Source organism: Scyliorhinus torazame, chromosome 5, assembly GCF_047496885.1.
Source record: "Scyliorhinus torazame isolate Kashiwa2021f chromosome 5, sScyTor2.1, whole genome shotgun sequence".
Lineage (NCBI taxonomy): Eukaryota > Metazoa > Chordata > Chondrichthyes > Carcharhiniformes > Scyliorhinidae > Scyliorhinus > Scyliorhinus torazame.
The window spans coordinates 130,090,527-130,234,705 of NC_092711.1; the positions used below are offsets into that span (position 1 = coordinate 130,090,527).

Consider the following 144,179-nt stretch of genomic DNA (forward strand, 5'->3'; position numbering starts at 1 on the left):
TAGTTCTTCTTCCCACTTTCCTTTTAGTTCACCCACCGACTCCTCCCCCTCTTCCCTCATCTCTCGGTATATCTCTGACACCTTGCCCTCTCCGACCCACACCCCTGAAAGCACTCTGTCCTGAATCCCCTGTGTCGGGAGCAACGGAAATTCCCTCACCTGTTGTCTAGTAAACGCCCTCACCTGCATATAATCTCAAGAAGTTTCCCCGGGGCAACCCATACTTTTCCTCCAATGCTCCCAAGCTCGCAAAAGTCCCATCTATAAACAAATCTCCCACCCTCCTAATTCCCAACTGGTGCCAGCTCTGAAATCCTCCATCCATTCTTCCTGGGGCGAACCTATGGTTGTTCCTGATTGGGGACCCCACCAGGGCTCCCCGCACCCCTCTCTGCCGCCTCCACTGTCCTCAGATATTCAATGTTGCCGCCACCACCGGATTTGTGGTAAATTTTTTAGGTGAGAACGATAGCGGCGCCGTCACCAGCGCCTCTAAACTCGTCCCTTTACAGGACTTTCTCTCCAGTCTGTTCCACGCCGCTCCCTCACCCTCCATCATCCATTTACGTATCATTGCCACATTGGCGGCCCAATAGTAATCGCCCAAGTTCGGTAGTGCCAATCCTCCTCTGTCCCTACTACGCTGAAGGAACCCCCTCCTTACTCTCGGAACTTTCCCTGCCCACACAAAGCTCGTTATGCTCCTGTCTATTTTATTAAAAAAGGTCTTAGTGATTAGTATAGGGAGACATTGAAATACAAATAAGAACCTCGGGAGGACCATCATCTTGATTGCTTGCACCCTGCCCGCCAGCGACAGAGGCTGCATGTCCCACCTCTTGAAGTCCTCCTCCATTTGTTCTACCAGCCGTGTCAGATTAAGTCTGTGCAAGGTTCCCCAGCTCCTAGCGATCTGAATCCCCAGGTATCGGAAGTTTCTTTCCACTTTCCTTAGAGGCAAGCCTTCTATCTCTCTACTCTGGTCCCCTGGATGTATCACAAATAATTCACTCTTCCCCATGTTTAGCCTATACCCCGAGAAATCCCCGAACCCCCTCAAAATTCGCATAACCTCTATCATCCCCCCGCTGGGTCCGACACGTATAACAATAGGTCATCTGCGTATAACGAGACTCGGTGTTCTTCTCCCCCTCTAATCACCCCTCTCCATTTCCTGGAGTCTCTCAACGCCATTGCCAGAGGTTCAATTGCCAACGCGAACAACAATGGAGACAGCGGGCATCCCTGTCTTGTTCCCCTATATAATCGGAAATACTCCGATCTTTGTCGACCTGTAACTACACTTGCCGTTGGAGCCCCATAAAGAAGTCTAACCCAGCTAATAAACCCGTTCCCGAACCCAAACCTCCTTAACACTTCCCATAAATACTCCCACTCCACCCTATCAAATGCCTTCTCTGCATCCATTGCCGCCACTATCTCTGCCTCCCCCTCCACTGGGGGCATCATTATCACCCCTAATAGTCGTCGCACGTTAACATTCAGTTGTCTCCCTTTTACGAACCCTGTCTGGTCTTTGTGCACCCCCCCCGGGACACAGTCCTCTATCCTCGATGCCAGTACCTTTGCCAACAATTTGGCGTCCACGTTCAATAATGATATAGGTCTATAGGACCCGCACTGCAACGGATCTTTATCCCTCTTCAAAATTAGCGATATCGTCGCCTCTGACATCGTCGGGGGTAGAGTCCCCCCTTCCCTGGCCTCATTGAACGTCCTCACCATCAACGGGGCCAACAAGTCCACATATTTTCTGTAATATTCCACCGGGAACCCGTCTGGTCCCGGGGCCTTCCCTGCTTGCATGCTTCCCAGTCCCTTAATAACCTCGTCCACCCCAATCGGTGCCCCCAGGCCTACCACCTCCTGCTCCTCCACTTTCGGGAACCTCAATTGGTCCAGGAACTGCCGCATCTCCTCCTCTCCCTCGGGGGGTTGAGACCTATACAGTCCCTCATAGAAGGTCTTGAACACCTAATTTATCTTTCCTGCCCTTCGCACCGTGTCTCCCCTTTCGTCTCTAATTCCTCCTACCTCCCTCGCTGCTGTCCTCTTTCGCAATTGATGAGCCAACAGGCGACTAGCCTTTTCCCCATATTCATACCTCCTCCCCTGTGCCTTCCTCCACAGTACCTCTGCCTTTCTGGTGGTCAGAAGGTCAAACTCCGTCTGGAGTCGTCTCCTCTCCCTGTACAGTTCCTCCTCCGGGGTCTCTGCAAATTCCCTATCCACCCTTAAAATCTCCCCCAGTAATCTTTCCCTTTCCTTGGCCTCTGTTTTCCTTTTGTGGGTCCCAATGGAGATCAGCTCTCTTCTGACCACCGCTTTTAGTGCTTCCCATACCACTCCCACAGGGACCTCGCCGTCGTCATTGACCTCCAGGTATCTCTCAATACACCCCCGCACTCTTGCACACACTCCCTCATCCGCCATCAATCCCATATCTAATCGCCAGAGTGTTCTCTGCTCCCTTTCCTCTCCTAATTCCAGGTCCACCCAGTGTGGGGCATGGTCCGAAACCGCTATGGCTGAGTACTCAGCTTCTTCCACCCTAGAGATCAACGACCTTCCCAAAACAAAAAAATCTATCCGGGAGTACACTTTATGGACATGGGAGAAGAAGGAGAACTCCCTAGCCCTAGGTCTAAGAAATCGTCATGGATCCACTCCCCCCATTTGGTCCATAAACCCCTTAAGTACCTTGGCCGCTGCCGGCCTTCTTCCGGTCCTTGAGCTGGATCTATCTAGCCCCGGGTCCAGCACCGTATTAAAGTCCCCTCCTAAAATCAAGCTTCCTACCACCAGGTCCGGTATACGCCCCAGCATCCGTCTCATAAATCCAGCATCGTCCCAGTTTGGGGCATACACATTAACCAACACGACCTCCATTCCCTCCAGCCTGCCACTCACCATTACATATCTACCTCCGCTATCTGCTATGATGTTCTTTGCTTCAAATGCTACCCGTTTCCCCACCAAAATGGCCACCCCTGTTCTTTGCATCTAGTCCTGAGTGGAACACCTGTCCCACCCATCCTTTCCTTAACCTAACTTGGTCCGCCACCTTTAGGTGCGTCTCTTGGAGCATAACCACGTCTGCCCTTAGTCCTTTCAAATGCGCCAGCACTCGGGCCCTTTTTATCGGTCCGTTCAGGCCTCTCACGTTCCACGTGATCAGCCTCACTAGGGGGCTACCTGCCCCCCTCCCGTGTCAACTAGCCATTACCTTCTCTAGGCCAGTCCCATATCCCGCCTCCGCGCTCCCACTCGCTCCCCCAGCGTCGCACACCATCCCCGACCACCCACTCTTTAGCCATTTCCTTTTGGATTTCCGCAGCAGCAACCCAGTTGTCCCCCCCCCCCCCGGCTAGATCTCTTTCTAGCGTGATTGCTCCCCCCATATTACTTCCGTAAGTCAGCTGACTTCAGCTGACCCCGGCTACTCCTGCTCACTCCTCGACCCCCCCGTGTGGGGAACTCCCATCCGCCTTGCGCCTGTCTTCCCGCCTTATTCTTTCTGGCGCGGGAACATCCCTTTACCTGACCCGCCTCTTATGGCGCAGCTCCTTTTTCCCTCCCCCTCCCCTACCCCATTCTCCAACTATGTCCCGTCTTTCCCCCCTCACCGGCGCCCATATTTCCCCAATGTCTCCCCCCTTCCCAATTTACTTCTCAATTAACTTCAACCATAACATTAACAATAACATTTCCTGCAGCATCAGTCCCTCAGTTCCGATCCAATTTCTCCTCTTTGATAAAGGTCCATGCTTCCTCCGCCGTCTCGAAATAATGGTGTCTCTCCTGATACGTGACCCATAGTCTTGACGGCTGCAGCATCCCGAACTTCACCTTCCTTTTATGCAACACCTCTTTGGCTCGGTTAAAGCTCGCCCTCCTTCTCGCCACCTCCGCACTCCAATCCTGGTACACCCGTACCACTGCATTCTCCCATCTGCTACTCCGCACCTTTTTAGCCCATCTCAGGACCTCTTCTCTATCCTTAAGGCGGTGAAATCGCACGATTATCGTCCTGGGTAGTTCTCCCGCTTTTGGTCTTCTCGCCGGGATCCGATGTGCCCACTCCACTTCCAAGGGGCCCGTAGGGGCCTCAGCACCCATCAGTGAGCTCAGCATCATACTTGCATAAGCTCCACAGTCCACTCCTTCCACACCCTCAGGGAGACCCAGTATCCGAAGGTTCTTCCTTCGCGCTCCGTTTTCTAGGGCCTCGATCCTTTCAGTACACTTTTTATGAAGTGCCTCGTGCGTCTGTGTCTTAACCGCCAGGCCCAGGATCTCGTCCTCAATATCTGCCACCTTCTGCTCCACCACGCGGAGCTCTGTCTCCTGGGTCTTTAGTGTCTCCTTGAGCCCCTCAATTGCCTGTAGCATCGGGGTCAGCACCTCCCTCTTCAGCAGCTCCACGCACCGTCTCAAAATTTCATCCTGCTCAGGCCCCCATGTCGCCTGCGCTTTCTCCGCCGCCATCTTGTGCTTCTCTCTTTCTGACCCTTTGGTCGACGATTCCTCGCGCTGCAGCCGCCGCCGCCGTTTTTTTCCTCCTTCGTTGGGGGGGGGGGGGACTCCCTTCTCACACACCCCACACCGGGTTGCGTCGTCAAAAAATTCCCCGTTGGGGCTCTTAAAAGAGCCCGAAGGTCCGTCGGAGCTGGAGCCGCTGAAACGTGCGGCTAGCAAGGCACCACCGCAACCGGAAGTCCCCCCTCTCATTCAGTAATAACATCATTCTTATGTTCCTTTGAAAAACACCAATTTTATTCAGTATTTGTTCCATTACTCAAAACGTGATATTATTTGATATTTAAGTCCTCGCCTGAAATTGAAACACTCCGAAATATACAACTTTCAATTGTAAACATGACTGACAAAGAAAATAAATCGAGTCACTGGGTAATACAAGTTCCCTTGTGGTTCATTTGAGATTGAGCACAGTCAGCCTTTAAACACAATCAAATATCTTGACAGGTATGAGATTAAAGAATAATGTGTTAATTATATTTGACCTTCTTTGTTCTGGGCATGAAACATTCTGCAGCCTAAATCCCGTTTATGTATGTGAAAGGAGGGGTGACAGCAAATCCGCACTGAGCCTGGATGTCCTCATTCCCCTGAGTGGATTTTCCTATTTATCTACCACGAAGGCCGATTTTCAAAAAGGTGGTTCAGTTAAATCTTTACTATTTCCTCTAATTCAATTATAGTGATAACTACACTACAGAAACAGGCGGCAATGGAGCAGCCAATGGACCTGTGCTATGTTCAACTGTCTGTATGAGCACACATTATCATTACATATGTTTCAGATGGTGATTAAAAATGTTAATCTATATGTAAATCCATTAAATTCTGTTGTGCACTGAACACACAGCGAATGTCCGAACTGTGTCAAAATGGGATCATCTTTTTCCGATCTTTGCTTCTTCAATATTCACTACCTCCAACTTCTCTGAATGAAGTTTGAGGCCACGATGAGACCAAATATATATCTACTATATGAGATTCAGATGACATGCAGAAATAATCGCATGTTATCCAAACTTCCCTCAAACTAAGTGGGAAATATTCGATGTTCCTGCCCAGTTTTGAACAGAAGACCTTTCGCGCGAGTTAGATGCACGTGATAACCAGTGCTCTGCAGACACAGGCGGCAATGGAGCAGCCAATGGACCTGTGCTATGTTCAACTGCAGTGTCTTGCTGCTGTTTCTAATGGTTAGGCCGAGAGGCCATGTCACTTATTACTCTCCTCCACTGTCCCGTTTATTTCTAGCAACATTTTCAATACTTCCATCGATCGCTCTTCCCTTCACCATTGTTCCCCTCATCCCAGCCCACTTGGACAATCTGCTCCCTGTTCCTAGTCTTCCTCTGACTCACTGCTCACCTTTGTTCTGCCATTAACGTATTCCAGTCTCTTACCACCTTGATTAGGTATCTCCTTGCAGGCCTTGATTACCTCCATTTACATTGTCTTTTTCTTTATCTCCAAGTCATTTTAGTCATTCTCCACCTATCGTTGGCCCTCTATTCAACCCCAATTTTCCACGACCCCCCCCCGCCCCATAGTCTAAATCTGACCCTATTCCCAGTTCTCCAGCTTTGACAGTCATCCAGACTGGAAACGTCAGCTGCCATCTCTCTCCACAGAGGCTGTCAGACCTGCTGAGATTGTTCAGTATTTTCTGTTTTTGTTTCCGATTGAAGCTTCCGCAGTAAGTTGCTTTGATCACACATTTAAACATGTTTGAAATGGTGATTAAATATGTTCATCTGCATTTGTAAAGCCATTAAATTCTGTTGTGGATGAACAAACTGTTAATATCGGAACTGTGCCAAAATAGGAAAATCTTTTTCAGCTCATTGCCTCTTGAAAATGCAGCAGACTTTACTGAATCAATTTTTGTGGCTGATGTGAGACTAAATCTGGGGCTGGTTTAGCACACTGGACTAAGTGGCTGGCTTGTACTGCAGAACAAAGCAGCAGCGCGGGTTCAATTCCCGTACCGGCCTCCCCGATCAGGTGCCGGAATGGGGCGACGAGGGGCTTTTCACAGTAAATTCATTGAAGCCTACTTGTGACAATAAGCAATTATTATTATTAAATCTCACATTCCTCTAGCATACCAGATTCAGGTAATATTCCGAAACAAGCGTGTGTTGTGCAAATTTTTCCTTAGACTAAATGAGAAACATTTAATGCTTCTGCCATTTTCGAACTAGGCACCTTTCGCACGTTAGACAAATGTAATAACCTCTACACTACAGAAACAGCTGGTAGCACAGTACCCAATGGACCTGTGCAATGTTCAGCTGCAGTCTTGCTGCAACTTGCAATGGTTCAGCTGAGAGGCCAGGTCACTTATTACAAGATTTGATTTATTATTGTCACATGTATTAATATACACTGAAAAGTATTGTTTCTTGCATGCTGCACAAACAATGCATACCGTACATAGGGAAAGGAGAGACTGCAGAATGTATTGTTACAGCCATAGCTAGGGAATAGAGAAAAGATCAAGTTAATACGAGGTAGGTCCATTCAAAAGTCCGATGGCAGCAGGGAACAAGCTGCTCTTGAGTCGTTTGGTACGTGACCTCAAATGTTTGTATCTTTCCTGACGGAAGGAGTATGTCCGGGGTGCGTGGGGTCCTTAATTATGCTGGCTGCCTTTCTGAGGCAGCGGGAATTGTAGACAGAAGAAGACAGCTGTTCCTTTAAAACGGGTGTCTCAACTTATAAGACCATAAGATATAGAACTAATACTGAATTTTAGCATTTGTTCAGCAAATATCGAATGGAACCATGCTTGCTGTTCAATCATTAATGCATCATTATCTTCCTCCAGAAAATTTCCACCAATTTTACAAACCCCATGAATCTTTGTTGAGTTTGACCAGTCAGCCTTTGAACAAAGTCAAATATCGTTAAATGGAAGAGAATTGAGAATTATGTGTTGCTTATATTTGACCCCTCTGTGTTTTGGTGCGAAACATTCTGCAGCCTAAATCCCGTTCATGTATAAGAAAGGAGGGGTGACAGCAAATCCGCACTGAGCCTGGATTTCCTCATCTCCCTGAGTGGCTTTTCCTGTTTCTCCATCATTAAGGCCAAATCTTTCAAAAATGTGGTTCAGTGAAATCTCTGCCATTTCCTCGAATTCAGTTACAGTATCGTTTGTGTCTGACTATATGAGCTGTCTAGATATGTTTTGGATGGTGATTAAAAGCTTAATCTACGTCTACAAAGCCATTAAATTCTTTTGTGAACTGAGCAAACTGCCAAGATCCGCACTTTGTTTTTCCATGTATGGAGCGTTCTGTCTGGACTGTACGCAGAACAATACCATTACGCCACATAGTCTTGGCAGAGTATGATGCCTTGTAACTTCTCAAAATTATCGAGTAATTTATTTTTTCAAACAAATTCTGATAGCTCTGCAGTTTCTGGAAACATTTTGGTTGATAATGTTTATTTTTTTTAAATTAAAATCTAGTCTTTACAATATAATTACCAAATACACAAATTCACTAATGATAATCAATGTTCACTACTGAATAATCAAATTTAATTATTGTTTTCTGCAATGAAATCAATACATAGTTAATATGGAAAAGGTAAGGAAGGTGAAATGGCTGCAGGAAGCCACATGTTCGAGGTACAAAAGGGCTTCCTTGATCTTGTTACTAATGACAGTGAATACACTGTGAAAATAACAATTTAAAAACTAAATGTGATTACACATGCGTACTTACAGCTTCCTACATTACAACAGTGAATATGTTTCGAAAGCACTCCATTGGCTTTAAAACACTTTAGGAGGTTCAGTGGTAGTGAGAGGTTTTATAGAAATGTACTTTTGTTCTAATTGTCCACAAACGAGGATATATTACACTCAGTGTCCTCACCAGAATCATTAAGATTGAGTCTTAATTTTGTGTAATAACCACGACATTGACACCATTTTGAATACTCTGTGAAATTCCAGGTGCACCATATCCACAATTATTTGTTGTAAAACACAGCGAGTTGTTGTGATTTGGAATGCACTGTCTATAAATGGTGCTCGAGCCTCATTGGACTGTAACTTCCAAAAGGGAATTTGATGCATTCTGAAAAACAAAACAAAATAGTCGAACTATGGGATTAAATGGGTCGCTGTACAAAGAGCTGGCACGGAGAAAATGGGCCAAATAGACTCCTCTGTGCTCTAGCAGCCTTGTGTACATGTAAAGGGAGTGGTAACAACCTGGAACCTACAGCCTATAATGGAGGAGATGCAGAGATGACGGGGGGATTTCAATAGGAAATTGGACGGGCATTGAGTGAAATAAACCCACAGGGATTCGGGGTTAGAACGGGGCAATGGACAGACTGGCTTCCTCCACAGGGAGCCGACACGGTCCCAAAGGGCTGAATGACCTCATTCCCCACCCTCCAGATGCTGTGATCTCAGGGGAGAAATTCAGCTGCTCCAGTCACTCCAACTAACTGGAGTCCCTCAACTCTGGTGCCATTCTTGTAAATGTCCTCTACACCCTCTCGAAGAACTTCACAACTTTCCTAAAGTGTGGAGCCCATATATAGGGTTCCATTCTGGAGGGATAGAATTGAAAAGCACGGAGGAAATGTCCAACTTGTTTAGAACCAGGGTTTGACTACACTGGGAGCTCTGTCAACATTGGTGATCTCCATTTAGAAAAAGGAAATAAGAGGCACTGGAGAAGGTGCAACAAAGATTCATAAAATACAGAACTGAGAGCATTTAACACTCAGGAAAGGCTGGGGCTGCTTTTTTCTGGAAAAGCGAAGACTGATGGGTGACCTGATGGAATCTTTCAGATTATGAAGGGATTCAATAATCCAATAGGAATTTCAATAGACACCTCTTTACCCAGCGAGTGGCGAGAATGTGGAACTCACGACCACAGCGAGTGGTTGAGGTGAACAGCATGAATACATTGAACGTAAAGCTAGATACATACATGAGGGAGAAAGAATAGGAAATGCTGATGGGGGAGATGTAGAGGGGTGGATGGAGGATCATGTGGAGAATTTGTTACCACAAGAAATAGTTGAGGCCAATACATTATTATGTTGTCAAGAAGCAGCTAGATATAATACTTAGGGCGAAGGGGATCAAAGGATATGGAGGGGAAAGTGGGGTTAGGCTATTGAGTTGGATGATAAGCCATGATCATATTGAACGGCAGAGCAGGCGCAAAGGGCCAACTGGCCATTTCCTGCTCCTATTTTCTATGTTTCTATGTAATCCCTTCCCACACTAAGAGCAGGTGAATGGCCTCTCCCCAGCGTGAACTCACTGGTGTGTCTGCAGGTGGGGTGACTGACTGAATTCCTTCCCACACTCAGAGCAGGTGAACAGTCTTCCCCAGTGTGAACTCTCTGATGTCTCTGCAGGGTGGATAAATGACTGAATGCCTTCCCACAGAGGGAGCAGGTGAATGGCCTCTCCCCAGTGTGAACTCGTTGATGTTTCCGCAGAGTGGTTGAATCAATAAATCCCTTCCCACACTGAGAGCAGGGGAACGGTCTCTCCCCAGTGTGAACTCGTTGATGTCTCTGCAGAGTGGATAAATCAGTGAATCCTTTCCCACACTGAGAGCAGGTGAACGGCCTCTCCCCAGTGTGAACTTGCTGGTGTTTTTGCAGGGTGGATGAATCAATGAATCTCTTCCCACACTGAGAGCAGGTGAATGGCCTCTCCCCAGTGTGAATTCGCTGGTGTTTCTGCAGGGTGGATGAATTGATGAATCCCTTCCCACACAGAAAGCAAGTGAATGGCCTCTCCCCAGTGTGAACTCGCTGGTGTGTCTGTAGGTTGCATAATCGAATGAATCCCTTCCCACACTGAGAGCAGGTGAATGGCCTCTCCCCCGTGTGAACTTGCTGATGTCTCCGCAGCGTGAATGAAGCACGGAATCTCTGCCCACACTGAGAGCAAGTGAATGGCTTCTCCCCAGTGTGAACTCGCTGGTGTGACTGCAGGCTGGATAACTGAGTGAATCTCTGCCCACACTGAGAGCAGGTGAATGGCCTCTCCCCAGTGTGAATTCGCTGATGTTTCCGCAGGATGGATGAATCAATGAATCCCTTCCCACACTGGGAGCAGGTGAATGGCCTCTCCCCAGTGTGAACCCGCTGGTGTCTCCGCAGGGTAAATAAAGCACAAAATCCTTTCCCACACTGAGAGCAGGTGAATGGCCTCTCCCCAGTGTGAATTCGCTGATGTCTCTGCAGGTAAGATAACTGAGTGAATCCCTTCCCACACTGAGAACAGGTGAACGGCCTCTCCCCAGTGTGAACTTGCTGGTGTGCCTGCAGGTGAGATAACTGAGTGAATCCCTGCCTACACTGAGAGCAGGTGAACGGCCTCTCCCCAGTGTGACTGCGTCGATGAATCTCAAGCTTAGATGGGACGCTGTATTGCTTCCCACAGTCCCCACATTTCCACGGTTTCTCCATGTTTTGGGTCTCCTTGTGTCTCTGCAGATTGGACAATCAGTTGAAGCCTCGTCCACAGACAGACCATGTGCACTGTGTCTCCTCACTGTGAATGGTGTGATGATTTCTCAGGCTGTGTAACTGGTTAAAGCTCTTTCCACAGTCAGTTCACTGGAACACTCTCACTCGGGTGTGTGTTGTGTGGGTCTCGGTGCTTTTCCAGTCACGCTGATGTTCCCACAGTCAGTTCACTGGAATACTCTCACCCGGGTGTGTGTTGTGTGGGTCTCGGTGCTTTTCCAGTCACATTCACGTTTAAAATCTTTTGAAGACGACAGACCGGACAAACATTTCTCCTTCTCGCCGATGATATTCAGAGCCCAATGATATTCAGATCAGAAGGAATCGAGTGAGTTTGTCATAATGAGATGTGATGTTTGAGATTTCTGCCTATAATTCGTCCTCTTCCAATATCCTTAAAAAACAATTTACAAAAGTCATCAGTTAGTACAGGATAGAAATTCAGAACAGACAATTCTAGTTCCTGTGGAACATTATTTCCTCTCTTGTTCGCCAAAAGGTGTAAATCTCCATCCCACACAATCTCCCTCCATTCTCACTCTGCTGTATCTAATATTCACCCTCCCAATTCTCCTGAAGGTGCTGATTCATGTTGACTGACGGATCCAAGCTCAGCTCACTGCTTCCTGACCAGGACACAGAGATTAGAATAGGATCAAGAGTAGGCCATTCGGCCCACCAAGTCTGCTCAACCATTCAATGAGATCCTTGGCCGATCGACCTCAGTACCATTTTCCCACACGATCCCCTATCCCTCGATATCTTCAATATCTAGAAACCTATCAATATCTGTCTTGAACATACCTGATGACTGAGGCTCCACATTCCTCTGGGGTAGAGAATTCCAAAGCTTCACCACATCCTCGAGTGAAGAGATCCCTCCTCATCTCAGCTTTCTCTCTATTTTGCTACCTGTTCCCCATAACCCTGAACTCCATTGTCAATAAAATATCTGTCAAACTTGTGCTTCAATATATTCACTGACCCCCAGATACAACTGATCTCTGTGGAAGAGAAATCCAAAGACCAACAACCCTCTGAGGGAAGAGATGACTGGAAATCTATAACGGAGCTGCAGTCTTATATTACAAAATGAGAAAAAATAATACATTTACTTTATTACAGAATGGTAAATAATGTATCTAATCTGAACCATGTAACAATACTTGACCTATCTCTGTCCATTATTAATTTACTGTTCCCTGAAATGTCAGCCTTCTGATCGATTTGATTTGTCACATGTACCGAAGTACAGTGAAAAGTATTTTTCTGCAGCCGAGGGAATGTACACAGTACGTACATAGTAGACAAAACAGAGAACATTGACAAATGGTATATCGACAAACAGTGATTGGTTACAGTGCGGAACAAGGGGCCAAACAAAGCAAATATATGAGCAAGAACAGCATAGGGCATCGTGAATAGTGTTCTTCCAGGGAACAGATCAGTCCGAGGGGGAGTTGTTGAGGAGTCTTGCAGCTGTGGGGAAGAAGCTGTTCCTATGCCTGGATGTGCGGGTCTTCAGACTTCTGTTTCTTTTGCCTGATGGAAGGGTCTGGCAGAAGGCAATGCCTGGGTGGGAGGGGTCTCTGATAATGCTGTCTGCCTTCCTGAGGCAGCGGGAGGTATATACATCTCCTGGGGAACCCACCCCTTTAATTGTAAACATTAGGAAAGAGACCATATTTTTTTAGTAACCAAATCCTTTTTGTCAATTAAGGTGCAATTTTGCGTGGTCAATCCACCTACCATTTATATTTTTGGGTTGTGGAGGTGAGACCCATGGGGAGAATGTGGTGCCATGGTTTGCACTGCTGCCTCATGGCGCTGGGGAGAATGTGCAAACTCCACATGGACAGTGACCCGGGACCGAATCCGGGTCCTCAGCGCCGTGAGGCAGCAGAGCTAACCATGGCACCACCATGCCACCAGAGACCATTCCTTTACTCAGACAAATAAATGCATCAACCTGTTAAGGAGGTGGGTGGGAGGAGTTGGAAACACTTTGTGGAGCCACAAAACTTTCTTCCCAATTAAGGGGCAATTTAACGTGATTCCAGTTTGGGCTCAAATCATCAATGAGGACTCTGATCTCTGGGAAGGAAGGAAACCCTGGCAGGTGGGCGGGAAGGATTCACAAACACCCGCTGGAGGCCCCAAACCCCCAATAAGACCCATTGATTTTATTGTCAGTCTGCAGACAGGAGCTGGAGAACTGAACCCAGGCAGAGGAGAGGGAGGGAGAAAACTGGGAGTGGAGGAAAGAGATGGTGCAGATGGTGAGATGGGTTTGAATTTCAGCCCAGGGAGGAGGGAGAGTGTGTGGGACGGGGATTTACAGCTTTGGGGGAACAAGCGAGAAGAAAATGTTCCAGAGAAACTAGAATTGTCTCTTCAGAATTTCCATCCTGGACTGACATTGATGACTTTTGGGTTTTTTAAATTAAAAAAATTAAATTTAGAGTACCCAATTATTTTCCCCCCCAATTAAGTTGTCATTTTAGCGAGGCCAATTCACCTACATCTTTTTGGACTGTGGGGGTGAGACCCAGGCAGACATGGGGAGAATGTGCAAACTCCATACAGACAGTGACCTGGGACCGGGGTCAAACCCGGGTCCTCAGCTAACCACTGAGCCACCATGTCTGCCCCTCGTGATGCCGTTTGTAAACTCCTTTTACAGGATTTTACAAGGGGAGGATTTACAGATGGAAACTCAAATCAAGCTTCACATCAAGATTTAACAGAGTCACTCCATTCGTCAGGACCTGAATATCATTGGCCTGTGAATGTGAAAGAAATGTTTGTCTGTTCTTCTTGGAGGAAAAGATTTTCAATATCAGTGTGACTGAAAAAAAAACAATACACACACTCGACTCGAGTGAGTGTTCCAGTGAACTGACTGTGGAAAGAGCTTTAACCAGTTACACAGTCGAAAAAACATCAAACCATTCACAGCGGGGAGGAACCGTACACATGCTCGACGTGGAGACAAGACTTCATCACCGTAGTCCCATCGGCGACAGACTACCTGCTGTGAGTGTGGGATGGGATTCACTAAGTTATCCTAGTGAGGATTTACCAAGATGTGGGAGCCGAGCTGGCGAGGAAGCGAGTGGCCTTCAATAAGGTTCAGGTTGCTCTGTGTAAGAAAGGAGTTCGATTTGGGGTGGTACACCTGGCAAGGCTGCGGGTTACAAAGACTTCCATTTCGAAACCCCAGAGGAGGCAAATGCTTTCATTGTAAAGCATGGACTGGGGTCCAGTTTTCTGTGTGGGGATGAAGGGAGATTTACTTTATGAAACACAAGATATATATTGTGTGGGGCAGCGGGGTCAGGAGGCTCATGGACCCTGTCAGAAATTTAGTCTAGTAAGGGACTGCATTCTGAAATATATTTTATCCTCCAGGTGGGCAATATCGTTGTTTTTAATTTTGTTTTGTCCTGAGAGGGGCTACCCCGCCAGCGATAAGCTGGTGAATGGGAATGAGATGGAGGGTGAAGCTGTGAACCAGTTTTAGCTGGTTTGACAAGCTCAGCATCTGGGCCGGAGCTTTTGGGCGGGGGCGGGGGGAGAAAGTGGTTTGGATCTGGGTTTGTGTCTTGGTGGGGCTTTGCCGGAAAATGGAGGTGGGGAGGAGCTAGCCTGCTGATGGTGACTATAGAACTGTTTTTGTTTTACTCTTGAGGGTGTATGTGTGTGTGGTGGCCATCTTGGGTGGACCCTTGGCCTGTACTGTTTGAACATTTACTGGATAGTCTCTCACGGTGGAAATTTCATAGTGCAGAAGGAGGCCATTCAGCCTAATGAGTCGACACCAGCCGCCAAAAGAGCACCCCACCTCCTCCCTATCCCCTTAAACCAGCAACCCCACCTAACCTTTGGACACTAAAGGGCAATTTAGCGTAACCAATCCACCTAACCTGCACGGGAGAACGTGCACAATCCGCACAGACAGTGACCCAAGCCGGGAATCGAACCTGGGACGCTAGCAGTGTGAAGCAACAGTGCTACCCACTGTCGGAATTTGATGTGAGGATTTCATAGAATTTACAGTGCAGAAGGAGGCCATTCGGCCCATCGAGTCTGCACCGGCTCTTGGAAAGAGCACCCCACCCACGCCCATACCTCCACCCTATCCCCATAACCCAGTAACCCCACCTAACACTAGGGGAAATTTGGACACTAAAGGGCAATTTATCATGGCCAATCCACCTAACCTGCACATCTTTGGACTGTGGGAGGAAACCGGAGCACCCGGAGGAAACCCACGCACACACACGGAGAGAATGTGCAGACTCTGCACAGACAGTGACCCAAGCCAGGAATCGAACCTGGGACCCTGGAGCTGTGAAGCATTTGTGCTATCCACAATGCTACCGTGCTGCCCTTGGTTATCAGTTTCCTGTCTGCGAATCCCTTTCTAAGCCCCTGTGAAAGAAGTTTACAAAGTTAGACCACAAATGAAATTCAGGAAAGATAAACATTTCTCCTGGTTTAAATTTGCTGTGTGTAAATCCTCTGTAAAAGGAGTGTCCAAAATCCATCACTGTCAGTCCAGGATAGAAATTCACAACATTCTCCCCTCCTGCTCCCGGGTCGAGGATAACCGCTCATGCACCCCCCCCCCCCCTGCACAGTGACTCTCGTTGTGATCAGCAGTCCCCTGATTTGAGGGTGACGTCCATTCAGGGTTGCGAGTTTCTTCATGTGGCTGAACAGAGCCGCAGAGCTTTGGATACAAAATGTCTAATAAGACAGTGATATCTGGAGAGCAGGATTTCTTCCTTTTCTTTCCATCTCTGCCACCGCTTTGCATCATCAATAAGACATTGGGACTCAAAGACTAATCCAGTTTGATGGACAAGTTGTCTCCATTCTGAACAATGGGGAACAAGCTCCTCCCACTCATTGAAACATCGCCCCGACAAAGACGACAAACGCGCATGCGCCCTGATGCACAGCCAATAAAGATGGCGGCCGTTAACCCGAGCTGAACATGGGGAGCTGCAGCCCCAGTACAAAGTGGGTCTAATAAGCTCTTTTCGGAGGTTTGCGGCTTACAACAACTTTACACAACGTTTCCGTCCACCCCCGCGATCTCTCGCTCCCTCCATATTGTTACTTGCCTCATACCGATTTCAGATCTGAGGGAAACGCCCTTCTGCACCGTCGTTACCTACACTGCGCATGCTTCAATCAGCCCCCCCCCCTCATTCACTCCGATTGGCTGGAGGACCAACCGCTCCTGGTTGGTCCTCCAGTCCCGCCCCATCTCTACCTATTGGTCGAGAGCTGCTGTCAATCACCGGGCATTGTGACGGTTACAGATGGCTGACTCGCTGATTGCCCAATAATAACAGAGGGAGTCTCAGTGGGACAATCAGACAATAATAGTGGAGATGGGGCCCAGAGGAGACACAGCAGAGGAGTCACTCACTTTGAGAGTAACAAACACAGTGTATGTTCCAATAAGTCAGGCTGCAGTGTGTGAGTGAACACATCATTGGATCCAATGCAGAATCGTAGAAGCCCTACAGTGCTGAAGGAGGCCATTCGGCCCAAAGAGTCTGCACGGACCCTCTGAAATATCACCTTACCTTGGCCAATCCTCCACTCTTTCCCCATAACCCCTCCCTGGGGCAAATTAGCACAGCCAATCCACATAACCTGCACATCTTTGGACTGGGAGGAAACCAGAGCACCCGGAGGAAATCTACACAGAGCAGAATTAGGCCACTTGGCCCATCGAGTCTGCTCCGCCATTGAACCATGGCTGATATTTTTCTCATCCCCATTCTCCCTTCTCCCCATAACCCCTAATCCCCTTATTAATCAAAAACCTATCTATCTCTGTCTGAAAGACACTCAGTGATTTGGCCTCCACAGCCTTCTGCGACAATGAGTTCCAGATTCATCACCCTCTGGCTGAAGAAGTTCCTCCTCATCTTGGTTTTAAAGAATCATTCCTTTAGTCTGAGATTGTGTTCTCTGGTTCTAGTTTTTGCTACAAATGGAAACATCCTCGCCACATCCATTCTATCTAGATCTCACAGTATCCTGCAAGTTTCAATAAGATCCCCCCTCATTCTTCTAAACTCCCAACGAGTACAGACCCAGAGTCCTCAACCATTCGAGGGAAAGTGCAAACTCCACACAGTCAGTGACCCAAGATCGGAATTGAACCCAGGTCCCTGGCACTGTGAGAAAACAGCGCTAACCGCTGTGCCACCGTGTCTCCCCGTTTCTCTGTCAATGTTACTATTAGACAGTAACCTGCCTGTTATTCTAATCCGGATGTGTTACTCTGTCAATATTATTAGACAATAATAGGAGGACAAGATGCAAGGTAGAAATGATATTTTGATGGTTCTGTATTATAGTCAGTATCACTGGGAAGTGTGAGATAAAATAGGAATGGAAACATCATGACAGAGACACTTGTGACTGACTCCACCTGACTGAGAGCTGTTATACTCAAGGGGAAAGCAAGGCGGATATGGGGAACTCCAGAGATTTCTGGTATCTAAGGTGAATCTGTAGAGGAACTGAAAATATTCTCGTGGTTCTCAATGTATACAGTCACACAGGAAATATATATGACAGCTAAAACCAAAGTTTCAATCTTCTCTTTGAGACACACTGTGATTGAAAAGATCAAATATCAAAACCTCAGGAGAGGAAAATTCAGACTGTCATAATTGAGCATCACTGTTGTCTCACAGCACCACAGACCCGAGTTCAATTCTGGCCTTGGGTCACTGTCTGTGTGGAGTTTGCACGTTCTCCCCGTGTCTGCATGGGTTTCCTCCGGGTGCTCTGGTTTCCTCCCACAGTCCAAAGATGTGCAGGTTAGGTGGATTGGCGACGATCAACTTCCCTTTAGTGTCCAAAAATGTGCAGGTTAGGTGGGGCTACAGGGACAGGGTGGAGGTTTGTAGAGTGCAAACTCAATGGGCCGAATGGCCTCCTTCTGCATTGTAGGGATTCTATGAGTGAACAGTCCAATTAATTATGATTCACCATAACTCTGCCAATTTACCCTCCATAAGTGTTTATCCAATTCCCTTTGAAAGTTACTCTTAAATCTGCTTCCAGCAGCCTGTCAGTGTGAATTCCACATCACATTACTGTGTAAAAACAATTCTCCTCACCCCCTTGGGTTCTGTTGTCAAATATCTTAAATCTCGGTGTCCTCTGGTTAGAAACCCTCCTGCTCTTGGGAAACAGTTTCTCCCCATCGACACTATCACAAATCCTTCCTTATTTTAAACACCTCACCTTCACCTTCCCTGATCTCAGAGGGACAATCCCTGTTTCTCCTGCTCTAAAGAGTCACAAAGACTCAAAACGTTAACTCTGTTTCTCTCAGGCCCTATCTGCAATAACCACAGATTCACACCAGCTCTCACCAATGCCACTTTCAAAAGGTGGAGACAGGACAGGGGGGACACTGACAGTCAGGGACCTATACACTGATGGTAGGGTCACAACAGTGGAAGGACTGACGCAGAGATTCCAACTAGCTTAAGGCAACAAACTCAGATACCTGCAGCTTAAAAACTTCCTACGGAAGGAGACAAGGTCTTACCCACAACCACCACGACAGACACTATTAGAAGAGCTACTGGACGTAGACATCCTAGGCAGAGGGAACTGTAGTGACATGTACGAACGACTGCTAGAGAGGGCCGACACCGAACTGGACACAAGGAGGAAATGGGTGGAAGACTTGGGGTTCGAAATGAGGTGGGGATTCTGGAGCAAAGTACTGCAAAGGGTCAACTCTACCTCCACATGCATGAGTCTTAACCAAACGCAGCTAAAAGTGGTACATAGAGCCTACTTGACCAGAACCTGAATGAGCAGGTTCTTCCTGGAGGTGGAGGATAGATGTGAACGGTGCCAACAAGGCCCGGTCAACCACGACTACATGTTCTGGTCTTGCCCCAGACTTGCTGGGTACTGGACAGCGTTCTTCGAGGCAATGTCCAAAGTGGTGGGGACAAGGGTGGAGCCATGCCCGAAAGTGGCGGTCTTCGGGGTATCAGACCAGCCAGATCTCTTCATGGAGAGGAGGGCGTTAGCAAGGTGAGGTAGCAAAACCGAGCAAGAAAAAATGGGGAGCAGCAGTGAAAAAGGGGAGACGGGAGGGGAGTGGTCAAGGAGAGGGGAGCTGGAGTTGGGGGGGGAGGGGGGACTGTATGCTGAGCCAGATGGCGACAGACTGTAAATAGAGAAACCTAAGAAGAACCTTTGTGATTGTACAATAAATGAAAATGAACGGCAATGTGTATAATTTTGAAAATGCCAATAAAACCCCATAGAAAGCATCCTATCGGGCTGCATCACAGCCTGGTATGGCAACTGCTCGGCCCAGGACCGCAAGAAACTTCAGAGAGTCGTGAACACCGCCCAGTCCATCACACAAACCTGCCTCCCATCCATTGACTCCATCTACACCTCCCGCTGCCTGGGGAAAGCAGGCAGTATAATCAAATATCCCGCCCACCCGGCTTACTCACTCTTCCAACTTCTTCCATTGGGCAGGAGATACAGAAGTCTGAGAACACGCGCGAACAGACTCAAAAACAGCTTCTTCCCCGCTGTTACCAGATTCCTAAATGACCCTCTTATGGACTGACTTCATTAACACTACACCCTGTAGGCTTCATCCGATGCCAGTGCTTATGTAGTTACATTATATACCTTATGTTGCCCTATTATGTATTTTCTTTTATTCCCTTTTCTTCCCATGAATTTAATGATCTGTTGAGCTGCTCGCAGAAAAATACTTTTCACTGTACCTCGGTACACGTGACAATAAACAAATCCAATCCAATCCAATCCAAAAGATTTTCTTTTAAAAACTGTTTTTCTCCATCTTTCTTTCTTTAATCTATCACAAACTCTTCATGAATTTGAACAATTAAATAGGAACATACAGACATCAGCAGATAAAAGCAAATTACTGCGAATGCTGGAATCTGAAACAAAAGAGGAAATGCTGGAAAAATTCAGCAGGTCTGACAGCATCTGTAAGGAGAGAAAAGAGCTAACGTTTCGAGTCCAATGACTCTTTGTCAAAGTCGGCTTTGTCTGAACCGGCTTTGACAAAGGGTCATTGGACTCAAAACATTAGCTCTTTTCTCTCCTTACAGATGCTGCCAGACCTGCTGAGATTTTCCAGCATTTTCTCAGACATCAAGAGAGAGATACGGAGGAAAGGAGAGACAAAAGGACTGAGAGTTTTAAACAACAGAAAGGTGAGGTGGCGAGAGATAAAAGCTGAGAAATAGAGGAAACAAGTAACACAGAAAGAATGATATAAAATATAAGGGAGCAGGTTATCAGTTCCCAGCTACAGAGAGCAGAGGGAATTCAGTGACTGATCCACAGACACAGCCGGTTCTGTCCGGGAATGGAGACTCTGAACAGAAATAACCGGCTCATTTGTAAATGTCACCACAATGTGATCTGTGTGACTCTGCCCTTACTCTGTGGGCAGATATAGGCCACACTGACAGATGTTCTCACCAGATTGTGGTCCCTGGATTTATTTTCTGTTCAGAAGTGAGATGTGCGGTTTGGAACCGGCAGCAGAGAAACAGGAAGTTGTGTTACCTGAAAGTGAAACAGCAGGCGTCAGTTTCATGTTATCACCATCTTCCTGCCCGTGGGGGGTGAACTCACTCTGACAGCATCAAGAACAATCACACAGATTGCTGCTGGTCTCAGCATCACATTCACCTCAGTTCCCATTTTATTTAAAAAAAAACATTTGTGATTTTTTTAACAACAATTTTGAATGCAAACATAACACAGTAACCCCCCCCCCCCCTCCCCCCATACCCAGCCAACATGGCTTGCACACACAGTACCCCATTCCCCCCCCCACCTCCTCTCACTGATCTCGCCTAAGCTATCTCCTCCCTGGCTCCCCCCCAACCCCCTCCCCTATCGTATCTGCAAACATTTTAATTTTCCCCGAAGAAGTCAATAAATAGCTGCCACCTCCGGTACATTCCCATTCTAAACATCGAAATATGAGGTTATTTGGGTATTCAACACATTCGTTGAATTGGAAGATGCACTGAGGGTTATCACTGGGAGAAATGAGGGGACATTATAGAAAAACTGAATCTTCCTTAAAGAGCGTTATTAGAAAATAGGAGATTTAAAGTTAGCCAGGATAAGTCAGAGGTTTTTTCCAAGGGTGGAAGTGTCATTTACAGGGGGGGCAGAGATTTGAGGTGCGAGGGGGAAAGTTTAAGGGAGATGTGAGCATAGAACATACAGTGCAGAAGGAGGCCATTCGGCCCATCTGCACTGACGCACTTAAGCCCTCATTTCCACCCTATCCCCGTAACCTTTTTGGTCACAAAGGGCAATTTATCATGGCCAATACACCTAACCTGCATGTCTTTGGATTGTGGGAGGAAACCGGAGCACCCGGAGGAAACCCACGCAGACACGGGGAGAACGTGCAGACTCCACACAGACAGTGACCCAAGCCGGGAATCGAACCTGGGACTCCGGAGCTGTGAAGCCACAGTGCTATCCATTTGTGCTATCGTGACATCCTTTGCTCCCTCAGCTCGTCATATTTATTTGCGAGGTTAAAAAATGGTCTCTTTCCTAATGTTCAATAAAAGTTGTGGTTTCATAAGAACGAGGAGTCGTCGTCAATCCATCCCCTTGAGCGTTCTCCACGATTTAGTACGATCATGGCTCATCTCATCTGGGCCTCATCTCCGTCTTCCTGTCCACTCCCCATGACCCTTCATCCTGCTACTAACTAAAAACAGGAGATGGCCAATATTTAAAGGACAGGAATTTAATATAGGACAGAAATACGTCTAGTTTTGTTATACGGTACCTATTTTGTATACATTTTTGATGGTTCTGAAATAAAGTACATTTTTTGATATTTCTAGTCGTCCCACTGTATTTGTTAACAGACATAGAGCCATTACAACAGAAGCCGATTTGGTAACTCGAGTCCGGGTCGACGCCTTGCAGAGCAGCCCAGTCTGTCTCAGTCCTCCTCGATATTCCTGTCCTCCTGTAAATTTATTCACTTCAAGTGCCCATTCAGTTTAATTTCAAAATCATTCTGCTCCACATCGAACAACCTCATCGACAGCGAGTTCCAAACTATGACCACTCACATCTCCCCCACCTGTATATTATACATTTTTAGTCCACTTATATGTCAATGTGTGTGATATATAACTAGCAGTGTCAGGGACAAGGTTTGAATGAGTGAAGAAACTAGCATATGACGTTTGATCCTGTACTGACAGTGGTGATTTTTGTATGCTCATTTTACAGGATATTTAAATCAGAAAATCTGCTGACAGAAATCACAAATCAGGGGCAGCACAGCATGGTGGCACAGTGGGTTAGCCCTGCTGCCTCACGGCGCCGAGGTCCCAGGTTCAATCCCGGCTCAGGTCACTGTCCGTGTGGAGTTTGCACATTCTCCCCGTGTTTACGTGGGTTTCGCCCCCACAACCCAAAGATGTGCAGGATAGGTAGATTGGCAATGCTAAATTGCCCCTTAATTGGAAAAAATGAATTGGGCACTCTAAATTTAAAAGAACAAAAAAATAAATCACAAATCAAATATTATGTTAAGATCTGACAGTCACCAGTTCACAGGAAGCTGAATATCATTGGCCTTTGAATATGGAAGGAGAAATATTTGTCTGTTCTGTCTGCTTCAAAGGGTTTTAAATATCAGTGTGACTGAAAAAGCACGAAGTCACAAACACAACCCGAGTGAGTGTGTCCCAGGCACTGACTGTGGAAAGAGGTTTTATAAGTTACCCAGTTAAAAAAACATCTCACAATTCACAACGAGAAGAGACCGCAAATGTGTTCTCTGTCTGGCTGAGGCTTCAGCTCATCGCTGAACCCGGAGAAGCACAAGGCCAGCTGCACCATGGAGAAAGCGTGGAAATGTGGGAACTACGGGAAAGGATTCAGATCTCCAGCTGAGCTGGAAAGTCATGAACACAGACACACTGGGGAGAGGCCATTCACCTGTTCCTAATGTGGGAAAGGCTTCATTGATTCATCTGCATTGCGGTAACATGCACAAATTCACACTGGGGAGAGTCTGTTCAGCTGCTCCGTGTGTGGGAAGAGATTCACTCATTCACGCAGCACGGTAGCATTGTGGATAGCACAATTGTTTCACAGCTCCAGGGTCCCAGGTTCGATTCCGGGTTGGGTCACTGTCTGTGCGGAGTCTGCACATCCTTCCCGTGTGTGCGTGGGTTTCCTCCGGGTGCTCCGGTTTCCTCCCACAGTCCAAAGATGTGTAGGTTAGGTGGATTGGCCATGGTAAATTGCCCTTAGTGTCCAAAATTGCCCTTAGTGTTGGGTGGGGTTACTGGGTTATGGGGATAGGGTGGAGGTGTTGACCTTGGATTGGGTGCTCTTTCCAAGAGCCGGTGCAGACTCGATGGGCCGAATGGTCTCCTTCTGCACTGTAAATTCTATGATAATCTGTGAAATCCAACTTGATGACACACCAGCGAGTTCACAGTGGGCACAGGCCGCTTTCCTGCTCCAAGTGTGGGAAACAATTTATTACTTCATCCCACTTCCGGGCAAATGAATGAGTTCACACTGGCGAGAGACCGTTTGCCTGCTCTGAGTGTGGGAAGGGATTCACAGCCCATCTAAGCTGAAGGTTCACAGATACAGTCACACTGGGGAGCAGCCACTCACCTGCTCCATATGTGGGAAGGGATTTACCCAGTCACCCCATCTCCTGTTTGACCAGAACATTCACTCCGGGGAGAGGCCATTCACCGGCTGTGTGTGGGACTTGATTAATTCATCCACACTGCAGAAACACACGCGAGTTCACACCAGGGAGAGGCCATTCACCTGCTGAATGTGGGAAGTGATTCAGTGATTCATCCACTCTGCTGACACACCAGCGAGTTCACACTGGGGAGAGGCCATTCACCTGCTCCGAATATGGGAAGGGATTCACCCATTCATCTCACCTGCAGACACACCAGCGAGTACACAAAGGATTACAGGGGTTTGATTCTGCTGTTATCATAGAATTTACAGTGCAGGAGGCCATTCGGCCCTTCGAGTGCACCAGCCCTTGGAAAGAGAACCTCACTTCCAACCTATCCCTGTAACCCCACCTAACATTTTTTCGGAGTCTAAGGGCAATTTAGCATGGCCAAGCCACCTAATCTGCACATCTTTGGACTGTGGGAGGAAACCGGAGCACCCGGAGGAAACCCACGCAGACACGGGGAGAACATGCAGACTTCACACAGACAGTGACCCAAGTCGGGAGTCGAACCTGGGACCCTGGAGCTGTGAAGCAACAGTGCTAACCACTGTGCTGCCCACTCGGTATTATTGCTGCTGTTAATCACATCCAGGATTGATCCTCAGTATTCCAGCTGTTCTCCAAGCTCCAAGATTTCATGGGATTCCTTCCATTAGCCTTCCGACAGTCGGATACTGATAAAGATTTGGATCTCCTATCAGGGTTTATTGATGAGATTAAGAAAGATGATTTATTGGATGCATGAAGCATGGTTTGACATTGACAGGTTGACAAGAGAGGGAAAAGCAAATAGTCTTCTAGCTGCAGAAACAATTTTCTCATCCTTCTCGTCAAAGATTTAAAAACCTGCTACAAGATGCAGGGGTGGTGGTGAAGAGTATACAAAGCTCATGAAAGAGATGAGTACAAGGGCAAAATATGTAAAAAAGTATTGGAAACACTATTGTAAACCTTCCCTGGGCACATAACTTTAACAAGGTAGTTGTCGTGGATCTAAAGGTGTGGGACAAAGACAGAAATATTTTCATTCCACCATTTATAGACATGGTGACCCAATTTAGTCCTTCTTTAATACATGGCAACGACAAAAGGGTGATTCTAGACCAAGTCATGGAGAAATGGGTAGGGACTGGACCTGGGGCACCAGCTCAGTGTCTGACTGATAATTGAGGGGAGAATCGAGACGTGTGTGAAAACATGACCATTCTGGTCATGAACACCGCAGCTGAAAGTCCTTTCAGCAACGGACTCTGTGAAAGGAATCACGCGGTGATCGACAAAGTGCTGCAGAAACTCTTCTCTGATCAGCCAAACTGCAAGTCGACAACTGCACTGGCAGGGATGATTAATGTAGAGAATTCACTTCAGATGGTTTGAGGGTATAATCCCTGTCAATTGGTCTGTGGGATAAATCCCCAATGACCCTCTGTGCTCTGCGATAGCCCTCTTGCTTTAGAAGGGATTGCAATTAGTTTAATTTTTAGTTATTAATTAGCGATTGTTTCACAAATTGGTGTCTTATAATGTAATGTTTTGTACAAAAGTGGGAAAACCGTGTTATTTCTTCTTCAATTTGTTTTGAAATATTGTTTTGGGCGTGTGTTGTTACAATTCTGGTCACAACTGTTAACAATTGAAGAGAAGTTTGAACATCCAGTGATTAACTGAAAAAATTACATCACAAGATTCCACATTTTTAAACAAAAGCAATCTTTACTATGTGTATAAAATAAAATGAAAAAAAAAAACAGCAGTACAAACACTATCAATAATAAAGAAATGCTTTGAATTCAGTTCTACTTTTTAATCTCACCCCAAGAGTTCTTTTATATGTAGAGATACTTTGAAGGTTCATTCACTTTTATTCCTGGGACCATCCCAAAGCTCTCCAGAATTCACTTTAATTCTCCTCAGCATTCCAGCTATTCTCCAAGCTCCAAGGTTTTATGTGGGTCCCTCCATTATCTTTTCACTAAACAGCCCTCAAAACGTTCCTTTAACACTTCAACACTGTGGACTCCTCAGTTCAAGTGTGGGCTTCATTGTCTTCTTGCTGAAGGATTTAAACATTAGGAACACTCCTGGTTCCTAATGGCCCTCTAGGCTTCTAGTCCCAAAGCTGGTTCACAGCTCCTCGTCCCACAGCTGGTTCACAGCTCCTGGGACCCACAGCTGGTTCACAGCTCCTGGGACCCACAGCTGGTTCACAGCTCCTGCTCCCACAGCTGGTTCACAGCTCCTGCTCCTACAGCTGGTTCACAGCTCGTGTCCTTTAGCTGGCTGCTTCCAAGCTAACTGCAGACTGCTGCTTTCTGTGAGAAACAACAGAATTCCAACCAAGACTGCACCCTGAATCACTTGTCCCTATGATAACAGAGGCCAGTTGGAATGTTCAAAAGATGTTTAAATAAATTAACTTTTAGTTTCAAACCAAACATTTAACCATGAGGTCTGGCTGAAGAATGGAAGAAAGCCAGGGCAATAATAATCAAACCAATGTCTCTAGATCTCCAGTTAAAAAAGCCCAGCTGCCCTTTTACAGTCGTTACAATTCGACCTTTGACTTCTTAAGTCACCATGGGCCATGTCTTGTGAGTTTTTGTCAGATTCTCCACCCAGGTTCTCCATTAACCAACATTAAAAACAAACAATTCTTAAACTAATTTATATTTCTTTTATCATCCTATTAAGAATATTACAACTTACAGCATGTTGTCTATTTTAACAACAGCTGTGATCTTATTGATTGGTGGAGCAGACTCGAAGGGTCAAATAGCCAAATCCTGTTCCTAAGTCTTCCTGTGTTTAACTATCTTGAAACCTGAAATACACAGAACAATCAATCCCTCCATTGCCCACCTCACATTCACAAGTCCATCTTGATAACAGTTGAATTCCATGTCCAGGAATCACAGTCCACTGAAGAAGGAAATATTACTGCTGCTGGGTTTTCTGGAAGTTTTGTTATTGCAACAATTATTGTCCAAAGTTCCTTCTGCAAGAAGAGAGTCCTCACTGCTGTTCAGACATAAATGCTGAAGTTCAGTTTGACGTTCACCTTTTGAACTTGGATTTTCTTCCACGTTTGCAGTTTAGTTTGGATTTAAACAATGGAGAATATTCCAGTCACCTCCATATTTAAACTGTCTTCTTCTTGCTCAGTTATAGGTTTATCTTCATTTCCCAGAATCAAATATTTTAAATTTCCCTTTTGAGAAAGCAAATTCAAAATGGCTTCAATTTGTGCCACCAACCTCGTTCTCTCAGTGGGCGAAATCCTCTTCAGCTATTTTAAGAATGTTGGTCAAATTCCAGACAGGAGGGGTTTGTATTATGAAGAGATATTGAGCAGTTTAAGCAGATACTCTCCAGAAGGGTGAGAGGAGATCGAATTGAGGTACATAATGTGATAAAAGGTACTGACGTGGAGCAGATATTTAATCTTGTGGGGCAATCTAGAACGAGAATGCAGAATTTTAGGATACGGGGTAGCAGATTTAAAACAGAGATGAAGAGAAATTACTTCTCAAAGAGTCGTGAATCTGTGGAATTCACTGCCCCAGAGTGCGGTGGATGCCGGGACAGTGAGTAAGTTTAATAATAATCGCTTATTGTCACAAGTAGGCTTCAATGAAGTTACTGTGAAAAGCCCCTAGTTGTCACATTCCGGCGCCTGTTCGGGAAGGCCGGTACGGGAATTGAACCCGTGCTGCTGGCCTTGTTCTGCATTGCAAGCCAGCTGTTAGGAGGAGATAGACAGATTTTGAATTAGTAATGTGTTGAAGAGTTATGGAGAACGGGTGGGGAAGTGGAGTTGAGGACGAGAGGACATCAGCCATGATGGTATTGAATGGCGGAGCGGGCTCAAAGGGCTGAATTACCAACTCCTGCTCCAAGTTCTTATGTTCTTAAATGCTTTATGTGTTCAAACAGAAAGGTTTGACATTCCTGTTTGGAGCATTTGGGATCTTGGGAACAAAGGCAGGGAGGCTATTCTGATAGGTTTATAAAGCTCTGGTGAGGCCAAAACAGAAGACTGAGTCCTGTTATGGTCACTACACTTTAGGAATAATGAAATGAAATGAAAATCGCTTATCGTCACAAGTGGGCTTCAAATGAAGTTACTGTGAAAAGCCCCTCGTCGCCACATTCCAGCGCCTGTTCGGGGAGGCTGGTACGGGAATTGAACCGTGCTGCTGGCTTGCCTTGGTCTGCTTTCAAAGCCAGCAATTTAGCCCTGTGCTAAACAGCCCCTGTGAATGAAAATTGCTTATTGTCACAAGTAGGCTTCAATGAAGTTACTGTGAAAAGCCCCTAGTCGCCACATTCCGGCGCCTGTTCGGGGAGGCTGGTACGGGAATTGAACCATGCTGCTGGCCTGCCTTGGTCTGCTTTAAAAGCCAGCGATTTAGCCCAGTGTGCTAAACCAGCCCCAAGGAGGGCCTCCTTGAGAAGATGGAGGGGAGATTTACCAGAATGGTTCCAGGGAGGAGGAATTTTATCCACATGGTTAGGTTGGAGAAACTGGGGTTGTTCGCCTTGGAGCAAAGGAGATCGAGGAGAGATTTGATTAAGATCTACAAGATTATAGTAGTTTTAAATAAGGTTGGAAATGAAAAGCTATTCCCATTAGCTGATAGTACAAGGATGAGGGTGCCAAGATGTATGTGTTCTTGACAGATGCAGGGGGATGTGAGGGAGAAGTGTTTAATGCAGTGAGTGGTAATGAGCTGGAACCCGCTGCCTATGAGGCTGGTGGGAGCAGAGACGATGAACAATTTAACAAGGAAAATGGATGGACACTTGAGGGAAATAAACCTGAAAGGACAAAGGGATAGAGCAGGGCAATGGGACTGACTGCTTTACCAGGTGAGAATAAGACCAGAACTGAGAGCATTTAACCTTCGGGAAAGACCGGGGCTGCTTTTCTCTAAAAAGAGAAGACTGAAGGGTGACCTGATGGTCTTTAAGATGATGAAGATGTTCAATAATCCGTTCTTAAGATGGTGAAGATGTTCAATAATCCAATAGGAATTTCATGAGAAACCTCTTTACCCAGTGAGGGGTGAGAATGTGGAACTCGCTAGACAGCGAGTGGTTGAGATGAACACATTGAATAGGAAGCTAGAGAAGGAGTTGCTGATGGGGGAGATGAAGAGGGCTGGGTGGAGGCTCAGGTGGAGCATAAGTACTGACGCAGACCAAATGAGCCGACTGGCCTGGCCCTGTGCTGGAGACTCAATGGAACAGAGACAAATGTATTTATCTGAGATCTGCCTGTAGTGGCAGATGCAGCATCTATCAAATAAATTCAGGCAAAGGGCGGCACGGTGGCGCAGTGGTTAGCACTGCTGCCTCACGGCACTGTGGACCCGGGTTCGATCCCGACACCGGGTCACTGCCCATGTGGAGTTTGCATATTTTCCCCGTGTCTTTGTGGGACTCACCCCCACAACCCAAAGGGTAGGTAAATTGTCCCTTAATTGGGGAATAAAAAGAATTGAGTTCTCTAAATTTAAATAAAATGTTTTAATTCAGGCCAGACATTAGGGTCATGGTGTTGTGATCTCACTTAAAGAGTGTGGAGCAGTCGCAGCATCTGGGTTACAATGAACATTCATCTTCTGAAAGCCCTTGTGAGGCCGGTGACAATGTGCGGCTGTGAAAGCTGCAAATCAGGAAGAGCGATGAGGCTGCAATAAAAGTGTTTAAAATAAAAGGACTCAGACGGATATTCCGTGTGTCACGGGCGGCAAAGTGGACGAATGAGTGGGTGCTGGAGAAAGCTGGTGTTCAGAGGAACCTGTTTGACGCAGTGATATTGAGGAAGCTCACGTATTTTGGACGTGTGTTACAAATAGGAAGGGAGTTTTAGGAAAAAGGGGTAATGTCAGGCAAACCACCTGGAAACCGTGTACAGGGAAGGCCCAAGATGGCCTGGGTGGATAATATCAGAATGTGGACTGGCCTCTCGATGGGACAGGCAGTGAGAGCAGTGGAGAAAGATTGTCCAGAGTCAGCCAACACTCGGAATGAGGACAGATGAAAAACAAGACAAGACACCTGCAGTGGTAGGAAAAGAACTATTTACTGATCATGATAAAATTAATGTACTTTATCTGCCTTTGCAGATAATTTCAGTGGAAATGTGCCCTCGCTGAAAGAGAATCGGCCCACTGGAATGTAAGTTGGAAGATCGGTCAGTGCAGAGAGAAACCCTCCGATCCCACTTCACCCACTGTCAGAGTGAACGTGGTTCAGTCCTGGATGTGATTGAAAGCAGCAATAACAGCAGAATCCAACACCTGTAATTACTTGTGAACACGCTGATGTCTCAGCAGGTGGGATGACTGAATGAATTCCTTCCCACAGTCAGAACAGGTGAATGGCTTTTCCCCAGTGTGAACTCGCTGGTGTGTGAGCAGGTTGGATGACCGACTGAATCCCTTCCCACACACGGAGCAGGTAAATGGTTTCTCCCCAGTGTGAACTCGCTGGTGTGTCAGCAAGGTAGATAAATCACTGAATCCCTTCTTACACGTGGAACAGGTGAATGGCCTCTCCCTACTGCGAACTTGCTGGTGCCTCAACAGGTTGGATAACTGAGTAAATCCCTTCCCACAGATGGAGCAGGTGAACGGCTTTTCCCCAGTGTGAACTCGCTGGTGTGTCTGCAGGGTGGATGAATCTCCGAATCCTTTCCCACACGTGAAGCAGATAAATGGTCTCTCCCCGGTGTGAACTCGCTGGTGTGCCAACAGGTCAGATGAATCTCTGAATCCTTTCCCACACACGGAGCAGGTGAACGGTCTCTCTCCAGAGTGAACTCGATGGTGTCTCAGCAAGTTTGATGACTGAGTGAATTCCTTCCCACACACGGAGCAGGTGAATGGACTCTCCCCAGAGTGAACCCGTTGGTGTGCCAGCAGGATGGATGAATCTCTGAATCCTTTCCCACACACGGAGCAGGTGAACGGCCTCTCCCCACTATGAACTCGACGGTGCCTCAACAAGTTGGATGAATTAGTAAATCCTTTCCCACACTCGGAACAGGTGAATGGCCTCTCCCCACTGTGAACCCGCTGGTGTGTCAGCAGGTCAGATGAATTAGTAAATCCCTTCCCACACTGAGAGCAGGTGAACGGCCTCTCCCCGGTGTGACTGCGTCGATGAGTCTCCAGCTCAGACGGAGATCTGAATCCCTTCCCACAGTCTCCACATTTCCACGGTTTCCCCATGGTGCGGGTGTCCATGGCTCGGTGCTTTTCCAGTCACACTGATGGTTAACTGGCTGATGGTTTCCCCCGTCCTAACGAATCGAGTGACTTTGTAGGATCATGATGTGAAGTTTGGTCTGAGATTTCTTATTGCAAATCCTCCCCTCTTAGTTGCCTGTTAAAGGAGTTTACAAATCTCATCACTGTCAGTACAGCTCAGAAATTCAGAACAGACAATTCTAGTTGCTGTGGAACATGCTTTCCTCTCTCGTTCCTCAAAAGCTGTAAATTTTCACCCCTGATCCTTTCTCTCTCTCACACACACACACACGCTCCATTCTCACTCTGCTGTTTCTAATATACACCCCCTTATTCTCCTGAAGGAGCTAATTCACGTTTATCAACAGATCAGCATTCAGCGTTTCCTGATCTCAACAGAAAGATAATATGAGCCTAAGAAATAGAAGGAGAAACCATTCAGCCCCTCAGGCCTGCCCCACCAATAAATAAGATCATGGCTGGCCTGATAGTAATCTCAAATCTTCAATTACAGGGAATAATTGTGGTGTAGAATTTGATGGTTAATATCAGCTGATGAGCAGGAAAAACAATTCCTGACCATGAGTAGAGAAAGATGGTAAATCAGCAGCACATAACCGAGGGATGGACAGCAGTGAAAATTTCATTCAGACACATTGGAAGAAATAATGATAAAATACCAAACTTGGTTAAAGTAAATCTAATATTAGAGGCAGAAGAAGTTAGACAATGACAGACAGGTGTTCAGGGAGGGCAGAGGTGAAACAGAGCAATCGGTGAACGTGGATTCAGATCCACAGTAAAGGAGCCAAACCCGCCCCAGAGCCATGGAACCAGAGCACAGATAACAAAGCACAACATTAAAAACTCTAAATTATAGATGAATGTTCAATATTACTCACCTCTGGAACAATTTCACTGTTTTCAAATTTAAACCTGCTGGAGCCCGCATCTGGAAAGATATCAGAAGCACTGGAATCAGAGAAAAATAGCAGTCTTCAAATCTTCTAACTCCCTGGAAAAGGAGATTATAGTTGTGGTTAGATATTAAGAGATAAGCATTTATTTTGTGATTTGGGTTTGCGGTGTTTAAATTTTCCCCTTCTAACCCCATGTAAAATGAGTTTATAAAATCCATCAGCAAGTCTGGGATATAAATTCATAACATTCTCTCCTCCTGTTTATTGGTGTAATATTACATAAAATGGGATTTGTTTACACTGGAAGCAGTTTAGGCAACATTTACTGAGTTGATTCCTGGCATGAAGGGGTTTGTTTTATTTCTTTTTTCAATTAAGGTGCAATTTATCGTGGCCGGTCCACCTATCCCCTATCCTGCACATCTTTGGGTTGGGGGGGGGGGAGGAGAGAGAGCCTTGGCGCCGTGTGGCAGAAGTGCTAACCATTGCACCACTGTACCACCCTTGGGGTTTGTTTTATGAGGAAATATGGGCAGGGTGCACATACATTCATTGGATTTTAGATAAACGAGAGGGGATCTTAATGAAACAGATATTATTCTGAGGGTTAAAAGCAAATTCCCGTGGATGCTGGAATCGGAAACAAAAAATGTTGGACAATCTCAGCAGGTCTGCTTACATCTGTGGAGAGAGAATGGAGCTGACATTTCTAGTGTGGATGACTATGACAAAGACTCGAAACATTTTCTCCATTCTCTCTCCAAAGATTCTGAGGGAGTTTGACAAGGTAAGTGCTGAAAGAATATTTCCCCTCAACAGAGAATCCAGAACTGCAGGGACAGTTGAAACATCAGGGTCTAAGATAGGGGCAGCACGGTAGCATTGTGGATAGCACAATTCCTTCACAGCTCCAGGGTCCCAGGTTCGAATCCCGGCTTGGGTCACTGTCTGTGCGGAGTCTGCACATCCTCCCCGTGTGTGTGCGCGTGGGTTTCCTCCGGGTGCTCCGGTTTCCTCCCACAGTCCAAAGATGTGCGGGTTAGGTGGATTGGACACGCTAAATTGCCCATTGTGTCCAAAAATTGCCCTTAGTGTTGGGTGGGGTTACTGGGTTATGGGGATAGGGTGGAGGTGTTGACCTTGGGTGGGGTGCTCTTTCCACGAGCCGGTGCAGACTCGATGGGCCGAATGGCCTCCTTCTGCACTGTAAAAATTCTATAGACTAGGATAAATAGCTTCTCTCAGCGGGCCAGTAGAATTCCCTCCCTCAGTGAACAGTGGAGGATGGGCCATTGAGTATATTCAGTGTTGTGTTCGGCACCATTTTTGCCCACAAGGGAGTCAATGGTTGGGGAGGTTGGAGACCGGATGATAATGGAGCTAATTCTAATGCTCCTGATCCGAAGGACGCATGCGCTCTGCAGTACTTGGCCCGTCCAAAAATGGCGCCCGTTAACCCAGCGTTTCCATCAGTCAACCGTTTTCTCTCCTGGTCACCGGGACCCGAAAACCCATGCGGTGGCCGCGCATGCGCTCCCGCTGAAGAAGATGGCGGCGGTGGAACTGGGCCTGACCCGGATAAAAGCGCCGCAGCTGCAAACACGGGACCGCCACCGTCTTATTCCGACCTTGGAAACTGCACCGGGTGTTTATGAAGCCTCCGCTCCCTCCCCCTTCCCCCACCCCGGCTCCATTCCTCCCTCCGAAGCACCGAACCTCACCCGCGGACACAGCCACTCCCGCTCTCGCAGGGCTCCCAGCAAAGTGATGCTGCGCATGCGCCAGATACACTGCGCCTGCGCACTGGGCTCCTGTGGAGTGACCAGAGCACCTTCACCCCCGCGGGGAATGTTGAGTAATAGCCGCACCATTGAAACCTCAAACATTTAATGCAAAATAACTTCATTTCGGATAAATTAATTTTAAATAATATCACAAATTGCTGTGATTTGGTGATCTGCTACGTTCTCCTGTGGCACCGCACTGACGTTTAAAAGCTTTTATACTATTTCCTCTCCCTCCCTGATGGTTCTGACTCTGGCTGGGTTCAATCACAGTCACTGGTCCCTCCCTCTATCTATCTCTGATACTGAATATTGACTGTTTTATTGAATGACAGTGAATCTTAACACCTGATTGGGGTGCATAAGATTATGAGAGGCACCGACATATATAAATGATTTGGAGGAAAATGTAACTGGTCTGATTAGTAAGTTTGCAGACGACACAAAGGTTGGTGGAATTGCGGATAGCGATGAGGACTGTCTGAGGATACAGCAGGATTTAGATTGTCTGGAGACTTGGGCGGAGAGATGGCAGATGGAGTTTAATCCGGACAAATGTGAGGTAATGCATTTTGGAAGGTCTAATGCAGGTAGGGAATATACAGTGAATGGTAGAACCCTCAAGAGTATTGAAAGTCAAAGAGATCTAGGAGTACAGGTCCACAGGTCATTGAAAGGGGCAACACAGGTGGAGAAGGTAGTCAAGAAGGCATACGGCATGCTTGCCTTCATTGGCCGGGGCATTGAGTATAAGAATTGGCAAGTCATGTTGCAGCTGTATAGAACCTTAGTTAGGCCACACTTGGAGTATAGTGTTCAATTCTGGTTGTCACACTACCAGAAGGATGTGGAGGCTTTAGAGAGAGTGCAGAAGAGATTTACCAGAATGTTGCCTGGTATGGAGGGCATAAGCTATGAGGAGCGATTGAATAAACTCGGTTTGTTCTCACTGGAACGAAGGAGGTTGAGGGGCGACCTGATAGAGGTATACAAAATTATGAAGGGCATAGACAGAGTGGATAGTCAGAGGCTTTTCCCCAGGGTAGAGGGGTCAATTACTAGGGGGCATAGGTTTAAGGTGAGAGGGGCAAGGTTTAGAGTAGATGTACGAGGCAAGTTTTTTACGCAGAGGGTAGTGGGTGCCTGGAACTCGCTACCGGAGGAGGTAGTGGAAGCAGGGACGATAGGGACATTTAAGGGGCATCTTGACAAATATATGAATAGGATGGGAATAGAAGGATACGGACCCAGGAAGTGTAGAAGATTGTAGTTTAGTCGGGCAGCATGGTCGGCACGGGCTTGGAGGGCCGAAGGGCCTGTTCCTGTGCTGTACATTTCTTTGTTCTTTGACGGGGTGGACAGAAAGCAGTTGTTTCCCCCTTAGTTGAAGGGTCAATTATAAGGGGGCACCATTTTAAGGTAAAAGGCAGGAGGATTTGAGGGAAATAATTTTCACCCAGAGGGTGGTGGGAAACTGGAATGCCTTGTCTGGGAGGGTAGTTGAGGCAGGAAACCTCACAATATTTATATAAAGTACTTGGATGAGCACTTGAAATACAATAACATTCAGGGCCATGGGCCAAGTAGTGGGAATAGCGTAGATTTAGTAAAGTTTTGTCAGTGCAGGATTGATGGGCCAAAGGGCCTCTTCTGTACTATATGATTCTATGACATAGATGTCATTTGGCCCATTATGCCTGTGCTGGCTGTTTGGAAGATCTGTCCCGGCTGGCAGAGTCAGAACAACGTATAACAAAGAACAATACAGCACAGGAACAGGCCCTTTGGCCCTCCTAGCCCACACCGGTATATCTGCTGTAATAATTAAAGAGCTTAATGGATAGTTCACAGACACATTCACCCCTGTTGAAAAATTAGTTGCCCAATTTATTAAGCAGATATTAAGTGCTCACCAGTTAGTTATGCACACAGGGTACCTGATAAGAGTTTAATTCAATCATTCTACAGATCCCACAAACCACAGTGATAGTGTTAATAAAGGGAGTTAGGGGCGTATCCCCAGTGTGATACAGTAGATGAATTATGGGGTTACAAAATCAAAGCATTAATATCCTGCAACTTCACAATTATAACTTGGCTGAGATGTCACAGTTTGAAAGAGCCCCACATACCTGTCAGAGGAATGAGGCTAAGTCCAATAAACCTGGTAAAGCCACATCACTGTTAGACTGCACTGGGAATTTGTGAATGGGTCTGGGTGAGATGAACATGGTCTGCATCAGTGTGGTGCTCTCTCGTTGATTTTGTAGAATTCTTAATAAATACCCAACACAATGATTAGCCCAGAAATCTGAGGACACCATCATCACAGCCCTTGAAACCATTACTGATGGAATCACCAACTATTCTGAAAGTTAGGTTAGTTGTATCACCCTCACTGAAAACATACATCACTGGCAAAAAAAATATAGCTCATCCACAAACCATTCCCCCTCCAGTCCAAACTCTAATTGATTTGGGATGTTGCTGTTAAGAGTCCAAGACAAATTGCTATTTGTAAGGTGAAGGTACATCAGCAGTGGTTAGTGAAAAAGGGTGATGGTAATAACCAGGAAGACTGACTCACCAGGAAAGCTGCTCTCGAGGGGATGGTGTGGGATCCACCCATAGCACAATCATTGGCACCAGTATGACAGATTCCAGTTAATGCCGATTTAAAGGCTTGTCAGGATATTGACCCTGATGTGACTATGGTCAAAGAGGCTGTACACCACAGCAAAGACTTTCCCTCAGCCCTCACAGAAAGCAAGGACTCACTCATCCTACATGATGAGATTTTCTATCACAAGGTGGCTCTAATTTGATTTGGGTCACATTTTTAAGTCTTACAACACAATTAATTTTGTTTAGGGATCAAATTGCGGAGTCTTTCTCTTTTTTAAAAAATATATATTTTATTCGAGTTTTTTGGCCAAACATAACAATACGTAGTGTTTCTTTTACACAACAATAAAGCAATATAAATAGCCGTGGCCAGTTTTAAACAAATAAATAAATAATATATATAAACAAAAACAAAAGAAAAACAAAACTAAATGGCAACTGCCTTGTCCAAAATAAATACTCTCCAAAATTACAGTCCAACAGTCCAATATACAATTACATATACCAAATACCTACACATGTACAATAACATCCCTGAGAGTCCGTCCGATTCCTCCCCCCCCCCCCCCCCCTCCCCCCTGGGATGCTGCTGTTATCTACTTCTTTTCCATTCCCTCTATCTTTCTGTGAGGTAGTCGACGAACGGTTGCCACCGCCTGGTGAACCCCTGAGCCGAACCCCTTAACACAAACTTAATCCGTTCTAACTTTATGAACCCTGCCATATCGTTTATCCAGGTCTCCACACCCGGGGGCTTGGCTTCCTTCCACATTAACAATATCCTGCGCCGGGCTACAAGGGACGGAAAGGCCAACACGTCAGCCTCTCTCGCCTCCTGCACTCCCGGCTCTTCTGCAACCCCAAATATAGCCAACCCCCAGCTTGGTTCGACCCGGACCCCCACCACCTTCGAAAGCACCTTTGCCACCCCCACCCAGAACCCCTGGAGTACCGGGCATGACCAGAACATGTGGGTGTGATTCGCTGGGCCTCTCGAGCATCTCGCACACCTATCCTCTACCCAAAAAAATTTACTAAGCCGTGCTCCAGTCATATGCGCCCTGTGTAGCACCTTAAATTGTATCAGGCTTAGCCTGGCACACGAGGACGATGAGTTTACTCTACGTAGGGCATCCGCCCACAGCCCCTCCTAAATCTCCTTCCCCAGTTCTTCTTCCCATTTCCCTTTCAGCTCATCGACCATGATCTCCCCCTCGTCCCTCATCTCCCTGTATATGTCCGCTACCTCACCGTCCCCCACCCATGTCTCTGAGATCATTCTATCCTGCACTTCCTGCGTCGGGAGCTGCGGGAATTCCCTCACCTGTTGCCTCACAAAAGCCCTCAATTGCATATACCGAAATGCATTCCCTTGGGGCAACCCATATTTCTCCGTCAGCGCTCCCAAACGTCCCATCTACAAAGGGATCTCTCAATTGTACTACCCCAGCTTTTTGCCATGCTCCAAATCCACCATCCATTCTCCCTGGAACAAACCTATGATTGTTTCTTATCGGAGACCGCACTGAAGCTCCCGTCCCTCCCCTATGCCGTCTCCACTGCCCCCAAATTCTCAATGTAGCCACCACCACCGGGCTTGTGGTGTATTTCTTTGGTGAGAACGGCAACGGCGCCGTCACCATTGCTTGCAGGCTAGTCCCCTTGCAGGACGCCCTCTCCATTCTCTTCCACGCCGCTCCCTCCCCTTCTCCCATTCACTTACACACGATTGAAACATTGGCGGCCCAGTAGTACTCACTTTGCCTCGGTAGTGCCAGCCCCCCCCCCCTGTCCCTACTACGCTGCAAGAATCCCCGCCTCACTCTCGCGGTCTTCCCAGCCCACACAAAACTAATAATGCTCTTCTCAATCCTTTTGAAAAAAGCCTTCGTGATCACCACCGGGAGGCACTGGAACACAAAAAGGAATCTCGGGAGGACCACCATTTTAACCGCCTGCACCCTACCTGCCAATGACAAGGACACCATGTCCCATCTCTTGAAATCCTCCTCCATCTGTCCCACCAACCGTGTTAAATTAAGCCTATGTAATGTACCCCAATTCGTGGCTATCTGGATCCCCAGGTACCGGAAGTCCCTTGTTACCTTCCTCAACGGTAAATCCTCTATCTCTCTCTGCTCTGCTCCCCCGGGTGCACCACAAATAACTCACTTTTCCCCATGTTCAGTTGATACCCTGAAAAATCCCCAAACTCCCCAAGTATCCGCATTATCTCTGGCATCCCCTCCGCCGGGTCCGCCACATATAGCAACAAATCGTCCGCATATAGAGATACCCGGTGTTCTTCTCCCCCCCTAAGTACTCCCCTCCACTTCCTGGAACCCCTCTGTGCCATGGCCAGGGGTTCAATCGCCAGTGCAAACAATAACGGGGACAGAGGACATCCCTGCCTCGTCCCTCTATGGAGCCGAAAATAGTCAGACCCCCGTCCATTCGTGACCACGCTCGCCATCGGGGCCCTATACAGCAACTGTACCCACCTGATATACCCGTCCCCAAAGCCAAATCTCCTCAACACCTCCCACAAACAATCCCACTCCACTCTATCAAATGCTTTCTCGGCATCCATCGCCACCACTATCTCTGCTTCCCCCTCTGGTGGGGGCATCATCATTACCCCCAGCAGCCTCCGTATATTTGTATTTAGCTGTCTCCCTTTCACAAACCCAGTTTGGTCCTCATGGACCATCCCCGGGACACAATCCTCTATCCTCATTGCCATTACCTTGGCCAGGATCTTAGCATCCACATTCAGGAGGGAAATGGGCCTGTATGACCCGCATTGCAGAGGGTCTTTTTCCTTCTTTAGGAGGAGCGATATCGTTGCCTCTGACATAGTCGGGGACAGCTGCCCCCTTTCCCTCACCTCATTAAAGGTTCTCATCAGTAGCGGGGCCAGCAAGTCCAAATATTTCTTCTAGAATTCAACTGGGAATCCGTCTGGTCCCGGGGCCTTCCCCGCCTGCATGCTTCCAATCCCTTTCACTACTTCCTCCGTCTCAATCTGTGCTCCCAGCCCCACTCTCTCCTGTTCCTCCACCTTAGGAAATTCCAGCTGATCCAGAAAGCACATCATTCTCTCCTTCCCGTCCGGGGGCTGCGCTTCACATAATCTTTCATAAAATGCCTTGAACACTCCATTCACTCTCTCCGCTCCCCGCTCCATCTCCCCCTCCTCATCTCTCACCCCCCTATCTCCCTCGCTGCTCCCCTTTTCCTCAGTTGGTGGGCCAACAACCTACTCGACTTCTCCCCATATTCGTACTGTACACCCTGTGCCTTCCTCCATTGTGCCTCTGCCTTACCCGTAGTCAACAAGTCAAACTCTATATGTAGCCTTTGCCTTTTCCTGTATAGTCCCTCCTCCGGTGCCTCCGCGTATTGTCTGTCCACCCTCAGCAGTTCTTTCAACAACCGCTCCCTTTCCCTACCCACCTGCTTTCCTTTATGTGCCCTAATAGATATCAGCTCCCCTCTAACCACTGCCTTCAGTGCCTCCCAGACCACTCCCACCTGTACCTCCCCATTATCATTAATTTCCAAGTACCTTTCAATACACCCCCTCACCCTTAAACACACCCCCTCATCTGCCAATAATCCCATGTCCATTCTCCAGGGTGGAAGCTGTTGTTTTTCTCCCCCTATCTCCAGGTCCACCCAGTGTGGAGCATGATCCGGGATGGCTATAGCCGTGTACTCCATCCCCGTCACCTTTGGGATCAGTGTCCTTCCCAAAACAAAAAAATCTATTCGTGAAAATACTTTATGTACATAGGAGAACTCTATGTACGAAAACCCCTTACTCCTAGGTCTACTAAATCTCCAGGGATCTACTCCTCCCATCTGCACCATAAAATCCTTAAGCACCCTAGCTGCAGCCGGCCTCCTTCCGGTCCTGGACCTCGATCTGTCCAGCCCTGGGTCCAGCACCGTATTAAAATCTCCACCCATTACCAACTTTCCCGGTTCTAGGTCCGGGATGCGTCCTAACATACGCCTCATAAAATTGGCATCATCCCAGTTCGGGGCATACACGTTCACCAATACCACCGCCTCCCCTTGCAGTTTGCCACTCACCATCACGTATCTGCCCCCACTATCTGCCACGATAGTCTTTGCCTCAAACATTACCCGCTTCCCCACTAGTATGGCCACCCCCTTGTTTTTTGCATCCAGCCCCGAATGAAACACCTGCCCCACCCATCCTTTGCGAAGTCTAACCTGGTCTGTCAGCTTCAGATGCGTCTCCTGAAGCATAACCACATCTGCCTTAAGTTTCTTTAGGTGTGCGAGCACCCGTGCCCTCTTAATCGGCCCGTTCAGCCCTCTCACATTCCACGTGATCAACCGGGTTGGGGGGCTCTTTACCCCGCCCCCCTTGACGACCAGCCATTTCCTTTTTCAATCCAGCTCCTCACCCGGTTCCCACGTAACTGTATCCCCCCCAGGCGGTGCCCCCCCGCCCCGACCCCCCCCTCCCATACCAGCTCCCCCTTCTCCCCAGCAGCAGCAACCCAGTTAACCCCCCCCACTCCGCTAGATCCCAAGCTAGCGTAATTGCACCCCCCATGTTGCTCCCAGAAGTCAGCAAACTCTGGCCGACCTCGGCTTCCCCCCGTGACCTCGGCTGAGTCTTTCTCTTTTAAGTTCTCCATACGTTCATAATTACTCCTGGCCAAAGAAGCACAGGATGTTTCTTACCACCTGAATCTGTGTCCAATTTAATCCAGCCGTGCAAAGTAAAATATCCCAATGGAAACATCCCATCTGAATGATGTTTCCTGGGAAACATTGCAGATTGATTATACAGACCCACTACCCACAGTAAAAGGAGGGAGTGGTATATCCTGGTAGTTATAGATATGTTTACATGGTGGATTGAAGCTTTCGCCATCTGTAAAAATCATGCAGGCAATATAGTTAAATTTGTGTGGGTACAGAACATTATCAGATGGAACTTTCTGAAAAGTATAGAGATGATTCTCATTTTATTGCAGAAGTAATGCTACAGCTCTCTTGTCTTGTGGGTTTTGTAGTGATATCATAGTTGTGTTGTAATTCACCTACTGACCAGGAGGAGTCTCATTCGTATATAAGTGAATGTCAGAGTCATAGAATTTACAGTGCAGAAGGAGGCCATTCAGCCCGCGAGTCTGCACCGGCTCCTGGAAAGAGCACCCTGGAAAGAGCACCAGTTTAGCATGGCCAAGCCACCTAACCTGCACATCTTTGGACTGTGGGAGGAAATCGGAGCACCCGGAGGAAACCCACACGCATACGGGGAGAATGTGCAGACTCCGCACAGACAGTGACCCAAGCCAGGAATCGAACCTGGGAACCTGGAGTTGTGAAGCAATTGTGCTATCCACAATGCTACCGTGCTGCCCTCAGGTGACCTCAGACTGTCGAGAGAGCTGGGTCATAGATTGTAGCTATTCATGTTCATACTGTTATTCATCTGTTGGGTTGTATATATTTGACCCACAGTTAGTGTTAATAAATCATCTATGACTTCCGGGTGCGGCGATGACCAGCTGAGTCGCACGTTTCGGCAGCTCCCGGTGAAACGGACTTTTGGGCTCTTGATAGGAGCCCCAACGGCAATTTTGACGGCTAAAAACACTGTGCGGTAAACCAGAAGGGAATCCCCCCTGGATACAGATGAAAAAAGGAGGAGAAAGTGGCCGGATTACAGTGGATCCTTTAGAACAGCGGCAAGGAAGGCAAGCAAAAACCAAGATGGCGTCGGAAGGTGGCAGTTTAACATGGGGCCCTGAACAACAAGAGTTCTTGAAATGGTGTGGAAGAGCTCAAAAAGGAAATGAAGAAAGAGCTGTTGGCCCTGATACTACAGGCGATCGAAGGGCTAAAGGAGGAGCAAAAGACCCAGGAGCGGGAGCTTCGGGTCGTGAAGGCAAAGGCAGCCGAGAATGAGGACGACATACAGGGCCTGGTGGTGAAGACGGAGACGCATGAGGCACATCAGAAACGATGTGTGGAAAGGTTGGAGGCACTGGAGAACAACGCAAGGAGGAACAACCTGAGGATTCTTGGTCTTCCTGAAGGTGCGGAGGGAGCGGACGTCGGGGCATATGTGAGCACGATGCTGCACTCGTTAATGGGAGCGGAGGCCCCGGCGGGTCCGTTGGAGGTGGAGGGAGCATACCGAGTGATGGCGCGAGGACCGAGAGCAGGAGAAATTCCCAGAGCCATAGTGGTGAGATTCCCCCGTTTTAAGGATAGAGAAATGGTCCTTAGATGGGCAAAGAAAACTCAGAGCAGTAAATGGGAGAACGCGGTGATCCGCGTTTATCAAGACTGGAGTGCGGAGGTGGCGAGAAGGAGGGCGAGCTTTAATCGGGCCAAGGCGGTGCTTCATAAAAAGAAGATAAAATTTGGAATGCTGCAACCGGCAAGACTGTGGGTCACATATCGAGGGAGGCACCACTACTTTGAGACGGCGGATGAAGCGTGGACTTTTATTGTGGAAGAAAAACTGGAACGAGCGGGTTATTAAAAAGAACGTTTGAACAAAGTGGTGGGGCGAATGTGGGGGGCGAAGAGGGGGGTTAAAAAGGGGGAAAAGAGGAGTTTTATGTACTAATCCTGCGATGTGGTAACTTTTCTCTCTTCCACAGGTGGTGATGGGGGGAGGAGGGGAGGTGGAGGAGATGGGGCGTTGGCCATTGGGGGCGGGGCCAAGGGAGAAGCGCGGGCTTGGTTCCCGCGCTATGATAATCATGGCGGGAATAGAGAAGCAGGAAGAGGGGGCGTCGCACGGTGCGAGCCGAGGTCACGGGGGGAAGCCGAGGTCGGCCAGAGTTTGCTGACTTCTGGGAGCAACATGGGGGGGAGTAATTACGCTAGCGGGGGATCTAGCGGGGGTGGGGGGTGGGAGGGGGGAATTACTGGGCTGCTGCTGCTGGGGAGAGGGGGGAGCTGGTATGGGAGGAGATGGGCGGGGGGGCACCGCCTGGGGGAGATACAGCTGCGTGGGAACCGGGTGAGGAGCTGGAAAAAGGGGATGGCTAATCGACAAGGGGGGGGGGGGGCGGGGGGTAGGAAGCCCCCCAACCCGGCTGATCACGTGGAACGTGAGAGGGCTGAACGGGCCGATAAAGAGGGTACGGGTACTCGCACACCTTAAGAAACTTAAGGCAGATGTGGTTATGTTACAGGAAACGCACCTGAAACTGATAGACCAGGTTAGGCTACGCAAAGGATGGGTGGGGCAGGTGTTCCATTCGGGGCTAGATGCAAAAAACAGGGGGGTGGCTATATTAGTGGGGAAGCGGGTAATGTTCGAGGCAAAGACTATAGTGGCGGATAACGGGGGCAGATACGTAATGGTGAGTGGCAAACTACAGGGGGAGACGGTGGTTTTGGTAAACGTATATGCCCCGAACTGGGATGATGCCAATTTTATGAGGCGGATGCTAGGACGCATTCCGGACCTAGAGATGGGAAAGCTGAGAATGGGGGGAGATTTTAATACGGTGTTGGAACCAGGGCTGGATAGGTCGAAGTCCAGGACTGGAAGGAGGCCGGCAGCAGCCAAGGTACTTAAAGATTTTATGGAGCAGATGGGAGGTGTAGACCCGTGGAGATTTAGCAGACCTAGGAGTAAGGAGTTATCGTTTTTCTCCTATGTCCATAAAGTCTACTCGCGAATAGACTTTTTTGTGCTGGGAAGAGCGTTGATCCCGAAGGTGAGGGGAACGGAGTATACGGCTATAGCCATTTCGGATCACGCACCACACTGGGTAGACTTGGAGATAGGGGAGGAAACAGGAGGGCGCCCACCCTGGAGAATGGACATGGGACTAATGGCAGATGAGGGGGTGTGTCTAAGGGTGAGGGGGTGCATTGAAAAGTACTTGGAACTCAATGATAATGGGGAGGTCCAGGTGGGAGTGGTCTGGGAGGCGTTGAAGGCGGTGGTTAGAGGGGAGCTGATATCAATAAGGGCACATAAAGGGAAGCAGGAGAGTAAGGAACGGGAGCGGTTGCTGCAAGAACTTTTGAGGGTGGACAGACACTATGCGGAAGCACCGGAGGAGGGACTGTACAGGGAAAGGCAAAGGCTACATGTAGAATTTGACTTGCTGACTACAGGCACTGCAGAGGCACAATGGAGGAAGGCACAGGGTGTACAGTACGAATATGGGGAGAAGGCGAGCAGGTTGCTGGCACACCAATTGAGGAAAAGGGGAGCAGCGAGGGAAATAGGGGGAGTGAGGGATGAGGAAGGAGAGATGGAGCGGGGAGCGGAGAGAGTGAATGGAGTGTTCAAGGCATTTTATAAAAAATTATATGAAGCGCAACCCCCGGATGGGAGGGAGAGAATGATGGGCTTCTTGGATCGGCTGGAATTTCCCAAGGTGGAAGAGCAGGAAAGGGTGGGACTGGGAGCACAGATCGAGGTAGAAGAAGTGGTGAAAGGAATTAGGAGCATGCAGGTGGGAAAGGCCCCGGGACCGGATGGATTCCCAGTCGAATTCTATAGAAAATATGTGGACTTGCTCGCCCCGGTATTGACGAGGACCTTTAATGAGGCAAAGGAAAGGGGACAACTGCCCCCGACTATGTCTGAAGCAACGAAATCGCTTCTCTTAAAGAAGGAAAAGGACCCGCTACAATGCGGGTCCTATAGACCTATTTCCCTCCTAAATGTAGATGCCAAGATCCTGGCCAAGGTAATGGCAATGAGAATAGAGGAATGTGTCCCGGGGGTGGTCCACGAGGACCAAACTGGGTTTGTGAAGGGGAGACAGCTGAACACGAATATACGGAGGCTGTTAGGGGTAATGATGATGGCCCCACCTGAGGGGGAAACGGAGATAGTAGTGGCGATGGATGCCGAGAAAGCATTTGATAGAGTGGAGTGGGATTATTTGTGGGAGGTGTTGAGGAGATTTGGTTTTGGAGAGGGGTATGTTAGATGGGTGCAGCTGTTGTATAGGGCCCCGATGGCGAGCGTGGTCACGAATGGACGGGGATCTGCATATTTTCGGCTCCATAGAGGGACAAGGCAGGGATGCCCTCTGTCCCCATTATTGTTTGCACTGGCGATTGAGCCCCTGCCGATAGCGTTGAGGGGTTCCAAGAAGTGGAGGGGAGTACTTAGAGGAGGAGAAGAACACCGGGTATCTTTGTATGCGGACGATTTGCTACTATACGTGGCAGACCCGGCGGAGGGGATGCCAGAAATAATGCGGATACTTGGGGAGTTTGGGGATTTTTCAGGGTATAAATTGAACATGGGGAAAAGTGAGTTGTTTGTGGTGCATCCAGGGGAGCAGAGTAGAGAAATAGAGGACCTACCGTTGAGGAAGGTAACAAGGGACTTTTGTTACCTGGGGATCCAGATAGCCAAGAATTGGGGCACATTGCATAGGTTAAATTTAACGCGGTTCGTGGAACAAATGGAGGAGGATTTCAAGCGATGGGATATGGTATCTCTGTCACTGGCAGGGAGGGTGCAGGCGGTTAAGATGGTGGTCCTCCCGAGATTCCTCTTTGTGTTTCAGTGCCTCCCGGTGGTGATCACGAAGGCTTTTTTTAAAAGGATTGAAAAGAGCATCATGGGTTTTGTGTGGGCCGGGAAGACCCCAAGAGTGAGGAAGGGATTCTTACAGCGTAGCAGGGATAGGGGGGGGCTGGCACTACCGAGCCTAAGTGAGTATTATTGGGCCGCTAATATTTCAATGGTGAGTAAGTGGATGGGAGAGGAGGAGGGAGCGGCGTGGAAGAGATTAGAGAGGGCGTCCTGTAGGGGGACTAGCCTACAGGCTATGGTGACAGCCCCATTGCCGTTCTCACCGAGGAACTACACCACAAGCCCGGTGGTGGTGGCTACACTGAAGATTTGGGGACAGTGGAGACTGCATAGGGGAAAGACTGGAGCCTTGGGGGGGGTCCCCGATAAGAAACAACCATAGGTTTGCCCCGGGGGGAATGGATGGGGGAAATGGAATGTGGCAAAGAGCAGGAATAACGCAACTGAAAGATCTGTTTGTGGATGGGAAGTTCGCGAGTCTGGGAGCGCTGACCGAGAAATATGGGTTGCCCCAAGGGAATGCATTCAGGTATATGCAACTGAGGGCTTTTGCGAGGCAACAGGTGAGGGAATTCCCGCAGCTCCCGACACAAGAGGTGCAGGACAGAGTGATCTCAAAGACATGGGTGGGGGATGGTAAGGTGTCAGATATATACAGGGAAATGAGGGACGAAGGGGAGACTATGGTAGAAGAACTAAAAGGGAAATGGGAAGAAGAGCTGGGGGAGGAGATCGAGGAGGGGCTGTGGGCAGATGCCCTAAGCAGGGTAAACTCGTCGTCCTCGTGTGCCAGGCTAAGCCTGATTCAGTTTAAGGTATTACACAGGGCGCATATGACTGGAGCACGGCTCAGTAAATTTTTTGGGGTGGAGGATAGGTGTGCGAGGTGCTCGAGAAGCCCAGCGAATCATACCCATATGTTTTGGTCATGCCCGGCACTACAGGGGTTTTGGATGGGGGTGACAAAGGTGCTTTCAAAAGTAGTGGGGGTCCGGGTCGAACCAAGCTGGGGGTTGGCTATATTTGGGGTTGCACAAGAGCCGGGAGTGCAGGAGGCGAGAGAGGCCGATGTTTTGACCTTTGCGTCCCTAGTAGCCCGGCGCAGGATATTGTTAATGTGGAAAGAAGCCAAGCCCCCGGGGGTGGAGACCTGGATAAATGACATGGCAGGGTTTATAAAGCTAGAGCGGATTACGTTCGTTCTAAGGGGGTCGGCTCAAGGGTTCACCAGGCGGTGGCAACCGTTCGTCGAATACCTCGCAGAAAGATAGATGGAATGGAAAAAAGAAGGCAGCAGCAGCAGCCCAGGATCGGGGGGGGGGGGGGGGGGGGGAGGAACCAGAAGGACTCTCAGGGTTGTTAATATATACTGTATAATATGTATAGGTCGTTGCTACAGATAATTATATATTGGACTGTTGAATTATATTTTTGGAGAGTGTTACTTGTGATAAGGCAGTTGCCAATTAGGGTTAGTTTTCATTTTTGTTATTTATTATTTATTCTTTTTTTTTGTTTTGTTTTAAAATAGGTCATTGTTATTTGAGTTGTTATAATATTGTGTAAAGGATGCACAATGTACTGTGTTGGTTGACCAAAAATTTTCAATAAAATATTTGTAAAAAAAAAATATAAATCATCTATAGTTTTAGCCATAAGTGTTCTTGTAATATAACTCAGGTCATCTGACAAGAACATTACAGGTAAGTAACAACATTCCCACATCCCCTTCCATCCAGATCCATAGTGAGATGGTCGAGTGCTTTAATCACTCTGGAGAAACAACATTGGAAAAAAGCTGTCGTGAAGGAAGCTGATAATCAGGTCAAGGCCAATGTCTATGTCACTGCCTTTTCTGGTGTCTTAATGACCCGAACAGGCGCCGGAATGTGGCGACTAGGGGCTTTTCACAGTAACTTCATTTGAAGCCTACTTGTGACAATAAGCAATTTTCATTCATTTCATTCACTGAACTGTTCACTCCCTCAGTTGCAGTCCATTTCCGACTATGAGAGGGCAGAAAATACAAACTGTGTATCTCACAGGATCCCACACCCACTGCTATTTAACAGACTCATGAGCAGTTTCTTCAGATCCTCCAATAAACCGTGGCATCTTCTCTGCTGCAGTGGACGGGTGCTGCCCCTCCAGGGAGAACAACCCCACCCATACACTAACTGTTGAATGTGAGATGAAGCAATGTTTAAAACATTGTTATGAGAGTTATGAGAGGAGGACCAGAGGGTAGCACGGCGGTGCAGTGGGTTAGCATTGCTGCCTCACAACGCCGAGGTCCCAGGTTTGATCCCGGCCCCGGGTCACTGTCCGTGTGGAGTTTGCACATTCTCCCCGTGTTTGCGTGGGTCTCGCCCACACAACCCAAAGATGTGTAGGGTAGGTGGATTGGCCACGCTTAAATTGCCCCTTAATTGGAAAAACAATGAATTGGGTACTCTAAATTTATTTTAAAAAAGAGAGGAGGACCAGAATGTTGTTCATCATGCGGACCTGCGTCCAAATTAATCCGGCAATGCGACAGGCTTAGTAATTGGGAAGTTCCACATGATGATCTGGATAAATTGGGAGGAACCAGTCCTTCATTGACTATTCAAAAATGAGGAAAGGAAGCACAATATCTGTGTTACCATGAAGATCAGTGTTTCAGTTACAAAATGAAACAGTGCGATAACTATATTGAGAATAAACTCAGGAGAATCACAGGAATCTGTGAACAATCTGAGGATAATTTTATGTGTGGTGTATTTTTTTTTAAAAATAATTTTTATTAAAGGTTTTCATAAAATATCAATAACAAAATGAGAAAGAAAAAAGAACCCAACAGGGTTAAGTACAAAACACAATCTAAAAAAGCAACCCCCCAAACCCCTCCCCCACTGTACATAAATAATAAATTAACATTAACACCCCGACTTAAGACAACAGGTGTACACACCCCCTCAGACCCTCCAGTGTAAATAACATAAACAAAAATAAAGTTAAACCCCCCCCCGAGCTGCTGCTGCCATTGACCAATGTCTATCGTTCTGTCAGAAAGTCTAAGAACAGTTGCCACCGCCTAAAGAACCCTTGTACCGACCCTCTCAAGGCGAATTTCACCCTCTCCAATTTAATGAACCCTGCCATATCGCTGATCCAGGATTCCACGCTTGGGGGCCTCGCATCCTTCCACTGAAGAAGAATCCTTCGCCGGGCTACCAGGGACGCAAAGGCCAGAATTCCGGCCTCTGTCGCCTCCTGCACTCCCGGCTTCTCTGCCACCCCAAATATTGCGAGCCCCCAGCCCAGTTTGACCCTGGATCCTACCACCCTCGCTACACCTGTCCTCACCCCCAAAGAACCAGCTCATCCTTGTCCCGGTCATGTGTGCCCTGTGCAGCACCTTAAACTGTATGAGGCTGAGCCTCGCCACAAAGAGGAAGAATTTACCCTCCCTAGGGCATCTGCCCACGTCCCCTCTTCGATCTCCTCTCCCAACTCCTCATCCCACTTACCTTTCAACTCCACCACCGAGGCCTCCTCCTCCTCCTGCATCACCTGGTAAGTTTCTGAGATCTCCCCCCCCCCCCCCCCCCCCCCCGAGAGCACTCTGTCCTGTACTGTGTGTGGCAGTAGCCACAGGAATTCCACCACCTGCCGTCTGGCAAACGTCCTTACCTGTAAGTACCTGAAGGTGTTCCTCGGGAGGAGCCCGTACATCTCCTCCAGCTCACCCAAGCTCGCGAACTTCCCGTCCACAAACAGGTCCCCCAACTTTCGTATCTCTGCCTTGTGCCACCCCGAAAACCCTCCACATGTTCTTCCTGGGGCGAACAGGATTCCTTCCCACAGTCCGCAAATTTCCAGATTCTCCATGGTTCAGGTGTTCTTGTGGCTCTCCAACTTTGACAATCGGCGCCATGAAGCAACCGTGCTAACCACCTGTGCCACCATGCTGTCCTGAGAACAGGGCTAATGTTTCGAGTCTGGATGACTCTTTGTCAAAGCCATCCAGACTCGAGACGTGACATTTTCCAGCATTTTCTGTTTTTGTTTCAGATTCCAGCATCCGCCGTAATTTGCTTTTATCTTCGAAATAAATGTATCAAGCTGAGGGAGCAAAGGATGTCAATATCTATGAGAGAGAGAGAGACCTGGACTAACCTTTCCAGAGTCAGCACCCTTCCTGGATTCACTTCCTGTCCCTTCAGTTCCTGCAAGTCAACAAATTAATTCAAAATTATAAAAGTGGAGAATAGGAAGTGTTTAACTCACAGGTGTGGGACATGGGAGACGGTTTTAGTCTGTGTGAATCTCAATCTTCATTCAGAGCTGGACCAGCAGCAGCTTTGCTGCGCAGTAATGGACAGGTTTACAAACACATTGTCCAACTTCCCCATTCATACACGGGGAAGAGCTGGATGATCAGAGTGCTTCCGGTGTGCTGACTCTTCCCATTAGTCAACTCCCGCGGAGCGGAATCCGACCCCACGTGGGGTGGGAAGCAATTTGACCTGATGCGCTGAGCTGCTGTCCAATCCGCAGTCTTACTGCTGGAACCAGTGAAATTCTCCCACTGGGACTCCCAATTTGTGCTGGGAAATCCCTCTGAGGCATTGCCTGAGGCAACGGAGCCCTGCCTGAATCAGCTAGTAAGAAGTCTTACAGCACGAGGTTAAAATCAGGTTTGTTTTGAATCACTAGCTTTCGGAGCACTGCTCCTTCCTCAGGTGAATGAAGAGGTGGGTTCCAGAAGCACATATACAGACAAAATCAATGATGCAAGACGATACTTTGAATGCGAGTCTTTGCAGGTAATTAAGTCTTTACAGGTCCACATGGAGCAACTGGAGAGAGGGATAATCCCAGGTTAAAGAGGTGTGAATTGTCTCAAGCCAGGACAGTTGGTAGGATTTTGCAAGCCCAGGCCAGATGGTGGGGGGTGAATGTAATGCAACATGAATCCAAGGACCCGGTTGAGGCCGTAGTCATGTGTGCAGAACTTGGTTACAATTTTCTGCTCGGCGATTCTGCGTTGTCGCACGTCCTGAAGACCACCTTGGAGAACGCTTACCCGACGATCAGAGGCTGAATACCCTTGATTGCTGAAGTGTTCCCCGACTGGAAGGGAATATTCCTGCCTGGCGATTGTCGCGCGATGTCCGTTCATCCGTTGTCGTGTGAGAGTACCTTTAAGAAATGGGTCTTTAAGAAATAGGTGTTTATCAGTGATGTCAGAGTATGGGTGGAGCTGGGCTGTCTGCTTTACCTTCGTTTTTGAGCAGACTGCTACAGAGTGAGTCTTTAGTTTCGTTTTCAGAGAGAAGAGCTGCAGTGAAAACCAGCAGATGTGCATGAATCTCTCTACAAGCTAAAGAGTGTTAATTTGGGTGATTTCAAAGGGATGACTGCTCTCATTAGAGAATTTAAACCTGATCCCTGTGTTAAAAGGGTCTTTTGTCTTCCGGATGTTGTTTGGGAATTTATTAAGGATTATCTATAGAGTACTGTATTCTTTGGGGATTTATTGGTGTTGATAGCTGTTAAGATGTTTACTGTGGGTTTATAAAGTGTTAACTGGTTTCATAAATAAACATTGTTTTAATGTAAAAGTACTGTAACTCTCTGTTGAATAACAACTGAAAGACAGGCCCCTGTGTTCCCCATAACCACAATAAATTCAAATTTAAGGGTCAGGTGAACTCCATGATACACTTCGGGGCTCTCTAAACCCTGGACCTTAACATCGTTGTTGCAGCGTCTGCATGGTCTCGCAAATGTACCACACATCGGGACATCCTTTCCTGCAGCGTATGAGGTAGACAACGTTGGCCGAGTCACACAAGTATGTACCACATACCTGGTGGGTGGTGTTCTCACGTGTAATGGTGGTACCCGTGTCGATGATCTGGCAAGTCTTGCAGAGATTGCCATGAGAGGGTTGTGTGGTGTTGTGGTCGCTATTCTGAAGGCTGGGTAGTTTGCTGCAAACAATGATTTGTTTAAGGTTGCGTGGTTGTTTGAAGGCAAGTAGTGGGAGTGTTTGAATGACCTTGGGAAGATGTTCGTCTTCGTCGATGACGTGTTCAAGGCTGCGAAGAAGATGGCGTAGTTTCTCCGCTCCGGGGTAGTACTGGACGACGAAGGGTATTCTGTCGGTTGTGTCCCGTGTTTATCTTCTGAGGTTGGTGCGTTTTTTTGCTGTGGTGCATTGGAACTGTCGATCGATGAGTCGAGCGCCATATCCCGTTCATACGAAAGCATCTTTCAGCGTCTGTAGATGTCTGTTACGCTCCTGCTCGTCTGAGCAAGTCCTGTGTATATGTATGGCTTGTCCATAGGGGATGGCTTCTTTAATGTGTTTAGGGTGGAAGCTGGAGAAGTGGAGCATTGTGAGGTTATCCGTGGGCTTGCGGTAAAGCAAAGTGTTGAGGTGACCGTCCTTGATGGAGACGAGTGTGTCCAAGAATGCAACCAATTCTGGAGAGTAGTCCATGGTGAGTCTGATGGTAAGATGGAACTTATTGATGTCATCGTGTAGTCGTTTCAGTGATTCTTCGCCGTGGGTCCAAAGGAAAAAAATGTAATCGATGTATCTGGTGTATAACGTTGGTTGAAGGTCCTGTTCAGTAAGGAGGTCTTGTTCAAACTTGTGCATGAAGATGTTGGCATATTGAGGTGCAAATTTGATCCCCATGGCTGTTCCGTGTGTCTGGATGAAGAACTTGTTGTCGAAGGTGAAGACGTTGTGATCCAGAATGAAGCGGATGAGTTGCAGAATTGCGTCTGGAGATTGGCAGTTGTCGCTGTTGAGTACTGAGGCTGTTGCAGCAATGCCGTCATCTTGGGGGATGCTGGTGTAGAGTGCTGAGACGTCTATTGTGACGAGAAATGTTCCTGGTTCAACTGGTCCATGGGTGCTGAGTTTCTATAAGGAGTCCGTCGTATCACGACAGAAGCTGGGCGTTCCTTGTACGATGGGTTTCAAGATGCCCTCGATGTAACCAGAGAGGTTCTCACATAGGGTCCCATTGCCTGATACAATAGGACGGCCTGGTGTGTTGGCCTTGTGTATTTTTGGGAGGCAGTAGAGATCTCCAACGCAGGGAGTACGTGAGATGAGAGCACGTAGGGTGCTCTGAAGGTCTGGATCCAAGGTCTTGATCAGTCTGTTGAGTTGGCGAGTGTGTTCCTTGGTCGGATCTGTGGGTAACTGTCTGTACTGTTCCTGGTTGTTCAGTTGTCGGTATACTTCTTTGCAGTAGTCTGTTCTGTTCAGTGTGACGGTGGCTCCTCCTTTGTCTGCTGGTTTGATGGTGATGTTGCGGTTGGTCTTGAAAGCTTGGATGGTGTTGCATTGTGCTTGGGTGACGTTCGGGGCTATCTTGTGAATGAGACTGATGAATCTGGCATTGACGCGACTCCTGACGGCTTGAGCATACATGTCGAGTCTAGGGCAGTGGCCTTCTGGAGGGGTCCAATTCGAGTCTTTCCTCTTCGGTTGCCGCGCCGCAGATCACTCGGTCTGCTGTTCCGGTTCATTGCATGTCTCATTGGGTTCGCTGTCGGCCTCTTGAGGTCTGTGGAAGAACTCCCGGCGCCTCATTCGCCTGATGAATTCCTCCGTGTCTGCCGCGAGACTGATGAGGTCCATTTTGCTGGTGGTACAGAAATTGAGCCCTCTGGTTTTGTCTTGTTGAAGGGTGTAGTTCGATAAGTTGACAAAAGATTTCCCTCTTTTGTTTTGTACTGTGGTACCGGGGAGGCTTGGTTGCTGCTAGTGGTGATGCCTAGTTTCTCAAGCTTCCTGTTCTTGGTGTGTACGTAGGTGGCACAGTATCGTTGTCTCATCTGTTTGGCGGTGTTCCGCTGCTGGTCTGCTGCGTCCTGAGCGCAAGTTGAGAATATGGCCTCTATCTTGGTTTCCAGGTTGCGGCGTGTGCTGTAGAGCTGGCGGACGAGGTGGTTGAGGAGTGTGAGAGACGTGCGACGCCAGGGTCTCTCAGCGTAGTCTGTGTTGTAGGTCAACTTGAATGGGTTTGTAATCTGTAGCCCTTTGGGATCTTGTCTGCTTTCTTGCATCTTTGTAGAAACTTAATGTCAGTGTCGATATGCGCGATCTTCTCCACTTTGAGCCGGCAGTTTGCGGTGTCGATGGTAGCCATGATGTGGAGATGCGAGCGTTGGACTGGGGTGAGCACAGTAAGAAGTCTTACAACACCACGTTAAAGTCCAACAGGTTTGTTTTGAATCACTCTGCTTTGCAGTGACGTTATTTGACCTTGTCCCTCCCGTCCACCATCTCGAGCCAAGGATTCCTGGTAACCGGCTGAGGGAACCGGCCAAAGGGGAGTTCTGGAGGGCCGGAAGGACGCTGGACCTCCAGGCAATCAGAGGGCGAGCTTTGTGTGAATGAAGATTGAGCTTCACACAGACTGAAACTTCCTCCGGTGTGAAACTGAGAGTAAATCACTTTCCTTTCTTCCCCCTTTCCATTTCTTTTCTAATTCTGGGTTTCAATTGTTGATTTGCCGGAACTGAAGGGAAAGGCAGTGAGTCCAGGGAGGGTGTAGACTCTGGAAAGATTGGTCCAAGTGATAAAATCCCTACAGTGCAGAAGGAGGCCATTTAGCCCATTGAATCATACCAACCCTCTGAAACTGCACCCTACCTATGCCTTTCCCCCCTATGCCCGTAACCCCAATTAACCTTTGAACACTGAGGGGCAATTTAGCTTGGTCATAGAATCATAAGATTTACAGTGCAGAAGGAGGCTATTCGGCTCATCGAGTCTGCACCGGTCCTTGGAAAGAGCACCCTACTTAAGGGTAGGTAAGTACTTAAGCCCACACCTCCACCCTATCCCAGTAACCATTTTTGGACACCAAGGGGCAATTTAGCAATCCACCTAACCTGTACATCTTTGGACTGTGGGAGGAAACCGAACCACCCGGAGGAAACCCATGCAGAGACAAGGAGAAAGTGCAAACTCCACATAGACAGTCACCCGAGGCCAGAATTGAACCCGGGACCCTGGAGCTGTGAGGCAGCAATGCTAGCCACCGTGCTTTCCTCTCACCCTCTCTCTCAAAGACATTAACATCCTTTGCACCCTCAGCATGACATTTATTTGTCTGGCTAAAAGGATGATCTCTTTCCTAATGTTCACAATTAAAGGGCTGTTTACCCCAGGAGATGGCTGACATTTAAGGGGGCAGTAAATTAAGAGAGGATATATATCTGTCTTGTGATGTTATATGGTGTGTTTTAGATGTATTATTTATTGGCCTGTAATAAATTTCATTCATAATTATTTCTTTTTAAAAAAATATATTTTATTCAAGATTTTTGGCCAAACATAACAGTACGTAGTTACTGTAACAACAATAAAGCAATATAAATAACAGTGGCCAGTTTTAAACAAATAAATAAATAATATATAAACAAAAACAAAAACAAAACTGAATGGCAACTGCCTTGTCAAAAATAAATACTCTCCAAAAATACAATCCAACAATCCAATTACCTATAACAACTACCTATACATATTATACATATACAATAACATCCTTGAGAGTCCGTCCGATTCCCCCCGCGCCCCCCCCTCCCCCCCCTGGGTTGCTGCTGTTGTCTACTTCTTCTCCATTCCCTCTATCATCTGTGAGGTAATCGACAAACGGTTGCCACCGCCTGGTGAACCCCTGAGCCGAACCCCTTAACACGAACTTAATCCGTTCTAACTTTATAAACCCTGCCATGTCGTTTTTCCAGGTCTCCACACCCGGGGGTTTGGCTTCCTTCCACATTAACAATATCCTGCGCCGGGCTACTAGGGACGCAAAGGCCAACACGTCAGCCTCTCTCGCCTCCTGCACTCCCGGCTCTTCTGCAACCCCAAATATAGCCAACCCCCAGCTTGGTTCGACCCGGACCCCCACCACCTTCGAAAGCACCTTTGCCACCCCCACCCAGAACCCCTGTAGTGCCGGGCATGACCAGAACATGTGGGTGTGATTCGCTGGGCCTCTCGAGCATCTCGCACACCTATCCTCTACCCCAAAAAATTTACTAAGCCGTGCTCCAGTCATATGCGCCCTGTGTAACACCTCAAATTGTATCAGGCTTAGCCTGGCACACGAGGACGATGAGTTTACCCGACGTAGGGCATCAGCCCACAGCCCCTCCTCAATCTCCTCCCCCAGTTCTTCTTCCCATTTCCCTTTCAGCTCATCTACCATGATCTCCCCCTCGTCCCTCATTTCCCTGTATATGTCCGACACCTTACCATCCCCCACCCATGTCTCTGAGATCACTCTATCCTGCACCTCCTGCGTCGGGAGCTGCGGGAATTCCCTCACCTGTTGCCTCGCAAAAGCCCTCAATTGCATGTACCGAAATGCATTCCGTCAGCAAACGTCCCATCTACAAACAGATTTCTCAGTTGTACTACCCCAGCTCTTTGCCATGCTCCAAATCCCCCATCCATTCTCCCCGGAACGAACATATGATTGTTTCTTATCGGGGACCGCACCGAAGCTCCCATCCTTCCCCTATGCCATCTCCACTGCCCCCAAATTTTCAATGTAGCCACCACCACCGGGCTTGTGGTGTATTTCTTTGGTGAGAATGGCAATGGTGCCGTCACCATTGCTTGTAGGCTAGTCCCCCTGCAGAACGCCCTCTCCAATCTCTTCCACGCCGCTCCCTCCCCTTCTCCCATCCACTTACACACCATTGAAACATTGGCGGCCCAGTAGTACTCACTTAGGCTCGGTAGTGCCAGCACCCCCCCCTGTCCCTACTATGCTGCAAGAATCCCCTCCTCACTCTCGGGGTCTTCCCAGCCCACAAAAAACTCATAATACTCTTCTCGATTCTTTTGAAAAAAGCCTTCGTGATCACCACCGGGAGGCACTGAAACACAAAAAGAAATCTCGGGAGGACCACCATTTTAACCGCCTGCATCCTACCAGCCAATGACAGGGACACCATGTCCCATCTCTTAAAGTCCTCCTCCATCTGTTCCACCAACTGCGTTAAATTAAGCCTGTGTAATGTACCCCAATTCTTGGCTATCTGGATCCCCAAGTACCGGAAGTCCCTTGTTACCTTCCTCAACGGTAAATCCTCTATCTCTCTGCTCTGCTCCCCTGGATGCACCACAAACAACTCACTTTTCCCCATGTTCAGTTTATATCCTGAGAATTCTCCAAACTCCCCAAGTATCCGCATTATCTCTGGCATCCCCTCCGCCGGGTCCGCCACATATAGCAACAAATCATCCGCATACAGAGATACCCGGTGTTCTTCTCCCCCCTGAGTACTCCCCTCCACTTCCTGGAACCCCTCAATGCTATGGTCAGGGGCTCAATCGCCAGTGCAAACAATAACGGGGACAGAGGACATCCCTGCCTCGTCCCTCCATGGAGCCGAAAATAGTCAGACCCCCGTCCATTCGTGACCACACTCGCCATCGGGGCCCTATACAGCAACTGTACCCACCTGATATACCCATCCCCAAAGCCAAATCTCCTCAACATCTCCCACAAATAATCCCACTCCACTCTATCAAATGCTTTCTCGGCATCCATCGCCACCACTATCTCCGCTTCCCCCTCTGGTGGGGGCATCATCATTACCCCTAGCAGCCTCCGTATATTTGTATTCAGCTGTCTCCCCTTCACAAACCCAGTTTGGTCCTCATGAACCACCCCCGGGACACAATCCTCTATCCTCATTGCCATTACCTTGGCCAGAATCTTAGCGTCCACATTCAGGAGGGAAATGGGCCTGTATGACCCGCATTGCAGAGGGTCTTTTTCCTTCTTTAGGAGGAGCGATATCGTTGCCTCTGACATAGTCGGGGGCAGCTGCCCCCTTTCCCTCGCCTCATTAAAGGTTCTCATCAGTAGCGGGGCCAGCAAGTCCATATATTTCCTATAGAATTCAACTGGGAATCCGTCTGGTCCCAGGGCCTTCTCCGCCTGCATGCTCCCAATCCCATTCACTACTTCCTCCGTCTCAATCTGTGCTCCCAGTCCCACCCTCTCCTGCTCCTCCACCTTAGGAAATTCCAGCTGATCCAGAAAGCACATCATTCTCTCCTTCCCATCCGGGGGCTGAGCTTCATATAATCTTTCGTAAAATGCCTTGAACACTCCATTCACTCTCTCCGCTCCCCGCTCCGTCTCTCCCTCCTCATCTCTCACCCCCCTATCTCCCTCGCTGCTCCCCTTTTCCTCAAGTTGGTGGGCCAGCAACCTGCTCGCCTTCTCCCCGTATTCGTACTGTACACCCTGTGCCTTCCTCCATTGTGCCTCTGCATTACCCGTAGTCAACAAGTCAAATTCTACATGTAGCCTTTGCCTTTCCCTGTACAGTCCCTCCTCCGGTGCCTCCGCATATTGTCTGTCCACCCTCAGAAGTTCTTTCAACAACCGCTCCCTTTCCCTACCCTCCTGCTTTCCTTTATGTGCCCTAATAGATATCAGCTCCCCTCTAACCACTGCCTTCAGCGCCTCCCAGACCACTCCCACCTGTACCTCCCCATTATCATTGAGTTCCAAGTACCTTTCAATATACCCCCTCACCCTTAAACACACAACCTCATCTGCCAATAATCCCATGTCTATTCTCCAGGGTGGACGCTGTTGTTTTTCTTCCCCTATCTCCTGGTCCACCAAATTTGGAGCATGATCCGAAATGGCTATAGCCGTGTACTCCATCCCCGTCACCTTTGGGATCAGTGCCCTTCCCAAAACAAAAACATCTATTCGTGAATAAACTTTGTGGACATAGGAGAAAAACGAAAACTCCTTACTCCTAGGTCTACTAAATCTCCAGGGATCTACTCCTCCCATCTGCTCCATAAAGTCCTTAAGCACCCTAGCTGCAGCCGGCCTCCTTCCGGTCCTGGACCTCGATCTGTCCAGCCCTGGGTCCAGCACCGTATTAAAATCTCCACCCATTACCAACTTCCCCACTTCTAGGTCCGGGATTCGTCCTAACATACGCCTCATAAAGTTGGCATCATCCCAGTTCGGGGCATACACGTTCACTAATACCACCGCCTCCCCTTGCAATTTGCCACTCACCATCACGTATCTGCCCCCACTATCCGCCACTATAGTCTTTGCCTCAAACATTACCCGCTTCCCCACTAATATGGCCACCCCCCTGTTTTTTGCGTCTAGCCCCAAATGGAACACCTGCCCCACCCATCCTTTGCGTAGTCTGACCTGGTCTATCAGCTTCAGATGCGTCTCCTGAAGCATAACCACATCTGCCTTAAGTTTCTTTAGGTGTGCGAGTACCCGTGCCCTCTTAATCGGCCTGTTCAGCCCTCTCACATTCCACGTGATCAACCGGGTTGGGGGGCTCTTTACCCCCCTCCTTGACGACTAGCCATCTCCTTTTTCAATCCAGCTCCTCACCCGGTTCCCACGTAGCCGTATCTCCCCAAGCGGCGCCCCTCTGCCCCGACCACCCCCCCCCATACCAGCTCCCCCTTCTCCCCAGCAGCAGCAGCCCAGTTAACCCCCCCCCCCCCGTTAGATCCCAAACTAGCGTAATTGCACCCCCCATGTTGCTCCCAGAAGTCAGCAAACTCTGGCCGACCTCGGCTTCCCCCCGTGACCTCGGCTCACACTGTGCGAGGCCCCCTCCTTCCTGCTTCCCTGTTCATAGCGCGGGAACAAAGCCCGCGCTTCCCTTTTGGCCCCGCCCCTAATGGCCGGCGCCCTCAGCTCCTCATCCTCCCTCCCCCACGACATGGGGAAGAGAGAAAAGTTACCGGGTCGCAGGATTAACAACTTGGGAAGTCATCTCTTCCCTCTTTTCCCCCCCTTCATCCCACATATTCACCCCCCCCACTTTGTCCCAAACGTTCTTTTTCTGGCCCGCTCACTCGTTTCTCCTCGACAATAAATGTCCACGCCTCATCTGCCGTTTCGAAGTAGTGGTGTTTCCCTTGATGTGTGACCCACAGTCTTGCCGGTTGCAGCATTCCAAATTTAACCTTTCGTTTGTGCAGCACCGCCTTGGCCCGATTAAAGCTTGCCCTCCTTCTCGCCACCTCCGCACTCCAATCTTGATATACGCGGATCACCGCGTTCTCCCACCTACTGCTCCGAGTTTTCTTTGCCCATCTGAGGACCATCTCTCTGTCCTTATATCGGAGAAATCTCACCACTATGGCTCGAGGAATTTCTCCAGCCCTCGGTCTTCGCGCCATAACTCGATAGGCTCCCTCCACCTCCAGCGGACCCGTCGGGGCCTCCGATCCCATTAACGAGTGCAGCATCATGCTCACATATGCCCCGACGTCCGCCCCTTCTACACCTTCGGGAAGACTAAGAATCCTTAAATTCTTCCTCCTCGCATTATTCTCCAGCACCTCCAGCCTTTCCACACACCTTTTGTGTTGTGCCTCGTGCATCTCCGTTTTCACCACCAGGCCCTGTATGTCGTCCTCATTCTCAGCAGCCTTTGCCTTCATGACCCAAAGCTCCTGTTCCTGGGTCTTTTGCTCCTCCTTTAGCCCCTCAATCGCTTGTAATATCGTGGCCAACAGCTCCTTTATCTCCTTTTTGAGTTCTTCCACGCAACGCCGCAGGAACTCTTGTTGGTCAGGGCCCCATATTAAACTGCCTCCTTCCGACGCCATCTTGCTTTGTGCCTGCCTTCCTGGCCGCTGCTCTAGAGGATCCACCGCAATCCGGCCACTTTCCTCTCTTTTTTCCATCCGTGTCCGGGGGGATTCCCTTCTGGATTACCGCAGTGTTTTTTGCAGTTAAAATTGCCGTTGGGGCTCCTATCAAGAGCCCAAAAGTCCGTTCCACCGGGAGCTGCCGAAACATGCGACTCAGCTGGTCATCGCCGCACCCGGAAGTCCATTCATAATTATTTCTAATCTTGTAATATAATACTCTAGTTGTGTTGTACTTTTCCAGTCATAGTGTCATTAAAGCACACAGTCAAATTCAACAACTTGTATCCATGTTGATCCTCTTTGGAGCAATCCAGTCAGTCCCATTCTCGTCTGTATTCCCCGCCTATAATCCTTTCCCCAGCAAGTTTATTTCTTCACGTGCCGATCCAATTTCATTTAGAATTCATTGATCTCATAGGTAACGAGTTCCTGGTCATGCGCATTCACTCATAAATAAAGCTTTTCTTCTGTCTTTAATTTTTAAAATTCATTCATAATATCTGGACATCACTGGCTGGGTCAGCCTTTATTGCCTAATTGCCCTTGAACTGGGTTGATTTGCTCGGCCATTTCAGAGGGCATTTGAGAGTCAACCACATTATTGTGGGTCTGAGAAGGGATCTCATAGAAACGTATATATTTCTAACAGGACTAGACAGAGTAGATTCAGAAAGAATGTTCCCGATGTGGGAAGTCCAAAACTGGGGGGTCATAGTTTGAGGATAAGAGGTAAAACTTTTAGGACTGAGGTGAGGAGAAATTCTTCACCCAGAGAGTAATGAGCCTGTGGAATTCATTACCACAGAAAGTCATTGAGGCCAAAACATTGTGCAATTTCAAGAAAGAGTTAGATATAGCTCTTGGAGGGCAGCAGTGGTGCAGTAGTAGCATTACAGTCTCATGGCGCCGAGATCCCGGCTCTGGGTCACTGTCGTGTGGAGTTTACACATTCTCCCTATGTCTGCGTGGGTTTCACCCCAACAACCCAAAGATGTGCAGGATAGGTGGATTTAACACGCCAAATTGCCCCTTAATTGGAAAAAATGAATTGGGTACTCTAAAATTAAAAAAAAAAGATATAGCTCTTGGGACTAAAGGGATCAAAGGATATGTATGGCTCTGTGGCGCAATTGATAAGTGTGCTGGACTTCTACTTTTTAAAATAAATTTAGAGTACCCAATTCATATTTTCCAACTAAGGGGCAATTTAGCGTGGCCAATCTGCCTAGCATGCACATCTTTGGGTTGTGGGAGCGAAACCCACGCAATACGGGGAGAATGTGCAAACTCCACACGGACAGTGACCCAGAGCGGGATCGAACCTGGGACCTCGGTGCCGTGAGGCAGCAATGCTGTCCATTGCGCCTACGTGCTGCCCTTTGGACATCTACTTAATGGCAAGTACGGGATTCAAAGGTTGTGGGCTCAAATCCCACCAGAGTCGACAGTTAGTGTGGCACAGTGATTAGTACTGCTGTCTCACAGTGCCAGGGACTCGGGTTCAATTGTGACCTTGTGTCACTGCCAGTGTGGAGTTTGCACCTTCTCTCCATGTCTGCGTGGGTTTCCGCCGGGTGCTCCGGTTCCCTCCCACAGTCCAAAGATATGCATTTTAAGTGGATTGGCCATACTAAATTGTCCTTTAGTGTGCAGTGGGATAACGGGGACAAGGCAGGGAAATGGACCGAGGCAGGGTAATCGATCAGAGGGTCGGTGCAGACTCGATTGGCCAAATAGTCGTCTTCTGCACAGTCAGGAGTCGGTGGGATCAGGGTATTGAACTTGATGATCAGCCATGATCATAATGAATGGTGGAGCAGGCTCGAAGTGCCGAATGGCCTACTCCTGCTTCTATCTTCTATGTAAGTCACATGTAGGCCAGACCAGGTAAGGAGGGTAGATTTCCTTCTCTGAAGGACATCAGTGAACCAGATGGGTTTTTACAACAATTGACAATGTTTTCATGGTCACCATCCGACTTTTAATTCCAGATTTGTATTTAATTGAAATGTCACCATCTGACATAGTGGGATTCGTACCCCAATTCCCAGAGAATTACCCAGGGTCTGGATTACTAGTCATGTGACATTACCAATATACCATCGCCTCACCAAGCGATGCAGTGTATATTACATTTTTAACCCAGTAATATATACGTGTACATGGCTAGCAGTCTACATGATCCTTTTCAGATCTCTGCCCTGCACAGGAATTAGTGAACATGGATCTGTTCATCATCATGAATTGTCATTCAGAAGCATTTGGACGGTGTATATTAGGCACAGCAGAGAGAATGGAGGGTGTGTGTGAGAGATGGAGATATACAGGTTTTGGGGATGCGAGGGGAAGGAATATTCCATAGGAACTAGCACTATGTGTTGTGAATATCTATCCTGTCCTGATAGTGATGATTTTTGTAAACTCCTTTTACAGGACAATAGAAGATTTGTATTTGGGAAATTCAGACTAAATATTGCATCAAGATCGGACAGAGTCAGTTAATTCATCAGGACCCGAATATCATACTCCGAATGTGGAAGGAGAAATGTTTCTCTGTTCTGTCTGTGAGAAAAGATTTCAACTAATGTCCTGACGGAAATCTGCTCTCCTTACGTGGCCTGGCTTACACGTGACTCAAATCCACAGCAATGTTGTGGTTGATTTGTAAGTGCCCTCTGAAATAGCCTCACAAGACACACAGTTCAGGGGCAATTGGAATGAGCAGTAAATGCTGGCCCAGCCAGTGACACCCACCTCCCATGAATGAATAATTTTTAAGAAGGCTCATTGTTCAATTTGAAGATTATTAAGAAACTGTCTCTGTGATTGGATACACGGATAAAGATCTGGGGACTTGGATTCGAATCCCACCACCACAGGTGATGGAATTTAAACTCAATAAAATATCTGGAATTAAAAGTCTATGAAACCAGCTGGTTCACTAATTTCCTTTAGGAAGGGAAATCTGCCGTACTTATTCAGTCTGGCCTACATGTGACTCCAGACCCATCGCAATGTGGTTGACTCTGATCAGCCCCCTCAAGGGCAATTAGGGATGGGTACTGGCACAGCCTGCGATGCCCATGTCCAATGATTTTTTTGTTTTTGTTTCATTAATTGCAACTAAATTAAGGATCATTACTTATTTAATCTGTTACAAACTAATTAATGCAGTAATTTTTAATTAATACGTTGGGAAATACAAGATACACTGGTTCTTTTCTGAGTAGTACTACACTCCGTATGCTCACCCGGTGTCTGTGTATTCACATTGTGTATTTATCGTCTGTCCTAGGTTTTTTCATGTATGGAACGATCTGTCTGGACTGTACACAGAACAATATTTTTTGCTGTACCTCGGTACACGTGACAATAAATCCAATCCAATCAAAGAGACAGTTTCTTACTCGTCTTCAGACTGAACATTGAGCCGCCTTAAAAATTATTCACTCATGGGAGGTGGGGGTCACTGGCTGGGCCAGCATTTACTGCTCATTCCAATTACCCTTGAACTGCATGTCTTGTGAGGCTATTTCAGAGGGCACTTACAAATCAACCACTACATTGCTGTGGATCTGGAGTCACGTGTAGGCCAGGCCACGTAAGGAGAGCAGATTTCCGTAAGGACATTAGTGAACCAGCCGGGTTTTTACAAGAATCGACAATGTCAACATTGGACTTTTAAGTTGAGACTTTCATTCAATATCGATAACTGTCGTAGCCAGATTTAATCCCAGATCCCTAGAGCGTTAACCTGGGTCTCTGGATTACTATCCCAGGCCACTGCCTCGCCCATAGTCTTGGCAGAATATGATGTCTTGTAACTTCTCAACATTATAAAGTAATTTATTTTTTCAAACAAATTCTGCAGTTTCTGGAAACATTTTGGTTGATGGTGTTAATTTTTTAAAATAAAGATCTAGTCTTTACAATACATGTACCTAATGCACTAATTAACTAATGATAATCCATGTTCACTCCTGAATAATCATCAATTATTTTTTTTTTGCAATGAAATCAATACATGTTTAATATAGAAAAGGTACAGAGAGTGAAATGGCTGCAGGAAGCCACATGTTAGAGGTACAAAAGGGCTTCCTTGACCTTGTTACTAATGACAGTGAATACACTATGAAAATAACAATTTAAAGCTAAATGTGATTACACATGCGTACTTACAGTTTCCTACATTACAACAGTGAATATGTTTCAAAAGTACTCCATTGGCTTTATAACACTTTAGGAGGTCCAGTGGCAGTAAGAGGTTTTATAGAAATGTACATTTGCTCTAATTGTCCACAAACTAGGATATATTACACTCGGTGTCTTCACCAAAATCATTGATAAAGATTGAGTCTTAATTTTGTGTAATAGCCAGTCATTGACACCATTTTGAATACTCTGTGAAACTCCAGATGCACCATATGCCCAATTATTTGTTGTAAAACACAGCGAGTTGTTGTGATTTGGAATGCACTGTCTATAAATGGTGCTGGAATCTCATTGGACTGTAACTTCCATAAGGGAATTTGATGGGCCAAATAGACTTCTCGGTGCTCTAGGAGCCTTGCTACATATAAAGCGAGTGGTAACGACCTGGAACCTACTGCCTATGAGGGTAGGAGATGCAGAGATGACGGAAGGATTTCAATTGGACGGGTATTGAGTGAAATAAACCTACAGAGATTCGGGGATAGAACGGGGCAATGGACAGACTGGCTTCCTCCACAGGGAGCCGACACGGTCCCAAAGGGCTGAATGGCCCCATTCCCCACCCTCCAGATGCTGTGATCTCAGGAGAGAAATTCAGCTGCTCCAGTCACTCCAACTGACTGGAGTCCCTCATCTCTGGTGCCATTCTCGGCAATGTCCTCTGCACCATCTCTAAGAACTTCACATCTTCCCTAAAGTGTGGGGCCCATATAGGGTTCCATTTCAGAGGGATAGAATTGAAAAGCACGGAGGAATTGTTCAACTTGTTTAGAAGCAGGGTTCGGCTACACTGGGAGGACTGTCAACGTTGATGATCTCCATTTCGAAAAAGGAAACAGAGACACCGGCGAAGGTGCAACAAAGATTCACAATATACAGAACTGAGAGCATTTAACACTCGGGAAAGGCTGGAGCTGCTTTTTTCTGGAAAAGAGAAGACTGATGGGTGACCTGATGAAAGTCTTGAAGATTATGAAGAAGCTCAATAATCCAATAGGAATTTCAATAGAAACCTCTTTACCCAGCGAGTGGTGAGAATGTGGAACTCACACCACAGCGAGTGGTTGAGGTGAGCAGCATGAATACATTGAAGGGGAAGCTGGATACATACATGAGGGAGAAAGGAATAGAAAGGGATGCTGATGGGGGAGATGTAGTGGAGTGTGTGGAGGATCATGTGGAGCATAAATGCTGACACAGATCTTGGCTAACCTCAACCGGTATGGGAATTTAACCTGTGCTGTTGGTGTCACTCAGCACAAACCAGCCATCCAGCCAACTGAGCTAACCGATCCCCGTGTAAATCTGCAATAATTCCGTAAATATTAGTGATTACCAGTCTCCCACCATACTATTTAATGTATTTTCCAGGTCCACCTCAGACAACTTGCTCCTCAGACCCTGATAGATTTCTGCTGTGAGAAACACCAAGATAAATTAAACAAAAGAATCCTGTAACCACCATAGCCCATCTTCATGGCAATGTGGTATGATGTTTGGGGTTTCCAAACAGAAATGGTAATGAAACATCATCTAACCTCCAAACACCCTTTCACTCTGTGAAATGTGAAACCAGATATTCACAATAAGGCTCAGAAAGAATCAGCCCACTGGAGGTGAAGTCGTGAGACCGGCCAGTCCAGCAGAAAGAAACCCTCTGACCATCCCCATTGACCAACAGAATGAACAAAATGCAGTCCTGGATGTAATTGAGAACAGAAACAGTAACAGCAGAATCCAATCCCTGTAATCAGTCGTGAACTTGTTGGTGTCTCAGAAAGTGCGATGAATTACAAAATCCCTTCGCACATTGAGAGCAGGTGACCGGCCTCTCCCCAGTATGAACTCCCTGGTGTGACTGCAGACGGCATAACCGAGTGAATTGCGCAGAGACATAAATGGGTGTGAGATAATCGAGATTATGGACTCGTGGCTGCAGGATGACCAGGGATGGGAACTGAATATATTCAGTATTTAGGAAGGACAAACAAAAAGGCAGTGGTGTGGCAGAGGAAATTAATGCAATAGTGGGGAAGGATATTAGCTCCGACAATTCGGAATCTGTATGGGTAAAACAATTAGTGGGTATTGTATATAGACGCCCAAACTGCAGTGGTGATGTTGGGAATGGCATAAAACAGGAAATTAGGCTGATTATAAAAGTTTGTAAAAGTTTCTATAGGTATGTTAAGAGAAAAAGATTGGTGAAGCCAAATGTAGGTTCCTTACAGTCAGAAACAGGGGAATGTATATTCGGGGATAATGAAATGGCTGAGCAAATAAATACATAATTTGGGTCTGTCTTCACAAATGAGGGCACAAATCAGATACCAGAAATGTTGGGGAACGCAGGATTTAGTGAGAGGGAGGAACTGAGGAAGATCAATATTAGTAGAGAAATGGTGTTGGGAAAATTGATGGGATTGAAGGCTGATAAATCCCCAGAGCCTGATAATCTGCATCCCAAAGTACTTAAGGAAGTGGCTCTAGAAATAGTGGATGCATTGGTGGTCATCTTCCAGGATTCTATGGACTCTGGAACAATTCCTTCAGATTGGAGGGTGGCTTATGTCACTCCACTATTTAAAAAGCGAGATGGAGAGAAAACAGGGAATTATAGACCAGTAAGCCTGACACCGACAGTGGGGAAAATTCTAGAATCCATTATCAAAGATTTTATAGCAGCTACCTGGGGATCCAAATCGCGCATGACTGGATGGGGATCCACAATGGAACCTGACCAGTCTGACAGAGGAAGTCAAAAAGGACCTGCAGAGGTGGAACACATTCCCACTCTCCCTGGCAGGCAGAGTACAGACGATCAAAATTAACGTACTGCCCAGATACCTCTTCCATCTAAGATCCATCTCGATCTATATATCCCCAAGGCCTTTTTCAACACTGGACAAATTAATCATGGTGTTTTTATGCGGGGAGGGGGGGGGAAGAATGCTAGGATCACAAAGATGGTCCTACAGAAAACAAAATCCAGGAGAGAGCTAGCCCTCACAAACCTACAATTCTACCACTGGGCAGCGACGGCGGAAAGAGTGATGGAATGGATAAAGGAGCCAGAGGCCGAGTGAGTGCGAGCGGAGGAGGTCTCCTGCAAGGGGACCTCCCTCCGGGCCATCGCCACGGCGGCACTCCCATCCCCGCCCAAGAAACACGCCAGCAGCCCAGTGGTGACAGCCTCCCTCAAACATGGAACCAACTACAGTAGCAATTCGGACTAACCAAAATGTCCGACAAAGCCCCATCTGCAATAACACCAGATTCACACCAGCACTCACCGACCGCCACCTTCAAAAGGTGGAGACAGGACAGGGGGGACACTGACAGTCAGGGACCTATACACTGACGGTAGGGTCACAACACTGGAAGAACTGACGCAGAGATTCCAACTAGCTGAAGGCAACAAACTCGTATACCTGAAGCTTTAAAACTTCCTACGGAAGGAGACAAGGACATACCCACAACCACCACGACAGACACGATTCTGAGAGCTACTGGACGCAGACATCCTAGGCAGAGGGAACTATAGTGACATGTACGAATGACTGCTAGAGAGGGCCGACACCGAACTGGACACGATAAGGAGGAAATGGGAGGAAGACTTGGGGTTCGAAAGAGGGTGGGGACTCTAGAGCGAAGCAGTGCACAGGGTAAACTCTACCTCCACATGAATGAGGCTCAACCTAACGCAGCTAAAAGTGGTACATAGCGTCCACTTGACCAGAACCTGAGCAGGTTCTTCCCGGAGGTGGAGGATAGATGCGAACGGTGCCAAAGAGGCCCGGCCAACCACGCCCACATGTTCTGGTCTTGGCTGGGTACTGGCCAGACTTCTTCGAGGCAATGTCCAAAGTGGTGGGGACAAGGGTGGAGCCATGCCCGAAAGTGGCGGTCTTCGGGGTATCAAACCAGCCAGATCTCTTCATGGGGAGGAGGGAGGATGCCCCTGCCTTTGCTTCCCTGATCGCCCGCCATAGAATCCTGCTTGGTTAGCGATCCGCAGCACAACCCAAAGCTACAGATCTATCAGAATTTCTCCAAATGGAGAAAATCAAATTCACCATCTGTGGGTCAGAAGAGGGCTACCACAAAACATGGGAGCCATTCACCCGGCTGTTCCGAGACTTATTTGTGGCCAACACATAAATAAATGAATAGCCAGTAGCCAAGGGGAAACAGCCAGGACAAGATAGATAAAGGAAAGCGAGAGGCGGTGGGGGGAGCAAGGTGAAGTGGCAAAACCCAGCAAGAAAAAATAGGGAACAGCAGTGCAAAAGGGGGAAGAGAGGAGGTCAAGGAGAGAGGAGCTGGGGGGGGGGGGGGGCGCGGGGAATAGCGAGGATTGTAGACGGCAACAGTGTATAGAGACAGCAGACTATAAATAGAGAAACCTAAGAAGGAACCTTTGTCATTGTACAACACGAACAGCAACGTATATAATTTTGAAAATACCAATAAAAGAAAGGTTTTAAAAAGGTTTTACAGCAAAGTACTTAGAAAATTGTGGCAGGATCAGACAGTCAGCATAGACACATGAAAGGGAAATCAAGCTTGACAAATCTACTGGAATTCTTCGAGGGTGTAACTGGTAGAGTTGATGAGGGGGAGCCAGTGGATGTGGTACATTTGGACTTTTAGATGGCTTTTGACAAAGTCCCACATAAGAGATTGGTGTGTACAATTAAAGCACATGGGATAAGGGGATATTGAGATAGATAGAAAACTAGGTGGCAGACAGGAAACAAAGAGTAGGAATTAATGGGTCCTTTTCAAATTGGCAGGCAGTGACTAGTGGGGTACCACAGGGATCGTTGCTTAAACCCAGATATTCGCAAGATATATTAATGATTTTTTCCCTCAAATTGGAAGTACCCAATTCTTTTTGACCAATTAAGGGGAAATTTAGCGTGGCCAATTCACCTACCCTGCACATCTTTGGGTTATGGGGGTGAGACCCACGCAGACACAAGGAGAACTTGTCTCCACACAGACAATGACCCAGGGCAGGATTGGTTTTCAGTGCCGTGAGGCAGCAGTGCTAACCACTGTGCCACCCTATATATTAACGATTTAGATGAGGGAACAAAATGCAATATCTCCAAAGTTGCAGATCACACAAGCTGCATGGGAGGGTGAGCTGTGAGGAGGATGCAGAGATCCTTCAGTGTGATTTGGACAAGTTGAGTGAGTGGGCAAATGAATGGCAGATACAGTATAATTTGGAGAAATGTGACGTTATCCACTTCGCGAGCAAAAACAAGACGTCAGACTATTAGCTGAATGGCCGTAAGTTAGGAGAGGGGAATGTGCAACGAGACCTGGGTGTCCTCGTACATCAGTCAGCGAAGGTAAGTATGCAGCTACAGCAGGCGGGAAAGAAGGCAAATGGTATGCTAGCCTTCATTGCGAGCGGATTAGCGTACAGGAGCAGGGATATCTTACTGCAATTATACTGGGCCTTGGCGAGGCCATACCTGGAATATTGTGTGCAGTTTTGGTCTCCTTATCTGAGGAAGGATGTTGTTGCTTTAGAGGGAATGCAGAGCAGGTTTACCAGACTGATTCCTGGGATGGTGGGACGGACGTACAAGAGATTGAATCAGTTAGGATTGTATTCGCTGGAGTTCAGAAGACTGAGGGGGATCTCATAGAAACCTATAATATTCTAACAGGACTTGACAGGGTAGATGCAGGAAAGATTTTCCCGATGGTGGGCATGTACAGAACCCGATGGTCGCAGTCTGAGGATACGGGGTAGACCATTTAGACAGAGATGGGGAGTAATTTCTTTGACCAGAGTGCTGAGCCTGTGGAATTTATTACCACAGGAAATAGTTGAGGCCAATACATTGTACATTTTCAAGAAGCAGTTAGATATAGCACTGAGGGCGAAGGGGATCAAAGGATATGGAGGGGAAAGTGGGGTTAGGCTATTGAGTTGGATGATAAGCCATGATCATAATGAATGGCAGGGCAGGTGCAAAGGACAAAATGGCCAGTTCCTGCTCCTATTTTCTATGTTTCTATGTAATCCCTTCCCACACTAAGAGCAGATGAATGACCTCTCCCCAGTGTGAACTCGCTGATGTGTCTGCAGACTGGATAACTGTGTGAATCCATTCCCACAGAGGGAGCAGGTGAATGGCTTCTCCCCAGTGTGAACTCGCTGATGTCTCTGCAGGATGGAAGAATCAAGAAATCCCTTCCCACACTCAGAGCAGGTGAATGGCTTCTCCCCAGTGTGAATTCGCTGGTGTGTCCGCAGGTTCGATAAATCACTGAATCTCTCCCCACACTGGGAGCAGGTGAATGACGTCTCCCCAATGTGAACTCGTTGATGGTTCCGCAGACTGGATAAAGCACGGAACTTCTGCCCACACTGAGAGCAGGTGAATGGCTTCTCCCCAGTGTGAACTCGCTGGTGTGTCTGCAGACTGGATAACTGTGTGAATCCATTCCCACACACGGAGCAGGTGAATGGCCTCTCTCCAGTGTGTACTCGCTGGTGTGTCTGCAGGTTGGATAACTGTGTGAAACCTTTCCCACACACTGAGCAGGTGAACGGCCTCTCCCCAGTGTGAACTCGCTGGTGTTTCCTCAGGGTGGATGAATCAATGAACCGCTTCCCACACCGAGAGCAGGTGAATGGCCTCTCCCCAGTGTGAACTCGCTGATGCTTCAACAGGGTGAATGAATCAATGAATCCTTTCCCACACTGAGAGCAGATGAATGGCCTCTCCCCAGTGTGAACACGTTGGTGTTTCCGAAGGGTGGATGAATCAATAAATCCCTTCCCACATTGAGAGCAGATGAATGGCCTCTCCCCAGTGTGAACACGCTGATGTTTCCGCAGCGTGGCTGAATCAATAAATCCCTTCCCACACTGAGAGCATGTAAACGGCCTCTCCCCAGTGTGAATTCGTTGGTGTGTCTGCAGATTGAATAACTGTGTGAATGCCTTCCCACATACAGAGCAGGTGAATGGCCTTTCTCCAGTGTGAATTCGCTGATGTTTCCGCAGAGTGGATGAATCAATGAATCCCTTCCCACACTGAGAGCAGGTGAAAGGCCTCTCCCCAGTGTGAACTCGCTGGTGTCTCTGCAGGGTGGAAGATTCAATGAATCCCTTCCCACACTGAGAGCAGGTGAATGGCCTCTCCCCAGTGTGAAGTCGCTGATGTTTCTGCAGGGTTAATAAAGCACGGAATCTCTGCCCACACTGAGAGCAGGTGAATGGCTTCTCCCCAGTGTGAACTCGCTGATGTCTCCGCAGGGTGAATAAAGCACGGAATCCCTTCCCACACTGAGGGCAGGTGAACGGCCTCTCCCCAGTGTGAACTCGCTGATGTGACTGCAGGTTGAATAACTGAGTGAATCCCTTCCCACACTGAGAGCAGGTGAATGGCCTCTCCCCTGTGTGAACTCGCTGGTGTGCCTGCAGGCTGGATAACTCAGTGAATCCCGTCCCACACTGAGAGCAGGTGAACGGCCTCTCCCCGGTGTGAACTCGCTGGTGTGACTGCAGGCTGGATAACCGAGTGAATCCCTGCCCACACTGAGAACAGGTGAACGGCCTCTCCCCAGTGTGACTGCGTCGATGAGTCTCCAGCTGAGATGGGAATCTGTATCCCTTCCCACAATCCCCACATTTCCACGGTTTCTCCATGTTTTGGGTCTCCTCCTGTCTCTCCAGATTGGACAATCAGCAGAAGCCTTGTCTACACACAGAACATGTGCACTGTCTCTCCTCACTGTGAATGATGTTTTTTCAGGCTGTGCATCTGGTTTGATCTCTTTCCACAGTCAGTTCACTGGAACCCTCTCACTCGGGTGTGTGTTGTGTGGGTCTCGGTGCTTTTCCAGTCACACTGATGTTTCCATAGTCAGCTCACTGGAACACTCACTAGGGTGTGTTTTGTGTGGGTCTCGGTGCTTTTCCAGCCACATTCACGTCTGAAATCTTTTGAAGCCGACTGATTGGACAAACATTTCTCCTTCTCACCGATGATCTTCAGAGTCTGATGATATTCAGAAGGAATCGAGTGAATCTTTATTACAGTGACGAGATGTTTGAAATTTCTGTCTGTAATTCCTCCTCTTCCAATATCCTTTAAAAATAATTTACAAAAGTCATCAGTTAGCACAGGATAAAAATTCAGAATGGACAATTCTAGTTTCTATGGGACATTATTTCCTCTCGTTCTCCAAAAGCTGTAAATCTCCATCCCACACACTCTCCCTCCATTCTCACTCTGCTGTATCTAATATTCACCCTCCCAATTCTCCTGAAAGTGCTGATTCATGTTGATTGACAGATCGAAGTTTAGCCTTCTGCTTCCTGAACAGGACACAGAATATAATAGGAGCAAGAATAAGCCATTCGGCCCACCGAGTCTGCTCAACCATTCAATGAGATCCTTGGCCGATCGGCCTCAGCACCATTTTCCCCACACGGTCCCCATATCCCTCGATATCTTCAATATCTAGAAACCTGTCAATATTTGTCTTAAACATACCTGATGACTGAGGCTCCACATTCCTCTGGGATAGAGAATTCCAAAGCTTCACCACATCCTCGAGTGAAGAAATCCCTCCTCATCTCAGCTTTCACTCTATTTTCCTATCTGTTCCCCATAACCCTCAACTCCATTGTCAATAAAATATCTGTCAAACTTGTGCTTCAATATATTCAGTGACCCCCAGATACAACTGGTCCCTGTGGAAGAGAAATCCAAAGACTAACAACCCTCTGAGGGAAGAGATGACTGGAAATCTATAACGGAGCTTATATTACAAGATGAGAAATAATAGTACATTTACTTTATTACAGAATGGTAAATAATATATCTAATCTGTACCATGTAACAACACTAGATATATCTCTGACCATTATTAATTTAATTGCCCTGAAATGTCAGCCAAGTCCTGGAGAATCCACATCTTTAATTGTGAACATTAGGAAAGAGACAATCCTTTTTAAAAATAAATTTAGAGTAACCAATTATTTTTCTCCAATTAAGGTGCAATTTAGCGTGGCCAATCCACCTACCCTGCACATCTTTGGGTTGTGGAGGTGAGACCCATGAGAATGTGCAAACTCCACACGGACAGTGACCCAGGGTCATGATTGAACCTGTGATCTCGGTGACGTGAGGCAGCTGTGCTAACCGCTGCGCCACCGTGCCACCAGAGACCATTTTTTTCATCAAACAACATGGAACCTGTTAAGGAGATGAGTGGGAGGAGTTGGAAACACTTTGTGGAGCCACGAACCTTGATGCAATTTTATTTTTCACAATTAAGGGGCAATTTAGCGTGGTTCCTGTTTGGGCTCAAATCATCAATGAGGACTCTGATCTCTGGGAAGGAAGGAAACCTTGGGAGGTGGGTGGGGAGGATTCACAAGTACCTGCTGGAGAAGCCAAACCCCCAATTAGATTCATTGATTTTATTGTCAGTCTGCAGACAGGAGCTGGAGAACTGAACCCAGGCAGAGGAGAGGGAGAGAGAAAATGTTTATTTTTTTTATTTTATAAATTTAGAGTACCCAATTAACTTTTTCCAATTAAGAGACAATTTAGCGTGGCCAATCCACATAGCCTGCACATCTTTGGGTTGTGGGGGTGAAACCCATGCAAACACGGGGAGAATGTGCAAACTCCACACGGACAGTGACCCAGAGCCGGGATCGAACCTGGGACCTCAGCGCCGTGAGGCAGCAATGCTAACCACTGCGTCACCGTGCTGCCCAGGGAGGGAGAAAATTGGAAGTGGAGGAAAGAAATTGCGGAGATGGATTGGATTTCAGCCCAGGGAGGAGGGAGTGTGTGGGACGGGGTAAAATGTTCCAGAGAAACTAGAATTGTCTGTTCAGAATTTCTATCCTGGACTGACAGTGATGACTTTTTAAAAAAAATTACAATCTTCCCGATTAAGAAGTAATTTTAGCGGTGCCAATTCACCTACCCTGCACATCTTTTGGAATGTGGGGGCCAGACCCCTGCAGACACGGGGTGAATGTGCAAACTCCATACGGACAGTGACCCGGGGCCGGGATCAAACCCCAAGTCCTCGGCTAACCACTGAGCCACCGTGCCTGCCCCTAGTGATGCCATTTGTAAACTCCTTTTACAGGCTATTTCAAGGGGAGGAGGATGTACAGATGGAAACTCAAATCAATCTTCACATCAAGATTTAACAGAGTCACTCCATTCATCAGGACCCGAATATCTTTGGCCTGTGACTGTGGAAGAAGAAATGTTTGTCTGTTCTATCTGTCGATAAAGATTTTCAAGATCAGTGTTACTGAAAGAAATCCGATACACACACTCGACGCGAGTGAGAATCTTCCAGTGAACTGACTGTGGAAAGAGCTTTAATCAGTTACACAGCCTGAAAAAACATCACACCATTCACAGCAGGCAGAGACGTACACATGCTCTATATGGGGACAAAACTTCAACTGATCGTCAAACCTGGAGAGGGACAAGGATACCAGCAGCATGCTGAAACAATGGAAATGTGGGGACTGTAGGAAGGGATTCAGATCCCCCTGTGAGCTGGAGATTTTGCTTCCTTTTCTTTCCACCTCTGCCACCGCTTTGCATCATCAATAAGACATTGGGACTGAAAGACAAATCCAGTTTGATGGACAGGTTGTCTCCATTCTGAAAAATGGGGAACAAGCGCCTCCCACTCATTGAAACATCGCCCTGACAAAGATGACAAACGCACATGCAATAAAAATGGCGGCCGTTGAATCGAGTCGAACATGAGGAGCTGCAGCCCTGCTCGGCACAAACTGGGTCAAGTGAGCTCTTTTCGGAGGTTTGCGGCTTACAACAGCTTTACACAACGTTTCTGCCCATCCCCACGATCTCTCGCTTCCTCCATATTGTTTATCGCCTCTTACCGATTTCGGATCTGAAGAAGACGCCCTTCTACATCGCCATTACCCACACTGCGCATGCTTCAATCCCAACGGCTCCGCCCCTCATTCTCTCCTATTGGTTGGAGGACCAGCCGCTCCCGGTCGGTCCTCCAGCCCCGCCCCTCCTCTTCTTTTTGGTTTGGATCTGCAGTCAATCACCCGGGCATTGCGGCGGTGACAGATGGTGAGAGTGGCCACAGGCTCAGGCTGACTCACTCATTGTCCAATAATAAGACTCTCAGTGGGACTATTCCACACACACAGGGTCTCAGACTATAATAGTGGACCCAGAGGATAAACAGCAAAGGATTCAATCACTTTGAGAGTAAGTGTGTCTGTTCCAATAATAAGTCAGGCTGCAGTGTGCGAGTGATCACATCATTGCATCCAATGCAGAATCATAGAATCCCTACAGTGCTGAAGGAGGCTATTCGGCCCATCAAATCTGTACCGACCCTCTGAATGATCACCCTACCTTGGCCAATCCCCCACCCTAACCCCGTAACTCCACCCAGGGACAATTTAGCACAGCCAATCCACCTAATCTGCACATCTTTGGACTGTGGGAGGAAATCTAAGCAGACACAGGAAGACTGTGCAAACTCCACACATACAGTGACCCAAGGTCAGAATCGAATCCAGGTACCTGCCGCTTGAGGAAGCAGAGGTAACCACCGTGCCACCCCCGTTACTCTGACAAGATTAGACAATAACCTGCCTGTTATTCCAATTCTGGTGTGTGTTACTCTGTTACTGTTATTATCAGACAATAAACTGTCTTTTATTCCAATTCTGGTGTGTGTTACTCTGTCACTTATTATTAGACAATATTAGAAGGACAAGATGCAAGGTAGCAATGATACTTTCAAGTTTCTGTGTTTGAGGAGTGTCACTGGGAGCTGTGTGATAAAATAGAAATTGAAACATTATGACAAAGGGCAGCACGGTGGCGCAGTGGTTAGTATTGCTACCTCACGGCGCTGAGGACCCAGGTTTGATTCCGACCCCGGGTCACTGTCCGTGTGGAGTTTGCACATTCTCCCCGTGTCCGAGTGGGAAGAGGTGCAGGGTAGGTGGATTGGTCAGTCTTTTGAGGTCCACCAACAAAATAGAAGGAAACAAACTTAGGGACAAAGCAAAAAAGGCCGCTCCTGTTAGGGGCACTGCCCGAACGTAACAAAAATCAATGGAAACTTAAAAACATCTAATGAGAGTGCAATTCATGGGGTCAATAAAGCACCTCAACGTCCACTGGACACGGAAGGCCTGGATGGTGCCCATGGACATCGCATGCTCCCTTTCTCGGGACACCGCTGAATGTAGCCGCGGGAAAGTGGCAGACCATATGGTGGGACGTCCCCCTCAGTCGCCCGCTGCCTGGACCTTTAAATGGCACGCTTCGCCAGGCCCAGGAGAAGGTTCACATGGAGGTCCTTTGGGGCTGAAGTGCAAATAAAACTTCAACAAAAGATTTGACAAAAAACTAAAAAGGGGATGCAGCCTAAAACACGTAACGTAGATGTGGCCCACAGACTCCACAAGACTGCAAAAATGGCAGGCTTCTTGAGAATCTGTGAACCGGTGCAATCGGTGGTTGCACGACACTGCTGCATGCACCACCCTCCAGCCAAGGTCCTCAAGATTGAGGGGGAGGACTCCTCCATCGAGGGGCCTCCAGTGTGGACCTCCACCGCCGGATGGCAAAAAGGCACGCCATGGCGTGTCCGGATTATGGGCGAGGGTAAGGAGGTGAAGGGTGTGCAGCAGCAGCCCGTACAGGAAACCCCTCCGTGCAGTGCAATAAGGCACAGAGACCAGCCACTTGGATGGTATTGGTGGAGGAGGTTTCCTGAGTAGCGGCTACCTGACGACAGCCACTACTCCACATGAGGGGGAGCTGCGACGCGAGGCAACCATGCTCTAGACTATGAGTAGGTCCTGGAAAACGACAAGCAGCACCTGCAGAGGGCAACGATCTATGAACAGGAGCTGCAAGTCATAATTCAGGCCATGCATCTGGCAGAAGAACTGCGTCGCCAAGGCACACCATCGTGGAGGGGGCTCACCGTAAAGGTGTTGCTGCAGGGTCTGAAGGCGGAAGGTTGCCACCTGGGTGCGAAGGCACACCAGCGCCTGGCCACCCTCCCTAAGCGGGAGACTCAGAACCTCAGCAGCAACCCAGTGCAGTCTCTTGTCCCAGAAGAACTCCACAAGCATTTGTGGCAAAGTCAGGGGAAGGGGTCAGTGACCAGCCAGTACCACAACATGGAGGCTGTCAGCTGGTTTGTGACGAGAACTAGACCCCTGTAGGTCAGCACTCGGAGCAGTCCTGTCCAGCGTCTCAGGTGAGCGGTGACCTTGGTCTCCAGCTCCTGCCAGTTAGTCGGCCAGTATTCCTCAGCCGGGCAAAGATGGACTCCCATGTAGCTGGTCCTGCTACAGGTGAAAGGCCTGAGCTTCCCTGGGAGGGGGTCCATCTGCCACGGACCCACCAGGGGTCCGGAACATTTGGCCCAGTTGATCCTGGCAAAGAGCACGGCGGAGTACACAGCTTGGCACTCTCGCATCCTCCGCAGGTCAGCAGGGTCAGTGAACATGAGGAGCACGTCATCATCGTTAGCTGAGAGGACCACCCCAATGCCCAGCCCGCACAGAAGCAGCCCCGACAACCTCCTCCACATGAGGGACAGGAAAGGCTCCACAGGTATTAGAGTCGGCCAGAGAAAGGGCAGCCCTGACGCTCTCCTCTCCCAAAGCTAAGGGGCATCTTAACGAGACACTGCGGCAGTGGACAGAAGTTGGATCCGGGCGTCGAAATGCGTCCCAAACCCAAATGCTTGTCGAGTCCCGAATAAATATTCGTGATCCACCCTGTCGAACGCCTTCTCCTGATCAAGAGACAGGAAGGCATTCGACAGATCAGCCCTCTAGGAATGATGGATCAGGTCCCGGAACAGATGGATGCTGATGTGGATCGGGCGGCCCGGGGCAGTGTAGAACTGGTCAGGGTGGATCATGTGGTCCAGCACGGTGCCAAGGCACAAACACATCGCCTTGTCGAAGATCTTGTAATCCATGGTGAGGAGGGAGATCGGTCGGCAGTTTTTAAAGTGGCAGAGATCCCCCCTCTTTGGCAGCAGGGTAACGGTGGCTCTGCGCCACAAGAGGGCATCTCCCCGGCCGCTACACATTCCCACAGAACCCCCGCATAGTCGCTCCCCAGGAAGTCCCTGAACACCCTGAAGAACTCCACGATCAACCCATCCAGCCCTAGCGTTTTGCCTCTGGACAGGCTGTCAAGGGCGCGGGTCACCCTCCCCAGCTCCTAGGGGTATCAAGCCTCCTGGCACCCTCCGGGCCCACCTGCGGCAGGTCCTCCCACAAAGCTCTGCAAGCATCCTCGCTGGACGGATCCAGGGAGAAAAGGGCACTGCAGAAGTTTCACATTTTGGCCCTGACCTCCTCCAGATCAGAGACAAGGGACCCGTCGTCGGCCAGCAGCGGAAGGAGCTGCTGACGGACCCAGTGCCTTTTTTACAAGCGAGAAGGGGGAGCCGCGGTTCATGTCCGTGCAGATCTGGATCTGCAATCTCACGTATGCACCCCGGGGCCCAACAAGTAGCAGGTCCATCAGCGTGCCTTTCTTCTCTCTGTACACCAGCCACAGGTCCTCATCGGGCTGACCGATACATGACTCCAGATCAAGCACCTCCTTCTCCAACTCATGAACTCTGGGTTTCCCCCTCTTTGTCGACCCCCTCACATATTCCTGACAGAAGGTACGCACATGAGTCTTTCCCACATCCCACCATAGCCTCAAGGTGGGGAAGCCTCCCCGCTTCCTTCTCCAGACGGTCCAGAAGCGATGAAACAAGCCCAGGAACCGCTCGTCCTCCAGCAGCGGGTTGTTAAATCACCAGTACGTGGACCGCGACTGAGCGCGAGCCCAGCTCGCACCAGACAGTGGTCCGAGCACAGCACCTGCTGCACAGAGGCTGCCGAGACACGGGGCAGGTGTGCCCTTGATATGTAGATTCGAGACCCACCGACCCCAGGCCTCACAAAAGTGCAGACACTGGAGTCAGGATGGAGAGTCCGCCAGATGTCCACCAAGTCAAAGATCCCGACCAGGCTCCTCAACTTCACCACCGCACGAGAACTGCACTGGGTACCGAGGCGGTCCTTTGTCCCGAAGGTGCAATAAAAATCCCCCCCCCCCCCCCAGGATGATGCACTCGCCCGTGGCGATGGTGCCAAGATGAGTGGACACTTGCTCGAAGAAAGTCATCTGCTGCTGGCCAGCCTGTGGAGCGTAGACATTCACAAAATGAAGTACCTCGCCCCTCCTCCACAGACGGAGCAGGTGAACGGCCTCTCCCAGTGTGAACCCTCTGGTGTGTCAGCAGGCTGGATGACGAGTGAATGCCTTCCCCCACTGGGAGCAGGTGAATGGCCTCTCCCCAGTGTGAATTCGCTGGTGTACAGTGAGGTCTTGAACCCAGTCCCACAGTAAATCATAGAATCTACAGTGCAGAAGGAGGCCATTCGGCCCATCGAGTCTGCACCGGCTCTTGGAAAGAGCACCCTATCCAAGCCCACACCTCCACCCTATCCCATAACCCAGTAACCCCACCCAACACTAAGGGCAATTTTGGACACTAAGGGCGATTTATCATGGCCAATCCACCTAACCTGCACATCTTTGGACTGTGGGAGGAAACCGGAGCATCCGGAGGAAACCCACGCACACACGGGGAGGATGTGCAGACTCCGCACAGACAGTGACCCAAGCCAGAATCGAACCCGGGACCCTGGAGCTGTGAAGCAATTGTGCTATCCACAATGCTACCGTGCTGCCCTTACAGTAAGAGCACCTGAACGGTTTCTCGTCAGTGTGAATACGCTGATGGCGCATCAGTTCCCCAGATCTTTTAAAGCATTTACCAGTCTGGGCATTACAAAAGGTCTCTCATCAGGGTGAACAGGTTGATGGTGGAGCAGTTCCTGGGAACCTTGTAGCACCTCCTGCAGTCTGGGCATTTAAATGGTCTCTCTCTTCTCATTGTGAACACTCTGGTGGTTAACTGAGTGAATCCCTTCCCACACTCAGAGCAGGTGAAAGGTCTCTCCCCAGTGTGAACCCGTTGGTGTGTCTGCAGGTCCGATGACCTACTGAACCCACTGCCACACACACGGGGCAGGTGAACGGCCTCTCCCCAGTGTGAGTGCGCTGGTGTTCACGGAGTTGAGATGACAGCTTGAACCCAGTCCCACAGTGAGAGCACCTGAATGGTCGCTCGTTGGTGTGAGCACGTTGATGGAGTATCAGGTCCTGGGAACATTTATAGCACTTCCCACAGTCTGGACATTTAAAATGTCTCTCGTTCGTGTGAACTCGCTGGTGCGCCATCAAGTCAGATGACCGAATGAATCCTTTCCCACACGGAGCAGTTGAATGGTTTCTCCCAGGTGTGCACTCGCTGGTGTTGCAGCAGGCTGGATGATCGAGAGAATCTCTTCCACAATCAGAGCAAGTGAATGAGCTCTGGGATGATGAATCAGATCGGAATTCCTCCTCACATTCCCACAGTATATCCCCACTGTGAACAGTGCTTTTTCCTTCCATTTTCAGAATTCACCAATATTCAGGTTACGATCAATTGGGTGACTTTGTCTGATCCTGCTGTGATGTTTGATTTGAGTTTCCTGACTGCAAATGGTCCCCTTCTAACTCTGAAATTGATTTGAAACAGAAAAAAGGGAGGGAGGGTGAATCCACAGAAACACAAAGGCAGGTTGTGAAATTGAGCTGAATGAATCTGGTAACTTGTGGGGCCGGCACTGCGAAAAAGTGACCATGAAAACGGTTTAATCTTTTGCATAAAGTGAACAGGTTCATTAATGTCCTTCAGGGAAGGGAACCTGCCGCCCGGCCTGAGCCCACACAAGGCTCGGGCCTCTGCAAGAACACAAGAAATAGGAGCAGAAGTAGACCATTCGGCCCGTCGAACCTGCTCTGCCATTGAACACGATTGTGGCTGATCTCAGTCTTCAATTCCACTTTCCCGTTAGCTCTCTCTGTCCTTTGACTTCCTGAGAGACCAAAAATCTCACCATCTCAGCCTTCAATATATTCTTTGATGGATCATCCACAACCCTCTGGGCTAGCAAATTCTCGGCAAGAAACAGAGAGGAAGTCAAAATGAATGAGGGAAGGGGAGCGAGAGCGAAAACAGAGGGGTGGGTGAGAGGGGGCAACGGAGAGGCATTTCGTCGACCGACAACTGAATCACAATTTGACAGAATCTCCTAAACCCTTAACCTCCACCACCTGGATGGACCAGGACAGCAGATGTATGTGAGCATCACCACCTGCAAGTTCCCTTCCAAGACACACACTATCCGATCTGGTCTGACATCCAATGCTGGATGAGCAGAGCCTTCCTCCATTTAAATATTGAGAAGACTGAACCCATTCCCTTTTAGCCTCACTACAAACTCCACTCCCTTGTCACCAATTCCATCCCTGTCCAATGTCTGAGGCTGAAGCAGACTGTTCACAACCCTGATGAAATATTTCACCCAGAGATGAGCTCTTGACCACAGATCCACATCATCACCAAGATTGCCGATTTCCACCTCAGGAACATCGCTCGACTCCACCTTAGTCTCTGTTCATCTGCTGCAGAAACCATCATCCATTCTTCCGTCACCTCTCAACCAAATTATCCCAACGCACTCGCAGCCAGACTCCAACATTAAACAACCCCCTCCATCCCATCCAAAACTCTGCTACCCAAGTGCATACTCACACCAGCCCCTGTGCCCACTGATCTGATTTGTTATGTTGTAGGTGTAACATAAGCGGCTTCCTTGTGGTGCACTTGACAAAGGAAGGTTCAGACGTGGAGATACCTTCAACACGTTTATTAAACTATTTACACTTCTATTACTCGGGTTCGACACTACTGCTAATCCTACTATAGCTACCCAGACTGACTAACCAGTTGCTGCAATCCACGTGGTGGGTGTAATATTGAATCAACCCTGTGTCTCTAATCACTGACTGTCTCCACTGGAAAGAGGCAGATCATGTGGGTTGGTGTAATGCCCCCCTGTGGTCGTGTCACCTCGTGCGACCAATGGACCACGAATGTCCATTGGTCGCGTCCTATCTACTTGATCTATTGGTTGAGTGTGTGTGTGTGTGATGTCTCTTGTGCAGCCTCTAGTGTCTAGCTAGCCTACATGTATTTACATTGATGCACATCACCACATCCCTCCTTTTTTATATGTTACATATTTTCTGTACTCTTTGAGAAAATTGAACAAAAACAGGTAAATAGGTTAAGGTATATACAAGTCATGGGAACAGTGATTAAACAATAAGTCTAAATCATTCGTGTGAGTCCCAAAAACCATCAATCATCATGGTCAAATGTCTCTCTTGATTATGAACGCCATCAAAGTTCCTGTGCCACAGGAACCAAGAAGTGGTCAAATCACTTCGCTGTCTGATTTGGAGTCCCTTTCTTTTTTCGATGTTTGTGATGGTGCTGTCGGATGGCATCTTGTAGCTGATAAGGTGTTGACGTTGAAGAGGTACCATCAACAGTATCATTCGAGGTCATGGACGTGCCATATGTCGAAGTTGGATAAGACTGTACATACTGGTTCTGGCCACGTGTTGTGCAGAAAGGGTGATCCTGCTGAGAAGCGTTGAAGCATGTCGATTTGGAGACAAAATTGCTGCTCGCATAAATACCTGGTGATGGTGTGAAACTAGAACCTTGCATCTGATAGGAATATGCCGTCTGACCAGGCTGGAGTGCAGCAAATCCTGGGCTGTAACTAAGGCTGTAGTGCAGATTGCGCTTGCGGTAGTCCTCCTTCGGTCTTGATTCCATTAGTGGGCAATCCGTAGTGCTGGCCTGTTTGAGAATATGCTGCATAGACTGCTGGCTGCTGCAGGCTTGAATACTGGGCTTGTCCAGCATGAGCTGTCATTGGCTGCACTGCCGGTGTGGAACAAATGTGTGGATATAGCTGTGGTGAATATTGGTGTATTCCTCTTGGACTGTAGCTGCTGCTTGTTATTACTGACCCAGTGTAATTGTTAAGTGATCCATCTCCTGTTGTTGTGGCATCTGCTGTCACCCTGAGCGTGCCATCACTGAGGTTGCGGCACTCCCTGTCTGGAGTAAAGTCCGGCTCACATGAATCGGAGTCGGCGTTTGGTTGCTCCCCATCTGGAGTCTTGTCTGTTTTAACTGAGTCAGTGTTGGCTTGTTGATGCTCCCCGTCCGTAGTCTTAGCAGGTTCACTGGAGTCAGCTGAGATTTCTTGAAGCTGCACGTCTGGAGTCAGAACATGCAGGAATGCATTGACTTGTGGAGAGGTTCGAGCGAATGAGGGTGGAAGTATCGTGATGTCACTGGAGTCACCAGTGGTCTCACAGTAGTCGTTGAGTGCCTCTGTACACACTAGCTGAGGTCTGTCACTTTGCACATCTTGCATGGAAAGTGGGATGCTGTCGTCACTCGTCTCACATACCGTGGGTAGAGCCTCAGTAGCTACTTGTTGTTCACTTGGGTTAGGTAAATTGTCAGAGTCTTCATCTGGTAGTGCAAACAATGTGGGTGGACTGTCATTGTCTTGCTGTTGTCCTTCATTTGGGCTTGGACTGTCAACGTCGCTTTGTTCTTCACTGTAGCATGATAGACCGTCATGGTCGTCCTGCTGTGCACTGGAGCGTGGTAGACTGTCATAGTCTTCTTGCTGTTTACTTGAGCATGGCAGACTTGCATCGTCTGCCGCTAGTTGGTCAGAGGAGGTTGCTAGACCCTCGTGGTCTTGTTCCTGCAAGGACTGCCCATCGGAGTCTTGCATTGCTTCTATCATGGAGGCTGTCCATGAGCTCGCTGCGGAGGCTTGTGACACTGGAGTCACGTCCTGTGTGTGCAACAACTGCACTCTGGAGTCTTGCGGTTCTTCTAGTGTGGTGTCTGTCCACGAGCTCGCTGTGGAGGCTTGTGACATTGGAGTCACTTCTTGTTCGTGCAAGGACTGCTGTGTGGAGTCTTGCGTGTCTTCTTTCGTAGAGTCGGGAACCCTGAGCCGTGCGTGGACCATGCTCTGTGTGGCAGCAGGCCGCTCCGTGGCCCTGTACCGCTCTCTGTCTCTTGGTGTCAGGCCGCAGCATAATCCTGCACTCCTGAGTCGGGATGTTGTATATGCTGGGCTGAAGATCCTCAAATCTGAAGAACGAATCCGCGTCTGCATCGGATTCAGTACGGGGGTCGCCAACGTGCAACACATCTAGCTGCGGTTCAGATTTGGTACTGGGATAGCCTCCCAAGGTGAAAGGTCCGTCTGAGTCATTGGCTTCTAGGACCATATCATCACGGTTTGCGTCGGAGCTAGCATTGGGCTCGCGAGGTCCAGAGAAAATGTAAAGGTCAGTATCGAAGTATTCAAGGTCGGAATCATCGGTTTGGGCGTAGCTAATTGCTTGTTGCAGGGTTCTTCGGAGGTCAATTTGAGGCATTGTGCTGTCATTCCAGGTGAAGGAAGGTTGTTTTACGGCTTTAAATTTTTTTTTCTTTGATTTGGTATGTTTCCCCTTTAAATGGGCGTGGTCTGGGGCTCTGACGTCATGATGCATGTGACGTAGCGCGTAGGAAGCGATTGCGCATGCGCAGGTCACTGTTCCTTTACCGATGGCCATTTTCGTGATTGCGAATGTGCGGCATCTCGCGCATGCGCAAATGGACCTTCCCGTTCTGTGCGCTTCTCGTGCAACTGTGCAAGTGCAGAAAGATGGCCACCGATCAAAACTGTTCTCTGCTCCGGGATCTCGGCATCGTGGTGCGTACTGGCTCTTCTCTTGGCCGGGATTCTCCCCTACCCGGCGGGGCGGGAGAATCCGGCATAATGGAGTGGCGGGAACCACTCCGGCGTCGGGCCGCCCCAAAGGTGCGGAGAAAGGGACCAAGCCCTCACCTTGAGGGGCTAGGCCCGCACCGGAGTGATTTCCGCATCGCCGGCTGGCGGGAAAGGCCTTTGGCGCCACGGGCGACGCATGCGCGGGAGCGTCAGCGGAAGCTAACGGCATCCCCACACATGCACAGTGGAGGGGGTCTCTTCCGCCTCCGCCATAGTGGAGACCATGGCGAAGGCGGAAGAAAGAGTGCCCCCACGGCACAGGCGCGCCCATGGATCGGTGGGCCCCGATCGCGGGCCAGGCCACCGTGGGGGCAATCCCCGGGGCCAGATCACCCCGCGACCCCCCCAGGACCCAGCCTGCGCCGTCTGCCCCCGCCGGTAAGGTAGGTGGTTCAATCCACGCCAGCTGGCGAGGGTTGACAGCGGCGGGACTTTGGCCCATCGCGGGCCGGAGAATCGCCGGGGGGAGCCCACCGACCGGTGCGGTTCCTGCCCCCGCCGATTCTCTGGTGGCGGAGAATTCGGGACACGGCGGGGTAGAGATTCACACCAGTCCCCGGCGATTCTCCGACCCGACGGGGGGGGTCGGAGAATCGCGCCCCTTACCTTTTCTTGCTGGTTGGAGTGTGTTTTCCTCACAGCATTTGCTGAATTTGTCCAGGACTGCCTGGAAGTCGCTCCTGTTTTGCCCCCCGGAGAACTTGAATTTTTAAAAGATTTCTTCTGCTCTGGCGCCGGCAATGGTGAGGAGAAGCTCTGTTTTTTCAGCATCGGCCAGGTCTTCTAGTTCGGCTGCTGCCAGGAAGATTTCAAACCTTTGCCGGAATGCCCGCCAGTTTTCGCGGAGCTCGCCGTGGCACTGGAGCCGCTGCGGAACCCGGATCTCGAACATCTTGCCTGGGTATCGTTGCTGGTTGTCACTGTACACTGAGGTATGGCTATATGGATTGAAACAGTTCAGTCCTGGTACCATGATTTGGTATGTTGTAGGTGTAACGTAAGCAGCTTCCTTGTGGTGCACTTGACAAAGAAAGATTCAGACGTGGAGATAACTTCAACACGTTTATTAAACTATTTACACTTCTATTACTCGGGTTCGACACTACTGCTAATCCTACTATAGCTACCCAGACTGACTAACCAGTTGCTGCAATCCACGTGGTGGGTGTAATATTGAATCAACCTTGTGTCTCTAATCACTGACTGTCTCCACTGGAAAGAGGCAGATCATGTGCGTGGTGTCCTTTATGTATGGGTTGGTGTAATGCCCCCCTGTGGTCGTGTCACCTCCTTGTGTATCGTGAATATCTATTGATTGTGTCCTATCTACTTGATCTATTGGTTGTGTGTGTATGAATGATGTCTCTTGTGCTCCCTTTAGTGTCTAGCTAGCCTACGTGTATTTACATGGATGCACATCACCACATGATCCACAAATGCTTCCTTTTAAAAGGCACAAAAGGTTACATTTCTCATTCTTTTACTCCATGGTAATGATCATCCTGACCACTGTAATCTCCTCCACACACAAACACCTTTGAGATCTCGGCACTCATTTAATTCCAGCCACTTTAACATTCCTGATTTTAATCTCTCCACCATTGCGGAGTTGCCAAGGCCTCAATCTCTGAAATTTCCTCCTTAAACCTCTCCAACTCTGACTCATTTTCCTCCATTAAGATTCTCCTTAAAATCTAATATCTCCTCATGTGGCTCAGCGTGAATTGTTATTTTGTAACGTTTCTCTGGAAGTCTTAAAAGCTTTATTCTGTTCAAGGCACAATATAAATAAATTATTGTCACTGCCCGAGACATGTATCAACGTTCTGTCTCACAAATTAGAATTAGTAACTGAGAGTGAAACAGTTTGATGGGCATTCTGTCAAGTAACATTTCAAAAGCGTTGCCCCAAGATGGTGTGCGCGCAGACGCACCGCTGCCAGTGCCACAGAAAGATGGCGGCCGCATAATCCAGTGTGCAGCCCCCACTCAGATCCTCGGGTACTGGTAGGTTAATTTTTCCGGATTTTCAGTTTATATGTTTACGAAGTATGTCCAACGACCCTCCTAATCCATCTCTCGAATCCATCCCGCCAGTCCCACCTTCACGGATTGTGCATCCAAGCAGGAACCTTTTCCGTACCATTAATCACACTGCACATGCTTCACTCAGCTAGTCCCGCCTCCTCGTTCATGCTGATTGGTTGGAGGACCAGCCGCTCCCGATGGGGCCTCTGGTCACGCCCACTCGTCTCCTATTCCGAGAGTACGCAAATCATTTATTTTTCCAAATAAGGGGCAATTTAGAGTGGCCAATCCACCTAGCCTGCACATCTTTGGATTGTAGGGGCGAAACCGACGCAAACACGGGGAGAATGTGCAAACTCCACGTGGACAGTGAACCAGAGCCAGGATCGAACCTGTGACCTTGGCGTTGTGAGGCAGCAGGGACCGGAGGACCCGTCGGGAGCAGCTGGTCCTCCAACCAATCTGTGTGAATGAGGCAGCAGGGCTAACCCACTGCACCACCGTGCTGCCCTCGCTGCCATCAATCATTGCGCGGGCATTGTGAGGTGTCAGGTGAGAGGTCAGTGTCGGGGGGTGGGGTTTACAAATCCCCAGTGTGGCTCCAGAGCCTATTTTGAAACAATGAACATTCTCCACTCTCACTGTCCGCAGCTTCCGGCTTCTCTCCACAAACAACCTCACAGAGACCAGGGGGAGACACTGACCCAGTGACAATGTCACTGCATCAATCACCCAGAGAGGCAGGAAAATGTTCTGGGGACATGGGCTCCAATCCATTAAATTAATAAAATCTGGAATTTAAAGGTCGTCTCAGTGATGGTGACTGAGGCTCCACTGAGAAAATCTCCAATGTCACTGGATTCGTTCAAAAACGCAGAAAATAGGAAACTAGTTAGTTTAACGCCTGTTGTTGGGATACTGTGGGAATCCATTATTGAGGAAGTAGTAACTGGACATTTGGAAAGTCAAACCGCAATCCATCAGAGTCAGCGTGGTTTTGTGAAGGATATATTGTGTTTAACTCAATTGTTGGGAGTTCATGGAAGATGTACTACTACTACTACTACTACTAATAATAATCACTTATTGTCACAAGTAGGCTTCAATAAAGTTACTGTGGAAAGCCCCTCGTCGCCATATTCCGGCGCCTGTTCGGGGAGGCTGGTACGGGAATTGAACCCGCGCTGCTGGCCTTGTTCTGCACTCCAAGCCAGCTGTTTAGCCCAGTGTGTTAAACCAGCCCCTTTGTAACAAGGCAAGTGGATAATGGGGGTCCTATAGATGTATTTGGACTATCAGAATACATTTGATACGGTGTCATACAAAAGATGATAAACAAGGTAAGATCCCACGGGGTTGAGGGGTAATATATTAGCTTGGATAGAGGATTGGCTAACCAACAGACAGCAGAGAGTGGGGATTATATTAGATTTATTGACACATGTACTGAGGTACGGTGAAAAGAATTGTTCTGCATACAGTTCCACACATGAAAAACATAGGACATATGATAAATGCACAATGTAAATGCATTGACATCAGATGAAGCATATGGAGTATAGTACTACATCTTCAGTGGAGAAGATGCGTGAGAGATCAGTTCAGTCCATAACAAGGTGGTTCAAGCATGGTAACAGCATAGAAGAAGCTGTTTTTGAATCTGTTTGTGCATGTTCTCAGACTTTTGCATCTTCTGCCCAATGGAAGAGGTTGGAAGAGAGAATAGCAGATGTGAGGGGACTTGGATTATGCTCATCTGTCTTTTTCTGGTTGGGAAGCTGTAACTAGTGGTACGTCATAGGGTTCGGTCCCCGGTCTCCAACTATTTACAATCCAAATTAATGACTATGGGATAGATAGAATGTACAATAGCCTAATTTGCAGCTAACACTAAAAGCAAGTTGCAATGAGGAAATAAGAAATAAACTAATGGATAAGTTAGGTGAGTGAGCCAAAATGTGGCAGATGGAATTTAACGTGCACAAGTTTGTGGTTATCCATTTTGGTCAGAGGAATAAAAAGGCAACTTCTTATCTAAATGGAGAGAAACTTCAAAATGCTTTTGTACAGATGGATCTGGGTGCCCTCGTGCACGGATCACAGACAGTCCGCAGGTGAAGCCGGTAATAAGGGAGGCAAATGGAATGTTGGCGTTCATTGCGAATGGAACAGAGATAAAGTAGGACAGTGCTGTTGTAACTGTAAAGGGCGTTGGTGAGACCACATCGGGAGTGATGCAGATATTGTCCCTTAGACAATGACATAAATGCATTAGAGGTGGTTCAGAAAAGTTCACTAGATTGATTGTCTTGTGAAGAGAGATTTGAGCAGTTTAGGCCTCTACTCGCTAGAGTTTAGAAGAATGAGAGGAGATATAATTGAGGTACATAAGATGCAAAACGGAATTGATGGGGTAAAGGTAGAGTGGATTTTTCCCCTTGTTGGACATTCTAGAAGGAGAGGCCATAGTTTTAGCCGAGTCCTGCATGTTTCATTTCAAGGGGGCTGAAGTATAAAAGTAAAGAGGTGTTGCTGCAATTGTACAAGCTGCCAGTGAGGTCACATTTAGAACATTGTGTACAGACTTGGTCCCCTTATTTAAGAGAAGATATATTATCATTGGAGCCAGTACAGAGGAGGTTTAATAGGATGCTTCTGGAGGGACTGCCTAACGAGGAAATAATTTATTTTACCCCAGGAAATGTGGAGGCCGAGTCCTTGATCAGTTGCAAGGCTGACACCGATATGTTTTTAAGCAGTTGGGGAATTAAGGGTTACTCAGGGAAGGTAGGAAAGTGGACTTAGTGAGTGTTAGATCAGCTATGATCTTATTAAATGGTGGAGCAGCTCAAAGGGCTGAATGGCTGACTCCTGTTCCTATTTCTTCTCGTCTGTTTGTCGGTAAAGATTTTCGGAATCTGTGTGACTGGAGAAGTACTGAGATATATAAAATCCTGGTTAGACACCACCTGACTGCTGTGATTTTAAAAAAACACAAATGCTGGAAATCTTCGGCATATCGGGCAGCGTCTATGGAGAGAAACAGAGTTAATGTTTCAGGTCAGCATGATCTTTCATCAGATCAAGAATAGTGTTCCCATTAGGGACCAAGAGGGAAATCTGTGGAGCCAGAAAACATTTGGTCGGATGTTGAACGAAAACTTTACATCTGTCTTCACCCAAGGGAATGAGGAGGTAGATATGGAACTCGAGCAGAGAGACTGATGTTCCTGAGCAAATTGACATAGGGAGTGACATGGCATTGGAGGTGTTGGCAGGCATAAAGGTGGACCAGATGAGTTGTGCCCTAGACTGCTGCGGGAGGCGAGGGAGGATATTGCAGGGGCTCCGACCCAAATTTTTAATTCCTCTCTGGCCACGGGGGAATTGCCAGAGGACTGGAGGTCAGCTAATGTGGTCTGACTATTTAAGAAAGGTTGTAGAGATAAGCCAGGGAACTGTAAACCAGTGAGTCTTACGTCTATGGTAGGGAAACTATTGGAGAGAATCTATTTCCACTTGGAGAGGCAATATTTGATCAGGAATAGTCAGCATGACTTTGTCAGAGGGAGGCCATGCCTAACAAATTTAATTTTTTGAGCATGTGACGAGCTGTGTAGATGAAGGTAGTGCAGTTGCTGTAGTTTACATGGACTTCAGCAAGCCTTTGACAAGATCCCAATGAGAGACTGGTAAGACCATAAGACAAAGGAGTAGAATTAGGTCATTTGACCCATCGAGTCTGCCCCACTATTCAATCATGGCTGATATATTTCTCATCCTCATTCTCCTGCCTTCTCCTCATACACCAGATCCCATTATTAATCAAGAACCTATCTATCTCTGTCTGAAAGTCACTCAGTGATTTGGACTCCACAGCCTTCTGCAGCAATGAGTTCCACAGATTCACCAGCCTCTGGCTGAAGAAATTCTTCCTCATCTCAGTTTTAAAGGATCATCACTTCAGTCTGAGGCTGTGCCCTCAGGTTCTAGTTTTTCCCACGAGTGGAAACTCTCCTCGTCCACTCTATCTAGGCTTCTCAGTATCCTGTAAATTTCAATAAGATCCCCCCTCATCTTTCTAAACTCCAACAAGTACAAACCCAGAAAAAGAAGGCAAATACACATGTGATACAGGATAATTTGATGAGGTGAATTGAAAATTGGCTTAGCTGTGGGAGACAGAGGGTGATGACAGACAGCTGCTTCAGTGACTGGAGGCCAGTGACCAGTGGCACACCACAGGGATCTGTGCTGGGTCCCCTATTATTCATCATTTATATAAACAACATCGATGACTATGTGGGGGGGTAGGATCAGTCCTTTGTGGATGACGCAAAGTTTGGCCTGGTGGTTAACAGTGAGGTTGAGTGTCTTGGGTTACAGGAAGATACAGACGGGATGGTCAAATGGGCAGAAAAGTGGCAGATGGAAATTAACCCTGAAAAGTGTGAGGTGACACTTTTTAGAAGGAGTCATTTGACCAGGAGGCATTCAATTAATGACCTGACACTGGGAAGTCTGAGGAACAAAGGGACCTTGGCATGTTTATTCATAGATCTCTGACGGCAGAAGGGCAGGATAATAGGGTGGTGAAAAAGGCATTCATCACACATGCCTTTATCAATTAAGGCATAGATTACAAAAACAAGGAGATCATGTTGGAGCTGTATTGAACTTTTGTGAGGCCACAGCTGGAGTACTGTGTGCAATTCTGATTGCCACATTATAGACAATAGAACATTACAGCGCAGTACAGGCCCTTCGGCCCTCGATGCTGCGCCGATCTGTGAAACCAATCTAAAGCCCATCTACACTATTCCATTATCATCCATGTTTATCCAATTACCATTTAAATGCCCTTAGTGTTGGCGAGTCCACTACTGTTGCAGGCAGGGCATTCCACGCCCCTACTACTCTCTAAGTAAAGAACCTACCTCTGACATCTGTCCTATATCTATCTCCCCTCAATTTAAAGCTATGTCCCCTCGTGCTAGCCATCACCATCCGAGGAAAAAGGCTCTCACTGTCCACCCTATCTAATCCTCTGATCATCTTGTATGCCTCTATGAAGTTACCTCTTAACCTTCTTCTCTCTAACGGGAACAGCCTCAAGTCCCTCAGCCTTTCCTCATAAGATCTTCCCTCCATACCAGGCAACATCCTGGTAAATCTCCTCTGCACCCTTTCCAATGCTTCCACATCCTTCCTATAATGCGGCGACCGGAACTGCACGCAATACTCCAAATGTGGCCGCACCAGAGTTTTGTACAGCTGCAACATGACCTCATGGCTCCAAAACTCAATCCCTCTACCAATAAAAGCTTAACAACCCTATCAACCTGGGTGGCAACTTTCAGGGATCTATGTACATGGACACCGAGATCTGTCTGCTCATCCACACTACCAAGAATCTTACCATTAGCCCAGTACTCTGTATTCCTGTTACTCCTTCCAAGATGAATCACCTCACACCTTTCTGCATTAAACTCCATTTGCCACTTCTCAGCTCAGCTCTGCATCTTATCTATGTCCCTCTGTAACCTGCAACATCCTTCCGCACTGTCCACTACTCCACCGACTTTAGTGTTATCTGCAAATTCATAGGAAGGATGTGATTTCATTGGAGGGGTTGCATGTGATTGCATTCGAGAGGATGCAGAAGCGATTCACCAGGATGTTGCCTGGTTTGAAACATTTAGGTTATGAAGACAGGTTGGATAGGCTTGGGTTGTTTTCGTTATAGCAAAAGGCTCAGGGGCGACCTGATCAAGGTGTACAAGATTATGAGGGTCATGAACATGGTGGATAGGGAGCAGCTGCTCCCCTTAGGTGAAAGATCAGTCACAATGAGACACAAGTTCAAGGGGAGGGGCAGGAGTTTAGGGGGGATTTGAGGAAAAATGTTTTTACCGAGAGGGTGGTGATGGTCTGGAATGTACTGCCTGGGAGGGTGGTAAAAGCGGGTTGCCTCACATCCTTTAAGAAGTACCTGGATGAAGACTGGCACATCATAACATTCAAGGCTATAGGCCAAGTGCTGGCAAATGGGATTAGATAGGTGGGTCAGGTTTTTCCATGTGTCGGTGCAAACTCGATGGACTGAAGGGCCTCTTCTGCACTGATGCTGATGATACAAAGGTTCGGTGGCATCGTAGACAGTCTAGATGATAGCATAAAATTGTACGGTGATAATGACAGACTAGATGAATGGGCAAGACTGTGGCAATGTAAACAAGTGTGAGGTTATCTGTTTTGAACCAAAAAAGGATACAACTAAGTATTTTCTAAATGGAGAGAGGTTAAGTACAGTGGGTGTCCAAAGAGACTTGGGGTTCATAGAATCTACAGCACGGAGACAGGCCCTTTGGCCCAAACTGGTCCATGCCAACCAAAAAGCCCATCTAAGCCCAACAGGTAAGTTATTTATATTTACTGTTCCAAAGCTCCTCCTCCCCAAGTTCACACCAACTCCACTCCCTGCTGACTAGGCCATAAATCCCCGAGGTAACTTATTTATACTTATTGTTCCGAAGCTGCTTCTCCCCGAGTTCACGCCAAGTTCACTCCCTGCCAGCTAGGCCATGAATCCCCGAGGTAAGTTATTTATACTTGCTGTTCGAAGCTGCTTCTCCCAGAGTTCGTGGCAACTTCGCTCCCTGCCCACTAAGCCAACAGTCTCCGAAGTAAATTATCTAACGTACTGTTCCGAAGCTCCTCCTCCCCGGATTTGCGCCAACTCTTCTCCCTGTCGACTAGGCCTGAATCCTCGAGGTAAGATATTTATACTTATTTCTCTGAAGCTGCTTCTCCCCGAGTTTGCGCCAATTTCGCTCCCTGTCGGCTAGGCCATGAATCCCGAAGGTATGTTATTTATACTTATTGTTCTGAAGCTGCTTCTCCCCGAGTTTGCACCAATTTCGCTACCTGCCGACTGGGCCCGAATCCCTGAGGTAAGTTTTTATATTTACTGTTCCGAAGCTGCTCCTCCCCGAGTTCACACGAACTCCGCTCCCTGCGTTGGTGAGATTCATACCTGGGTGTCTGGAAAATCATTAGTACGGTAAAAAAAGTTTTTTTAAAAACATTTCTCTTCAGCGGATATAAAAATATTGAAAATGGGATAAATGTTGTTTGGCTAACAGTCAATCACTGTCCTGTAAGGTAATGAGTCCTTATGCATCCCAATTGGCCGAGGAAGGCAGTGTGTCACAAGGATGGATGTGTTGACCGATTAATGGCTGGAGGATGGGGGCAGGTCATGTGATCAAACCTCCAGGAATACATTTAATCAAAGTTGATGAGGAGAGAATGTTGTGAATTTCTGTCCTAAACTGACAGTGAGGTTTCTGTAAATTTACAGGATACTGGAAGTGGAGGTTTAACAGACGGGAAACGCAAACCAAACATCACATCACGATCTGGCAGAGTCACTCGATTCATCAGAAACTGAATTTCAGCAGCATCTGGGTGTGGAAGGTAAAAGGTTTGTCTGTTCTGTCTGTGAGGGAAGATTTCAGGTCTCAGTGTGACTGGAAAAGCCCAGAGATTTGCAAACCCTGGTTAGACCAAACCTGGAGAACTGTGTTCAGTTCTGGGCAATAAGCCTGAGGAAGGTTGAATGACCTCGGAGGGGGTGTAGCACAAATATTCAAACCCTCTGTGGTTAAATTACAAAACTAGATTACACAAAAGAATCAGTGACATGACGGCATTCGGCCCACTGAGTCCATGCTAGCTCTCTGGAGCAATCCAGTCAGTCCCATTCTCCTGCTCTATCCCTGTATCCTCGCAGGTTTATTTCCCTCAGATGTCTATCCAATTTCCTTTTGAAATCAAATCATTCATTGTGTCTATTTTCAAACTCTCTCATAGGCAGCAAGTTTCAGGTCATTACCGCTCGCTGTGTAAAAACATATATCTCATATCACCTCATATCTCCTGTACCTTTTACATACAAACTAGGAACAGGCCACTCGGCCCCTCGAGCCTGCTCAGCATTCAATAAGATTGCGGCTGATCTCATTCTAACCTCAACTCCACATTCCTGCCTACCCCTGATGACCTTTCACCCCTTGCTCATCAAGAATCTATCCAGCTCTGCCTTAAAAATATTCAAGGACTCTGCTTCCGCTGCCTTTTAAGGAGCGAGTTCCAAAGTCTGACAACCCTCAAGAGAATAAAAAATCCTCGACTCCATCTGAAATGGGTGACCCCTTATTTTGAAGATTCTCCCACAAGAGGAAACATCCTCTCCACATCCACCCTGTCAAGACCCCTCAGGATCTTACATAATTCAATCCAGGTTTTACCTAAAATCTTAAATCTGTGTCCCGACTGCTTGTATGATCAGTGAATGGAAACAGTTTCTTTATCCACCCGATGGAAATCTGGCATAACCTTGTGACCCTGAATCAAATCTCTCCTCAACCTCCTTTGCTGGAACCATTCTGGTAAATCTCCTCTGCACCTTCTCAAGAACCTTCATATCCTTCCTGAAGGGTGGTGACCAGAGCTTTATAAAGATTCATAGAATTCCTACATTACAGAATCATAGAATTTACAGTGCTGAAGGAGGTCATTCAGCCCATCAAATCTGCACCAGCTCTTGGAAAGAGCACCTTACTTAAGCTTAAGACCATGCCTCCACCCTGTCCCCATAACCCAGTCACCCCAACTAACCTTTGAACACTAAGGGGCAATTTAGCATGGCCAATCCACCTAACTTGCACATCTTTGGTCTGTAGGAGGAAACCGGAGCACCCGGAGTAAACTCACGCGGACACGGGGAGAAAATGCAAACTCCACACAGACAATGCAAACTCCACACAGACAGTCACCCGAGACTGGAATTGAACCCGGGAGCCTGGAGCTGTGAGGCAGCAGTGCTAACCACTGTGCCACCATGCCACCCCATAACCCCATCTAACCTGCACATCACTGGACACTAAGGGGCAATTTATCAAGGCCAATCCACCTAACTTGCCCTTCTTTGGACTATTGGAGGAAACCTGAGCACCAGGTGGAAATCCACGCAGACACGGGGAGAAAGGGCAAACTCCAGGCAAACTCCACACACACAGTCACCAGGGCCGGAATTGAACCCGGGTCCCCGGCACTGTGAGGCAATAGTGCTAACCACTGCCACCAGAAGCATAGTTTTGGTATCAATATTACTGTCTATGAAGCTCAAGATCGATTTTACTTTGCCAACTAGTCTCTTAATATGTCTTGTAGATATACAAAATCCCTCTTCACCTCTTTCTCTCTCCTCCCAAAGAGGTCAGTTGGGTTTTTATAACAATCCACTAGTTTTTTTTCTTTCTTTTTTTTCCAATTATGGGGCAATTTAGCATGTTCAATCCACCTACCTTGCACATCTTTGGGCTGTGGGGGTGAAACCCACGCAGACACGGGGAGAAGTGCCAACTCCACACGGACAGTGACCCAGGGCCGGGATTTGAACCTGGGTCCTCAGCGCCGTAGTCCCAGTGCTAACCACTGCGCCACATATCGCCAACAATCCAGTTGTTTTCATGGTCACTTTTTCTTAAATGGCGGCCCCACAAATGGCCAGATTCATTCAGCTCAATTTCACAACCTGCCTTTGTGTTTTTGTGGGTTTTCTCTCACTCCCTATTTTCTGTTTTTAAATCAGTTTCACAGGGTGTTAGAAGGGAAGGCTTCAAGGTCCAGTAACTCAAACCAAACATCACATCACGATGTGACAGAGTTCTCAATTTATCATATCCTGAATATCATTATTCTTTGAACATAGAAGGAAAAAGTATCGTTCACATTGGAGAGAAACCGTGCACATATGTATGGACGAGGATTCGCTCGATCAGAAGGCCATAAGACACAGGAGCGGAAGTAAGGCCATTCGGCCCATCGAGTCCACTCCACCATTCAATCATGGCTGATTTCAACTCCATTTACCCGCTCTCTCTCCATAGCCCATAAGACCATAATGATCATCAGGCCTCACAAGACACAAATGCAGTCACACTGAGCAGAAACAGTGGAAGTGTGGACTGTGGGAAAGGATTCACTTCCCCATCAAAGCTGGAAACACATTGACGCAGTCACACTGGGGAGAGACCATTCACCTGTTCCAAATGTGGGAAGTGATTCACTCAGTCATCCACTCTGTACACACACCAGCAAGTTCACACTGGGGAGAGACCATTCATCTGCTCAGAGTGTGGGAAGGGATTTACTTTTTCAGCCGACTTGCTGAGTCACCAGCGAGTTCACACTGATGAGAGACCGTTTCAATGTCCAGACTGCGGGAAGTGCTATAAAAGTTCTGTGGAACTGATCAGCCATCAACGTGTTAACACTGACGAGAGACCGTTCAGGTGCTCTCACTGTGGGACTGGGTTCAGGCGATCATCTGCCTCACTGTACATCAGCGAAAGCACACTGGGTAGAGACCGTTCACCTGCTCCGAGTGTGGGAAGGGATTCACTTGGTCATCCAACCTGCTGAGACACCAGCGAGTTCACAAGTAACTACAGTGGTTGGATTTTGCTGTTACTCACATTCAGGACTGAACCATGTTCATTTGGGTTTCTTTATGCTGAGAACAAACTCCAGCCCATTTACAGGGGCTAATATTCTGGCTAAAAGTCAAATAAATTAGATTTGTGTGAAATACGCAGCGTGTTGAACTTTTTAATATCTCTGACACAAGTTAGTTCCTTTTGAAGTATTCTCACTCTCCCCTGTCTCTTCCATCCTCACCTCCAACAAGAAGAGTGAGGAGCTTGTGGAGCTTCTTTGTGACTGAGATTGAGTAAATCCGATCAGCTGCCTCTGCTGCTTCCCTCCCTTCCACGAGCCCACCGGACCAAACTGTCTCTAAATTTCATCCTTTCCCGAGCCCTGAACCCACATCTTTCTCTAGTTTCTCTCCCATCTCCCCTCATGCCCTCTCAGAGCTCATTTTGTCCATGAGACCCAGCTCCTGCTCCATCGACCCTGCCATCCTTACAAATTACTGCCCCATCTTCAGCCTCCCTCTCCTCTCCAAACTCTTTGAACAAGTTATCACCTCCCAACTACTTTAAAAAAAAAAATTTAGAGCAGCCAATTATTTTTCTTTCCAATTGAGGGGCAATTTAGCGTGGCCAATCCACATACCCTGCGAAACCCACGCAGACACGGGGAGAATGTACAAACTCCACACAGTGACCCAGGACCGGGATTCGAACCCGGGTCCTCAACGCCACAGTCCCAGTGCTAACCACTGCGCCACCGTGCTGCCCTAGCTCCCAAATACTTGCCCATCTTTCCCAGAAGACGGACAATCCGTGAGCTTGGATCCAACACGGATATGTTCATAAGCCCAGAAAACAAGGGTAGTAGCAGTCATTAGCGAGAGACAACAATACCTGCTGGAGACAAACAGACAACTAGACCACACAAATCACAACACCAAGCTACCTAGACCCATATACCCGAGACAGGAAGGAGAATTGGAGACAGACTGGAAGAACTCAAAGACTCCAGACACATTAACCAAAAACAGATGGAATATCGGAGGGAACAACACATAATAATAATAATCTTTATTATTATCACAAGCAGGCTTACATTAACACTGAAATGAAGTTACCGTCAAAATCCCCTAGTCGCACTCCGGCGCCTGTTCGGGTCACAGAGGGAGAATTCAGAATGTCCAATTCACTTAAAAAGCACGTCTTTCGGGACTTGTGGAAGACAACCGGAGACCTGGAGGAAAGCCACACAGACATGGGAGGACGTGCAGACTCCTCACAGACAGTGATCCAAGTGGGAATGGTGCTCGGGACCCTGGCGCTGTGAAGCAACAGTGCTAACCATCAGGGAAATACCACCAGACAGACCCATCGGATCAAACCGAGAGAGAAAATCCTACAGAATCATAGAATTTACAGTGCAGAAGACCATTCGTCCCATCAAGCCTGCATCGGCCCTCGGAAAGAGCATCCTACTTAAGCCCTGCCTCCACCCTATCCCCAGAACTCAGTAACTCCACCTAACCTTTTTTTGGACATTAAGGGACAATTTTGCATGGCCAATCCATCTAACCTGCACATCTTTGGACGGTGGGAGAAAATTGGAGCAACCGGAGGGAACCCACACAGTCACGGGGAGAATGTGCAAACTCCACACAGTCAGCCAAGGCTGGAATTGAACCCAGATCGCTGGAGCTGTGATACATCTGTGCTAACCACTGTGCCACCATGCCACATCTGTGGTGAGAAAAACAGTTAACGTTTGTTGTTCCTTGTTGTAACAGTTTTGTAAAAGGGTCAATGGATTCTAAAAAAGTCCATTAAAGTGAAAAGAAGTGAAAAGAAAATGTTCACTCAGAGGTTTGACACAGGAAGAAGTTTCAGTAAGTGTGAAGCTCAATCTTCATCACAAAGCCCGCAGTCTGATTGGCTGGAGGACCAGTCCACCTGGTCCTCCAAATCTTCCCATTGGTCAACACCTCTCAGGCGGGAAATGAGGTTCTGGAAACCATGCCCACGTGGCCAATGGGAAGAACTCAAAATGATGCAGTGTCAGACAATGAGGGAGATCGGGACCAGCCCCGCTCCTTATTCACTCCGAGGAGCAGCACGGTAGCACAAGTGGCTAGAACGGTGGCTTCACGGCGCCAGGGTCCCAGGTTCGTTTCCCCACTGGGACACTGTGCGGAGTCTGCACGTTCTCCCCGTGTCTACGTGAGTTTCCTCCGGGTGCTCCAGTTTCCTCCCACATTCTAAAGACGTGCAGGTTAGGTGGATTGGCCATGCTAAATTGCCCATAGTGTCCAAAAAGGTTAGGAGGGGTTATTGGGTTACAGGGATAGGGAGGAAGTGAGGGCTTAAGTAGGTCGGTGCAGACTCGATGGGCCGAATGGCCTCCTTCTGCACTGTATGCTCTATGTTCAGCCACTTCCGCTCAGTTCCCCCAGTCCCGCCCCCTCTTCCTATTGGTCCGGAGCTGCCGTCAATCACTCCCCAGGCATTGTGATGTGGGCATGCGCAGTGCGGCTCACGTCCAGGGACAGACACTTGTTTGTCCCATCTTCAAGAGGGCAAGAGGCAGATAAACGGAGGCAGCATTCGGGGCAGTGGGTGGGAGGCAAGGCTACACAAACACCCAGTGGAGGTCTCAAAGCTAAAACAAGAAATTACCAGTCCCGAGTTTGCACCGAGCTGGAAGGTTTTCCTGGAGGGCCTTTCCCCAGTTCACCACCACCATCCTCATAGGGCACAGTAAGAAGTCTTAAAACACCAGGTTAAAGGCCAACAGGTTTGTTTGAATCACTAGCTTTCGGAGCGCAGCTCCTTCCTTAGGTGAGTGAAGAGATGTTTGTTCTGTCTGTGGGAAAACATTTCAAACATCGGTGTGCCTGGGAAAGCACCAAGATATACATACACACACTCGAGTGAGTGTTCCAGTGAACTGACTGTGGAAAGAGCTTTTAGGAGCATCACGGTAGCTCAAGTGACTAGCATTGTAGCTTCACAGCGTCAGGGTCCCAGGTTCGATTCCCCACTGGGTCACTGTCTGTGCGGAGTCTGCACGTTCTCCCCATGTCTGCGTGGGTTTCCTCCGGTTTCCTCCCATGGTCCAAAGGCGTGCAGTTTAGGTCATGCTAAATTGGCCTTAGTGTCCAAAAGACTAGGAGGGGCTATTGGGTTACGGGGATAGGGTGCAAGTGAGAGCTTAAGAGGGTGGATGCAGACTCGACAGGCCAAATGGCCTCCTTCTGCACTGTCTGGTCTATGTTTGACCAGTTGCACAGCCTGAAAATATATCACACCATTCACAGCGAGGAGAATCCGTAAACGTGTTCTGTGTGTGGGCGAGGTTTCAACTGTTTGTCCAGCCTGGAGAGACACAAGGACAGCGGCACCATGGAGAAACCATGGAAATGTGGGAACTGTGGAAAGGGATTCCCATCCCTGTCTGTGCTGGAAATTCATCGGCGCAGTCACACCAGGGAAAGACCATTCACCTGCTCAGTGTGTGGGAAGGGGTAGACTCAGCATTCCCTCCAGCTGAAACACCAGCACATTCACATCAGAGTGGGAGCGTTCATATATTCCCCATGTGGGAAGGGATTCATTCGGTCACCCACCCTGCAGACACACCAGCGAGTTCACAAGGACTCTGCTGTCATTGATGTTAATCACATCCAGGACTGAGCCTAAATCACATCCAGGACAGAACCATGTTCATTCTGACAGCTGGAGTTTGTTTGAGTTGATGATAATAATCCCTGAAACTGAGATTAGAATAGATTGGTGCTTGATCCCTGGCACAGACACAGTGGGACAAAGGGCCTTGTTTTGTGCTGTAAAACTCTGTAACTCGAACCCATCTCACTTCACACCAACATGTTTACCCGGACACAAGACATTTTATGTGTTCTGACTGTGAGAAGAACTTTGGAAGCAAAATGGATCTGCTGACTCACCAACACGCTCACACTGGAGAGAAACCGTTCACTGCTCCAAGAGTGGAAAGGGATTCAATCATTCATCCACCCTGCAGAAACACCAGTGAATTCGCACTGGGGAGAGGCCATTCACCTGCTCGCAGTATGGGAAGGGATTCACTCATTCATTCACCCTGCAGAAACACCAGCGAATTCACAAGTTACAGGAATTGGGTTCTGCTGTTCTTGCTGCTGTGAATCACATCCAGGACTGAACCATGTTCATTCTGAGAGTTGGAGTTTGTTTCAGTTATGTTAATAATCCCTGTAACTGGAGTTTAATGTTCTGATTATAGATTAATTAAATGAGCTGTGTGTCAAACACACAGTGTTGGAGTCCTTGATTTTCTGTTAGATAAGAGGAGACTGATTGATGTCCTGTTACTGACTGTTCCATTGTTGGGTCTTTTCTCCTTTGTTAATGGAAGACTTGTATTTCACAACTTCAGGATGTCCCAAAGTGCTTTACAGACAATGAGGTTCTTATGTGCACAGAAAGATCCCGCAAACAAAAATGTGATTGCGACCATAGAATCTGTTCAGTGATGTTTGCTGAGGGACAAATATTAAGCAGCAAACCCGGGAGAACTCCCCTGCTCTTTGGAATAACATCATGGGAACATTTACACCCAACTGAGGGCAGGCGGGGCCAGAGTTGAAGGTCTGATCTGGAAGGCAGGACCTCTGACAGTGCAGTGCTCCCTCAGGGCTGCATCAGAATATCAACCTGGATTTGATGCTCATGTTTCTGGAGGTGGTTTTGAACCCAAAATCTCCTGACTGAGGGATAAGATTGTAACCACTGAGCCACCACTAACACCTCATCATTACTCTGCATTATTTCAGTTCTCAGACCTTCCCTTACTCTCATGGACAAGTGTCCAGGGGCCACAGATTATCCAAAAAGGGGGTCAAAATCATAGGTGATTTTAAAGTAGTTGATTAAGAAGCAACAGTTTGGATATAATACATCAGCTAAATAGACAGAAAAGACATACGACCTCCGATCAGGTGGGAACAGTTTACTGGACCCACATCAGGGGGATGCTGATCTCCGGGACTGGAGGCGAGTTTCTTCGGAATGGTTTACTGGTCCCGGATCAGGGGGATGCTGACCTCCGGGGCTGGAGGCGAGTTTCCTCGGAATGGTTCACTGGTTCTGGATCAGGGGGATGCTGATCTCCGGGGCTGGAGGCGAGTTTCCTTGGAATGGTTTACTGGTCCTGGATCAGGGGGATGCTGATCTCTGGGGCTGGAGGTGAGTTTCCTCGGAATGGTTTACTGGTTCTGGATCAGGGGGATGCTGATCTCCGGGGCTGGAGGCGAGTTTCCTCGGAATGGTTTACTGGTCCTGGATCGGGAGGTGTCTTTATGAATAACCTCAGCCAGTACCGGAATTGAACCTACGCTGTTGGCCTAGCTCTGCACCTCGAACCAGCTGTTTAGCCAACTGAGCTAAACGGGCCCCCACCTATTTCGAAAACATCCACAAGGCGGATGCAGGTGAACAGAGAGCTGGAGAATCTTTAAAGTCCGTGCATTAACTTCTGTTTTGAACCAGGCATATTTACAATTTTTATGTGATGCAAAACGAAGCCAGCAGCGTGGGTTCAATTCCTGTACCGGCTGAGGTTATTCATGAAAGTCCGCCTCTCAACCTTGTCCCTCGCCTAAGGCGCGGTGATCCTCAGGTTAACTCACCACCAGTCAGCTCTCCTCCTGAAAGGGGAAAGCTGTCTATGGTCATCTGGGACTATGGCGACTTTACTTTCCTTACTTATTTTCTAAATCCAGATTCTACATCCCTCTTCACTTTAATTTTACTCTCTCTGATGGATACCTGCATGTTTAATTATATCCTGATTAGTCAGTTTCTCTATGGATGATTTAAAATGTCCCATTCTACTGATCACTCTGTGTTGTTCTGTTTTCTAGTAGCTGAGTGTATCTGGGACCTGTTCTTCAGTGCAGGCTCACTCTGCATTTCACATGTCAGTTATTCCCTATGTAACAAATCACATCTGCACACTCACAGCAGGGGCAATGGTGTCTGTCTCAAGATCTTGGCGTATCCTCCCCCCCCTGCATGGTGCAACCCCTCAGGTAGTAGCCAGACTATCAAACACAGTTTTCTTAAGAAGTGCAGAGGCAAAGGTATAAACATCACCAAGAAATTGACTATTTTCATGTACTGGAATGTACCTGGATGTCAGATTATTTTAAAATGTATTTTTTCATGAGATGTGGCCATCCTTAATTGTCTGAAGGCCATTTCAGAGTCAAGCACCTTACTGAGGGTTCGGCCAGGCCAGGTAAAGACACCAGAATCATTACTGAACCAGATGGTAACCCAGACCAGCTTCCATTAACTGAATTTAAATTCCTCCAGTGACTATGATGGAGTTTGAACCAATGTCCCCAGAGCATTGTCCTGGCCGACTAGTCCAGTGACTTTACCCCCAGCCCATCATCTCCCCCTGATAGATTGATCTGTTCTATTGAACTATACCCAGGCTGAGTTATTCCAACTCCCATTTGATGGGGTGACTTTTCTCTTTTATTCTAAGTGGGACATCCCATTAATTATCATTCTTATTCCGGAATCCTGGATAAACTTTATCTAATTCAATATTCACATAATCTGGTCTGTTTGTGTCAGAGACACAGGTCCAGGTATTTCCAATCAGATAACTCTCACATTTCCCATTCCCAAGAATTTTATCTTGAAACATAACGGATGGGATTTCCACCCCCCCCCTCCCCCAACCCACACACACACACAACCCGAGACCGGAAATTCCCACCCAAGGTAAATGTACCGGCAAATTTCCATTCCACCCGTGATGATTCCCATGGCCGGAAGTATGATCTCAACAAATGGGATGAAGCCAAATCTTTAAAAGACAAAGTCTTTATTTCAAATCATTGCCGTGCTGTCAGGGGAAAGGGTTAACTTCTCTGCTTGTTTACAAAAGGGAAGAGGAAACATTCACAAAGATTCCCACAGCTTGTGAGCTCCGAAACATAACTTCAAGGCTGAAGTTTATCTTCAGAGATTGAAACGTTTTGGTTCCTTTTCCAATTGGACCAGTAAATTGTGTTTCACACTGAAAGGTTTACTTTCACTCAGTAATCAGAACATTTCACTTTCTCAGCACAAACACTTTAGATCAAATTCCAATTGTTCTCTTCCCTTGTAGCTGGTGTGTGGAGATCATGTTCACTGTAGATCTGTCAGCACAGAAACCACACTGTGCTTCTGGATACACTCAGTCTGCAAGTAGATGAATCTTTTAAACATCACCCAAGTGAAGGTTTTTCCCTGACTCTAAGGAGTGAGATTCCTCTGTGGTTGATGAAGTCTCCTCTGTCATTGCTGTTTTTATTGCATCACACATGTTCTGTGGACCAGTCTCACACCCGAAAAGAGGTCATGAAGGTGTGACAGTCGATGACTTTGTGTGTGAGCAGTTCAGCTGGAATTCCATCCTTGCCGGGTGCCTTTCTGCTTGCTCAGCAATAAATGGCCTTTTCCAGCTCAAATGATGAAATTGAAATTGAAAATCGCTTATTGTCACAAGTAGGCTTCAATGAAGTTACTGTGAAAAGCCCCTAGTCGTCACATTCCGGCGCCTGTTCGGGGAGGCTGTTACGGGAATTGAACCGTGCTGCTGGCCTGCCTTAGTCTGCTTTCAAAGCCAGCAATTTAGCCCTGTGCGTCCTTGTCCAACTCAACCAGGACAGGAAGCTGCAGGAGAGTCAGAGACTGGAGGATGTCTGTCTCACAGGAGTACACATCACAAGTCGTGTTCAACCCAGCGGGACATCTGGTTACTTCTGTCAGTGCGAACTTAACAATCTGATGATTTTAGGGCACCAACTTTGGTGAAAGCAGAACCAAGTGTCCTCTTAATCCCATCAAATACATAACAGATAGATTTCCATTGTCATAGGCAGTTTGCAATCCTTGATGTTGACTCATCCCATGTTATTTACACAGTATCTGTCTGTTCTTTGCTACTTTCTGGGCTACTTTCACGGGATGCAGTGTTCTAGCTGTTGGGTTTATGTAGCACATCAGGTCAGCTTTGCTTTTTGCTTCAATGACAGATGCCATCTCTGCTGAGTGGCTCTCAAGCCAGTCTGTGTTGTGGGTTCCACCTTTACCAAATGTTGCTGCTGCTGTGTCAGAAATGATTCAACTCAGCGACTTCCAAACTTCATCAATAACAATGTTAATTGAGCTTTGACTGACTATCTACCAGGAAGGTGGTACGCCAATTGAGGCGAGCAAGGGATGCAGTGTACAAGCATGGAGAGAAGGCGGGAAGTATGTTGGCGGGTCAGCTCTGGAGGGAGGCTGCGGCAAGGGAAATTGGCCAGGTGCAGGACAAGGCAGGAAAGTTGGTGGTAGCTCCAAATCAGATTAACAAAGTCTTTAAGGAATTCTATGAGAGGTTGTGCAGGTCAGAGCCACCTAGGGGAGGCCAGGAGATGCAGGAATTTCTAGATGGGCTGGAGTACCCAAGGTTAGGGGAGGGGGACAGGGCTACTTTAGAAGGGGCGATAGTGGAGCAGGAGATAAAAGATGCGATTGGGAGGATGCAGTTGGGGAAGGTGACAGGGTCGGATGGGTTTCCGTTGGAATATTATAAAAAATTCAAAGATAAGCTGGTACCGCTGACGGTGGGGATGTTTGAGGAGGTGATAGGGAAGGGGGTGTTACCACAAAATTTGGGACAGGCATCGATTTCCCTGTTGCTTAAAAGAGATAAGGAGCCAACGGAGTGTGGGTTGCATTGACTCATATCACGTTTAAACGTGGACACAAAGATATTGGCGAACGTACTGGTAGGTCGGCTGAAGTGCCTCCCGATGGTGATAGGTGAAGATCAGACGGTGTTTATGAGAGGGAGGCAGCTCTTTTCGAACTTTAGGAGGATATTGAATGTGGTTATGGCACCGGTGGAGGGGAAGGAAACAGAGGGGGTTGTGGCATTGAATGCCGAGAAAGCATTTAGGCCAGGTAGAATGGGGGTACTTGATGGCAGTTCTGGAGTGGCTTGGGAGGACCAAGATTCGTGGACTGGGTAAAGCTACTGTATAAGGAGCCATGGGCGAGTGTCCGCACAAATAATATCAGCTAGGAATACTTTTCTCTCCAGGGATGTCCTATGTCTCCCCTGCTGTTTGCACTCAAGATTGAGCAGTTGGCCATCGCGTTTAAGAAGTCTGGGGGTATGGAAAGGGATAGTGAGGGGGAGAGATAGAGCATAGGGTGTCCTTGTATGTCAATGACTTGTTGATATATGTGTTGGAACAGAGTATGTCAATAGGGGGAACATTGGAGCTGCTTCGGGTGTTTGGGTCTTTCTCGGGGTACAAATTAAATCTAGACTTTTTTTATCATAGAATTTACAGTGCAGAAGGAGGCCATTCGGCCCATCGTGTCTGCACCGGCTCTTGGAAAGAGCACCCTACCCAAGATCAACACCTCCACCCTATTCCCATAATCCAGTAATCCCACCCAACACTAAGGGCAATTTTGGACACTAAGGGCAATTTATCTTGGCCAATCCACCTATCCTGCACATCTTTGGACTGTGGGAGGAAACCGGAGCACCCAGAGGAAACCCACGCACACACAGGATGTGCAGACTCCACACAGACAGTGACCCAAGCCGGAATTGAACCTGGGACCTTGGAGCTGTGAAGCAATTGTGCTAACCACCATGCTACCGTGCTGCCCGACAAGAGTGAATATTTTGTGGCGTCTCCGCTGGGGAAGGAGGGGGGGCAGCCATTCCATAGAGCAGGGACTCACTTTAGATACCTCGGGGTGCAGGTTGCTCGGGATTGGGGGGGCCCCGTAGGAAAAACATTTCTAGTTTGGTGGGATGCGTGAAAGCTGAACTGGCAAGGTGGGATGGTCTCCCTCTGTCACTGGCGGGTTGGGTACAGGCGGTTAAAATGAACGTGGTGCACAGTGTTGCCGCGATTTCTGTTTATCTTCCAATGCCTGCCGATTTTGCTGCCAATGGCATATTTTAGAGAGATTGAAGGGATGATTACCTCGTTCATATGGGGAGGGATGGGGCCAGAATTAAAAAGGTGCTACTACAGAGAGGAAGGCAGGCAGGGAGTTTGGGTCGTCCGAACCTGATGTATTACTGGGTGGCAAATGTGGAGAAGGTACGGAGCTGGGTCAGAGGGGTTGACTCTGAACGGGTCAGAATGGAGGAGAGTTTGTGCAGGGGGTCAGGATTGAAGGCGCTAGCAACAGCGCCGTTCCTGATGGCCCCAGGGGAATACTCAGGGAACTGAGGGGCAGGATGGAGGGGTTCGAAAATTCATGGCCGTTATTCATTATGCACTTTCGAGAATTAGATTACATCGTACATTAGGGGGGGCGTTGGGAAGGTTTGTTCAATGTGCCGTGATAATATAATGAAGCTCCCAGTGTGAAGAATGTGTGAGCCAGGAGAGAATATTATCAGAGTAATAATCCTGGATGTGAGTAACAGCAACAATAACAACATAATCCACTCCCTGCAGTCACTTGTGAACTCTCTGGTGTGTCCGCAGATTGGATGACCGAGTGAATCCCTTCCCACACACAGAGCAGGTGAACGGCCTCTCCCCAGTGTGAACACGCTTGTGTACGTTGAGATCAGATGAAGATCTGAAACGCTTTCCACAGGAGGTGCAGCTGAACGGCTTTTCCTCAGTGTGAACTCGCCGGTGTGACCAAAGGCCGGATGACTGAGTGAATCCCTTTCCACAGACGGAGCAGATGAATGGTCTTTCCCCAGTGTGAACATGTTGGTGTGCAGTGAGGTCGGAAGACTGCCTGAATCTCTTTCCACAGTGAGTGCAGCCGAACGGCCTCTCCTCAGTGTGAATTCGCTGGTGTAACATGAGGCTGGCTGACTGTGTGAATCCCTTCCCACACACAGAGCAGGTGAATGGTCTTTCTCCAGTGTGAGTGCGTTGGTGTGCAGTGAGTGTGGATAACTGCCCAAAGCTCTTCCCACAGGAAGTGCAGCTGAATGGTTTCTCCTCAGTGTGAATTCTCCTGTGTACCACCAGGTTGGTTGACTGAGTGAATCCCATCCCACACTCGGAGCAGGTAAATGGTCTCTCACCAGTGTGAACCCGTTTGTGGGCGCTGAGGTTGGATGAAGACCTGAACCTCTTTCCACAGGAAGTGCAGCTGAATGGCCTCTCCCCAGTGTGATTTCTCTGGTGTGTCAGCAGGGCCGATAACTGAGTAAAGCCCTTACCACAGACAGAGCAGCTGAATGGTCTCTCCCCAGTGTGATCTCGCTGATGTAACGAAAGGCCAGACGACTGAGTGAAGCCTTTCCCACATATGGTGCAGATGAATGGCTTCTCCCCAGTGTGAGTGCGTTGGTGTATCAGCAGGGTGGAGGACTGGGTGAATCTCTTCCCACACACGGAGCAGGTGAATGGTCTCTCCCCAGTGTGAATTCGCTGGTGTGCAGTGAGGGTGGATGACTGCTTGAACCTCTTTTCACAGTGAGTGCAGCTGTACGGCCTCTCCTCAGTGTGAATTCGCTGGTGTGACACAAGGCTCGCTGACTTTGTAAATCCTTTCCCACACACAGAACAGATGAACGGCTTCTCCCCAGTGTGACTGCGTTGATGGATTTCCAGCAGACATGGATAATAGAATCCTTTACCACAATCCTCACATTTCCACAATCTTTCTGTGGTGTTGGTCCCAGTGTGACTGCGTCGGTGGATTTCCAGCCGGGATGGATAATTGAATCTCTTCCCACAATCCTCACATTTCCACGGTTTCTCCATGGAGCTGGTGTCCTTGTGACTCTCCAGATTGGACCCTCGTCCACAGAACACGTGTATAGTTTCTCCTCACTGTGAATGGTGTGATGCTTTTCCAGGCTGTGTAATTGGTTGAAGTTCTTTCCACAGTCAGTTCACTGGAACACCCTCACTCGGGTGTGTGTGTGTGTGGGGGTCTCGGTGCTTTTCCAGTCACACTGATGTTTCCACAGTCAGTTCACTGGAACACTTTCACTCAGGTGTGTGTATTTGGTGCTTTTCCAGTCACACTGATGATTGAAATCTTCTCTACACACAGAACAGAGAAACATTTCTTCTTCCACATTCAAAGGTTGATGATATCCAAGTCCTGATGAATCTCTGTCAGATTTTGACGTGATGTTTGATTTGATTTTCTGTTTGTAAATCCTCCCCATATCCCCTGGAAAGTGATTTGAAAAGAGTGCTCACTGTAAGTACAGGATAGAAATTCAGAACAGACAATTCTAGTTTCTCTGGAATATTCTTTCCCCAAGTCTGTCAATCCCAGTCTCTGTCTCTCATGGGAAAGACCGGAGACCTGTCCAAGATGGCGGTGGCCGGTTGCCTGGGTAACCCGGGCCTGTCACCGGGGAGGAAGCCCTGTCTCCCTCATCCCCACTCGCAGATGGCGGACAGTGAGCCCGCTCCCTACGGGCCTGTCACCGCGGCAGCCAGGGTAAACACGGGGCCTGCAAACTCTTATTCGGGGCCTCAGGCCTACCACAGAAGTTGATAAAGTTTCCAGTGCAGCCACTGTTTCCATTCCTACCCTGTGCCCAAAATCTCCTTCCAAACCGCCCGCTCCTCACTCTCTCGCCATGACTGACACTGAGCATGCTCAGAGCATACACCCACACTGCACCTGCGCACTGGCCTCCTACACTCACTGATAGGGGACTTTCTGCAGCGCTGGGGATTCTGGGTGACCAAGCCGCCATAGAGAGCAATTAGTAATCAGGAAGATTATTTTTCCCAGTCAGCAAAACAGAAGATCGACGGATAAGCAAGATGCTGGGCATGAAGCACAATGAGAGGTTTGGATACTTTATTTAATACCAGAACATTATTCTGATGAGATATCACTTGGACATGGGCATCAAGCAGGCTGATCTACAGTATGTATAGTATTTACAAGACCTGGGACACGGTAAATCATCTCATGAAACCAGTGACAGATTTGTTTACTGTTCATAATTGTGACTGGGTCACACTCACGATTCATGCAAAACTGGACCCACTCCCTCCAGATTCGTTTTCGCTCCAAGGATCTAGACATCTGCCTTAGTCTTTATCAAGCCATGCATGTTCAGCTCACACTGCCCAACCAGCCTCTCCTGCACTGGGGCCAGGGTTTCCATTACATCGAGAGGGAGCAATCTGCCTCTCTTGCATTGGTGCACTTCATTTTCCTTATCTCAGTGTCATAGAAAGGTTGCAGCACACAGTGAAGGCACTCAACAAATTGTATCTGTGCCAATTCCCTGCAACAGTCGCTATCCCCTGTCATTGGCCCTGAACTCTGCAGATATTTTTCTCCTCAAAAGATACGAATAGATGACCAAGGAGCTGGAATTGGCTATTCAGCCCAGTCTGCTCCACCATTTAATAAGATCATGGCTGATCTGACAGCAACAGATAGTTGTCCAATTCTCTTTTCAAGGCATCAATTGAATCTGCCACCACCACATTTTCGAGCACTGCATTCGTGATACCAACTGCAGCGCATATGTTTTTCTTCTCATCAGCATTGCTTCTTTTTATAATCACCTTAAATCAATGCCCTGTTTATAATCTTGTCCAAAATATAACTTGCTAGAAAAGACGCCTATTGCAGATCCTTAGTTGTAATGTGGTCAAGTGCCTTTCCATTTGAGAACTGTTCAGTAAAGTTATGAGAATTATTTGTTGTTTGAAGGGGTGGAGTTCAGGTGTGGACGGTGTGCAGGTGGGCCCCCAAATCATGTCCACATGTTTTGGGCATGTCCGAGGCTTAGGGGATTTTGGCAGGAATTTGCCGATGTCATGTCGAAGGTATTGAAGGGACGGGTGGTTGTTTCTCAAGCTCGAGAAGATCAAGTTCGCCCTGAGGGGATCGATGTTAGAGTTTGCCTGGATGTGGCAGCCATTTCTCGACTTCTTTGGGGATAATTAAGCTGTCAGCAAGGGAGGGGGAGAAAGAGATAAAAAGAAAGGAGGAATGGGGGGCTGGTTGAGGTGGGAAATAGTTAGTAGGAAAGGGGATTTGGGGAATTATGTTTGTAAGACATGTTGGCTGGGTTTGGTGGTTGGTTGGGTAGGTGTTATTTACTTTGTTGTTTTTCCTCTTGAAAATTGTTAAAATTATATATGCCTTGATAAAATATTTTCACAAAAGAATTATTTGTATGTTCCCCAACTGGCTTCCCTGTTTACACCCCCCTCCCCCATACCACAGCTTGGGGCGCATATTTAATCCTTTTGCTTTTTCAAAGCTTTTCTCTTGCTCAGTGCAAACATTCCCATTTCATTTTTCTTCTTGTAACCGGTCTTAGATTCCTCTTCATCTCCCCATCAAGCTCAGGGGAATTATCATCATCTGTAACTCCAGAAGGAAAGTATAATTTGCAATTATTCAAGGATGGTGTCCTGTATGGAATACGATTTCACATTGGTCACTGGACGGTTAAAATAGTGGATGGTTACAACTGCTCACAGTCCCGCAGAGATAGGTTTACTTGAAGTTTTGGCAAATCTGTGGACCCAACCACAGTAATAGGGGCTGGTTACAGGTGCTGGTTTAGCACAGTGGGCTAAACAGCTGGCTTGTAATGAAGAACAATGCCAGCAGCGCGGGTTCAATTCCCGTACCGGCCACCCTGAATAGGTGCCGGAATGTTGCGACTGGGGGGTTTTCACAGTAACTTCATTGAATCCTACTTATGACAATAAGCAATTATTATTATTATTATTATTATTATTATTAATAGTCAAGTTGGTTAGTGTGAGGAAAAATTTCCATCTGATCGGACTGGAATTGTCGCTGTGTGCGTCTGAGTTGGTGTGTGTGTATAAGTGTGATAGGAAACCTGAAAACTACATAGTTGCAGTTGAATCGAACCTGGGACCTCGACGCCGTGATGCAGCAGTGCCATCCACTGCACCACCTTTGAATGACAACAGTATTTTTAAAAAATATAAATTTAGTGTACCCAATTCATTTTTTCCAATTAAGGGGCAATTTAGCATGGCCAATCCACCTACTCTGCACATCTTTGGGTTGTGGGGGGGGGGCAGCACAGTGGGTTAGCACTGCGGCCTCACGGCGCCGAGGTCCCAGGTTCGATCCCGGCTCTGGGTCATTGTCCGTGTGGAGTTTGCACAGTCTCCCTGTGTTTGAGTGGGTTTTGCCCCCACAATCCAAAAATGTGCAAGCTAGGTGGATTGGACACGCTAAATTGCCCCTTAATTGGAAAAAATGAATTGGGTACTCTAAATTTATATTAAAAAATAAAAATCTTTGGGTTATGGGGGCGAAACCCACGCAAACACAGGGACAATGTGCAAAACTCCACAAGTACAGTGACCCAGAGCCTGGATCAAACCTGGGACCTCGGCGTTGTGAGGCAGCAGTGATAACCACTGCACCACCACACTGTACCACCATCGAAAGGTAACCTTCTGCCTACCTGTCCTCATTATTGAAATGAGGAACAATATTTGCTCTAATGGTGACATTTCCTGTCTGCCAGCTATTACTTGAAGTCAGTCTTTGAATTGTTTGTGGATTGAACCATCTTGTTGCCACATTTCAGCAACAAATGTTGAAATGTTTGCTCCACACCCACAGGGTTTCATCTGTTTAAAGCCACAAACAGAAAGGTCCAGTTTTCTCCTGGAGTTTGAGACAAATCAGCTTTCAAAATGATGCAGAGTCTCAGCCAATGAGGGAGATCTGGGCTCAGCCCCGCCCCTCATTCACTGATTAGTTGGAGGTCCGGCCGCCTTCATTCGGTCCTCCAGCTCCAGCCCCCTCTTCCTGTTCCGAACCTGCCGTCAATCAGTCCCCGGGCATTGTGAGCTGGAGCAAACCCTTCACCATCATTGTCAGCTCCCTGGTTTGCAGCTGCGGGGCTTCTCCCTCCCTCCCGGGAACAGGCCCAGGTTAACGGGCACCATCCTGCTTCAGACACTGGAGTTAAAATGATTGTGAAGGGTTTGCTCCAGCTCACAATGCCCGGGGACTGATTGACGGCAGGTTCGAACCAATAGGAAGAGGGGGAGGAGCTGGAGCATGTAACGAGAACGGCTGGTCCTCCAACCAATCAGAGTGAATGGGAGGCGGAGCACAGCCGGGGCTCTCGCTCCCTCCGCATGCGCCCCGCCTCCCCACTTCATCCACCCGGGCCTGTTTCGGGGGAAAGCCCGAGCTGCTTTCGCCGGTTCAACTGCCGTATCCGAACTTCGTATTCGGGGCTTGGGGCCGACACTGAGTTTTTATGAAACCACCCGCCGCTTCCATCCCTCCCTCACAGCTCACCTGGCTGAACTTGACCAGCTGAGGATTTCCACCCAACCGCCTGAATCCTGAGCTTCAACGGCACTGCGCATTCTTTAGATCACGTGGGAGATCGTGGCTCAGCCTCGCCCCTCATTCACTCCGATTGGTTGGAGGAGCAGCCGCTCCGCTCGGTCCTCCAGTCCCGCCCCTCTCATGCTATTGGTCTAGAGCTGCTGTCAGTCACTCCCTGGGCATTGTGAGCTGGAATATGCGCAGTGCCGATGCTGGTCTCGGCCTTGGAGGTGTCACGCAAATCTGGTGGAGGCTCCAAACTCCAATCAAAAGAGCGGGGGGCGGGGGGGAGCTGGGGCCTGTTCCCGCTGACAGGCCTGAGTTCATGGCAGACGTCTTTATGAAGGCTGCAGACCTGCAGGGGGCAAAAAATCAGAGATAGAGTTTGTTGGGAAACCAATGGGTTTTGTAAAACAGGAGGTCAGGGTTACAGTCAACAACAACAACTTCTATTTATATAACACCTTTAACATCATAAATCATCCCAGTCAACTTCACAGGAACATTATAAAACAAAGTCAGACACCCAGACACATAAGGAGATATTAAAAGCAAATTACTGCGGATGCTGGAATCTGAAACGAAAGAGAAAATGCTGGAAAATCTCAGCAAGTCTGGCAAAAAGAGCTCACGTTTTGAGTCCGATGACTGTCAAAGCTTTGATTAAAGAGTCGTCAGACTCGAAACGTTAGCTCTTTCTCTCCCTACAGATGCTGCCAGACCTGCTGAGATTTTCCAGCATTTTCTCTTTCGTAAGGTTGATATTAAGACAGGTGAACAAAAACCTGACTAAAGAGGTGAGTTTTAAAGAGAGTCTTTAAGAAGGAAACTAAGATGAAGACGGAGTGGTTTAGGGAGGGAATTCAATGCTTGGCACCCAAGGAACTTAAAACCATGGCGGAGTAATTATAATCGGGAGTGTACCAGAGTCCAGGATCAGAGCTGTACAGACATTTCAGCGGGTTTTAGGGCTGGAGGAGATTCCAGTGATAGGGAGAGATGAAGCCATGGAGCGACTTGAAAACAAGGGTGAGAATTGACTGGGAGCGAATGCAAGTCGGAGCACAGGGATCATAGGGGAAAGGAACTTGCTGTGAATTAAGACATGTGTAGCAGACTTTTGGATGGCTGGAAGTTTGCACGGGTAGAATGTGGCAGAGCAGCCAGGTGTGTAATGGAATACTGGGGCAGCACGGCGGTGCAGTGGTTAGCACTGTGACTGCGGCGCTGAGGACCCGGGTTCGAATCCCGGCCCTGGGTCACTGTCCGTGTGGAGTTTGCACTGGTGTCTGCGTGGGTTTCACCCCCACAACCCAAGGGTGTGCAGGTTAGGTGGAATGGCCATGCTAAATTGCTCCTTAATTGGTAAAAAAAAAAATTGGGTACTCTGAATTTTTAAAAAAAGATGTGTGATGGAATAGTTGAATAAGGAGACATGACCAAGGGTTTCAGCACCAGATGCACAGACACAGGAGAGAGGCTGGATAATGTAACGCAAGTGCAAACAGGCGGTCTTAGTGATAGCACAGATATGAGGTCAGAAGCTCATATTGGGATCAAATATGAAACCAAGTTTACAAAGAGACTGGCTAAGTCTCGGACTGTTGCCAGGGCGAGGGGTGGAGTTGGTATGTCAGGAATAGAGGTTGGAGTAGGGATTGAACGCACTGGATTCAGTCATCTCCATATTTGATTGAAGTTATTTAGTCAGCAGGAAGAAACCTGCAGGGGGCAGAAACCAGAATGGGCCCCGACACAGATATCTGGTAACTTAGTTTGAGAAGGAGAGGAGGAACGAAGGAAACCCTTGAAGATTTAGAGAAATGACCTTCGAGATTGCTCATTAAATCACCACATAGTCAGTTTGGTCAGTCAGGGTGATTCAGATTAATGTCTGTCACAAGTCATGAATAAAGTGATTTATAAAGCATATTCTTACCTCTAATATACATTTGGTAAAGGGATACAGAAATAATAATCTAATACTTTGTTTAGATTTCAGCCCCAGGGAGAGTGTGTGGGATGGGGGATTTATAGTTTTGGGCAAAGAAGAGAGAAAAAAATGTTCCCCAGAAACTGGAATTAACTGTTCTGAATTTCTATCCTGTACTGTTGGTATGACCTTTGTAAACTCCTTTTCCAGGGCATTAGGAGAGGATTTTCAGACAGGAAACACAAACCAAATATCACATTAAGATCCGACAGTGTCACTCAATTGGTCAGGACCTGAATATCCTCAGACTATAAATCTGGAATGAAAAATGTTTGTTCTGTTTGTGGGAAAATATTTCAAACATCAGTGTGACTGGAAAAGCACCAAGACACACACGCACCCGAGTGTGAGTGTTCCAGTGAACAGACTGTGGAAACATCAGTGTGACTGGAAAAACACTGAGACACACACGCACCCTAGAGAGAGTGTTCCAAATAACTGACTTTGGAAAGAGCTTTCACCAGTTACACCCTGGGAAAACGCCACACCATTCACCACGGGGAGAAACCGTACACGTATTCTGTCTGAGGACAAAGCTTCACTTGATTGTCTGAAGCGGAAAGGCACAAAGACACTGATGTTATGGACCAGGGTTTAGAGAACCCCAAAGTGTATCATGGAGTTCACCTGACCCACAACGTTTACTAGATTGTGGTATGGGGAGCACACGGCCCACTCTAAAGGTGTGGCACAGCAGAAATGGAAAACGTATTATTTAAAGCAAAACAATGTTTATTCTATGAACTCAAGTTAACCTTTTTAAAACATACAGTGAACATCTTAGCAACCATCAATTCAAATACAACCCCCAAAGAATACAACACTAAGTAATCCTTAATAACTTCCCAAACAACATCCAGAAGAAACACCTTTTAACAGAAGCACATTAGGTTTACATTCACTACTGAGAACATTTATAATTCTGAATTCACTAAATGATCAAGAGATAGTCTTTTCATGACAGAGAGATCAACAGTACACCTGCTCTGTCTGGCTTCAGCTCCACCACTGAAAACGAAACTAGAACACACCCTGCAGCAAACAGTCTAAAACCAAAGTAAAAAGCTGACAGACAGCCCAGCTCCACCCACACTCTGACATCACTGATAAACACCCATTTCTTAAAGGTACATTTCTTAAACACCCATTTCTTAAAGGTATTTTCACCTGACACTGACTCCATGGAGATGGAGATCATGGAAGTTGGATCTTCAGCAGTTTAGTGAAAATCGGGTCAAAGGAGCAAAGGGGAAAAGACAAGATCTCTCAGAGGGCATGATGGGAGATAGCAGAAAAAGAGGGGATAGATGTGAGTTCAGAACTTGGACAAGGAAGGACTTGCGAGGCACTTATACTGAGTGGTTTAGTGGAAAAGGAGCAGCAGAATCAGCTATTCGGATTGTTTCAATGGTGGGATTTTCCAGTCCTTCCTGCTGGCTGGATCGTCCAGTCCTGCCAAAGGCCACCCCCTAGTGGCAGTTCCCACACAGGGGGACAGTTGAACAACACAAAACACCATAGACTTTGACGGGACATGCCCGGCACTGGATGGGTTCTGGAGGGGAGTTGCGAGAACTATATCTAAGATACCTGCCCATTAATCCAGTTTGATTTAAAGTTACATGCCCACTAATCCTGCTTGACTTAAAGATACATGTCTATTAATCCTGCTTGATTTAAAGATACTTGTACATTAATCCTGTTTGATTTAAAGCTACATGTCCATTAATTCTGCTTGATTTAAAGGTACCTGTCCATTAATCCTGCTTGATTTAACGATACATGTCCATTAATCCTGTTTGATTTAAAGATACATGTGCATTAATCCTGTTTGATTTAAAGATACCTGTCCATTAATCCTGCTTGATTTAAAGATACATGTCCATTAATCCTACTTGATTTAAAGATACATGTCCATTAATTCTGCTTGATTTCAAGATACATGTCCATTAACCTTCTTGATTTAAAGATACCTGTCCATTAATACTGCGCGATTTAAAGATACCTGTCCATTAATCCTGCTTGATTTAAAGATACATGTCCATTAATCCTGCTTGATTTAAAGATACATGTCCATTAATCCTGTTTGATTTAAAGATACATGTCCATTAATCCTGTTAGATTTAAAGATACCTGTCCATTAATTCTACTTGATATAAAGATACATGTCCATTAATCCTACTTGATTTAAAGATACAGGTCCATTAATCCTGCTTGATTTAAAGATACATGGGCATTAATCCTGTTTGATTTAAAGATACCTGTCCATTAATCCTACTTGATTTAAAGATACCTGTCCATTAATCCTGCTTGATTTAAAGATACCTGTCCATTAATCCTACTTGATTTAAAGGTAACTGTCCATTAATCCTGCTTGATTTAAAGATACATGGCCATTAATCCTACTTGATTTAAAGATACATGTCCATTAATCCTGCTAGACGTAAAGATACATGTCCATTAATCCTACTTGATTTAAAGATACATGTCCATTAATCCTGCTTGATTTAAAGACACCTGTCCATTAATCCTACTTGATTTAAAGATACATGTCCATTAATCCTGCTTGATTTAAAGATACCTGTCCAGTAATCCTGCTTGATTTAAAGATACATGTCCATTAATCCTGCTAGACGTAAAGATACCTGTCCATTATTCCTACTTGATTTAAAGATACATGTCCATTAATCCTGCTTGATTTAAAGATACATGTCCATTAATCCTGCTTGATTTAAAGATACATGACCATTAATCCTGTTTGATTTAAAGATACATGTCCATTAATCCTGTTTGATTTAAAGATACATGTCCATTAATTCTGCTTGATTTAAAGATACATGTCCATGAATCCTGCTTGATTTAAAGATACATGTCCATTAATCCTGCTTGATTTATAGATACCTGTCCATTAATCCTGCTTGATTTATAGATACCTGTCCATTAATCCTGCTTGATTTAAAGATATATGTACATTTTTCCTGTTTGATTTAAAGATACCTGTCCATTAATTCTGCTTGATTTAAAGATACATGTCCATTAATCCTGCTTGATTTATCGATGCCTGTCCATTAATCCTGCTTGATTTAAAGATATATGTCCATTAATCCTGTTTGATTTAAAGAAACCAGTTCATTAATTCTGCTTGATTTAAAGGTACATGTCCATTAATCCTGTTTGATTTAAAGATACATGTCCATTGATCGTGTTTGATTTAAAGATACCTGTCCATTAATCCTGCTTGATTTAAAGATATATGTCCATTAATCCTGTTTGATTTAAAGATACATGTCCATTAATCCTGCTTGATTTAAAGATACCTGTCCATTAATTCTCCTTGATTTAAAGATACATGTCCATTATTCCTGCTTGACTTAAAGATACATGTCCATCAATCCTGCTTGATTTAAAGATACAAGTCCATTAATCCTGCTTGATTTAAAGATACCTGTCCATTAATTCTGCTTGATTTAAAGATACAGGTCCATTAATCCTGCTTGATTTAAAGATACATGTCCATTAATCCTGCTTGATTTAAAGATACATGTCCATTAATTCTGCTTGATTTAAAGATACATGTCCATTAATCCTGCTTGATTTATAGATACCTGTCCATTAATTCTGCTTGATTTAAAGATATATGTACATTAATCCTGTTTGATTTAAAGATACCTGTCCATTAATTCTGCTTGATTTAAAGATACATGTCCATTAATCCTGCTTGATTTAAAGATACATGTCCATTATCCTGCTTGATTTAAAGATACATGGGCATTAATCCTGTTTGATTTAAAGATACCTGTCCATTAATCCTGCTTGATTTAAAGATATATGTCCATTAATCCTGTTTGATTTAAAGATACATGTCCATTAATCCTGCTTGATTTAATGATACCTGTCCATTAATCCTACTTGATTTAAAGATAACTGTCCATTAATCCTGCTTGATTTAAAGATACATGTCCATTAATCCTACTTGATTTAAAGATACATGTCCATTAATCCTGCTATACGTAAAGATACATGTCCATTAATCCTACTTGATTTAAAGATACATGTCCATTAATCCTGCTTGATTTAAAGATACCTGTCCAGTAATCCTGCTTGATTTAAAGATACATGTCCATTAATCCTGCTAGACGTAAAGATACATGTCCATTAATCCTACTTGATTTAAAGATACATGTCCATTAATCCTGCTTGATTTAAAGATACCTGTCCATTAATCCTACTTGATTTAAAGATACCTGTCCATTAATCCTACTTGATTTAAAGATAACTGTCCATTAATCCTGTTTGATTTAAAGATACCTGTCCATTAATCCTACTTGATTTAAAGATACATGTCCATTAATTCTGCTTGATTTAAAGATACATGTCCATTAACCTTCGTGATTTAAAGATACCTGTCCATTAATCCTGCGCGATTTAAAGATACATTTCCATTAATCCTACTTGATTTAAAGATACATTTCCATTAATCCTGCTTGATTTAAAGATACCTGTCCATTAATCCTACTTGATTTAAAGATTACTGTCCATTAATCCTGTTTGATTTAAAGATACCTGTCCATTAATCCTACTTGATTTAAAGATACATGTCCATTAATTCTGCTTGATTTAAAGATACATGTCCATTAACCTTCGTGATTTAAAGATACCTGTCCATTAATCCTGCTCGATTTAAAGATACATTTCCATTAATCCTACTTCATTTAAAGATACATTTCCATTAATCCTACTTGATTTAAAGATACCTGTCCATTAATCCTGTTTGATTGAAAGATACCTGTCCATTAATCCTGCTTGATTTAAAGATACATGTCCATTAATTCTGCTTGATTTAAAGATACATGTCCATTAATCCTGCTAGACGTAAAGATACATGTCCATTAATCCTACTTGATTTAAAGATACATGTCCATTAATCCTGCTTGATATAAAGATACCTGTCCATTAATCCTACTTGATTTAAAGATACCTGTCCATTAATCCTACTTGATTTAAAGATAACTGTCCATTAATCCTGCTTGATTTAAAGATACCTGTCCAGTAATCCTGCTTGATTTAAAGATACATGTCCATTAATCCTGCTAGACGTAAAGATACATGTCCATTAATCCTACTTGATTTAAAGATACATGTCCATTAATCCTGCTTGATTTAAAGATACCTGTCCATTAATCCTACTTGATTTAAAGATACATGTCCATTAATCCTGCTTGATTTAAAGATACCTGTCCAGTAATCCTGCTTGATTTAAAGATACATGTCCATTAATCCTGCTAGACGTAAAGATACCTGTCCATGAATCCTACTTGATTTAAAGATACATGTCCATTAATTCGGCTTGATTTAAAGATACATGTCCATTAACCTTCGTGATTTAAAGATACCTGTCCATTAATCCTGCTCGATTTAAAGATACATTTCCATTAATCCTACTTCATTTAAAGATACATTTCCATTAATACTACTTGATTTAAAGATACCTGTCCATTAATCCTGTTTGATTGAAAGATACCTGTCCATTAATCCTGCTTGATTTAAAGATACATGTCCATTAATTCTGCTTGATTTAAAGATACATGTCCATGAATCCTGCTTGATTTAAAGATACATGTCCATTAATCCTGCTTGATTTAAAGATACATGTCCATTAATTCTGCTTGATTTAAAGATACATGTCCATTAATCCTGCTTGATTTATAGATACCTGTCCATTAATCCTGCTTGATTTAAAGATATATGTACATTTTTCCTGTTTGACTTAAAGATACCTGTCCATTAATTCTGCTTGATTTAAAGATACATGTCCATTCATCCTGCTTGATTTATAGATGCCTGTCCATTAATCCTGCTTGATTTAAAGATATATGTCCATTAATCCTGTTTGATTTAAAGAAACCAGTTCATTAATTCTGCTTGATTTAAAGGTACATGTCCATTAATCCTGTTTGATTTAAAGATACATGTCCATTGATCGTGTTTGATTTAAAGATACCTGTCCATTAATCCTGCTTGATTTAAAGATATATGTCCATTAATCCTGTTTGATTTAAAGATACATGTCCATTAATCCTGCTTGATTTAAAGATACCTGTCCATTAATTCTCCTTGATTTAAAGATACATGTCCATTATTCCTGCTTGACTTAAAGATACATGTCCATCAATCCTGCTTGATTTAAAGATACAAGTCCATTAATCCTGCTTGATTTAAAGATACCTGTCCATTAATTCTGCTTGATTTAAAGATACAGGTCCATTAATCCTGCTTGATTTAAAGATACATGTCCATTAATCCTGCTTGATTTAAAGATACATGTCCATTAATTCTGCTTGATTTAAAGATACATGTCCATTAATCCTGCTTGATTTATAGATACCTGTCCATTAATCCTGCTTGATTTAAAGATATATGTACATTAATCCTGTTTGATTTAAAGATACCTGTCCATTAATTCTGCTTGATTTAAAGATACATGTCCATTAATCCTGCTTGATTTAAAGATACATGTCCATTAATCCTGCTTGATTTAAAGATACATGGGCATTAATCCTGTTTGATTTAAAGATACCTGTCCATTAATCCTGCTTGATTTAAAGATACATGTCCATTAATCCTGTTTGATTTAAAGATACATGTCCATTAATCCTGTTAGATTTAAAGATACCTGTCCATTAATTCTACTTGATATAAAGATACATGTCCATTAATCCTACTTGATTTAAAGATACAGGTCCATTAATCCTGTTTGATTTAAAGATACCTGTCCATTAATCCTACTTGATTTAAAGATACCTGTCCATTAATCCTGCTTGATTTAAAGATACCTGTCCATTAATCCTACTTGATTTAAAGGTAACTGTCCATTAATCCTGCTTGATTTAAAGATACATGGCCATTAATCCTACTTGATTTAAAGATACATGTCCATTAATCCTGCTAGACGTAAAGATACATGTCCATTAATCCTACTTGATTTAAAGATACCTGTCCATTAATCCTGCTTGATTTAAAGACACCTGTCCATTAATCCTACTTGATTTAAAGATACATGTCCATTAATCCTGCTTGATTTAAAGATACCTGTCCAGTAATCCTGCTTGATTTAAAGATACATGTCCATTAATCCTGCTAGACGTAAAGATACCTGTCCATTAATCCTACTTGATTTAAAGATACATGTCCATTAATTCGGCTTGATTTAAAGATACATGTCCATTAACCTTCGTGATATAAAGATACCTGTCCATTAATCCTGCTCGATTTAAAGATACATTTCCATTAATCCTACTTCATTTAAAGATACATTTCCATTAATCCTACTTGATTTAAAGATACCTGTCCATTAATCCTGTTTGATTGAAAGATACCTGTCCATTAATCCTGCTTGATTTAAAGATACATGTCCATTAATTCTGCTTGATTTAAAGATACATGTCCATGAATCCTGCTTGATTTAAAGATACATGTCCATTAATCCTGCTTGATTTATAGATACCTGTCCATTAATCCTGCTTGATTTATAGATACCTGTCCATTAATCCTGCTTGATTTAAAGATATATGTACATTTTTCCTGTTTGATTTAAAGATACCTGTCCATTAATTCTGCTTGATTTAAAGATACATGTCCATTAATCCTGCTTGATTTATAGATGCCTGTCCATTAATCCTGCTTGATTTAAAGATATATGTCCATTAATCCTGTTTGATTTAAAGAAACCAGTTCATTAATTCTGCTTGATTTAAAGGTACATGTCCATTAATCCTGTTTGATTTAAAGATACATGTCCATTGATCGTGTTTGATTTAAAGATACCTGTCCATTAATCCTGCTTGATTTAAAGATATATGTCCATTAATCCTGTTTGATTTAAAGATACATGTCCATTAATCCTGCTTGATTTAAAGATACCTGTCCATTAATTCTCCTTGATTTAAAGATACATGTCCATTATTCCTGCTTGACTTAAAGATACATGTCCATCAATCCTGCTTGATTTAAAGATACAAGTCCATTAATCCTGCTTGATTTAAAGATACCTGTCCATTAATTCTGCTTGATTTAAAGATACAGGTCCATTAATCCTGCTTGATTTAAAGATACATGTCCATTAATCCTGCTTGATTTAAAGATACATGTCCATTAATTCTGCTTGATTTAAAGATACATGTCCATTAATCCTGCTTGATTTATAGATACCTGTCCATTAATCCTACTTGATTTAAAGATACATGGGCATTAATCCTGTTTGATTTAAAGATACCTGTCCATTAATTCTGCTTGATTTAAAGATACATGTCCATTAATCCTGCTTGATTTATAGATACCTGTCCATTAATCCTACTTGATTTAAAGATACATGTCCATTAATCCTGCTTGATTTATAGATACCTGTCCATTAATCCTACTTGATTTAAAGATACATGGGCATTAATCCTGTTTGATTTAAAGATACATGTCCATTAATCCTGCTTGATTTAAAGATACATGTCCATTAATTCTGCTTGATTTAAAGATACATGTCCATTAATCCTGCTTGATTTATAGATACCTGTCCATTAATCCTACTTGATTTAAAGATACATGGGCATTAATCCTGTTTGATTTAAAGATACATGTCCATTAATTCTGCTTGATTTAAAGATATATGTCCATTAATCCTGTTTGATTTAAAGATACCTGTCCATTAATTCTGCTTGATTTAAAGATACATGTCCATTAATCCTGCTTGATTTAAAGATACATGTCCATTAATCCTGCTTGATTTAAAGATACATGGGCATTAATCCTGTTTGATTTAAAGATACCTGTCCATTAATCCTGCTTGATTTAAAGATATATGTCCATTAATCCTGTTTGATTTAAAGATACATGTCCATTAATCCTGCTTGATTTAATGATACCTGTCCATTAATCCTACTTGATTTAAAGATAACTGTCCATTAATCCTGCCTGATTTAAAGATACATGTCCATTAATCCTACTTGATTTAAAGATACATGTCCATTAATCCTGCTAGACGTAAAGATACATGTCCATTAATCCTACTTGATTTAAAGATACATGTCCATTAATCCTGCTTGATTTAAAGATACCTGTCCAGTAATCCTGCTTGATTTAAAGATACATGTCCATTAATCCTACTTGATTTAAAGATACATGTCCATTAATCCTGCTTGATTTAAAGATACCTGTCCATTAATCCTACTTGATTTAAAGATACCTGTCCATTAATCCTACTTGATTTAAAGATAACTGTCCATTAATCCTGTTTGATTTAAAGATACCTGTCCATTAATCCTACTTGATTTAAAGATACATGTCCATTAATTCTGCTTGATTTAAAGATACATGTCCATTAACCTTCGTGATTTAAAGATACCTGTCCATTAATCCTGCGCGATTTAAAGATACATTTCCATTAATCCTACTTGATTTAAAGATACATTTCCATTAATCCTGCTTGATTTAAAGATACCTGTCCATTAATCCTACTTGATTTAAAGATTACTGTCCATTAATCCTGTTTGATTTAAAGATACCTGTCCATTAATCCTACTTGATTTAAAGATACATGTCCATTAATTCTGCTTGATTTAAAGATACATGTCCATTAACCTTCGTGATTTAAAGATACCTGTCCATTAATCCTGCTCGATTTAAAGATACAATTCCATTAATCCTACTTCATTTAAAGATACATTTCCATTAATCCTACTTGATTTAAAGATACCTGTCCATTAATCCTGTTTGATTGAAAGATACCTGTCCATTAATCCTGCTTGATTTAAAGATACATGTCCATTAATTCTGCTTGATTTAAAGATACATGTCCATTAATCCTGCTAGACGTAAAGATACATGTCCATTAATCCTACTTGATTTAAAGATACATGTCCATTAATCCTGCTTGATATAAAGATACCTGTCCATTAATCCTACTTGATTTAAAGATACCTGTCCATTAATCCTACTTGATTTAAAGATAACTGTCCATTAATCCTGCTTGATTTAAAGATACCTGTCCAGTAATCCTGCTTGATTTAAAGATACATGTCCATTAATCCTGCTAGACGTAAAGATACATGTCCATTAATCCTACTTGATTTAAAGATACATGTCCATTAATCCTGCTTGATTTAAAGATACCTGTCCAGTAATCCTGCTTGATTTAAAGATACATGTCCATTAATCCTGCTAGACGTAAAGATACCTGTCCATTAATCCTACTTGATTTAAAGATACATGTCCATTAATTCGGCTTGATTTAAAGATACATGTCCATTAACCTTCGTGATTTAAAGATACCTGTCCATTAATCCTGCTCGATTTAAAGATACATTTCCATTAATCCTACTCCATTTAAAGATACATTTCCATTAATCCTACTTGATTTAAAGATACCTGTCCATGAATCCTGTTTGATTGAAAGATACCTGTCCATTAATCCTGCTTGATTTAAAGAAAATGTCCATTAATTCTGCTTGATTTAAAGATACATGTCCATGAATCCTGCTTGATTTAAAGATACATGTCCATTAATCCTGCTTGATTTAAAGATACATGTCCATTAATTCTGCTTGATTTAAAGATACATGTCCACTAATCCTGCTTGATTTATAGATACCTGTCCATTAATCCTGCTTGATTTAAAGAAATATGTACATTTTTCCTGTTTGATTTAAAGATACCTGTCCATTAATTCTGCTTGATTTAAAGATACATGTCCATTAATCCTGCTTGATTTATAGATGCCTGTCCATTAATCCTGCTTGATTTAAAGATATATGTCCATTAATCCTGTTTGATTTAAAGAAACCAGTTCATTAATTCTGCTTGATTTAAAGGTACATGTCCATTAATCCTGTTTGATTTAAAGATACATGTCCATTGATCGTGTTTGATTTAAAGATACCTGTCCATTAATCCTGCTTGATTTAAAGATATATGTCCATTAATCCTGTTTGATTTAAAGATACATGTCCATTAATCCTGCTTGATTTAAAGATACCTGTCCATTAATTCTCCTTGATTTAAAGATACATGTCCATTATTCCTGCTTGACTTAAAGATACATGTCCATCAATCCTGCTTGATTTAAAGATACAAGTCCATTAATCCTGCTTGATTTAAAGATACCTGTCCATTAATTCTGCTTGATTTAAAGATACAGGTCCATTAATCCTGCTTGATTTAAAGATACATGTCCATTAATCCTGCTTGATTTAAAGATACATGTCCATTAATTCTGCTTGATTTAAAGATACATGTCCATTAATCCTGCTTGATTTATAGATACCTGTCCATTAATCCTGCTTGATTTAAAGATATATGTACATTAATCCTGTTTGATTTAAAGATACCTGTCCATTAATTCTGCTTGATTTAAAGATACATGTCCATTAATCCTGCTTGATTTAAAGATACATGTCCATTAATCCTGCTTGATTTAAAGATACATGGGCATTAATCCTGTTTGATTTAAAGATACCTGTCCATTAATCCTGCTTGATTTAAAGATATATGTCCATTAATCCTGTTTGATTTAAAGATACATGTCCATTAATCCTGCTTGATTTAATGATACCTGTCCATTAATCCTACTTGATTTAAAGATAACTGTCCATTAATCCTGCTTGATTTAAAGATACATGTCCATTAATCCTACTTGATTTAAAGATACATGTCCATTAATCCTGCTAGACGTAAAGATACATGTCCATTAATCCTACTTGATTTAAAGATACATGTCCATTAATCCTGCTTGATTTAAAGATACCTGTCCATTAATCCTACTTGATTTAAAGATACATGTCCATTAATCCTGCTTGATTTAAAGATACCTGTCCAGTAATCCTGCTTGATTTAAAGATACATGTCCATTAATCCTGCTAGACGTAAAGATACATGTCCATTAATCCTACTTGATTTAAAGATACATGTCCATTAATCCTGCTTGATTTAAAGATACCTGCCCATTAATCCTACTTGATTTAAAGATACCTGTCCATTAATCCTACTTGATTTAAAGATAACTGTCCATTAATCCTGTTTGATTTAAAGATACCTGTCCATTAATCCTACTTGATTTAAAGATACATGTCCATTAATTCTGCTTGATTTAAAGATACATGTCCATTAACCTTCGTGATTTAAAGATACCTGTCCATTAATCCTGCGCGATTTAAAGATACATTTCCATTAATCCTACTTGATTTAAAGATACATTTCCATTAATCCTGCTTGATTTAAATATACCTGTCCATTAATCCTACTTGATTTAAAGATTACTGTCCATTAATCCTGTTTGATTTAAAGATACCTGTCCATTAATCCTACTTGATTTAAAGATACATGTCCATTAATTCTGCTTGATTTAAAGATACATGTCCATTAACCTTCGTGATTTAAAGATACCTGTCCATTAATCCTGCTCGATTTAAAGATACATTTCCATTAATCCTACTTCATTTAAAGATACATTTCCATTAATCCTACTTGATTTAAAGATACCTGTCCATTAATCCTGTTTGATTGAAAGATACCTGTCCATTAATCCTGCTTGATTTAAAGATACATGTCCATTAATTCTGCTTGATTTAAAGATACATGTCCATTAATCCTGCTAGACGTAAAGATACATGTCCATTAATCCTACTTGATTTAAAGATACATGTCCATTAATCCTGCTTGATATAAAGATACCTGTCCATTAATCCTACTTGATTTAAAGATACCTGTCCATTAATCCTACTTGATTTAAAGATAACTGTCCATTAATCCTGTTTGATTTAAAGATACATGTCCATTAATCCTACTTGATTTAAAGATACATGTCCATTAATTCTGCTTGATTTAAAGATACATGTCCATTAACCTTCGTGATTTAAAGATACCTGTCCATTAATCCTGCGCGATTTAAAGATACATTTCCATTAATCCTACTTGATTTAAAGATACATTTCCATTAATCCTGCTTGATTTAAAGATACCTGTCCATTAATCCTACTTGATTTAAAGATTACTGTCCATTAATCCTGTTTGATTTAAAGATACCTGTCCATTAATCCTACTTGATTTAAAGATACATGTCCATTAATTCTGCTTGATTTAAAGATACATGTCCATTAACCTTCGTGATTTAAAGATACCTGTCCATTAATCCTGCTCGATTTAAAGATACATTTCCATTAATCCTACTTCATTTAAAGATACATTTCCATTAATCCTACTTGATTTAAAAATACCTGTCCATTAATCCTGTTTGAATGAAAGATACCTGTCCATTAATCCTGCTTGATTTAAAGATACATGTCCATTAATTCTGCTTGATTTAAAGATACATGTCCATTCATCCTACTTGACGTAAAGATACCTGTCCATTAATCCTGCTTGATTTAAAGATACCTGTACATTAATCCTGCTTGATTTAAAGATATATGTCCATTAATCCTGTTTGATTTAAAGATACCTGTCCATTAATTCTACTTGATTTAAAGATACATGTCCATTAATCCTGCTTGATTTATAGATACCTGTCCATTAATCCTGCTTGATTTAAAGATATATGTCCATTAATCCTGTTTGATTTAAAGATACCTGTCCATTAATTCTGCTTGATTTAAAGATAGATGTCCATTAATCCTGCTTGATTTATAGATACCTGTCCATTAATCCTGCTTGATTTATGATATATGTCCATTAATCCTGTTTGATTTAAAGATACCTGTCCATTAATTCTGCTTGATTTAAAGATACATGTCCATTAATCCTGCTTGATTTAAAGATACATGTCCATTAATCCTGCTTGGTTTAAAGATACATGTCCATTAATTCTGCTTGATTTAAAGATACATGTCCATTAATCCTGCTTGATTTATAGATACCTGTCCATTAATCCTGCTTGATTTAAAGATATATGTACATTTTTCCTGTTTGATTTAAAGATACCTGTCCATTAATTCTGCTTGATTTAAAGATACATGTCCATTAATCCTGCTTGATTTATAGATGCCTGTCCATTAATCCTGCTTGATTTAAAGATATATGTCCATTAATCCTGTTTGATTTAAAGATACCTGTTCATTAATTCTGCTTGATTTAAAGGTACATGTCCATTAATCCTGTTTGATTTAAAGATACATGTCCATTAATCGTGTTTGATTTAAAGATACCTGTCCATTAATCCTGCTTGATTTAAAGATATATGTCCATTAATCCTGTTTGATTTAAAGATACATGTCCATTAATCCTGCTTGATTTAAAGATATCTGTCCATTAATTCTCCTTGATTTAAAGATACATGTCCATTACTCCTGCTTGACTTAAAGATACATGTCCATCAATCCTGCTTGATTTAAAGATACAAGTCCATTAATCCTGCTTGATTTAAAGATACCTGTCCATTAATTCTGCTTGATTTAAAGATACAGGTCCATTAATCCTGCTTGATTTAAAGATTCATGTCCATTAATCCTGCATGATTTAAAGATACATGTCCATTAATCCTGCTTGATTTAAAGATACCTGTCCAGTAATCCTGCTTGATTTAAAGATACATGTCCATTAATCCTGCTAGACGTAAAGATACATGTCCATTAATCCTACTTGATTTAAAGATACATGTCCATTAATCCTGCTTGATTTAAAGATACCTGTCCATTAATCCTACTTGATTTAAAGATACCTGTCCATTAATCCTACTTGATTTAAAGATAACTGTCCATTAATCCTGTTTGATTTAAAGATACCTGTCCATTAATCCTACTTGATTTAAAGATACATGTCCATTAACCTTCGTGATTTAAAGATACCTGTCCATTAATCCTGCGCGATTTAAAGATACATTTCCATTAATCCTACTTGATTTAAAGATACATTTCCATTAATCCTGCTTGATTTAAAGATACCTGTCCATTAATCCTACTTGATTTAAAGATTACTGTCCATTAATCCTGTTTGATTTAAAGATACCTGTCCATTAATCCTACTTGATTTAAAGATACATGTCCATTAATTCTGCTTGATTTAAAGATACATGTCCATTAACCTTCGTGATTTAAAGATACCTGTCCATTAATCCTGCTCGATTTAAAGATACATTTCCATTAATCCTACTTCATTTAAAGATACATTTCCATTAATCCTACTTGATTTAAAGATACCTGTCCATTAATCCTGTTTGATTGAAAGATACCTGTCCATTAATCCTGCTTGATTTAAAGATACATGTCCATTAATTCTGCTTGATTTAAAGATACCTGTCCATTAATCCTACTTGATTTAAAGATACATGTCCATTAATCCTGCTTGATTTAAAGATACCTGTCCAGTAATCCTGCTTGATTTAAAGATACATGTCCATTAATCCTGCTAGACGTAAAGATACCTGTCCATTAATCCTACTTGATTTAAAGATACATGTCCATTAATTCGGCTTGATTTAAAGATACATGTCCATTAACCTTCGTGATTTAAAGATACCTGTCCATTAATCCTGCTCGATTTAAAGATACATTTCCATTAATCCTACTTCATTTAAAGATACATTTCCATTAATCCTACTTGATTTAAAGATACCTGTCCATTAATCCTGTTTGATTGAAAGATACCTGTCCATTAATCCTGCTTGATTTAAAGATACATGTCCATTAATTCTGCTTGATTTAAAGATACATGTCCATGAATCCTGCTTGATTTAAAGATACATGTCCATTAATCCTGCTTGATTTAAAGATACATGTCCATTAATTCTGCTTGATTTAAAGATACATGTCCATTAATCCTGCTTGATTTATAGATACCTGTCCATTAATCCTGCTTGATTTAAAGATATATGTACATTTTTCCTGTTTGATTTAAAGATACCTGTCCATTAATTCTGCTTGATTTAAAGATACATGTCCATTAATCCTGCTTGATTTATAGATGCCTGTCCATTAATCCTGCTTGATTTAAAGATATATGTCCATTAATCCTGTTTGATTTAAAGAAACCAGTTCATTAATTCTGCTTGATTTAAAGGTACATGTCCATTAATCCTGTTTGATTTAAAGATACATGTCCATTGATCGTGTTTGATTTAAAGATACCTGTCCATTAATCCTGCTTGATTTAAAGATATATGTCCATTAATCCTGTTTGATTTAAAGATACATGTCCATTAATCCTGCTTGATTTAAAGATACCTGTCCATTAATTCTCCTTGATTTAAAGATACATGTCCATTATTCCTGCTTGACTTAAAGATACATGTCCATCAATCCTGCTTGATTTAAAGATACAAGTCCATTAATCCTGCTTGATTTAAAGATACCTGTCCATTAATTCTGCTTGATTTAAAGATACAGGTCCATTAATCCTGCTTGACTTAAAGATACATGTCCATCAATCCTGCTTGATTTAAAGATACAAGTCCATTAATCCTGCTTGATTTAAAGATACCTGTCCATTAATTCTGCTTGATTTAAAGATACAGGTCCATTAATCCTGCTTGATTTAAAGATACATGTCCATTAATCCTGCTTGATTTAAAGATATATGTACATTAATCCTGTTTGATATAAAGATACCTGTCCATTAATTCTGCTTGATTTAAAGATACATGTCCATTAATCCTGCTTGATTTAAAGATAACTGTCCATTAATCCTGCTTGATTTAAAGATACATGTCCATTAATCCTACTTGATTTAAAGATACATGTCCATTAATCCTGCTAGACGTAAAGATACATGTCCATTAATCCTACTTGATTTAAAGATACATGTCCATTAATCCTGCTTGATTTAAAGATACCTGTCCATTAATCCTACTTGATTTAAAGATACATGTCCATTAATCCTGCTTGATTTAAAGATACCTGTCCAGTAATCCTGCTTGATTTAAAGATACATGTCCATTAATCCTGCTAGACGTTAAGATACATGTCCATTAATCCTACTTGATTTAAAGATACATGTCCATTAATCCTGCTTGATTTAAAGATACCTGTCCATTAATCCTACTTGATTTAAAGATACCTGTCCATTAATCCTACTTGATTTAAAGATAACTGTCCATTAATCCTGTTTGATTTAAAGATACCTGTCCATTAATCCTACTTGATTTAAAGATACATGTCCATTAATTCTGCTTGATTTAAAGATACATGTCCATTAACCTTCGTGATTTAAAGATACCTGTCCATTAATCCTGCGCGATTTAAAGATACATTTCCATTAATCCTACATGATTTAAAGATACATTTCCATTAATCCAGCTTGATTTAAAGATACCTGTCCATTAATCCTACTTGATTTAAAGATTACTGTCCATTAATCCTGTTTGATTTAAAGATACCTGTCCATTAATCCTACTTGATTTAAAGATACATGTCCATTAATTCTGCTTGATTTAAAGATACATGTCCATTAACCTTCGTGATTTAAAGATACCTGGCCATTAATCCTGCTCGATTTAAAGATACATTTCCATTAATCCTACTTCATTTAAAGATACATTTCCATTAATCCTACTTGATTTAAAGATACCTGTCCATTAATCCTGTTTGATTGAAAGATACCTGTCCATTAATCCTGCTTGATTTAAAGATACATGTCCATTAATTCTGCTTGATTTAAAGATACATGTCCATTAATCCTGCTAGACGTAAAGATACATGTCCATTAATCCTACTTGATTTAAAGATACATGTCCATTAATCCTGCTTGATATAAAGATACCTGTCCATTAATCCTACTTGATTTAAAGATACCTGTCCATTAATCCTACTTGATTTAAAGATAACTGTCCATTAATCCTGTTTGATTTAAAGATACCTGTCCATTAATCCTACTTGATTTAAAGATACATGTCCATTAATTCTGCTTGATTTAAAGATACATGTCCATTAACCTTCGTGATTTAAAGATACATGGGCATTAATCCTGTTTGATTTAAAGATACCTGTCCATTAATCCTACTTGATTTAATGATACATGTCCATATAACCTCTTGGATTTAAAGATACATGTCCATTAATCCTGCTTGATTTAAAGATACCTGTCCATTAATCCTGCTTGATTTAAAGATACATGTCCATTAATCCTGCTTGATTTAAAGATACATGTCCATTAATCCAGTTTGATTTAAAGATACATGTCCATTAATCCTGTTTAATTTAAAGAGACCTGTCCATTAATCCTACTTGATTTAATGATTCATGTCCATTAATCCTGTTTGATTTAAAGATACATGTCCATTAATCCTGCTTGATTTAAAGATACATGTCCATTAATCCTGCTTGATTTAAAGATACCTGTCCATTAATTCTGCTTGATTTAAAGATACATGTCCATTAATCCTGCTTGATTTAAAGATACCTGTCCATTAATCCTGCTTGACTTAATGATGCATGTTCATCAATCCTGCTTGATTTAAAGATACATGTCCATTAATCCTGCTTGATTTAAAGATACCTGTCCATTAATTCTGCTTGATTTAAAGATACATGTCCATTAATCCTGCTTGATTTAAAGATACCTGTCCATTAATTCTCCTTGATTTAAAGATTCATGACCATTATTCCTGCTTGACTTAAAGATACATGTCCATCAATCCTGCTTGATTTAAAGATACAAGTCCATTAACTCTGCTTGATTTAAAGATACATGTCCATTAGTCCTGCTTGATTTAAAGATACATGTCCATTAATCCTGCTTGATTTAAAGATACATGTCCATTAATTCTACTTGATTTAAAGATACATGTCCATTAATCCTGTTTGATTTAAAGATACATGTCCATTAATCCTGCTTGATTTAAAGATACATGTCCATTAATCCTACTTGATTTAAAGATACATGTCCATTAATCCTACTTGATTTAAAGATACATGTCCATATATCCACTTTGATTTAAAGATACATGTCCATTAATCCTGCTTGATTTAAAGATACATGTCCATTAATCCTGTTTGATTTAAAGATACATTTCCATTAATCCTACTTCATTTAAAGATACATTTCCATTAATCCTACTTGATTTAAAGATACCTGTCCATTAATCCTGTTTGAATGAAAGATACCTGTCCATTAATCCTGCTTGATTTAAAGATACATGTCCATTAATTCTGCTTGATTTAAAGATACATGTCCATTCATCCTACTTGACGTAAAGATACCTGTCCATTAATCCTGCTTGATTTAAAGATACCTGTACATTAATCCTGCTTGATTTAAAGATATATGTCCATTAATCCTGTTTGATTTAAAGATACCTGTCCATTAATTCTACTTGATTTAAAGATACATGTCCATTAATCCTGCTTGATTTATAGATACCTGTCCATTAATCCTGCTTGATTTAAAGATATATGTCCATTAATCCTGTTTGATTTAAAGATACCTGTCCATTAATTCTGCTTGATTTAAAGATACATGTCCATTAATCCTGCTTGATTTATAGATACCTGTCCATTAATCCTGCTTGATTTATGATATATGTCCATTAATCCTGTTTGATTTAAAGATACCTGTCCATTAATTCTGCTTGATTTAAAGATACATGTCCATTAATCCTGCTTGATTTAAAGATACATGTCCATTAATCCTGCTTGGTTTAAAGATACATGTCCATTAATTCTGCTTGATTTAAAGATACATGTCCATTAATCCTGCTTGATTTATAGATACCTGTCCATTAATCCTGCTTGATTTAAAGGTACATGTCCATTAATCCTGTTTGATTTAAAGATACATGTCCATTAATCGTGTTTGATTTAAAGATACCTGTCCATTAATCCTGCTTGATTTAAAGATATATGTCCATTAATCCTGTTTGATTTAAAGATACATGTCCATTAATCCTGCTTGATTTAAAGATATCTGTCCATTAATTCTCCTTGATTTAAAGATACATGTCCATTACTCCTGCTTGACTTAAAGATACATGTCCATCAATCCTGCTTGATTTAAAGATACAAGTCCATTAATCCTGCTTGATTTAAAGATACCTGTCCATTAATTCTGCTTGATTTAAAGATACAGGTCCATTAATCCTGCTTGATTTAAAGATACATGTCCATTAATCCTGCATGATTTAAAGATACATGTCCATTAATTCTGCTTGATTTAAAGATACATGTCCATTAATCCTGTTTGATTTATAGATACCTGTCCATTAATCCTGCTTGATTTAAAGATATATGTCCATTAATCCTGTTTGATTTAAAGATACCTGTCCATTAATTCTGCTTGATTTAAAGATTCATGTCCATTAATCCTGCTTGATTTAAAGATACATGTCCATTAATCCTGCTTGATTTTAAGATACATGTCCATTAATTCTGTTTGATTTAAAGATACATGTCCATTAATCCTGTTTGATTTAAACATACCTGTCCATTAATTCTACTTGATTTAAAGATACATGTCCATTAATCCTACTTGATTTAAAGATACAGGTCCATTAATCCTGCTTGATTTAAAGATACATGGGCATTAATCCTGTTTGATTTAAAGATACCTGTCCATTAATCCTACTTGATTTAATGATACATGTCCATATATCCTCTTGGATTTAAAGATACATGTCCATTAATCCTGCTTGATTTAAAGATACATGTCCATTAATCCTGCTTGATTTAAAGATAACTGTCCATTAATCCTGCTTGATTTAAAGATACATGTCCATTAATCCTACTTGATTTAAAGATACATATCCATTAATCCTGCTAGACGTAAAGATACATGTCCATTAATCCTACTTGATTTAAAGATACATGTCCATTAATCCTGCTTGATTTAAAGATACCTGTCCATTAATCCTACTTGATTTAAAGATACATGTCCATTAATCCTGCTTGATTTAAAGATACCTGTCCAGTAATCCTGCTTGATTTAAAGATACATGTCCATTAATCCTGCTAGACGTATAGATACATGTCCATTAATCCTACTTGATTTAAAGATACATGTCCATTAATCCTGCTTGATTTAAAGATACCTGTCCATTAATCCTACTTGATTTAAAGATACCTGTCCATTAATCCTACTTGATTTAAAGATAACTGTCCATTAATCCTGTTTGATTTAAAGATACCTGTCCATTAATCCTACTTGATTTAAAGATACATGTCCATTAACCTTCGTGATTTAAAGATACCTGTCCATTAATCCTGCGCGATTTAAAGATACATTTCCATTAATCCTACTTGATTTAAAGATACATTTCCATTAATCCTGCTTGATTTAAAGATACCTGTCCATTAATCCTACTTGATTTAAAGATTACTGTCCATTAATCCTGTTTGATTTAAAGATACCTGTCCATTAATCCTACTTGATTTAAAGATACATGTCCATTAATTCTGCTTGATTTAAAGATACATGTCCATTAACCTTCGTGATTTAAAGATACCTGTCCATTAATCCTGCTCGATTTAAAGATACATTTCCATTAATCCTACTTCATTTAAAGATACATTTCCATTAATCCTACTTGATTTAAAGATACCTGTCCATTAATCCTGTTTGATTGAAAGATATCTGTCCATTAATCCTGCTTGATTTAAAGATACATGTCCATTAATTCTGCTTGATTTAAAGATACATGTCCATTAATCCTGCTAGACGTAAAGATACATGTCCATTAATCCTACTTGATTTAAAGATACATGTCCATTAATCCTGCTTGATTTAAAGATACCTGTCCATTAATCCTACTTGATTTAAAGATACCTGTCCATTAATCCTACTTGATTTAAAGATAACTGTCCATTAATCCTGTTTGATTTAAAGATACCTGTCCATTAATCCTACTTGATTTAAAGATACATGTCCATTAATTCTGCTTGATTTAAAGATACATGTCCATTAACCTTCGTGATTTAAAGATACCTGTCCATTAATCCTGCGCGATTTAAAGATACATTTCCATTAATCCTACTTGATTTAAAGATTACTGTCCATTAATCCTGTTTGATTTAAAGATACCTGTCCATTAATCCTACTTGATTTAAAGATACATGTCCATTAATTCTGCTTGATTTAAAGATACATGTCCATTAACCTTCGTGATTTAAAGATACCTGTCCATTAATCCTGCTCGATTTAAAGATACATTTCCATTAATCCTACTTCATTTAAAGATACATTTCCATTAATCCTACTTGATTTAAAGATACCTGTCCATTAATCCTGTTTGATTGAAAGATACCTGTCCATTAATCCTGCTTGATTTAAAGATACATGTCCATTAATTCTGCTTGATTTAAAGATACATGTCCATTCATCCTACTTGACGTAAAGATACCTGTCCATTAATCCTGCTTGATTTAAAGATATATGTCCATTAATCCTGTTTGATTTAAAGATACCTGTCCATTAATTCTACTTGATTTAAAGATACATGTCCATTAATCCTGCTTGATTTATAGATACCTGTCCATTAATCCTGCTTGATTTAAAGATATATGTCCATTAATCCTGTTTGATTTAAAGATACCTGTCCATTAATTCTGCTTGATTTAAAGATACATGTCCATTAATCCTGCTTGATTTATAGATACCTGTCCATTAATCCTGCTTGATTTATGATATATGTCCATTAATCCTGTTTGATTTAAAGATACCTGTCCATTAATTCTGCTTGATTTAAAGATACATGTCCATTAATCCTGCTTGATTTAAAGATACATGTCCATTAATCCTGCTTGGTTTAAAGATACATGTCCATTAATTCTGCTTGATTTAAAGATACATGTCTATTAATCCTGCTTGATTTATAGATACCTGTCCATTAATCCTGCTTGATTTAAAGATATATGTACATTTTTCCTGTTTGATTTAAAGATACCTGTCCATTAATTCTGCTTGATTTAAAGATACATGTCCATTAATCCTGCTTGATTTATAGATGCCTGTCCATTAATCCTGCTTGATTTAAAGATATATGTCCATCAATCCTGCTTGATTTAACGATACAAGTCCATTAATCCTGCTTGATTTAAAGATACCTGCCCATTAATTCTGCTTGATTTAAAGATACAGGTCCATTAATCCTGCTTGATTTAAAGATACATGTCCATTAATTCTGCTTGATTTAAAGATACATGTCCATTAATCCTGTTTGATTTATAGATACCTGTCCATTAATCCTGCTTGATTTAAAGATATATGTACATTAATCCTGTTTGATTTAAAGATACCTGTCCATTAATTCTGCTTGATTTAAAGATACATGTCCATTAATCCTGCTTGATTTAAAGATACATGTCCATTAATCCTGCTTGATTTAAAGATACATGTCCATTAATTCTGTTTGATTTAAAGATACATGTCCATTAATCCTGTTTGATTTAAACATACCTGTCCATTAATTCTACTTGATTTAAAGATACATGTCCATTAATCCTACTTGATTTAAAGATACAGGTCCATTAATCCTGCTTGATTTAAAGATACATGGGCATTAATCCTGTTTGATTTAAAGATACCTGTCCATTAATCCTACTTGATTTAATGATACATGTCCATATATCCTCTTGGATTTAAAGATACATGTCCATTAATCCTGCTTGATTTAAAGATACCTGTCCATTAATCCTGCTTGATTTAAAGATACATGTCCATTAATCCTGCTTGATTTAAAGATACATGTCCATTAATCCAGTTTGATTTAAAGATACATGTCCATTAATCCTGTTTAATTTAAAGAGACCTGTCCATTAATCCTACTTGATTTAATGATTCATGTCCATTAATCCTGTTTGATTTAAAGATACATGTCCATTAATCCTGCTTGATTTAAAGATACATGTCCATTAATCCTGCTTGATTTAAAGATACATGTCCATTAATCCTGCTTGATTTAAAGATACCTGTCCATTAATTCTGCTTGATTTAAAGATACATGTCCATTAATCCTGCTTGATTTAAAGATACCTGTCCATTAATTCTCCTTGATTTAAAGATTCATGACCATTATTCCTGCTTGACTTAAAGATACATGTCCATCAATCCTGCTTGATTTAAAGATACAAGTCCATTAACTCTGCTTGATTTAAAGATACATGTCCATTAGTCCTGCTTGATTTAAAGATACATGTCCATTAATCCTGCTTGATTTAAAGATACATGTCCATTAATTCTACTTGATTTAAAAATACATGTCCATTAATCCTGTTTGATTTAAAGATACATGTCCATTAATCCTACTTGATTTAAAGATACATGTCCATTAATCCTACTTGATTTAAAGATACATGTCCATTAATCCTACTTGATTTAAAGATACATGTCCATATATCCACTTTGATTTAAAGATACATGTCCATTAATCCTGCTTGATTTAAAGATACATGTCCATTAATCCTGCTTGATTTAATGATACATGTCCATTAATCCTGCTTGATTTAAAGATACATGTCCATTAATCCTACTTGATTTAAAGATACATGTCCATTAATCCTGCTTGATTTAATGATACATGTCCCTTAATCCTGCTTGATTTAAAGATACATGTCCATTAATCCTACTTGATTTAAAGATACATGTCCATTAATCCTGCTTGATTTAAAGATACATGTCAATTAATCCTGCTTGATTTAAAGATACATGTCCATTAATCCTACTTGATTTAATGATACATGTCCATTAATCCTGTTTGACTTAAAGCTACATGTCCATTAGTCCTGCTTGATCTAAACATACATGTCCATTAATCGTGATTGATTTAAAGCTACATGTCCATTCATCCTACTTGACGTAAAGATACCTGTCCATTAATCCTGCTTGATTTAAAGATACATGTCCATTAATCCTGTTTGATTTAAAGATACCTGTCCATTAATCCTGCTTGATTTAAAGATACATGTCCATTAATCCTGCTTGATTTAAAGATACCTGTCCATTAATCCTGCTTGACTTAAAGATACCTGTCCATTAATCCTGTTTGATTTAAAGATACCTGTCCATTAATCCTGTTTGGTTTAAAGATACATGTCCATTAATCCTGCTTGATTTAAAGATACCTGTCCATTAATTCTCCTTGATTTAAAGATACATGTCCATTAATTCTGCTTGACTTAAAGATACATGTCCATCAATCCTGCTTGATTTAAAGATACAAGTCCATTAATCCTACATGATTTAAAGATACATATCCATTAATCCTGCTTGATTTAAAGATACATGTCCATTAGTCCTGTTTGATTTAAAAATACCTGTCCATTAATCCTGTTTGATTTAAAGATACATGTCCATTAATCCTGCATGATTTAAAGATACATGTCCATTAATACTGTTTGATTTAAAGATACATGTCCATTTATCCTGCTTGATTTAAAGACACATGTCCATTAGTCCTGCTTGATTTTAAAATACCTCTCCATTAATCCTGTTTGATTTAAAGATACATGTCCATTAATCCTACTTGATTTAAAGATACATGACCATTAATCCTGCTTGATTTAAAGATAGATGTCCATATATCCTCTTTGATTTAAAGATACATGTCCATTAATCCTGCTTGATTTAAAGATACATGTCCATTAATCCTACTTGATTTAAAGTTACATGTCCATATATCCACTTTGATTTAAAGATACATGTCCATTAATCCTGCTTGATTTAAAGATACCTGTCCATTAATTCTCCTTGATTTAAAGATACATGTCCATTAATTCTGTTTGACTTAAAGATACATGTCCATCAATCCTGCTTGATTTAAAGATACAAGTCCATTAATCCTACATGATTTAAAGATACATATCCATTAATCCTGCTTGATTTAAAGATACATGTCCATTAGTCCTGCTTGATTTAAAAATACCTGTCCATTAATCCTGTTTGATTTAAAGATACATGTCCATTAATCCTGCATGATTTAAAGATACATGTCCATTAATACTGTTTGATTTAAAGATACATGTCCATTTATCCTGCTTGATTTAAAGACACATGTCTATTAGTCCTGCTTGATTTTAAAATACCTCTCCATTAATCCTGTTTGATTTAAAGATACATGTCCATTAATCCTACTTGATTTAAAGATACATGACCATTAATCCTGCTTGATTTAAAGATAGATGTCCATATATCCTCTTTGATTTAAAGATACATGTCCATTAATCCTGCTTGATTTAAAGATACATGTCCATTAATTCTACTTGATTTAAAGATACATGTCCATTAATCCTACTTGATTTAAAGATACATGTCCATATATCCACTTTGATTTAAAGATACATGTCCATTAATCCTGCTTGATTTAAAGATACATTTCCATTAATCCTACTTGATTTAAAGATACATGACCATTAATCCTGCTTGATTTAAAGATAGATGTACATATATCCTCCTTGATTTATAGATACATGTCCATTAATCCTGCTAGATTTATAGATACATGTCCATTAATTCTACTCGATTTAAAGATACATGTCCATTAATCCTACTTGATTTAAAGATACATGTCCATATATCCACTTTGATTTAAAGACACATGTCCATTAATCCAACTTGATTTAAAGATACATGTCCATTAATCCTGCTTGATTTAATGATACATGTTCATTAACCCTGCTTGATTTAAAGATACATGTCCATTAATCCTACTTGATTTAAAGATACATGTCCATTAATCCTGCTTGATTTAAAGATACATGTCCATTAATCCTGCTTGATTTAAAGATACATGTCCATTAATCCTACTTGATTTAATAAAACATGTCCATTAATCCTGTTTGACTTAAAGCGACATGTCCATTAGTCCTGCATGATTTAAACGTACATGTCCATTAATCATCTTTGATTTAAAGATACATGTCCATTAATCCTGCTTGATTTAAAGATACCTGTCCATTAATCCTACTTGATTTAAAGATACCTGTCCATTAATCCTGCTTGATTTAAAGATACATGTCCATTAATTCTGTTTGATTTAAACATACCTGTCCATTAATTCTACTTGATTTAAAGATACATGTCCATTAATCATCTTTGATTTAAAGATACATGTCCATTAATCCTGCTTGATTTAAAGATACCTGTCCATTAATCCTACTTGATTTAAAGATACCTGTCCATTAATCCAGTTTGATTTAAAGATACATGTCCATTAATCCTGTTTGATTTAAACATACCTGTCCATTAATTCTACTTGATTTAAAGATACATGTCCATTAATCCTACTTGATTTAAAGATACAGGTCCATTAATCCTGCTTGATTTAAAGATACATGGGCATTAATCCTGTTTGATTTAAAGATACCTGTCCATTAATCCTACTTGATTTAATGATACATGTCCATATATCCTCTTGGATTTAAAGATACATGTCCATTAATCCTGCTTGATTTAAAGATACCTGTCCATTAATCCTGCTTGATTTAAAGATACA

General features: G+C 44.9%; 2 protein-coding genes across 14 annotated transcripts; both read right to left on the bottom strand.

Moving 5' to 3' along the window:
- Positions 1-6,899: 6,899 nt before the first annotated feature.
- On the bottom strand, positions 6,900-36,151 carry LOC140419750 (uncharacterized). Of its 12 annotated transcripts, XM_072503714.1 has the most exons (5): positions 33,815-33,859; positions 32,076-32,188; positions 20,626-20,712; positions 9,864-11,479; positions 6,900-8,651 (listed from the first exon to the last, which is right to left on the bottom strand). In XM_072503714.1, exons 4-5 carry the CDS (start codon positions 11,023-11,025, stop codon positions 8,593-8,595), a joined length of 1,221 nt encoding a protein of 406 aa, XP_072359815.1. In that variant the 5' UTR covers positions 11,026-11,479; positions 20,626-20,712; positions 32,076-32,188; positions 33,815-33,859; the 3' UTR covers positions 6,900-8,592. The 12 variants fall into 12 exon arrangements, with proteins under 12 accessions (XP_072359815.1, XP_072359808.1, XP_072359807.1 ...); XM_072503707.1 differs by lacking the exon at positions 33,815-33,859 and adding an exon at positions 36,010-36,151 and having other exon boundaries at positions 6,900-11,479; positions 32,076-32,125; XM_072503706.1 differs by having other exon boundaries at positions 6,900-11,479; positions 32,076-32,125; positions 33,815-33,861.
- A 28,463-nt stretch (positions 36,152-64,614) lies between these two features.
- On the bottom strand, positions 64,615-114,869 carry LOC140419746 (uncharacterized). Of its 2 annotated transcripts, XM_072503691.1 has the most exons (5): positions 114,766-114,869; positions 109,165-110,649; positions 81,032-81,115; positions 73,268-73,277; positions 64,615-72,625 (listed from the first exon to the last, which is right to left on the bottom strand). In XM_072503691.1, exons 2-5 carry the CDS (start codon positions 110,229-110,231, stop codon positions 71,060-71,062), a joined length of 2,727 nt encoding a protein of 908 aa, XP_072359792.1. In that variant the 5' UTR covers positions 110,232-110,649; positions 114,766-114,869; the 3' UTR covers positions 64,615-71,059. The 2 variants fall into 2 exon arrangements, with proteins under 2 accessions (XP_072359792.1, XP_072359791.1); XM_072503690.1 differs by lacking the exons at positions 73,268-73,277; positions 81,032-81,115; positions 109,165-110,649 and having other exon boundaries at positions 64,615-73,124; positions 114,766-114,851.
- Between the last annotated feature and the right edge of the window lie 29,310 nt (positions 114,870-144,179).

Excerpts from the sequence above, each read along its gene's own strand:
- LOC140419750 (XM_072503707.1), bottom strand. The coding sequence starts at position 11,025 with ATGGAGAAACCGTGGAAATGTGGGGACTGTGGGAAGCAATACAGCGTC.
- LOC140419746 (XM_072503691.1), bottom strand. The coding sequence starts at position 110,231 with ATGGAGAAACCGTGGAAATGTGAGGATTGTGGGAAGAGATTCAATTAT. Across the intron at positions 81,116-109,164 it reads TGTGGAAAGGGATTCACTCA|GTCATCGGACCTGCAGACAC; the intron begins GTCATCCGGCCT and ends TGGGTTCAGTAG.